We start from the raw sequence: 144179 nt of genomic DNA on the forward strand, positions 1-144179 counted from the left end.
TAAAAGATTTCACTATTCTAACATAGGACAGTAATTACATAGTAAATATAGAGTATGCAATTTCTAAGATAGATACAGAATAAAATTTCAACACTGTTTTCTTTTTCTTTTGATTATTTTTCATGATAATTTTAAAATGAGAAATTATAAAAGTAATTGTTCTGAAGTCCTATTGCTCTAATGGAGGCTGTGATTTTAGCTAAGTGAACAGAAATAAAGAAATGTTTGAAGTTCTTCAGAAAAGTTAGCTATGTAGATGCATGGAGTCATACATTCAACATTTAGTAGTTTAACGCCTACAATCCAAAGGTTTGTAAAAGGTACTATTAAAGAAAAATAAATGAATTAGATATAATCTCTTGTTTCAAGTTTGGCAGAGACACTGTGACAAATTCATCACAAAATTTCCTCTTCCTCAGAAATCAGAGAAGTATATATTTCCCAGCATCTACATCATTTATGTTGGAGTCAAATGAATGAGTACTGACCAATGAATTGTCAGCATAAGATTAGACATGAGATACTTCCAGATGTGGATCTTAAAAAATATTCTGCATAACAATCTACTGTCTCTTACTTTTCTGCAAGTCACTTTACAGTCTTCTGAGTGCAGAGACACAAGACTGAAGCATCCTGGATTCTCAAGTCAGTACTTGAGAAAGAGCTACTTAGGAGACCTGTGGTTTGAGACATAAATAAAACTTCTAATGTTAGCAACAATTACCAATAGGTATTCCAATGTAACATAGAAATTGCTGTGCAGTAATTCACTATAGAAAAAGTGCTGGAGAATTTAATGTAGGAAGATTGCTCTTCAAGTTAGAGACCATCTAATAACACATAGAAATGTCTTTCAGATGTGGATTTGACAGATTTGGAGATACGGAATTGAGTTAAAAGGTGTTGGAGCAAGTTAACAACTTGAATACAGGCTGTATGATATAAGGAGTGAAATTTTTATTGAGGCTTCCATAAGCCCAGTTGGTCAACTCGAAGAAGACATGGTTGGAAGTTGCAAATATATTATACATTTCCAGAGTATATTTTTTGTTTAGGATTTTTTTTAACATAAATGTGGAGATAGAATTTTTCAACCAGAGTGTCATGGTAGCAGATGTATGGTTACTGAAAATAATATATACCCTCTCCTCATGGACTATACACTTTGTGGGACCTTGTAGAAAATGAAAATTCAAAAACTGTCAAGAGGATAAAGATGCCTCCTATAGCAAAGTATTAGACTGAGAATGAGGTGTTCTCAGTAAGGATCCCTGTGGGACTGCACAGGTCAGGTCAGGTGCTCATGAACCATGTCAAAAAAGGACAACATTTTAAGTGGAGCTATAATAGCGTGTAATGTGTATAGATAGAAAGTATTCACAATTCTCAGAGAAAATAAACAATACTATTAATAAAAATTCTTTGATAAACCAGTAGGAATGGGGTATGTAATCACCAAGATGGAAACTATTGTGTAACACACATGTTCAAGAAGTGAAAAAATATGCATTTTCCATAGTTGTCTTCTCTTCTTACAGTGGGAACAAAGTCCCTGACTTCCATATGAGGAAAACAAAGAAATATGCTGCAGGAATAAAGCAGAACCTGTGATTTTAACCATTATTTTAAAAAACTGATTTGGTTGATTGGCTGGTTGCTCAAATCCATTTTCAGTACTGTGTTCTGAGTGTCTCAACTGCATTTTTTAAACCAGAAATTCTATAATATTCATAAGCCTTTCAGATCCCTATAAGGACTTAGTTTGATACTATAGGGTGTCCTAGATATCCTTATGTGGTTCCTTGGATAACGTTTTCAGTATTATCCTAATACAGAAGAATATGTGTGGTTAGTTATCCTGACAGACAGAATCTATCTCTGCTAGGAAAAGAAAGTGTTGAGAGATGAATGTGTTTGCATTTTCTTTGTAATTTATAAGAGAATATTTAATTCTTTTTGTTTGCTTCTTTCTGTGGTGGTCTTGCCAAAGTGCATTAAGCATGAATCATGCAAAAAGTGAAAGATATAACCTGAGGTAAAATAAACATATATTTCCTCCATATGTCCTCCAACAATCACAAAAATAAATACAAGGTTGAGTATATAAATTGTTAAGGGAAAAAAATGTGTTCAGAGGAGGCATACTTTCAACTGAGAAAACATAAGAAATGCTAACACTTGTTGTTGTCATAATGAAAAGTCGCTTCTTTTTTTACCTTTTACATTAAAATCCAAGGAAGGCTAGCCAGTAGCCATGGCACACACCTGTAATCCCAGGTATTCGTGACTCTGAGGCAAGAGGATTATAAATTTGAGGCCACTTTGGACAACTAGATAAATCCTGACTCAAAATGAACTAAGAAATGGACTGGGGTGTAGCCCAGTGGTAAAGTGACCCTGAGTTCAATTACCAGTAGAAATAAATAAATATATAAGGCAAGAAATACAAAGAGACTTAGAAAGGAGATCAATGACAGCTATTGACTACACATTCTTTGGGCCAGTTGATACTCATACTCTCAGGTCAGATAGGAGAGGCTTAGGAGTTATATGTCAAATAAAAACAAATGTGGATTTTGATAAAAGACTTTACCAAGAAGAAAGACTATCACAATAGAGAGGATGTTCCCTCCTCAGAAATTAGCCAGTGTCTAAGATCATAAAGAAGAGTTCTTTAGAGAGGGTAAGGCAGGACAGGCAAAGATGAACTCGGCTTTGAAGGGAAGCTGGACAGTCCAGGAGGAAGAGCAGCAGGGTGTGACAGGAACAGCCTCTCCCCCAGGGAGCTGCCCAGGAGAAACTCAGCAGGGGACGCCAGCCACTTCAGTGCTTGCTCAGACTTGGGGACAGTCAGAGGTCAGGGCCTGCAGGGAGGAGAGAGGGTTGCCAGACAATGTGAGGGCAGGAGATTGGCAGCAGTCGCGGGGCCTGTTCCATTATTTTAACAAAGTCATTGATTTTGATTAAGGTAAAATAAATTGATATGAGTTGAAGAATTATCACTGCTTTGAAGCAGCATACAGAACCCACCCTTAGCCTCTAGGCTTATTAAAAATTCTGTTTGAAAGCATTTTACAAGTTGTTAATTGTAGTGTCCTTACCTCCTCTTTATTTTTCTTTCTGATTTTGATTTATTATACTCCACATCATAATCTTTAAAATAATTGTACATGATATGTTCTGTTGAGGTAAGTACTTAAAAAATGAAAAAAAAAAAAACTTTACTATTGAATGGATGCATATAATGAGGGCTAAAATTGGATTTTGACACCATGGAGCTGTTCAGAGTCACCATGATGCACATCCCAGGAGGCTCTAATTGAAGAATATTAGTATGACAGTGTCCCTGAGGGCACAGTCTGAGAATGCACACAGTAGCTTGGCTCTAACCACAATTCCATGGAGGAGTATTGTTCCAGATCCAAGTACAGACATAAATGACACATCACTATTTTTATGATTATTCCACAAACTACATATATCATTGATACTTTTTGCAGATTTATCCTTTATCTGATAATTAGCAAGTACAATTATTTGAAAGCAAACCACCTGTGCTTATGTTTAGCATTTCTAAGCCTTAATCACACTTACAAAGTCCCCAGATGTTATAGGTTGAAATTATAAATCCTGATTTCTTTCTTACTCCATTGAATCCTGATTCTGTCACCTGCTAAATATGCAAATTTGAAGAAGTTACTTGATCTCACTACCTGGCAGTCTCTTTAGCCCTGATGTGGGAAAATATATCTGCCTAACAGCCCTGCTGTGAGCAGTAAGTAAAATACTACATGGGAAAAACTTTATAAGAGTATCTGGGGTAAAATAAATAATAGTTGATATGATTTGGTTTCTATCACCTAGAATAAAAATATAGATAAATTTCAAGTGCCAAGGTTTTCTAGTAATGACAAGTATAAATGGTTTGGCAAAATCTCTATCAGATGTCAATTCTCAATATCAAATTAGTATCTCAATAGAATAGAATATACAAATATAATGTGTATATGTGTGTGTCTAGTTTTGTTAATAATCATATATAAGCTATTTAAAGCATGTACATGTACACATGTAGGTATGTGCAATGTTTAAAGATTTAAATGTAAAACTTATTAGAAAATATTTTGAAATGAATGATAATGAAAAACATACCCAGATTTCTGGGTTGTAGCTAAAGCAAGTGTTAGAGAAAATTTTGTATGGGTTTAAATATTCATATTGAAAAGCAATAAAAATAGAAAATGATATAAGTGGCCTTTTAAAGAAACTATGCCTACAGATTTTCTTGTTGAAAATACAGACTTTACAAAATATAGCAAATGAACTATGCCTGAAAAGTATGTCATTGTTTTTCTGTAGATAGCAAGATGAGAGTTCCGAAAAATCTTGACAAATTCGACATAAGTACTATTAGAGAGCATAGAGGAATGTATTTTAAAAATTGATCAGTAAAACATGGAGCAAAGAACTGAACAAACACCTCACCAAAGAAGACAGAAGAAAGTTTATATAAAGATGTGCAATGTCATATATCATTAGGAAACTGCAAATTAAAACAAGGAGATCATGTGGACTTATTAAAAAATGGCTCAAATCCAAAACACAGAAGCCCAGTAATGCTGAGAATGTGGATCGATAGGAATTTCCCCATAGGATGGGCCTGCAGAGTGGTGAAGCCCTATTGGAAAGCAGCATGGTGTTTTTTGATAAAGCAAACATACCCTTAGCAGGAAGTACAGCAACTGTGCTTCCTGGCATTTACCCAAAAGAGTTGAAAGCCTACGCCCCAACAAACCTGCACATGGGTGTTTATTGCAGCTTAATTCATAATTGTAAAAACATGGAAGGAACCAAGATGTCCTTCACCAGTAACTGGATAAACAGCCAGATATCCAGACAGACAGTGTCAGCATTAAAAATAATCTATCAAGCCAGGAAAGCACATGAAAGAAATTTAAATGCATATTTGTATGTGAAAGAAGCCAATTTAAAAGGTTACATATCAGATGAGTACAACTGTGTGGCATTCTAGGAAAGGTGAAACTGGAGGCAGTGAAATGATCAGTGGTTGCAAGGTTTAAGGGAGAAATAGGGATGAATAAATGAAGAAAATATTGTATTTATATTTATAGAATAAAACTTCTCTGTGTGACACTGTAATGACATGAATGCCATCATACATTTGTCAACAATCCATAGAAGGTACAACACAAAGAATGAGTCCTAATGTAAACTACGGCTTTTGGATGACAATATTATGGCAATGTAGGGTCACTCTTGTTTCAAATGTAGCGCTTCAGTGTTCAGTGTTGACAGTGAGGGAAGCTTTGAGTGTGTGCGAGCAGGTCTAGAAGAATTTTCTGTACTGAATACTTTATTTTTCTGTGAATCTAAAACTTTTTTAAAAAGAACAGTCTACTAAAAATCTAAGATTTCATACCTAGGTCATTTATATTTCTTTAAGATTTTTTTATGATTTCTAAAATGAATAGAAAAACAGATCTATGATGGTTCAGTTTGTGCAAAAATATGAGCATACTATCTCGGAGAACATAGCTTGACAATATACACCAAAAGCTAAGTAAATAAATTTTTAAAAACTGAATAAACTAAGTTATTAGTTTATAGCTATTTACTGTATTTGATGTTTAGCATATTTTAGAATATACTACAGCATATTTTTTTAAAGTATTTTATTCAGTTCTATTAATTCATTGATCCACTGACAGGTGAAATTTTGTAAAATAAGAAAATTTGTGCTGCATAGATTAGTGGTTTTTAAATTTTTTTCATTAATGTGCATGTACATGCACACACACATAAACACTATGTTGATCACACATACATAGCTAAACTTTTAAGTATACTATGTTTTATATAGAAACTGAAAGTCACTATATTACATGAATGGAAAACTAGTGTAAACTTTTTCTGCAAATTGTTAGATAGTAACTATGTTAAGTTCTGTAAAAGAGTTTGTTCCAGATATATGCCCCTACCATTGTAGCATAAAAGCAGCCAAAGACAATACAGAAAGTAGAGAGACAACATACTCCTAACACTCCCTCCCCAAAGATTCTGGTAGCTACTGTCTTACCCTGCTTCTCTGATTTCACCTTTTTATATTCCACATATAAGGAGATCATAGTTTATATGGCTTTCTGGTCCTGGATTATTTCTCTTAAAATACCCTTCTCATTTTTCATCTATCATTTCATAAATGTGCTGTCCATGTTGGCAGGACTTTCTGTATTTTAAGGTTGAATAGTATGTTTTTGAGTATTTATACCAAATTTATTCTATCCTTTCACCTGCTGATGGAGTCTTATGTTGTTTCCATATCTTTGCTACTGTTCCTTAATAATAGCCACTATAAAAGGGAGGAGGTGATATCTTCTTGTGACCTTAGTTTACAATTCTCTGATGATTAGTGATATGTAGAATTTTTTATATAGCTGTTTATCAACAATGTGCTCTTGGATTGGAAGAATTGATATTGTAAAAATGTTTGTACAAATTATCAGCAGATTTAATAAAATTGCTATCAAAACTGCAATTATATTTTTGACCAAAAAAAAAAATTCTAAATTTTTATGTAAGTTGAAAACACCCCAGAGAGCCAAAAGCATTTTAAGACAAAAAGAACAATGGTAGAGGCATCCCACTATCTGGTTTCAAAATCTTCTACAAAGCTGTAAAAATCCAGATAGGAAAATATAAAACAGGCTCATGGGCCAACAGAACAGAGCAGAGAACCCAGAAATAAATCCACAAATTTATGGGCCATTGATTTTCAACAAAGATGCTAGATCACACAATGGGGAAAGGGCAATCACTTCAAAATATGGTATTGAGGTAACTGGATATATGCATAAAAGAAAATAAAATTAGATGCTCATTTTGCACTATACACAAAAATTAACTAAAAGTGGACCCAGTTTCAGAATAATGAGTCTAACAATACTGAGAAAAAGATCTCCAAAATACTTAAATTTTCTTATTGTTAGATGATAAGGTTTTATTTATTAAGAAAAACTAAATATTTAAATTTGATTTAAAAACATTCCTTTGCTTGAAATATATTATTTGTACTTATACCAACCACTATTATCTTTACTACCACTATTAAAAACAGTAGCAAGGCCAATTAATACTTAGTAATGGTACTAGTATATCAAGAAATGTTCTGGAGTTATATATCAAGAACTGTGCTCAGTAATTCCCATAAAATATTATAATAGTTTTTTCAATTCTTAATAAAATTTATTATAGAAGAATTATTAACTACAAATGATTAATAAAACTCTTGTTTGTCAACTTGTCATTATATTATCTAATAAATTATCTTGTATGAATTAAAGTATTATGATGCATGTTAGATAGATGAGCACTTCACATAATTTGACAATTCTAAATAATTCCAGAAAGAATGTTTTTAAATGCTGTGATCTATAAACTCTAAATTTCATAAGAAGCTAAAGTTTTACAGAACATAAAATCTCTTCCAGAAATTAAAGTTTCATATTTTCCTCCTGACTCAGAAAATAAATACTAATCTTCAGTTTCTGAGGGGCTTTTGTCTAGGTGAGAGTGTTTCTGGTAAATTCTGGGATTACATCCATGGGTCAAGGGTGAAATGGTTCTCTTTGTTTGCAACTGAATTTAAGTATTTGAGAGAGAAAGGGGAGTGGAGGAGGAAGAAAGAGAATCGCCTGTTACAAGTGAATTCTAGAGAATGGACACATTTGTTATTATAAATGTGTTTATTGCCAGTTTCTGCAATGGATTTCTTCCATTAGATAAATTTTGTTGTAGGTTATTAAAAAACAAATATATATGTATATTTACCTTAGATGCAGGGCCCACAGCAATGTCTCCTAACAGAAGAAAGCAAAAATAATACAACACAGAAAGAAAATAAAGAAAAAAATCTAAAATAGATATAATATATACCTATATTTATGTATATACCTATACATAAATATATATTTATGTATAGGTATGTAACCAACAATGATTTAATTATATTAAACAAATGGCTGCTGTGACTAGAATTGAATCAATAAATCTCCTAAGACCATATAAATGTTGTCATATTCAGGAGTCTGTTCTTTTACTCTAAGCCTCATTTTTGAGTGTGATAATAGAGTATATTATAGTGTTTGAACAATATGGACTAGCTGATGTTTGTTTATTGTCTTTTCTATTATTATAAATTTTGTTTTCTTTTCCTCTGATTTATTATTGTGATATATGCTCATTGCTAAAAGCAGAAAAGAAAATCTGGCAAATTGGAGTATGGGAAAAGAATAATATGTAAACATTGCCCATAAAGGAAAGTTACGTTTATTTTCGGACTTTTCAAATCTCTTTTACATGAGTGTCTATAGTGAATAGTGTTGTGTACAAGTAGGTTCCCCTACATGTGCCTGATTTTTCCACCAAGTTCCACCCGGGATCAGCAATAGCTCATTGATTTTAATTAGACATATTTGTTAATATATAGAAAAATGATAATTTTAGTCAATGAAACAAAAATGGAAATGTTTGTGGGCTTTGCAGGAAAACTGCTCAACCTTAAGAGAAACACAGAAACGGCCGATGCACTTGGGTAAGTGGCAGCAGCAGGAGGACCCTGGATCAGCCAGCCCTTTCCCCTTCCTAACTGTGCACATGTGCATCACATTTCTTCATTGTTAAGTCAGCTTCCGCATTTTACTGTTTGATTTTGTTATCTGCTTGGTGGCACAAGATTCCTAACTGATACAGTCATATCATACATACCTTCATATATCATAAGCTTTTTCTAAACCATTTGAGTCCTGTCTTCCTGACCACAGCTGGTTGAAGAAAAGTCTGAGCATCTAACAGTGGCACCTTAAAGTTTGTGGTGGAAAGGAGGCAGGCGTACACTTTCTGATTAAAAGCCTGCTTTCAAGGGGTGGAATAGAAAACTCTGATGATGCTTGACTTTCTTCTTTTGTCCCCTAGGATAGCTCTGAATTTCATTAGCCAGTCTTGTCTGTTAGTTCATCATGAGATTTACATTTCTGATTTATCTGATTTGGAAAAAGTGCAGTGGCTCTTCAGGGCACTGATGAATAACATTTTAATTTTAAAAATTTTGATTAACTCAATATTATCCTGGATTTAGAATCTTTGAGCACTGCAGAATTCTCCCAGACTGCATGGGAAAGCTGATGATTGCTTATCAGAAGGTTCTGTGTGGTTTCATGATAGAAAATGGCATTCCATAAGAGGTTAGATTCTTACATAACCCTAGAATATATCACATGCCAGCCAGTTATTTAAAGAGGCATTTTTAAAATAGGTATTTCAACATAAAGGAGCAGTTGTGTCTCAGGAATTGTCTGGCCTGCCTCACATTTACTCCCTGGTATGAAGACCTCAAATACCTCTTAGTGTCTGCTGTGACTCTCACATGGACAGTGGCATGCATGGTTGCATGTCTCTCCATTTTTATTCAATCATACTTTGTTCACTATTTAGACATGTTTCTCCTTCCATATGTGGAAAATTATCCCAGATGCTTTTATTAATATGAGCAAAAGGCAATAGGAATACCTCCTGGACGTGTTGGATGACTGTTCCCATCAGCACAGCTAAGCCCATATAGGATGAGCTAAGTGGAGCCTCCCTGCGTTTCCACCTGTCTGCTAGTGATCTTCTCTTCTAAGGAGGGCAATTATTTCCTAACCTAGTGCTTTGATTGAAAGCAAATCTATTTGGTTACTTTACATAGATGCTTTTACACCAAGCTTTTATTTAATAAAATCACAAATTGCTGCTAATAGTATTTTATACTAAATATATAGTTTCAGGCTGTAAATTCTGAATAAAATGTAATCCAGTGTCAGTGTGGCTTCTACACTGCTGATTGCCATTTTAGTGGTATTGCAATAATCAGTGAGGCAAATGCTGACCGCACTTGCTCCCTGATGCCTTAAAATTATCCCTGGGGACATTATGATGAATTTGCACTCTCAGTTTAAAAAAAAATAAAGTGTAGCTGCAATGGAAGCATAGCTGGGCATTGGGTCCACATCACGATAGCAATGGCATTCCATAAGATATCAGATTCTGACAGAACCCTAGAATATACCATTCACCAGCGAGTAATTTAAAGAGGTATTTTCTAAATAGGTATTTTAACATGTATTCATACTTTAAAAAATATAAAGGGGGAAAATGTTTAACCATTCCTCTGACATTGTTAGTAAAATTTATTTTTCTTAACTATGTTTTAGTTGAAAATAGACACAATGTCTTTATTTTTTTAAATTTATTTTTATGTGGTGTTGAACATCGAACCCATTGCCTCACATGTGCTTTGCAAGTGCTCTACCACTGAGCCACAATGGCAGCCCCAGTTAGTAAAATTTCTTGTTCCTACCTGTTCACTGGTATCTTGGAAACCTGAGAGAGCTTTTCTTCTTATATTTATATTTAAGAAGAAAAGCTCTTGTAAATAAAAAATCATTATTAAAAATCATTATCTTGTAAATAATAATCACATTATTCCTGCTGTTGCTGTCTGAAGATCTGTTCTCCCAAATCCATCTCTCCAAGATTTGTTTAAAAGTTACTGCAACCATCTAATATGCATGGCCTGATGGGAAGTGCCATTGTGTGTGTGTGTGTGTGTGTGTGTGTGTGTGTGTATGCACAGGTCCTCTAGCTACTGCCTAAAAATGAGAGCTTAGAGAAGCTAAGAGGACCAAAATATCTGAATTTGTAAATAGGTAGAGTATCCTGCTCCTACATTAAACTTTATTTTATTGCACAGGTAAAACAACCACACTGGCTCTGCTACAGGAACTGGGGCAGTGGATGAACTAAAGTTGTTCAACAATTGTTTTTCTCACTGTTTCCAGCAAATTGAACAACCAGTTAAAATACATGAATAATTAAAAAACCCAAAATAAAACTGACAGAGCACTGGCTTTCAAGAACAAGCTTCAGCACCAAATGAACACACGAACTACTACCCATGCAACAAGAAGGTAAACAGCACCATAGGGGGTTTGATGGGCACTGCACATCTTCATAACAGTAAATCATGACACCAAATTAAAGGATGATTTTGAGAAAATGTTTGCAGTAAAACTGTGATAATAGTAGCAAAACCAAGAAACAAAGCAGAAACAAAAAGTGGGCACAAAGATGATTATGTAGGAATATTCCTATCCAAGGCAGATGTCTGGAGTTTTAGAACTGGAGGAAGCAAAGATTTGGGGGAATGCGCAGTAAAGATACACCCTCCTTCAGAACTTTGGATGAAGTCTTCACCAGTTCCTTACAGAAGAATCTGGGAACACTTACAGTTCTGTACCTAATACTGGCAAATTAGGGGGGTATTTTCAGGCAGTACATTTTGACCTTAATTACATTTTTCTTTCAGGCTAAGATCTACTGAAGACATTATGTTTATTACTCCAGAAGTGAATACAGTCCAAACAAAGAAACTGTTGATTTACTGAATGGAAGTCTAAAGGAATGCCAAAATGTCAAAACAGTCAATATTTTTGAAAGAAAAAAGATTTTTATTTATAAAAGCTTAGTGCTGTGCAATAAGTGTTATTAGTTTTACTCCTACTGTGTTCATTAGCTTCATTTAAATTTTGACTTTGAAGGAGGTTCAGGGTAGTATTTATAATTTTGTGAGAACTTGACATGAAGGAGGGAAGCAGAGCTTGGAGCACAGTGTAGAAATGGTTCATAATGATGCTGAGACTAGATTTTACATCTTCTCAGTAGATGGAGCAGAGCTTGGGAAAGAAAGAAGAGAGAAAGGAATTCATGTGCTTTTTCTCCTGAATTGCTTCTACTAGCCAAGTTTCAGGGATGCTTATAACTGCAAACATTTCCCCTTGTTTAAGGTAGTGGAGACCCCATTAGCATTGCTTGCCCCTCAGGTATTGATGACACTCTGAGACTCATAATGGAGTTTCTTTCTCTCCATTGATGTGAAGTGTGAGGAGCCAGGCTGATGTGGGGACTGCGCTAAGGAGATTCCTTAACCATGACTTAAGATATCAACGTAAAATACTCCCTCATGCCCCACTCCCCAGGGACTAAACATGGCTAAAATCTATTCAAAGAAGCCCATTTAGCCTGGAAGGAAGAAGAGAAGTCTTCACTGAGATGGTACAACCACATGGTCCTACCATATGGAGCACAAGTTGGAGGCCAACTTCTAAGTGAGGAGCTACCTGTACGTCTTGGAGAAGCCCAGCACCATCCCCAGGAGCTGAAATGCAGACCAAGGCAACACACACACACATGGGCACAGAAACTCAGAAAGACTTTCAGTGGAAGAGGAGGAAGAGAATCCTTAGTTTTAAAAGGGTAGCCTATAAAAGTCAAAAATAAACTGTATGTCATTAGTGGAACTGAGTGCCTGCGACTTAGTATAGATTTAGTTGCAGTGATTAAAAAGAAAATATTTTTGGAATGCGGTGACTGAAAATTTATATGCAGTTAAATTATGTGAAATAATGAATTGCTAATGAATTAATTGTGGCTGTTTTAATGATATCCACAATTTAGGCTAACTGTTCCTGTCATAAATGTTAAGATGATCAATAAGTAAATAAGTAAATACATAAAGAGATTTAGGAAGACGCACTTTATACATAATGCTAATGGACAGAGTTTGGTTTTGCTTAATGCTGCAAAGGCATCTAATTTTTTTTTTTTTTTTTTTTTTTGGCAAACAGTAACTAATAAAATTTGGTTGCTGTATTTTCCAAAATGAAATAAACATAGATGAATCATCACAAGCCACTAGATGTAATACAATCCTTTTTCTACTGTCTTTCCCTTGTAATGCTAAATAAATAGATAAATAAAACAATGGAACTGCACAAAGTCCCAGTTCTACAGACTCAAGTATATTTCTGAAACTGAAGTCTGTTTCTTCACAATAATTACATATTTGAACCTTAAAATATATTGTTTTATAGGCATTAATTATGACTTAAGACACTTTACATTGCTTTTTCAGCTATCTCTGGTTTGATCAAAATATTTTTAAACTTTAAAAAATTGAATAAACAGCATGAAGAAAAAACTTACATATTTCATAATCAATCATTATTTGATAGCAAGATTTATTTCTGCATAAAGTAATACATATCTTAATTGAATAAATAAATGAAGGAATAGGAGAGGATTGGTTATAATTTAGACACTGCCCTCCTATTGTTTTTACTTAATTCCTGGGTGAGGGAGACTGCACCTGCCTAGACTTATGTGGAAATTCCTTTCTTCTTTTAGTAAAATTCCTGTGTCTGCTTTAAAGAGATCACTTTTTTTCATAAACTAATCCTCAAAAGAGGGCAACTCCTTCCGCTTGCAGAATTCTCTATCATAAGTTGAATTGTCAACTCAAGCTAGAAAGTCCTTCCTTCCTTCCTTCCTTCCTTCTTTCCTTCCTTCCTTCCTTCCTTTCTTTCTTTCTTTTTCTTTGTTGTTATGAAGATGATGAAAAGAAGAAAAGAAAGGTACAAAAGACAAAAGAAAAAAGAATGAAGGAAGGGAGGGAGGGGGAGAGAGGGAGAGGGAGAGAGAAACCCAGCTCATCTACTTGCTTAGTTGTCTGCATATTAACCCTGGACTATGGAGGGACATTAGAATGCCCTTATGATATTTTGCACAAAAGGCTCAGTGTTCATGGCTCCACGCAGAGAACCCAAAATAGCATTCAGTAAGCAGTGACATAGTGACAGTGCTGTGGTACTAAAAGCACAGCGTTTGTAACTCAGAGCAATGTGGCACATGGGAAGTTTGCAGAGACGCCTGTGAAAGAAATTAAGGACTTCTTCCCTACTTCCCTGCGTCTTATTGGAAGTTTGGATTTCAGTTTCCAGGGAGGCCCTGCATTTGAAGCTATAGAGGTAAGACTGTGATAGTCACGCATATTTTGAATTATTTTGATAATTTCTTAATGATAATCAAGGTCAAAAATACTTGAAAAACTGTTGTTAGTTTGTACTTCATTAGGGAAAATTCTAAATTTTGAAATCACGTGTGTATTGAACTTTCTTTAGGACAAATTTCTGTAAAAACAAGTCTTTATCATGACAGTGCAAATTGAGGGAAAAATGTAGCTCATATCTCACAACATAAAAAACTTAAGTTTCTTGATGAATGTACAGCTACTACACATTTTTCCTTCTCTGGGATTTTAATTTTTAATTTACTGTTAATTTTTTTGTACCATCAGGCATTATGAATAATGAAGTTGTCATCACTTAAATTAGAGAAAATATTAATTTTGAAAAAATACTAATTTAAAATTTATTTTTTAAGCATAGGTTTTCAGAATAATATTTTCCACTTATTTAAAGATGAGCTATTATCAAAGTTAGCATGTATTGTTTTTATTCATCTTTGTCCATTTTTTGGTTTGTTTTGGTCCAATCATTCAATTTAATTCAATAATTTCTAAAGCCAAAATCTGTAATTCAAAATTCTGTAAATATTTCTAATTAAAATGAAAAATTGAGTCTCATGAATACAAAATAATTCATAGCTATATGTTCATGTTTGCATATTGTTGTACATGCATGTGCACCATGTCAATTATATGTAATGAAAGAATAATTCATCATACATGTGAAATACAAAATGAAAATTAAGAAAATGCAAAAACGTGAGTCATAAAACATGTTTTAATTCTGATACTTTTAATTGTATTACTAATTTTAATAAAATATTTCAAAGTAAATTTGCAAAAGGGATATAGTCAATCTAACCAAAATATTAATAAAATAAAATAAAATGTCCATCAAAATAAGAAAAATCCTTATAGAATGACAAATGTTTTCTTTACAGAAACTTTTACTTTAGCTCCATAAATTCTTCTGCAAGGAAGACATTATTTAGATAAAAATTTCTAAATTTAATATTTTTATATTTTGGATATTTCTGTAATATAAAGTGAAATTATATGCTTTTATATAGTATTTATATTACAAAATTTAAATATTTCAAATATTTTGAGTTATAAATAAGAATACTTACTGCAAGTTGAATGCAAAACGGGTTTTCAAAATAATGCAAACCTTTTGATTTATCAAATTTAATAGCTAAAAAGGTTTATAAAATAATAAACACCTCAAAATTAAATGTCTATGATTATTTAAAAGACTAACAAATTTATGTAATTTAGAAATCACCTCACTTCCTGCTCTTTACAAGTGTGTTCTAGGTTGCCAAGGTTTTATAACAACTAATGAAATACATCACATTATATAAATTAAGTATGCATTTTATAGCCTCATATTTTAGTAATTTTTGCCTTCATGAAACATTTCTATTTTTCTACTTATACATATACACACTTAAATTCACAATTTGTACAGTGTTTAAGCATATGTGGTCCATTTTTACTTTTTGTTTTGAATTATTTTCCATTTTGGAATATTTCCAAGTTGCTTATCCATAGGATTTTTTAAAATTAATTTGACTAAATTATCTCAAACAAAACACATTTTAAGATTGTTTTCATTTTGAAAGTTTTTAGCATAAAAGAGTGATGTTTTGTGAAATACAGTTGTTAAAATTAATTTAAGTTATAAAGTAAAAAAATTAATGTGCATAAATAAATGTCTTTCATGTATTCTTTGGTAACCAGACCCTTCCTTCTGGAGTTTCTCATAATACAGCTACCTAAAAATTGATAAATAAAATCTATAAATAAACATATTCAGACTGTTTTGCAACTCATGACTTAATGGGTGCACTTTAAATTTGGTTGTTCTCATGTTTAAGAGTATTGCTTGGCATGTAATTGAGTGTGAGTGCAGTAGGAATAATGTACTCCCCTCTGTGAGAGGATTATTGTTCTTTTCATAGCCTTCTTTTCATGAGCATTGGTTGCTACTGGTATGGTGCTGATGAATAAGGGAAAATGGAACATTTAAATCTTTTTTTTCCATGATGATTTCCTTTAATATCCATGTCTTCTGACATACGTATATTTACTTGATGCAACAGATTGAGATTGAAATATAAATGAGTATGGAATCTACTAATAATCACACAAGAATCTTTTCTATTAATGCTGAAGACAGCTCACAGGTTCAATGAATTGCCTTTTCCAAATTGACCAGAATGATATTTGACACCTGAGAAACAAAACAAAACAAAACACACCCTCTTAGTTTGTTACCCACTATCACCACCCCTCAGGTGAGGGAACTCAGATAAATGTTCTAGAACTTGTTTTCCAATGTTTATAATATATCAATTTCTTTTTCAAATAACTTTTCTCTGGAAGATTTTGGTATGATCCATTAGCATGTGCTTGTCTGGTTTCAATCAATATCTGAGAATTAGTAAGACACATTTTTTTTTTCGGAATTGTTATGTCAATTACCTAAGAATAACATTCAGAATCATCAAAGTATGTCTTAAGATTAAATGAGAACCCCTGTTTTTCAGAAACCCTACTATAGTGTACCAAGTCAAATCTGAAGTTATTTTAGAGCAGATAAATATTGAGGATCAATACATCTCATTTTATCTGGTCTTCAATCCTAAGCAGTTGCATGATAAATGGAATTTGTAAACTCTCAAGACAGCATATTAAAATGAGAATAATTTTACACACAAGTCATACCTTAAATTAATGTAGGTAATTTTCTCTATGTGTAAAATTTAGAAATGGCATTCCTGTGGAAATGAGTAAAGTATATAAAACTCATAGAAATGGAAAATTCTACCATTTTCTACCCATAAATTATATTATAGCTAAATTGTTCCAAAGAGTTTTATATCTGTTTTATTATTAGAAATCTCTAGTAGAAAGCCAGTGACCTTCTTTGATAAAAATATAATTAATACTACCAAATATACAAAAATCAAATGTAACTACACTAAAAAAGATAGAGGAAAGTATATACACACATCTCTGTTTGAATCTTGAAAAGAGTATTGTTATTTGTCACTAAGAAAATACTTCTTGCCAGTGCTTGAAATTTCTCTTCAACTGGTAAAGCAAAATATAACCTTTTCTCTATAGTGTTTGATCAAAACGAAGTGGGCTACATTCTTATTTCTGAGTTAGATATACATGTATCTCTTTCTTTTAAATAGTACTTTTATCAATGAGGATTTGTAGGACATAGATTTCCCTTTCTATATTTTCCCTCTTCTAAGCAATGTCTTTAAAAGAAGTTAATTCTATTGGCATATCAGAATTTGACTTCAAATTTATGGTTAATAATAAATAAGCTTATGTATATACACATATATATCCATAACCCTGTCTATATATTTGTCTAGAGATAGATGATTTCAAACTAATATGTATATTACTTTGATAATTTTATGACCATATAATTTTTTGTTACTGCTTTTTATAGGATATGATTTTATAGTTACTTTATAAAATTTACATTAGGCTATATTTAAATATATGAAGAAATGTTATAATTGTATGCAGGTATGTATGGGTGTGTACATGTATATATAACTAACTATGCGTTTTAGGTCAATGCCTAAAACATAATTTTTAATCCAAAGTATAAATTTTATGAGATTATGTGGAATCTTAGTCTAATCATACTAAGATTTTGATTTGTGAAGAAAAACAATACACTTAAGATTTTAAGTGCGGATGTTAAATATTGTAAAGCTCAGCAAGATATTCATTAGCTGCTTCTTACATATTGTAAAAGAAATTGTATTAGAGTTGCTAGACTTAAAAGAATAAGATGAGGGCTTATTTTTATAGCATTCTTTCCCACACAATATATAAATTTTCTCCCTACCCATTGACAAATTAAAATGAACTTATAAGCCACATAATTCGAATTCAAGGAGAAAAGATGCATTCATATATTCAATGATCCATTCAGCCATTCCTCCAGATTGTACTGAATGCTTCTACACTGACTAATTAAAAGAAACTTGTTTTTGTTTGTTTGTTGATTTTGTTTGTTTGTTTTTCTGTCTGGTATCCACTCCTAAGAATTCAAATCTTAAAGGAGACATCTTTCCTTTCTTTTTGTATCCTTCCTGTATCTCAAAATAACCACATTCAGGACTGTTTTGCTGTCTTAAATTGATTTGTGTTTTTAACCAATCCCAGTCCTTAAAAATATACTTGCCACAGTGTATAAAAAATAACTTCTGTTTTATTTCTTCCCACAAATATTTTTGATTTGAAATTTAAGTGATGTACCTAAATTTCCAAGTTTAGGAATCTCAGAGTAGGAAACTATTTATTTCTATTCATGCCATTCATGTTGAATGGTTTTAACAACCTCCCTCATGGAATAGTTCCAATATCATATTTACTAAATTGCCTTATTTATCATACTTTATGCAAAATTAATACAAGATAATCATAAAATAATGTTCTCAAAATATAAAGTTATTTTAACATTCTGCTTAATTAGCCAATCTAATTTTCAATTTTATCTTCATAATAATTTTTATAACAAAAGAAAGCTTTTGAAAATGTGAACTCATGTAATTATTTTAGTTTAATGTACAGAAAAAAAGTGGTGCATATATTTGCATTGTAAGGATTATTCAAAAGAGACTTAGAAAGCACTGAATTTTATATTATGTAATGTAAAGCTAAAATAAGTTTTATTTCAAGGAGGATTTTTTTCAAAATATTTTGAACCCAAATAGTATATTCTCTTCTATTTTTAAAACATTCTTTGAGATGTACATTCTATTTTAGGACCCAAGATTTTAATACAATATGATTCCCAAACGTTTATGATAAAAGATCATAATAGCAAATTGTGAATTCATTTTCCTCTATTTTGAAATTAATTTGAGCAAGCATGATTTTAATATTTTACATACTAATATAATAGTTAACTTTGAATCTTCTGAATTTGTTCTTCACTTTCAAGTCATAGGGAAATAAAAATATTGGTGATTAATTTCTACTTATATCATAATGATAATTTTTGTTATTCTTTATGATAAGTACAATTTTCCAAGTGTTTTCTTTGGTACTTTATCATTTTCTATGCAATAGCATCTATGTTACCTTTTAATTGCTGCAAAAACTACCTCTCAGATACTGTATTCTCTCTATTTAATAACCACCATTAACTCTAATCCACTCCTCAACCCCTAGCTCTGCTATCATTGCTAACCTGTTTTTCTTCTCTGAGTAACTACTTTAAATGATCCATCTGCTGTTGAAATTCCATTCTTGACCTTCACTCAATCTTTAATCCATTATTTTTGATTTCTGAGAGTCACTCCTAACACGTCTCAGCTATTCAATAAATGGTACTGGGTCATTTTAATTAATAGGATGTAAGTAAAATAAATTAAAATGGAAGCAGTTGGGAATAATACAGTCTATTGACCACATTCTTGACCTCATGATGTACATTTGTCCACAATCATATCCTCTCAGTTTGTTCTCTTTACAATAACCATCTATTCTGACTCTAATCTGGCAACTTAAAGTTACTCTTGTAGGATTGATCATAGGAAGTAAAAACCAATCATCAGAGGATTGGTGAAACTTGTTCTCTTGAAGGGATGAAATGAGGAAACAAAATCAAAATAAAACAGGGACATGGACTTGAAGAAAATGGTCATGCCTTGCTCCTTCACCTGGCAGGTCAGTCTCCAAAGTCTCCAGGAGGTCCTCCTGACCATTATTTCAGCCATGGAAAAATAGGAGAAATTTTATTTATATTTATGGCTTTACCTCATTCTTTTGAATTGAAATTCTGAGTTGTTTTAAATTTATTTTTATTAGAATATTTATAAACACATTAATTTTACAAATTGATGGGATAGACTATGACATTTCCGTATATGCATGGCTAGTGCCCTGTGTCCAACAAACTTTCTTTTAGTCTTGGGTCCTCTCACTTTTCCCCTTCCCTCCAATATCCTTCCCATTCCTTAAAAGACCCTTTTCTTTAAAAAGATCCTTTTCTTTCTATGCCCCTTCTTTAACTTCCCCCATCTTTAGTAACCACTGTTTCATTCTGTACATTTACAAGATTGACCTATTGGTTTCCTTAAATGAATAAGAGTATGTGGTGTTTGTCTTTTAGAGCCTGATTTGTTTAATTTAACATACTATTCTCCAGTTGTATCTGTGTTGGTGCAAATGATAAGACCTGCTTTTTATGGCTAATATATTGCATAAATACACCACAATATTTGTATGCATTCATTTGCTGCAGGGCATCTGGGTTACTTTCATATTTTATGTTTTATAAATAGGGTTGCAGTAAACATGGAGATCCAAGTATCATTTTGATATAAATATGTCAAATCCATTGGAATGTATTCAATAGTAGAATTGTTGGGTCTTATGGTAGTTCTATTTTTAGATAAGTTTTTTTTTTCCCTAAAAATCTCCATACCATATTATGTAATGACTATACTGGTTTGTATTCCAAATAACAGTTTATAAGAGTTTTATTTTCCCATTATCTTCACTAGCATTTTTTTAACCTTTTTGGTGTTGGCCATTACAACTGGAGTAAGATGATGGTATCAGTGTGGTTTTATTTTGCATTTCTCTAATGATTTGTGAAAGTGAGCAATTTTATGTATCTGTTGGCATTTATAAGTCTTCTTCAAAAAGGGTCTATTTAGTTCATTTTAAAAATGGGTTTCTTTGGTATTCATCGCCTTCATTCCTTATGTGTTCTGGATGCCAAATTCTTGACAGATGTACCATTTGCCCTTACTTCCTTCCATTCTATAGAATGTCACTAAATCCTGTTGATTATTTCCTTTGCTGTGCAGAAGCTTCTCAATTTGATGGAGTCATCTTTGCTCATCTTTACTTCTGTTGCCTGTGCTTTTGGGTTTCTGTCTAAATAAATTCTTGCATGTGTCAATATCTTGAGGTGTTTCTTCTATGTTTTCTTGTTGTTGTTATGTAGTCTTCAGTTGTTGTGTAGTATTGTAGTCTTCAGGTTTAAAAGTTAGGTCTTTGATTCATTTTGACTTGATTTTTGTGTATGGTAAGATAAAGAGATTTCACAGTTTATGAAACATTGTACTTAGTAGTAAACATTGTGCATTCAAATCATTAGTAGGTAAATATGTGTATATATACACATATGCATATGCATACAAATATTGGGATTCATCTTAATAATATTTTATTGTAAGAGTATAAGGGTAAGAAATTGGGTATAATGCCCTAGAAATAAACCCAAGTCAACAATCATATTTATCTCTATTTTTTTTCTTTCTCAAAAAATACACATATTCTGTAAAATGTTTCCTGCAAAGATATTGCTCAAGTTACCTTCTCTGGAAAAAGCAGATTCCTTTAGTTCCAGTCCAATCAGGTATTATATGGCTAAACCAAGTCACTTTAATTTTATGTGTTCAAACTCTGCATTTATAAATTAACAATAGTAGAGCCTCTGCTATAGAATCATAGTAAGACAAATCAGTTAAAGATTGTCACAGTTTTTGTGTAGTCATTGTGCTAGAGTAAACACACGACACACATTAGACAAGATGATGATAATGACAACATGATGATGTCCATATTGTTTGCCTTAGAATTACCTTTGGAGTTTGTGTATCTAACTCATGAAGGGAAAACTATGGAGTGGGATATCTACTTTTTAATCTATCTTTTCAGTTGATACTTAGAATTATGTGTGTAAATCATTACCCCAAAATAGATGGATTGAGTTCATCAAGTTCCTGGATTTTTTACACTTTAAAGATGGAAGTATTCATTCTCCACATGAATAATAAAATTTTAAACTAAAAAAAATATGAAAAATTCCAATGTATAATAATAATAGTTTTTATCATGTTTATTCATATTTCAAAATAATTACTTTTACAATTGTCAGATATGGTGATTTTTTTAGGGGCAGAAGAAATGCTTTTAATATTCATTAAATTTTAATATTTAACCCAATTCATCTGAATTAGATACCACGTGGTTTTGAGATACAATTATATTAATTTTAGGTAGTATACTCATTCCACACAGCATACACACATACCTATGCACACAAAAAAAAGAAAAATGGCAACTTGTTTCAATTTTATTTTTTCAATTTGCTAAAGATTGGGTTTTAGAAAAATCATATTTATATTATGCCTTTTTCAATACAAAAATGATATTTTACACACCATTTAGCAGTGGTGCTTACTAAGTATTTCTTTTGACATCAGAATAAGTTTATAGATATTGTAGTTATGGGGAATATGTAGTGAGAAAGAAATCAATAATTGGAGAAAAGAACATTTTGTTGAAATATATTTGTTTAGGTATTATGTATTAATATTACAACATCAGCAAAACTGTCAAATGTAACACAAGTCTGTCTATTGTTAACTCTAGTAACTATTGGCTAAAAAGATTTTCAACAAATAAGAAGTGAAAACACATCTTTATAAGAGAAATTTAAGACACAAGAAATAAATGCTGTAAGAAATTCTTGAAACAATAGAATATGTTGTCGGTAACAATAAGATGATTTTTCCTTCATATGTTCTCTGTAGCTAAGTATGTGAGTCCAACTTTGTCAGGTAATATTCATGTGAGGAAAGTGGTTAATTATCCAAAACAATGTTTGCACAATTCTGTGATTATGGAATTCCCTAGTATTTAAGTATATGTTAATTGATGGACTTGCCAAATTGTAATGATGTAGTGATGTTTCATGAACTTTCAAACTCTATTTATAGTTTTAACTTTCCTAAACTTTTTAGTTAGTTATTGTTAGAAGTACAAATCATTATTTTTTGGTCCTATGCTATCTGAAAAGATTTCATTCATTAAGACTAGAGTTATACTAAAAGGAAGCATATAGTGAGTGTCATATTTTCCAAATCAGTGGTGCAGTGGCATTTCTATATATATTACACTCTTGAACTTCAAATTGTGAGTTTATAGATATTATAGAAAGTTGGAAACAAATACAGTGTTCTTATTTGTTGAGACACAAATTGTGTGCCTGTATTTGTGTGTGAAACACAAGATACATTGTTTCTATTTAACAAAATAAAATCAGATTTGTTCCAGTTAAGCATAAAGATAAAATCTACTTCAGTCAAATTAACAGGTAACTCCATTCTCATAAAAAAAATATAGTGATTCAAATTGGACACTTCTTCTCCATCTACAGCATAAATTTTATATATGAATACTCAAAGCCAAAATTATACTGAATGGGGAAAAACTGAACTTGTTTCTTATAAAATCAGTAACAATAAAGTACTTGAAATCTTAACCAGAGAAAATAGGCAAGAGTAGGGAAATAAAAGACATACAAATAAAAAGAAGTCAAATTTTCATTGCTTGCAGATGAAACAATCCTATGCTTAGAAGATACAAAACCCTCCACCAAAATATCTTCTAGAGCTGCTAAGCAAATTTAGTAAAGTAAAAAGATATGAAATCAATAGTTTGCTTAGCTCAGTGGTGCATGCCTATAATTCCAATGACTTGGGAGTCTGAGTCAGGAGGATCACAAACTTGAGGCCAGCCAACTCAGCTAACTCAGCCTCAGTAGTTTAGCAATACCCTAACTCAAAATAAAAATGTTTGGGGATGTAACACAGTAGTGAAAAGCCCCTGGGTTCAATCCCCCAGTACCAGAAACACACACACATACACACCACACACACAGAGACAAAATAGTTTTTCTATACACCAATAACCAATATGCTGAAAACAAAATCTGGAAAATAATTCCATTCACAATTGTCTCAAAAGAAAAACAAAACATTAAGTATAAGTCTAGAGGTTGCAGAAATCTACAACAAAAATTACAAAGCACTGAAAAAGTGATTAGAAGTAGAACACCACTAGATAATGGAAATACTTTCCATGTTTATGTAATTAATTTTGTTAAAAACGTTTATTACTAAACCTGATCAACAGATTCAATTCATCCCCCACCCCCAAATATTGATGACATTCTTCATGGAATTAGAAAAAAAAAGATTCCCTAAATTCATATTGAAGAATATAATTAGAATAGTCAAAAGAATTCTAAGCAAGAAAAGCAATGCTGTAGGAAATCTAATACCAAAATTCAAATTATACTACAAGGTTAAATTAATAAAAATAATAAGGTACTGGCATAGAAACAGACATGTAAACCAATGGAATAGAAGACACAGGGATAGACCCACATAGATAGTTATTGAATTATTGTCAAAGGCACCAAAAACAGACATTAGAGAAAAGCCAGCCTTTAAAAAAAATGTGGTACTGGTAAAACTGGCTACCCATGTATAGAATGACACTAGGTCCCCATCTCTCATCCTGCTCAAAAGCCAACTCAAATGGATTCAAGACCTAGGAGTTGGGCCAAAATCTTAGAAATTGCTAAAAGAATGTACAGGGGTAAAGTTTCAACATACAACATGGAAAAGTTTCCTCAAAGAACGCTCAAGAGATAATACCAACAATGAATAAATGAGGGCAACAAATTAAAAAAATTCTGAACAGCAAAGGGAATATGATCATTAAGAGAAAACCTACAGAATGGGAGAAAATCTTTGCTAGCTACTCTTCAGTAAAAGAATTAATGTCTAGAATGCATAAAGAACTCAAAAAGTTAACACCAACAAAACAAATAAACCAGGGCTGGGGTTGGGGATCAGCAGTAGACTGCTTGCGTAGTACATGTGAGGCACTGGGATCTGTCATCAGCACCACATAAAAATAAATAAACAAAATGAAGGTATTTTTGTGTGTGTATGCACACACATATAACAAATAAACTGATTAATAAATTGAAAAATGAGCTAAATATACACTTCTTAAAAGAAGAATTTCAAATAGTCAATATATGAAAAGGTTCAGTATCTTTAGGAACCAGATAAATGCAAAACAAAACTATGATGAGATTTTTCTCAATCTAGTTAGAATGGCAGTCATCAAGAATAGAAGTAATGATAAATGTTGATGAAAATATAAAGGGAAAAAAAGAACACATATCCTTTTGTAGGATTGTAAATTAGTAGAATCACTATGGAAATCAGTATCAAAGTTTATCAAAATAGTACCAATGGAACCATCATATATCCCAGGTGTACCACTCCTCAGTATTTAGCTAGCAACAGATCAAAGACAATATACTATAGTGATACTTGCGTACCATTGCTTATAGCTACATAATTCACTGTAGCTGTGTTATGAAACCAGCATGAGTGCCTATCCATATATGAACCTCTAAGAAAAATACAGTATTCATACATCATGGAGTTTTATTCAACTATACATAAGAATGAAATTATGTCATTTTCAATAAAATGGATAGAAATGGAGAGCATTGTGTTAAGCAAAATATGTAAGACTCAGAAAGTCAAGGATCATATATTTTCTCTGGCATGCAGAAGGACCTTGTAAAAATAGAAGAGAGGCCAACAGGGTGGAGGAGGTGGATCAGGGGAAGAAAGAGAGGAAGGGAAAGTACTTGGGAATGAAATTGATCAAGTTATATCATATGCACTGTGTGTGTGTGTGTGTGTGTGTGGTGTTACAATGAATCCCACTATTATGTGCAATCAAAATGAACCAATGAAAATTTAAATAATAGCACAGTTCCTAATCTAAATTATATAGATGTGGTTAACAAATGTCCCTGTAAGGAGGCAATGACAGAAGACCTTTGGATATAAAAATAGTTTGGAATTATATCCTACATAGTCTCTAAGATATTTTAATGACAATAATTAGGAAAAGAGGTTTAATCTCACAATTTAGGGATACAGAAATCAAATTTAAAAGTCATATGTTAAATACATACTTCCTATAAGTAAGCTATTTCTTTGCCACGTTGGCAAAACATTATGCCATTTGTAATAGCATGGCAGTAACAATTGAGGTGAACTAAAATGCATGGATGATGCTGACAGGGATAAAAAAACAACAACAACAACAAAAAAAACTTCTATATAATTTATGAATATGTTAAAAAAAAACATCCAGGAAGGTGATTAAAAATTACCCTATAATGTATCAACTTCTTTTATTAATATTTTTGACAGAGAAACTGTTAAATATTGATTCAAGGAAACAGAAACAAACCTTTTTTTTTATATTGATTACAAAAAATAAAGAGAAAATAGCATACAGCACCATCATTGCTTGGTGGATTTATAAACTGAGATTTTTGTATATCAGTTGAAATTAATGTAGATCTATGTGTATCAATATCAGAAGCTTAAATCTTGACTAAATATTCAAATTGAACAAGACCATATACAATACACCATACATGCAGGTTTCTAAATTCCAAATACATATTGTATATTAACATATATAAAGTAAACAATTTTTTAAACAATTTGTGGAAATAATTCTCTTTGTACCCAGGTTAATAGGTATGATTAGGATTAAGATATGATAGATTAAAGCATATAAAATATCAGAATGAAAATGCAATAATATGTTGAGCTCTGAAAGTTTTATAATATTTATTCTGCTCAAGATAATATTCTGATCAAAATTATAGTTAAGCACTGAAATTCACATATAATTCAGTTTTTAATATGTATGCTGTGTGTGTATATATATATATATATATATATATATATAATAAAAAAACTTTATTTACACCAAATTACTAATATTGATTGAGTCTCAGTTCTTCGTGTACAGTATGTAAATGAGAATGTTTTTTCTATATTCATAAAACTAGTAATGTTTTTACAATAAAGGAATTGCCATGTACACATTATGGATGTGTACTTTAGATTTTATTCTTATCTCTCTTTATACTTACTACTCTCAACTATCTTTTATCTTTATTATAATTTACATCTTCCACTGGTCTCATTTTCAACACTTAAGTGCTATTATTTTAAGTATTAATTAGCATCAAAAACTAAAACCAGGTAACAAAGTTATTTTCTGCTCGCCACCTCATGGGGACACTACATATGATGGTGACTATATACGTATCCCTACATATGTGTGAAAAATAAGTAAGTATGACTCAAAAAGTTTTAACTTTTGAACGGTGTACCCCAAACTGCTCTTAACACTTCATACATTGTGGGCACACATGTAAAACAGACTAGTGTGAGATGTCAAGGGACTGTACTCAAATGTGGATGCACCTGACAAATGGGGACAAGACACAGAAAATTTGAACTTAAGGTGAAAGCTCCTCTAAGCACTTGCTTTTCACATAGTGAAAAAATGGCAAAATAATTAACATAGTATGTAATGTGGTAGAGAAATATCCTAGATAAACGAGGGTTGAGTTGAATAAGAGCGACCAAGCCCTGACATATGCACAAGAGGAAATTACCTCAATTATATAGTTTGTGAGGATTTCCAGTTTATTACCCTTATTATGTGACCTTGGAAATGACTTTCTTCGACTGCTGTCTAAAATAATGGTTTATAAATTAATAGGCAAAGTCAACTCTGACCATGCTCACCCTTTGCATTCTTCCAAGTTAGGCATTTTTCTCTCTTCCATAACTGGAAAAGTTTTATTCCAATTATTAGGTAGAGTTGACCTGGATGAGCTCACTTTGATCTTCCTACTTTGTTTTTGAAATGGAGATAATAATTGTTCTTTTTGAATTACAAAGAAAATACAGGAACTAGCATTATGGTGCTATGGATAGAGATGGCTTTACTACTCTGGGTGATAAGCTATATTTCAGTAACCAATGGACTTCCCAGGTCTCAAAAACATCCTACCACAAATGTATAGTGGGAGTTAGTAAGATGGGGTGCTAAGCTTCACTCAGTCATTCAGTGATGCGAGTTTGGCATAGAATCCATCTTCTCCTAACTAAGGCATGTAGTAGTTAAAGAAATGGAAGTAAAGAGCATCACCCATAAACCTTTCAATGCCTTTGTTCTAAAAGGGTACACATCTTCATCTTTCATTAGTAAAACTAATTGCATGAACTTGTCCAATTGTAAGGTGGATATTGTTTAAAAAAAAAAAATTCTTCCACAAAGGATTTCCGTTCTTTTTGACTCCTCTCTTTTACTTTCCAGTCACAGTAGTTTTAGCTGCTCAATCACTCAGAGATTAGAGGATGTGCACAAAATCCTATGATACTGTAGATAAGCCTTTGTTGGAGTGATAGGGTTGAAGGAAGGATATCATGATTATAAAATTCCATCTTCGTATAGAATATCCAGGATCCACTTAGACATTAACTCATAATTGTGAATATATCTTAATATGCTAGTATTTCTAAACTCCCATTGATGCTTTTTTACATAAACTATTACTTTTGACATTCACTTGGTCAGTAGATTTTTTCATTTGTCTCCATATTATAACTAATAATTTTGTTCATATTATTCCTTTCTGGGGACCAGAATTAGCCTGAGCACTTAGACAGGTAAACACCTTCCTGTGGTTGATACTTAATCTTGGACTCAAGGTGTTTGATGGGTAAAACAGACAATCGTTTCAAAGTCTTGAAATTGCAATGCTTCTAAGAACTAATTAGAAATTCAAACTATTTCTTTGAAATCTAAGATTACAGTGCAAATAAAATAAATATTAAAATATTAAGTAGTTCATAATACAATGATAATGTGAAATAAAAACCTATGTGAATTAAATAAGATAGGTATTGAAATAAGAAATAATACAGTAGGTAACACAGATTCCAAAAGATATTTCGGCCAGAACACTTCCTCAAGGGGATTTATTTTTCTTTACCTGTTTTTCTATTATTAACAGCATTCTATCTATGTTTAGGTACAAAGACAAGGTTTTAAATATGTCCACGTGTTTATTGATTTGTGTGTGTTGAATCATCTTTACATCCCTGGAACCATATTGATAATGGTGTGTGATCTTTTTGATGTGCTGTTGATTTCAATTTTATTTTGTTGAGGATGCTGACATTGATATTCATCAGAGAAGGTCATGGAACTTCAGTTTCTTTTCATTTTGTTGTTGTTGTGTTCCTATCAGGTTTTTGTAGCAGGGTGATGCTGGCCTCATAGGATGGGTCAAAGGGTTTCAATTCTATGAAACAATTTAGAAGCATTGACATTAGTTCTTCTTGAAAGATTTGATAAAATTAAGGAGTGAAGCTGTTTAGTCCTGGATATTTCTTTGCTGAGAATCTTCTCATTACCAAGTCAATCTTATTACTTACTATTGTTTTATTCATGTTTCAACATATCTTCTTGGTATCACACGATCATATCAATAGATGCAGAAAAAATACTTGGTAAAATCTAACATCTCTTCATGAAAAACAAAATCACAGAACAAATTATATATAGAAAGATCAGAAATCAACACAATAAAGACTTCACCAAAACACTATTAAAGCTGATTAAAAAAAAAGTTTAGTAAAGTAGCAGAATACAAAATGAGCATGCAAAAATCAATAGCTTTTCTATAAATTACTAATGAATTTATTGTGATCTCTACAATGGAAATTATAAAACACTGAAGAAAGAAACCAAAGAAGACCATGATCATAGACTAGAAGAAATAACATTATTAAAATACTCCTACTACTCAAATAAATCTACATATTTAACAAATCTCAATCAAAATACCAATATTTTACAGACCTAAACAAAGCAATTCTAAATTTATATGCAATTGCAAAAGATTCCTAATAGCCCAAGCAATTTTGTGCAAAAAAGAACACTTGAGGCACTAACTATAATACTTGATTTCAGATATACTGTAGAGCCATTGTAAAAAAATAACAACAACATGGCATTGACATTAAAACATAAATACGGACAAATAAAACAGAATGGAGAACTGAAAACCATATCCACTCTGCAGACAAGTGATTCTGGACAAAGTTGCCAAAAACATACATTGAATAATGAAAAGCCTTTTTTAAAAATGGTGCTGGATAAATAAAATATACACATGCATAAAATTAAAAGCTGACTTCTATCTCTCAAACTGTATAAAGATCACCTCAATATGGAACAAAGAACTTAATGTAAGACTTCAGATATTGAAACTACTAGAGGAAGACACTCAGAAACATTTTAAAGTATTGGTACAGGCAATGAGTTTCTGGTTATGACTCCAAAGTACAAAAAACAAACAACAACAACAACAACAAAAATTAAACGCAAGAATTGACAAAAGAGAGTATATCAATCTAAAAAGCTCTGCACAGCAAAGGAAACAGTCGACAGAGTGTAGAAACAACCTACAGAATGAGACAGAATGAGAGAACAAAAAGTTAATTTCTAGAATATGTAAAGGTCACACATACACATAACACTCTCTTTCTCTCTCTCTCTCTCTCTCACACACACACACACAAATCAGTAATAGATTCCAAGGGCCCCCAGTAATCCAATTTTTCAAATGGGCAAATGATCTGACTAGACACTTTTCAAAAAAAAAAAAATACCAATGACTAATAAATATAAGAAAAAATGTTCAACATCGTTCGTCATCAGGAAAATGAAAGTTAACAGTAAAATGACATGCCATCTCACCCAAATAAGAATGTCTGTTTTAAAAAAAAAAAAAATCACAGATGTTGGTTGGTCGGGATGTGGAGAAAAAGGAACATTTGCTGATTGTTGGGAGTCAATCAGTACGGTCGCTGTGGAAATAGTGTGGAGATTCCTCACAAAACTAAAAGTAGAACTACCATGTAATCGAGCTTCTCACTCCTGGAAATATGTTCAAAGGAAATGAAGTCACGATATATAAAAGATAAATGCATACCCATGTTTACTGTGATAACATTCACACAGCTAAGATATGGAGTCAGCCTAGCTGCTCCAAATGGTGCATATATCCAATGTAGTAGCATTCATCCAGAATGAAGTCCTGTCATTTTCAGAAAAATAAATGGAACTAGAGGACAGCATGCTCAGTGAAAGGAGCAAAACACAAAAACAAGTATTGCGTGTTCTCTCATATGTGGAAACTAACAATAAGTACAACAAAGGCAACCTCTAAGTAGTAGAGGAAAATCAGGGATTAAGAAGGGTTCCCAGGGAGGCGGGCAAGGGTAGAAGGAGGGTAGATGGACATGATAAGCCAAGAGGTATGCATGTATATCAAGACAAAACAGACTGAGATACAGTCAGAAAACTGCCACCACGTTTCTACATTGTTGCTCTGCAATGTATTTATATTATATGTGCTTATGAAATAAAGGGGAACTGAAATTAGATACTTCAAAGCATTCATTCTTGCTTTTTATAAGGAATCCTTGAAATCAGAAGAGATTAAAGTGAAGTCTGTTGCTATTTCCAAAAGATCCCCTTATACTGTGTGCTTCACATAGGTCTTATAGTAGTATTTCCTTGCTTCACACATTTAGATCATGATATAAAAAAAAAAAAAAAAAACTTATATGTTCTTTAAACTGATGTAGCAAAACTTTTTATCCTATTTTAGCAGTATTTTAGAAAACTTTAAGAGACTTTCTTAGTTCTTTTTTAAGCTTTGGGACTTCCAGATCGTCACATATTATGTCTTATGATGTATCATTTTGGCCAAGCATAGTCAATAGTTTTCAAAAGATGGGGCCATTACATTAATTGCCATCTGCTTTTCTCTATGAGAAGCTGAGCTTAGTGACATTCAGTATTTCAGCTTTCCACATTGCCTTCCAGAATACATTATATTTTTTATAAGTTTTCACAGATGGAATAATTATCTTTATGTAACCAAGAAGAGGTCATAGAAAAGACAATTTCTAATTAGATTCAGTTTCAAACTGTATAAGTGCATAGATTATAATATTTTCCATCCCTAAAGTCATAATTAGTCTTCTTTGAAAACATAATTGTTCTGAGTCACACTGGGATCATTTTCAGCTTATATATGTCCACGCAATATCATGTATTGCTTCAAGCATGACAATGTTTATTTGTCATAGTCACTTAGCCATACTTGGAAAAAATGACATTCAAGAGGCCTAGACTATAGTTGCAATAGACATTTATAAAGATATTGTATATGTGTATTGTTTGGAGAGATTAAAAATAGCTGAATATTTCAAAGTTGAGAAATACAGAAAACATCTGATCTTTACCAAAGATAGCCTATCGTTAGCTATCTTTATGTAGTTTGTTAACAACACTTAACATAGCACTTCAGGCAAAATTCTATGTGCAGCAACTCTTTTTATAAAAAACATGATTCTGGGGGATGAGCACAATTATTATCATCAGTCTTCACATGAGGCAACTGAGACAGTAGAGGTCAAACCATTCGCTCAAGGTCATACAACTATTATGTGGGGGAAGTGGTTTAGCTGTCTTAGGGCATCACACAAATGGTCAATGGGAAGCCTCTGCAAAGTCAAAGAGTGCGTCTGATGAGAATATATGCAGGGTCTTATGAGGACATATGATTCTGTATTACTTTATCTGCAGCCAAGGGCTTCTTTGTGACAGTAAATATGCAAAACACATGCTTCACAAGAGTTCAGAAATGGGACAGAGAAAGATCATTCATATTCCAGCTCTCTGGAGTGAATGCTTTTGGAGAAGGAGTTGGCATGCCATTTATTAACAATCTTTGGCCCAGAAATATTGCCTCTTTTGCACTTATGTATGCAAGCTATTTCCACACACATTTCTTTCTAAATTTCCTTCTGAGAAAGCCATTTCGAAGACTTTATGCCTAGCGTCATTCTAAGAGGCTGCCAAGTTTCCCTTGATTTTTAAGAGATCACAAATAGGATTACGTTTCTATATTTATCCCATCCACTTTTTGCAGCTTCAACTTTTATCTTCTCCCACCAGCCACCAAATCCATCATTTTGACTTATTCTTACCACTTTTTTTTTTTTTTAAACCTGAAAACCTCAGAACAAGGTGGGGGAATAGAAGGTGTCTGGAAGAGGATAATAGGAAGCATTTTACTATGTCTGGTTTCAAGAATGGCCCAAAGGTTAAAATTCAGTGTATAGATCTTGATTCAATGTAAACAAGGGGACACGTCAGTGTCAGATGTCACAATGCTACGTGTCTGAGCATTTCCTACCTCCTGTTCAGTAAAATGCAGTGAGGTTTTCAGTCCCTTTTCTACATTCAAAGAAATATTTGATATTTGGCAGGTCACATCTGAATATAAATCCTTTCCTGTGTGATTTAATATATTATATTAAATAAACTTTTCAAAACTAAATTCATATGATTCTCTTTGGAGATAGTATTTTGATGATGCTTAGGTTAAGTGTTATTATAGTATTAAGTGTTATTATAGTATTAAGTTAAGTGTTATTATAGTATTAAGGTGGTAATAGTAGTTATCTATTATTGTGCCTTGTAAGTTTCATGCTATTTATATGCATTATATATGTTGAAATGTACTCTACTGTACAACATGATAAATATTCATTAATGTGCCTACATAGTAGCAATAAGAGAATAAATCAAACCACACTAATATGAGACACAGTATTAGCATGTTTCTTCCATATTGAAGTATTATGAAGATTTTATTAATGTATTCACCTGATTGGAAAATATAACCAGGATTGCAAATGCAAGGCAGAAATGCCACCACTGGTTTCTCTTGAGCCCATTTCAAATATAACTAATTGTTAGCATTTTTCCTTGTATGCCTAGACTCAGCTCAGAAAGTTTCTCAGTCTTGCACAGCTGACAGCTATCATCAGTCTTCAATCAAAAGTGCACCATTATTTGAAAAGGTATTTTTTCCTTACCCTGAAATACATGACCATTATAGAAAATTTCAAATATATAAGCATATAAACAAAACCACAGTATTTCATAATTCAGATATAACTATTGCTTCCATTTCATTTGTTTTTTTTACATTATTAATATATATTTGAAAGTACAGTGAACAGTTTTCAGATCTGCTTTTTATTATGTAAAATTATAAAGTGATATGTTAGCTGTTAATTTTAAATTTAGCTATTGAATATTTCAAATATGAACTTAATTTTAAAAATGTGTATCATCTAGGAGAGAGACAATTCACATCTAGTGAGCATCATTATATCTGAAATATTTACTTTTTTTTTTTTTTTTTTTTTTTGCCTTGGTCAAATGTCTTCTTCTTCTTTTTTTCTTTAATTGGTTGTTCAAAACATTACAAAGCTCATGACATATTATCTTTCATACATTTGATTCAAGTGGGTTATGAACTCCCATTTTTGATTGTTGGAGAGAAAAGAAAATGTAAAATGGTTCTAAATTTCAACCATTAAAACAACATAACTTCCTACTATTATAGTAGTTACATAATAAATATTGTGGTTCATGTGAATATTATCAAACTTAGAATTATACAGAATTTCTTCATATTAACAGTATGAAAGAGTATTGCCTTGAAATTTAGAAAAAATACTTACATAATGAATATCATACATAATCCTAACTTGAACATTATTTTTCATTTTTTTTTTCCTAAATTTACCCGATTTGTATTTTTCTACCAGCAGACAATTTTGAACATTTCTTTAGGTATGGAACTGTAAAATATAACTTCTATTAAACACTTTAAAATATTGCTTGGCCAAATTATTCTCCAAAATGCTTATCCAAATTTTTATTTTTATGAGTATTATGGAATATTCCTGTTTCTGTATATTTTCATTAATAGCTGCTCTTAAAATAACTATTGATTTCAGACTACTATATTAATGTTAAAATGAAACTTTCTATTTTTATTATTGGTTTTATATATATATATATATATATATATATATATATATATATATATATATATATATTTTTTTTTTTTTTAAAGCAATTGAAAAAATAAATTAATAAACTATCCAAATTCTCATGACCCCATTGGAATAATTGTTATCACGTTTTTACCATGGTTATTTACCTATCTTCCGATTTTATTCTTGAATATTTTTAAAAAATTTAAAATATTTAAAATTAAAATATTTAATTTAAAAAATTATAAGTTAGGCATCCTGTTTTTTCCAAAACCAATATGCACCAAGATATGAATTATATAGTACCAAAACTATGGCTTGATTCTATACAATTACAAAGAAAGTTCCAATCATTCACATTAACAGCATATCCTGATTATCACCTAATATAGTACTGTACACATATTAAATTTCCATTCATCCTAAAAACCTAAGTATAAAATTATATTAGCACAAATCATGATCCAGTTTCCTCATTTTATACCACCGGGTTTTGTGTTTCTTGAATTTCTTTTAATCTAGAACAGTATATTCCTTATCTCTTTACTTTTATTTTGTTCTTCTGAAACCAGTGACGTACTGAAGGACCTGGATCCTTTTCCTGGTGCCAGTGCTGTTCAGAACTCCTGTCATGCACAGACCTCAAGGGTAGTGTGACAAAATGCTGACTTGATGTCCCTGTATCTGGAGATGCTGGAGCTCACACAAGCTTCACAACCAGCTGGTATTGCACAAATCACACTGTGGGTAAATGATCTCCAGAGAAACTAACAATTTAGATACATTTCATTTGGTTTAGTTAACTTTATTTTTGGTAAATTCCTGGAAATTAACTTTCAATTTTTGACAAAAATACTTTTAAGAATGTGTCTGTTATGTCAAAATGTAACATATCAGAATTTTGGCACAAATATCATTTTGGCACAAATCATCTAATTTCTTCTTCTGAGATTGACAAATAAAAAAATTAAGTGTAATAATGTGGTAAAACTGGCACAATAAATTGTATATATTCAAAATCAATTGTTGCTGGGGTGTTTTTTTTTTTGAGATTTTTTTTTTTTTAATCAGCACAATAAAGGTAATGAACATAGCCATCCACACTCTCTAGAGTTCATGGGGTCCATTGGAAATCCCTTCCTTTCACTCTTTCTCCCAGCCTCAAGTACTAGGCTCATTTCTTTCACTGCGATTGGTTTTAACTTTATAAAAATTTATATGCATAAATGGAAACATACAATCTGAGTTAATTTTTTCTTCCACTTAATGTCAATGTTCAGTTTCTGTGTACATCACTTGTTTATTTGTTTTTGATATTGAGTATTACACTTTATGGATATACCATGATTGGTTTCTAGGTTGATTTAATTGATTGGGACAAATCTCCTTGGACATGCTTTCCTTCTTCTCTATAGGCATGGCCATTTGACTGGATGTCAGACTCGAAATTTTACCTTGTTTTTTTGTTGAAGGCTTTATTTTCCTATGCATATTTTTGAACTCTGTTCAGAGATGTTTTTAATTTAGCTGGAAATGCTGACCTTTATGGTCTTGCTTTTAAGATTTCCTGGAGAAAAGCAGACCACTGTTTATCTAGAACAGTTTTTTCCTATTGCCTAGGAAAAAATACTGAGTACCCCACCTGTACCCATGAACCATGAGGCGTCTCACTTTCACTGTTGATTACAGACTTAAAGGACTACTCCCCCAATGATTTCAGGTGGCTCCTTCCATGGGAAGATGTAGTTTTTTCACGTACATAATTTAACATTAATCTACTAAATATGCAATGGAGATACTCTATGGATTGCCAAAGTTCTCTAATCATACAACTCTCTCATCTTCAGTGGTGTCCCCTATGACCTATTGCTACCATGGTACCATGCTTCCAGCCCTCCTCAACTCAGAATGTAAGCTTCTCTCTGGCTTCTCTACCCTTCAAAATTGCTGCTTGGACTCCTATGCATTCAGTAATTTGGGGAAATTTTAGGACTTGTTGCTTCTGTTTCTTGTCTCTCATAGATTACTATCCTTCAATGAGTGAAAAATAATACCTTGAGAAGCACTGTTGCATGTATTTATTTATTTGTGTGTTTTAAATTGTTTGAACAAAAAAAAAAAAATAAATATAGCCTTTATGTCTCTGTCTTAGTAAAAAATGACAAACCTGAACACACTACAAAAATTATATCACAATAAAATTTGGTCTGCTAATTATTGAGCAATACTTCTATTCTCTTAATTCTTATTTTTTCAACAGTATTTTCTATTTTATGTATAAAGATCTTGCCCATAATTTATTATCATGAAAGTGTTTTTCAAAGGGTTTGTCTAAGGCATTTTTATTTCACAGTTTGATAGTGTGGTTCTAGAATGTAAAAATATAACTGTTGCATAGTGAGTGTGTGACATTTGTGTTTTCTTCATTGTTCCTGTTTCATAACACTTAAGGATTCATTTCCCATTATATTGCTATCATCTCAATACATCCCATTTTTCTTTTGCAGAAATTGTTCTTAATTGAAGATATTTTCCTTTTTGTTTTTCACTTATTTCTTTTCCTTCTTTATGGCACTTGCTACAAAAGTGTAGAATAGAGTGTGTAAGAATAGAAGTGCAGTGGGCCCCCATCCTTGTAATGTTTTTGATGTTAGTGGGAGAATGTTCATTTTATAATTTAAACTAAGATGGTGGGTGTAGATTTTATGTAATTGTCCTTTGTTAGAGTACTAGAGCTCTTTTTGCTTTCTACCATTATGAGTTGGTATTACATATATGGGTACTGCCATTAAACAGCTGCTTCTGGTGTCTACTGAGATTATGCAAGGTTTCCCCTTTGCATTCTGTAAATAGAGAAAATTGTGCTGATCAATATCTGAGTCAGAATCCCTTTTATTCTTCTAGAAATGATAAAAAAATTTTTCTGATGCATTTCCTTTTAAAAAATAGTTTGGATTATTTATTATTTACATAATTATTATTATGTTTAGGATTTTTCATTTATATCCACGAGGCCAATTGGTAGTTTAAATGCATATTGTGTTTTTGTTTGTTTTGATAATCATATCATATTTGCCTCATTATAATAAGTAGGGAAATGTCCACTTGTATTTTCTGGAAGAAAGTTATCTAAGATTAGTAGTATTTCTTCCTTAACTGTTGCATTCCAATGTACCTGGATCTATGTTTTTCCTTGCAGGAAAATGTACATTATAGAATATACATTTAATATCTATTGAACACCTCCAATTTTCTATTCTTTATGTCAGTTGAATAATTTTTATTTCATTTTTTTGATAAAAGTTGTCAAAGTTATTGTCTTAAACACTTTCACAGTGTTATTCTCATTCCCCTTCTAAATTTGTAGAAGGTACATTACCATCCTCTCTCTCATTCTAGTTGCTAATTTAGGCCCCTTCATTTTTCCCTTATCATTCTAATTAGTCATAAATTTTATTGATATTTTAAAAGAAGCACCTTCGGGTATTGTTAATTTTCCTTGTGTCATTAACATTCCTACTTTATTTATTTCTATTCTCAAGCTCACTGTTTCTTTTTCTGGTTTCTAGAGATTGCTTCAATCTTCTCTTGCTGATTTCTTAATTTGGTTATATAAGGATACTATACTTTTAATTTTGTTAATGCATAGCTATTTCCCGATATAATTTTGTTATTGATTTATACTTTATTTATTGCCATTAAAGAGTGTACTTTGTAATAAGGAAACCTTTGAAAATGATTGAAAAAAGTTTTTAATGGCCCAGTGTATATTCTTCCATTAAAAATCTATCATGTGTCCTTGTAAAACATCTGTATTCTGTTGGTGCAGCTCTCTACAATGGCTTCATTCCTTGAAGCTAGTTGGCTCACTTCTTAAATCTTTCATATACTTCATGATCTTTTTGTCCTCTTGGCATTTCAATAAAGGAGAATAGTGGTAAATAATCCACCATCCTCCTCGAACGTGACTGTGTCTGCTTTTTGTTAACCCTGATAAGGTTTGCTTCATGTGTTTTTAAGCTCTGTAATAAGTAGACTCATACTTAAAACTGGATGAATGTATCTATTTTATCTTTAGTAAATGTCCCTTCTTATTCAGGTAATATTTATGGTCATGGGATTTTACTTCAAAGTACTTTTATGGCTATTTCCAATATCTTAAGGCATGATTCTTATACTGTCTCTCCTTATCATCCTGCTGATGAATTTCTTGTGTATTTGTAATCAAAGTGCTTTCCTTCTGCATAGTACATAGTTGAATTTTAAAACTTTATGTGACAATCTTCTCCTTTTCTTTGTCAGGTTTTACTGATTCCTTTCTATCACAGTGATTGATTTTGTAGGGTTTGTTTGTATAATCTTGAGTTTGCTTTTTCTGTTTGGTGAAATGTACTTTTATACTGTCATACTAAGACTTTATTTGTATTCATATTATTCCTTTTGTACATTGTTGTTTGTGAGATCTCGCTGTTGCAGAGATTTGAACTGGAGTTCTTTACTTATCAGGGTCATCATTTGAAGTCCTGCTGCGTCACTCCATCTGTAAGGGAAGGTGTTTCCACTTTTCATATCTCACCATCTGAGCCACTATCATTACAAATTTTCCTTCTTCATGTGTTATATATCCCATAATATGTTGTTGTTATTACATCAATTTCTAAATATATTAATAAATAAGCAAAATGCCCTTTAATTTCATTCATATTTAATACTTCTACATGATTCATTACTTTTGTGCATCTGTCTTTCATCTGAAGATTTTCTCATTATTTTTGTCATGAAGTTGTGCTGCTGGTGAAGTCTTGCAGTTCTACTTAATATTGTTCTTATAGTGTGGGATGCATAATTATAAATTGGACTGTATTTTCTGAGAACTTCAGGCATGACATTCTGCTTCCATTTACCATACATTATTTCTAATGATTTTTTTTTTTTTTTTTTTTTGTACCAGAGATTGAACTTAGTGGCACTAGGACACTAAGCCACATCTCCAGCCCTATTTTGTATTTTATTTAGAGATAGGGTCTCACTGTGTTGCTTAATGCCTCACTTTTACTAAAGCAGGCTTTGAATTCATGATACTCCTGCTTCAGCCTCCCAGGCTGCTATCACACCCAGATCTGATGAACATTTAACAAACATTATTATTGTTTGCTGTATTCAACAGTGATTTTTAAGAGATATATATATATATATATATATATATATATATATATATATCTTATTTTAGTATTTTACAAGAGCATAATTGGGTTGATTTTGTTGCTATTGGGGGCGGCTTGATGTTTACTGAGGTTATTTTTTTTTCTTTTTCAATGTGATAATGTAAGGCATATTTTAAAAATAATTGGCCATTTTAAAAATGTTTTTGACACTATCACTCTTTTCTTGCAATTCCAATTATACATATGCTATGCCACATGATATTGTTCCAAAAGGTATTGAAATCCTCTTTATTTTTAAAAATTATTTGTGTACTGTTAGTTTTATCACTGTAATTTAGTTTGATTGGTTCCTACTGAATTGTCCTCATAACCAAAGGTATTTTCTTCTGCACTATTCAACCTTCTGATAAAAATTGTCCTGTAATATTTTTTTCAAATAACATATTATTAAATTTTGGGGATTACTTTTAGTTTTTTTAGAGTTTATATTTCTTTATTGTTTCATACTGTGGTTACTGAAATATTCAATTTGGGCAATAGTTATCAAAAACTAAAAAAAAACCTTAAGAGAAAGTTTACTATGAAATTTATAACAAATGATTCCTCTGATGTGTATATCATCTGCTAATACATATATAGAGAAAAAAAAAACCCATCTCCCACTACAGTAAAAACAAGATATGAAAAAAAAAATTCTAGGCAATTTCAGCCACTGGATGTCATGCAATAAGAAATGTAAAACATGAGTTATGATTATGTTTAACAAGTATTTTAAATTGTATCGAAGAAAGTCACTAGAAATTTATAGAGAATTCACAAGATAAAGAACCATATCTGATCACACATGGGAATACACTTAGCAATATCCAGAAGGTGAGGAACAATATAGGGACCAAAGACTATATCACATAAATGGAAAGGAAAATGAAAAATAGAAAGAGGAAACTGAGGTAACAATAAGATAACAAATATCTCAGCACACCATATTGTGTGAATATATTTGAAATATAATTCAAAGATGTTTGAAAATTTTTAATTTAAATACTCCATGCATATTTGATTGTGTCGAAATCTTAATATTAGCTTTAAGTATCCAATTTTGATTTTTAGAGGTGCATACACATACACATGTATCACGTAAGCTCAAGTATAGTGTGTCTGGTGTGGTTACGATGATGTGACATCTGAAATCTGTTTTACTCTGAGGAAGTGGTGTATGTATGCATGACATGAGGTTGGCCCTGTGCTGGTAATTATTGTAGCTGTACAGGGATGCACAGTGGTTCATTATGTTATTTTCTCTATTTTTAGTTGTAGGAGAAGGTTACAATATAATGTTAACAGAAATATCACTTTGTCAAATAAGACAAATACTTTCATATCACCCCGAGTGATAGTTTACCAAACTTATGCAAAATATCTTTTTTATTAAGTAAACTGTATTTGTTACAAATGATTATTTACTAGCTATCAAAATATATTTTCCACTAATATTCAAAAAATAGACTTTTTAAGTACTTAAAATATTCAATGTAAGGATAAAATTCATCCTTAATTTTCATTTCAACTGAATTTCTTCATGACCTTCATTAAGTAAACAAGTAACAAAAAATACATCCATTTGAAGGGATTACAGAGGGAACATAGAATCCCTGTGTTCTTTCTTAATTAAGTGTTTTTTAACAACCTTTCCTAACAAAAGCCAAAGACCCCAAACTCTCTCAGGAATCATTAAAAAAACACCTACAGAATATTCAAAACAAGATCATGCTGAAATACTTCTAAGCCAGGATGTATGGCTTTCCTGATGAGTTCATGAAAGTGAATGCTACTGTGGATCTCACCAAATTTTCCTTCCTGGTGGCTAAAGAATGAAACCCCACATAGTTTGACGGAATCCTAAATAGAGGAGGGAAATATGAAGTTATTCAATTACATATAAGGATGAGCATTACCAATTATGAAAGAGACAGTTTGTAACATCAGCTTCAATTCAACAATAGGTTTTGAATGAAAAACTCAGTAGGCTGCGTTTTTGATTTTACTATTTCATTTCATAGCTATCATACATATCATAAACCATGAGCCATTTTACCCTGGCATCACATTTTGTACTTAATCCTAAAAAATGTCTTTTTTTTGTATTCAAAGAGAAATAATTTTACCAAAACTTTCAAAATATACAAGGGTAAATATCCTGCACAGGCTTTCTAATTTGGATGTTTTATAGTTTAACTTATTATTACATTTCTTGGGTTTTAAGCTTAATTATTACTTTGCCTATTTCATTAACTACATAAAAACATCATAATTTTCAAAACTGGAAGATAAATCTTATTTATATTGCATGAAAAGATGATAAATACATTCCTCGGTTTTTACTCATGACTTGATGATTGCTTTAAGGGAGTAGTATGAATTTTGCTGAGATGGCTATAAGGACATAAGTAAATTAAATAATATTTTAAAACTCTCTCTCTATGTCATCTTGTCAGTCAAAGAGATAGCTAAGAGTAACTTGTCAACCTTCAGGCGGATTTGTGATTGCAGTTTACAACAAGTGTTCCTTGAGTAGAAACTTATAATTATTGCAATAGGATTATTGTTGGACTACAAAATATAATTCACTAGCTTAATCAAAGGATAAATTGAATGCATATTTTATTTCATTTCTCAAAAATGCAAAAGCTGTAACCTGTCTTTAGTAATTATGTGAGAAAATGTTATTTCTTAAATGACAAATTTTGTTTTGTTTCTATGCTTTAGGGATACAAAAGATATTTAAGAGAAAAAAAAGACGATAAAGAAGCACAGGATTTTTGTGGGCTACACACTCTGTCCTTGGAAGAGTGACACTGGTACCCAAGGAGACATCGCAATGCACATTTGCTGGCTGCTGCCTTGTGTGCTGGGGATCCCCTGCCTCTGGCCTGGCTTTGCAGTGGCAGGAGACTCTAGCAGAGAGACTGCTGAAAAATGGGCAGACTCTCATTGGAGAGTGAAGCGAGGCTGGGTGTGGAACCAATTCTTTGTACCAGAGGAAATGAATGGAAGTTATCACATTGGACGGGTACTTACTTTCTGAAAGTCTTCCAGTTCATGGTTTTGGTGTTTGCTGAGTTCTGCATTTTTCTCAGTGGAACCACTAGAAAACCTCAAACATGAACATTATTAATTATTTAGAATTTTCAAGCACCTGAACATCACTAAAAACTTGAGTTCTGGGTTCAAATTTCACTCTAGTCTCCTACATGAAAAGGCTACTCATTGATCAATAGCTAGAAATTCAGTGGTGCAATTTTTGGTAATAAATCAAAGCAGACTCAATGAGTCAAATATCATCTACCAACATTTTTTTGCCTGATTTTTCTGTTATGCTAAATAGCTATTGATTTATCCCTCCTTCATTTTTAATGAAGCAGTTTAATACTATATCCTTTTGCAGCCAAGGAGTGTCAGAAGCCCACACACTTCATTTGATTAGTGAAGTTGAAGTGCAAAGAATAGTTATTTTCACCTTCTTAGAAGAATATATTTTAAGAAAATGTCCTTAATGAGACAGAACACCTCCAATTTATGTTTTTGGTTTTGATTATTATTTGGTTTTCTTTAAACACAGATAATTACAATATCATGTCCTTTTCCATAAGTTCTTTCTCTAGATGAATGAACTGAAATGTTTAACCGCTAATTAACTGGCACTAAAATTTAATTGGGCCCAAAGGGTGAAGCACTCAAAATTCATTAACTGTCTTCTAGCCCATTCAGGGGAGCCTCAGCATTAGTGTGGTATCTGGATTCCATCTAAGTACCTCTATCCTATCAGCCACAGGCACAGGAGTACCTTCAACCACAGGCTTAGATTAGGATCTTAGGCAAAAAGGCTTCAGAACACTCCTGTGTGTCCCTGTTTGTCTCCCACAGGGTCCTCCTTACCCTTTTAATTCTCCACAATGTCTTCAGGTAAATCACATGCCCTGTGGCACAAATAGGGTCCATCTTAAGGGGCTGCTAATGAACTGAGTCTATCTAGCTCCATTTAGAGTGATCTCCAGAATGACTTAAACTCTTCTGTCACTGAAGAGGGTGACAGGCAAATCCTGTTCAGTGGCTTTTCGTAAATAAGGTACTTAACTGTACCAATGTGACAGGAACAAAGACTATCTCCTTGGCTGTCACATTTCCTACTCTGTTTCTGCCACCTACACCAGCCTCTTGTTTCCTCATCTCACAGAATGATTGGCTTTGCCTGTTCTTTTCTTTCTATAACAAACATCCATGAAAATACTTGTTTTTCCTCTAAACAATCTCATGATTCACATTACACAGAGATAACTGGTTTGGAAGAAACTTTGGGGGGTGTTTAGGTGTATGCAACTGAAGAGCTGCTGGTAAGATGTGTCCCACATAACTGCTTTTTGATACATTCATTAAAAAAAAAAATAAAAATTGGAAAGGCAGTTATGTAAAAAAAGAATAATGTGACATTGTTTGGTCAAATATTTAACAGCTGCTTAATTGATAAAATATTTTAAAATAAAAATATAGTAAATTTCAAAATATGAACTATAGTGCATGAGATCAAAATGAGTTTAACACATGCATTTTGTAACATTTAGAGGCAAGTGTTCAGTAAAACAGTTTTGATGATTTACCACTTAAAATTGTTCTTTATGGGCAGGTATGCTGGCACTTGCCTGTAATCCCAGCACTCCAGAGGCTGAGGCAGGAGGATCTTGAGTTCAAAGCAAGCCTTAGTAACAGTGAGGCACTAAAGCAACTCAGTGAAACCCTGTCTCTAAATAAAATACAAAATAAGACTGGGGATGTGGCTCAGCGATTGAGTGCCGCTATGTTCAATCCCCAGTACCAAAAGAAAAAAAAAGAAAAGAAAAAAATGTGTATTTAAAAATGTTGACCTCCTTGGTCTTTGAAATTTATAATTTAAATAAGCTTGATATACTCCTATTCTTTACTGAATTTAATTTACCTTCATTCAATATTGAACAAATTTTAAAACTACATTGAAGTGATATCATTTTAAAAACATGGTCTATTCATTGCTCATTTGACATATTCATTAGAAAATATATTAATTATTCTTAATTTCATAACCTCATGACATAGAAAATCTCTTCTCTTTATAAATAATTAAGGACTATCAAACTAAAAAAGCTATAACCATAACATCAAGTTGGATGTTAGTTTTCCCAAATCTGTTTCTTCAAGTATGTAGCAATGATAATACAGATTAAAACAACAACAATAAGAGCAACAACAACAATAATACTATATTATTGTTATTTGGGGTATGTTTAGAATTTCTCCACAATAGCATAGAAAAGTTATGAGTTAGTGAGGAATAATAACTTTTAACTGCAGCCATCAGACAAGTTGTAATTGGTTTAGGATGGCATTTCATGGTTATCTTTGTATTTTCATAGGAAGTCTTCCTTTGAAGAAGAGTATATTCATGAATGGTGAATCAAGAAAACACATTTGTAATAACAAAGGCATCATTTATGTACAAAAGGAGAATTATTTATGTAGATTTAATTATGATAAACCAGACAGCCAATTTAACACATCAATATCAAAATGACATCTTTTGACATATAAATTTTAAAATCTAAATTACTCATCAAAACTATGAATGAGCAATTTTTCACAAAATAAAAAAAAATAAGCACAAGAAGAAAAGTGTATGTTTAAAAATCAAGTAAAATGTGTTAGAAAGAGTGGGCATTTTCTAGCTTAAAATTAAAGATTTGAAAGCATGTTATATAATTATCATCATGGATGAATCTTGGAATTCACAGTCCTGTGCCAAATCATAAAACTTCCCAGAAACCTGAGACTCTGGGTAATTCTTTAAAATTTTCTGTCTTTGCTTCTGCATAGAAAAGATTGAGTTCATCAGTATTATGTAACTTGTAATGTTATAATTATTTGTGATCATAGATATAAGTAAAATTTTCTCTAGGTTCCAACCAAATATAAATATTTGAGGCTTTGGTTTTAGTGACCAAGGATGTAACCATAGAACAAACATGGACCAACTATGTTGTGAATAATTTATGAAAGAGGCTTTGTTTTTCAGTAATAATATATTACTAGAATTGTCTATGTAGAAGAATCAAATTTCTGTATTTCTTTATATTAAAAAATTAACTCTCTTTCTGATGGTTGATATTAAATTTGAAATTAATGTGTGAATTAAAATAATATAGGAATTAAATAGAATTATTAACTCAAGGAATGATTAGCACAAAAGAAAATGAACTCTTAAAATGGATTTTTCATTTTGAGCCTATCTGGAAACTCAGTTGTACCTGTTTGTACTTACAGCTAAGATCTGACTTAGACAATGGAAACAACTCTTTTCAATACAAGCTTTGGGGAGATGGAGCTGGAAGTCTTTTCACCATTGACAACAGAACAGGTGACCTATATGCCATACAGAAGCTCGATAGAGAGGAACGGTCCCTCTACACTCTGAGAGCCCAGGTAATAGACACCACCACTGGAAGGGCTGTGGAGCCTGAGTCTGAGTTTGTCATCAGAGTTTCGGATATCAATGACAATGAACCAAAATTCCTAGATGAACCTTATGAGGCCATTGTCCCAGAGATGTCTCCAGAAGGTATTGCATATTAATTTACATCAAAGATATTTTAACAATGACAACAAATTTTAAATTTTTGAGCATATGTTTTGGAAGTGGATTATCTAAGTATTACATTAATACTTCCTTCTATGAACATATTTAAGTGAAATATTTTTTAAAAACTAGTCTATGGTAAAAAATGTTTTTTTTTTTAAATGGTACTGTGCATTAATAAATTATCTGTGTTATTAAATTTGTCTCATTCTGGAAAGTAGTAAAAAAGTTCAAACATGTTTATTTGAGCAATTAATAAAATTCTGCAGGATATGTATATAGAATAAAGAAAGCCAATTTATAAAACAAGAGCTACTATTGACATCAAAACCAAGGAATGTAAAGACTAAAAATGAAGCAAAGTGGTAGAAAACCTCTGTGCAACTATTTCAAGTTTCTTTTAAAGTCCAATGCTATTGTTACTAATGATTTAAATATGAAATATAAAGAACAGGGTGATTTCCATAAGATATAGGAATTTATTGCCTTGAAAACTGGAAATGTTTTTCTAGTAGGGGAAAAGCTATGTTTATGCAAAGATTTTCCCTTAATTTAATCAGTGAAAATACTTTAAAAGCACAATAAATAATATAATTTAATTCAAATATTTACTTAACTTTGACAAATATGATTCCATCATGATCATTTAAAATGATGCTAACATGTTTTAAAACTGCTTTACCTAAATATGTGATTCATTATCCAATGATTCCAAAAATATATATTCTTTCATATAGTTTTCTGATTTCTTATATTTTAATATTCTAGGTAGAAATTCAAAGATATCTTTCTACATCCTTTAGAATATAAGTATTTTAACTAGTGTGTAAACAAATCAAGCTGTGAAATATGTATCCAAATTGTTGTTAGATATTAAAAATTATTTTAAATACTTCAATTTTGTTTGCTAAGCAAAGGAATAGTTCCTTGCCTTCTCTTCCTCTCTGTCTTGCTTGGCTCCTCTTCGCCTCCTTATTGCTCTCAACCTTCTCCTTCTTCCTTCATCTTCTAACTTCTCCTTCTTTCTCATCAAGCATATCTTACATACTCATGTACTAGGAGCTTTTCTGTAAAACTGAGAATAGAATTGGAAAGAACACACAGAAATTAATTTCTAACATGGATTATATTTTAATTCCGTACACAAACAAGAAATAGCTAATTTTAAGCAAGATTATAATCAACAAGATGTGTTATGAAAATGTAAAGTGTAAATGATTGATGATGATGAATTGCATGGAGAAATAGGGGGCACATTAAAAGGTGGGTTTTAAAGTGTGTGATGCAAAAAGGCCAGCCACACCTTATCCCAGGAAGATTTCCATAGCAGAGTGATGAAGACTGTTTGTAGCAGTGTGTGAGTCATTGACATATGGCAATGATGTAGGTCATAACTGAGATCCTTTTAGCAGAGAATGCAGCAGCTAAGGAGCTCAAAAGAACCCAGGCTGACTCCACTGCTAAGCAAAATGGGGTGGCTGGCAAATTAGAAAGAGCAGATTTGGCTGGTGACATAGGAAGAAGAGAAAAACATGAAGTATTTTAAAAAGCAGGTGTTGTTAAGAGTTGAATGGTGCACTTACAAGGGGATTATTTTGAATATATTATAGTTTTGATAACATGGTATCACTGCAGTTTAACTGTGGCTTCCAAGAGACTCCCAAATCATGGTTTATTGCAGGCACTATCTAACTGCCATACACATCTTGTGCACTCCTGTTTGAGGTCCATGCACAAATCTTCTAGTCAATTTGCATAGATCATGACGTCTTATGAAAGTGCCAGTCAGGATTCAGGCTGCACATGGAGTCATAGTAACACCACTGAGCACTTTTTTATACCTCCCTGGAGGCCAAGTCCAATAAAGTATGCAACATCAAGGTGTCCATTGCGAACATAGGGAGATATTCCTATTGCTCTGTTAACCTTCTCATCAGCGCCCTCTGAAGCATTTCTGCACTTTATTGGCTTTGATTAGGAGTAAAGAAACCAAATAATATAGTTATACAGGCTTATCTTAATATTTAATCAATAAGAAAGTGAATTATTTTACTAAATAGATCATTAATTTTTCAATTTATTTTCATATTCACTGCCAAGTGATGGGCTACTGTTTCCAAATTCCATGTTGCCATTGTTTCCAAATTCAGTATCCAACTATTTATGCCTTTAAGAACTAACCAGTGTGTTTTTTTTTTCTTAAATATATTGGTTTGTGTTGGAGTCAACCACTAATTATTATATTTTGAGTCTGCGCTTTGAACTTAGAATTTGGTTAGAATTACTGAAAGAAATCTACATTTGAATGTCATGAGAAGAGAAAACCCAAAACATTACAAATTTTTCTCTATTAATAGTAGGGGATAGGAAAGGTAGCAGAATACAACAGTCACTAATATGGCATTATGTAAAAATGTGGATGTGTAACCGATGTGATTCTGCAACTTGTATTTGGGGTAAAAATGGGAGTTCATAACCCACTTGAATCAAATGCATGAAAGATGATATGTCATGAGCTTTGTAATGTTTTGAACAACCAATAAAAACAATAATTAATTATTTTTGATTGACAATATTCATCCATATTTATGAGTACCATAGAATATTCATTATACACTTGCTTATTAAACATACATTTCTTTACATATAATGTTGAGGTTTGGCCAATTGTGTTTATATTTGAAATGCACTTACTTTAAAACTTTAATTGTCAGGTGGAATGGATATAAAACATTATATTTTCCCCCTTGTTACCCTGGATGGCAAAAGTCATTATCTTCCTTCCATGTGAAAATATAATACCAGGAGACATGGGGTGCCTCATGTTTGGAATGATCAAATAAATGAAAGAATGGATATGTTTGTGGTCAAAAATGCTACATAAGTGACTGGACAGGTTTGGTAGTTTATACTGGTGGCTGTGAAATGCAGGAAGACTTTACTGGTCTGGATGGAGGCATATAATACCCCAAGAGCTGGAGTTAAATTGTAAATGCTGACTCATCATTTGGAAAGTTTTTAGTGCAAAAGCTACATATTCCTTTTTATGTCCTTTTAATGGTACCATAGTAATTGTCTATCAAACAGATAATCCGTCCTTTCAATGATGGCTATTAGCTTTTACATAAAACATTAGCATGTCATCAAAGGAAAGGGCATTTAAAAATAGATTTTGTATGCTGCTTAATGAGCAATTAAACCTCCTTTGACAGGTTCTGCCAATATCACCCAAACCTACCTAGAAGTATTTGTTTTAAGCACTGAACTCTTGCCTTGAAGGATTTTAAAATGCAGACTCAAGTGATTTATTTTCTGCAGATCACTACAACATCCTGCTAAAAGTGAATCATGCTTTAATAAGTTAGGCCACATTATGTGTAAAACAATGATAATAAATAAATATTTAGACTTCACATGCCTCAAATGCTAATTAGTGTTGAAAGTATTTATCATATATGTATATGTATGTATACATAAAAAATTTTTGTCATATATGTATATGTATATATACACAAAAGAAAATTTAAAGCCTGAATACTTTAAAGTTTTGTTTTATATATTTTTTTCCTGCCTATAGATAGCTAGAAAAAATTACTAGTTAATGTCCTCTATTCCCATGTTTTGGAGCAATATCAAATAAATATTGTCCACCCAATTTTTCATGAAACATCAATTTCAACATTAGCAAGAGTCCAACATTTCTGGTCTTTATGATGGGCATTTTACTTATTATCAAAGTCAGGATGTTTTTGAAAGTGAAATGTCTTATGAGAAAAACTTTATTTTTTTTAAAGATAATAAAGATTATTATAACCTTTCAGATTTGAAATGTGAATAAAGTGGGTTATACTGAATTCTATGATTGTTAAGGAAATATTTAAATTCACATAATTTATATTTTTGGAATGGCACATATAAAATTCACCTTTATAATTTTATCATCAATATGGCACAAGTATATCATAATAAGTGGCCATAAGAAAAACGTTTAAATTCAATTAATGTAAAATGCATGTAAATTTAAATTCAATTCCTTCTTAGGAAAAAAATGTTATTTCTTGAAATTTATCACATTTGAAAATTAGATTTTAAGAATCTATGCCTTCAGACACATGTGCTGAAAATAAATTAGACTTGGATAAATTGTTTTTCCTATTCTCTCTAAATGTTTTGCTTTCTTACACAGTCTAATTTGTTTGACTTGAATTATACTATCTCAGATTATAAAAAGTTGAGGTGTCAAAAAAAAAACACAAAAATAATAACAATGACCTAGTTTCCAGATAGTTATGGACAGGAAAACAGAAATAATTGAGGAATACTTTGCACAGTTAAGGTAACAAGTAGGAAAATACTGTCTCTTTTCAGAATTTCATTTGGAGGTTCTAGGTTGTAAAGTAATTGCTTCTCAAATATAAATCCACTGAGGATAGGCCAGTCAGGACTTGTGAATAAATAATAGTCTTCACACTGATAAAATCAGATCTCCCTTGAAAGGTGGAAACAGGAGAACCAATGAAACTAATATTTTCATCATGAATTTGACCAATAAATTCTCTAATTCACCTTATATCTCTTTGATTATTACTAAAATCACAGACTTAGAGTACAGATAAAAATCTTTCTTTAATCTATGCTGCTTTATACAAATAAACACCTCAAAAAATTTATCTGAGATTAATTCAAGTATACTCATATTAAAACTGCAAGTTAAAATAGCTTTCCTATTGAAAAATTTATATTTTCATTCTAAAAGAAGTCTGTTAACCTTTATAACACAGAATTTCACATCAAGATATTACATACTAAAATAAATGAGTTATTTTGAAATATGCAGTATGAATTCAGCAAATAGTAAAATAAAAAACTATAGCACATGTGTTTAATTTAGGGTTCTGTAATAAATGCAAGCTTTAATTATGAAATGCTCTTGCCACAGGTTGCTGACTTCCTTATTACGTACATGATAGCAAATTACTCTCATATAAAAAAATTACCTCTCCTTTATGCTTTTGTGTTTGATTCCTCCCATAATCACCAGAGATTAAAGCATTCTATGTGATATGTGACAATACCATTCAGTAAAGCTTTCTTGTAATGTTAAAGTTAGTGTTTGTATGAGACTTGTTCAATCTTCTGTGAAACTCTTGGTTGATAATAAAATGCACATAATCAACAGTGACAGAGCTACACTTTCCTTACACAAGATTGTTCTCAGTAATGGCAGAATAAGTCTCATGTGTTGAGAAATTCTGTTATTGATGCTATCACGAATGTTTTCAATCTTCAAAAACATTTACGTAGCTTTATATAGGTTAGGATTTATTAATATTGCCACAAAAATGTAATTTAAGTGCAACTCCACATGCATAATAATTATTAGTATGTGTGTATACTGTTATTATAATTTTCTGTGTCAGAACTAATTAGTAAAGGCAATTTCCAAAGACTTCTAAAAACCATGCCTTTTAATTGAAGCACTCAGTGCAGGTTGATATCCTGTGTCACCTACTTAACAATAAGTTTCTACTTATTGTTTGAATAGGTATAGCCAAATATCAAGCTAAACTTAAATTCACAAGGACTTTTTATGACAGATAGTTATAATGATTCAGAAGCTAGCTACACAAAAATAACCAATATTTTTAATTTCAATTGTAAAAAAAAGTGTCTCTGAAGAGTAATACAGCCAACTGATACTAGTAATCATTGTAAAAATATTACTCAAAATTATTATACAATTATATTTTATGTTTATTATTGGAACAAGTAAGACAATTGATAAGTTAGTCTTATCGCAATGTGATTCTGAGACCACAGTCATCTAATTATACTTTTCTAATGAAACAGGTTAGATACACATTGATTTAAGATAATCTTTGGGCTGGTAGAGTCCAGTCATTTAGCTCTCCCTATTTCCTAAAAGCTCAGGGATCTGTGGCCAAACAATACTGACTCCACTGAGGGATGCACACTGACCTTTAGACTCCTTGATAACCAAGTAAAGGTTTTTCTACTCTTTGTTTATTCCTCCTGATGAGATTCAAGGATCTGGCCAATTTCAGTTTTTAAGTTTCCAACAACTATACAAATACGATCAGAGGATGATGTTCTAAAGTAGAACAACAGGAATTAAAGATGAAGTAAGGACAAAGCTATTTAATGTACACATATCTATCCTGGGTTCTTTATTCCCATGATCATCTAAATTCATTAATTTAATATTTTTCTGTATACTATTATACATATAGCTTATGCTTAATTTTCTGGTACGATACTTTTGCCTTTAAACATTATTACAATTGTTGTAGTTTTACTTATTCTTTTTCTATATCTATCATCCCTCATTTCCTCATAAATTCTTAGTAGTAACATTTTAGTGCAGTACAATGTTTAAAAATAACTGTGATAGGAGGCATCACTTTTTAAAATTATTTCAGAAGCAATGTGCTAGCACTTTCCAATTAAATATGACTCAGTCCAAGTTTAAAAAATGTTCACGTTCAGATTTATACAGTACCTTTTATTTCCAATTTTCTAAAGTTTTATTACAAATAAAAGTCACAATTTTTCAGATGACTTTATGTTTCTAATGTAATATTTTACATGTTCCTTCTTTATTTTATTAATGCTAAAATGTATATTGATTGCTTTTCTACTGGTAAAACAACCATGTGTTTAATGATCCGATTTCATTAAAATTTTATATTCTCTATTGAATTATCACTTCATTTGTGTGGAATAATAGTTGTAAATTTTTTTAGAATCCTAATTAGGATCCCTTTCAACAGTTATCTAGATTAATTTTTTTAAGGATTCACACAGATTCTATAATGTATATGAAATACAAATGTATGTGATATAAATACTCTTCAGTACAGCATAGCAATATCAGAATATAAATGTACCTACACATGAAATGTGCTAATATGTATTGCCATCGAAAAAATATCCTATTTTTGTGAAGGTCTTGTAAATATCTCATAACATGAGATATTTAGTTGTCATTTGAATTTAAAAAATCACAATGCATTTTTGGATAGAAATAATATTTTTTAAACAATTTCATAAGTAGGTATACATGAGCATGTAATAGCAATGGTTCTTATGTAGAACAGTTCCTGAAATATTTTACAGAACAATTACAATTCATAGTGATGATTGGGGTATTATTAGGGAACAGATGATCAGGATATAGAGCCACATTTCTTATAAACCTACTGGCAGAGATTCTAGTTGGAAATAATGATCCCAACATAAAAAGAAGTAGTTACGAAAGCCCAGAAACCTTGGGGTACATGAAAAAAGCATTGTGGAGGTCTTCAAGAGTCAAGCTTGAAGCATCTCTAATATTACTGACCAAGAAAGGAAGGATGTCATGCATTCTTATAGAAATTAGTGTTGTAATTAATCATTTATTTGTCTCATCCACATCTAAGATTTAAGATTAAGAGAATCTTTGGTCTGGTAGAGTCCAGTTAAAAGAACTAATACAAACAAACATCTAACTAGCTTAATTAATGTGCATGTAACTGAAAATATGAGAAAGAAGGGATTAGGAGACCATGGATATTTTATATTGAAAGACATGTTGTTAGTCTCCTACTGATTGTTCTCATTCTTGTGTGGACTGAACAACTAATTCCTAACTATATGCAAAATAGGAATGTATAAAATGTTATCAAGTGATTTTATATTTCTGAAATATTTTGATGTTTATGTGTTATTGATGACCTTTTTTATTTTTGTTGGTGCTTTATAATTATAGATAATAGTGAATTTCATTATGCCCTCTTCACACATGCATCTCATTCCCCCATATCTTCCCTTTTCTTCTCCTCTTCCATCACCAAGATATGCTTGTTTCTACTCTGTTGATTTATCTTATAGCATTATTATCATTATTATTATTATTTTTAAATTAGTGCCTTATAACTGTATATTTAAGTGGGATTATTGTGGTATATTCATAATTCATATATGACAATTTGGTAGATTTAATTCCTCAGTACTCCCCTATACTTTCCCCTCCTCCCTCCCTCTCAATCTCTTTCCTCAACTTTTTGGTCTTTCTTCTAATTTCATGAGATCCCTCTGTTTTATTTCCTCTCTCTCTCTCTCTCTCTCTCTCTCTCTCTCTCTCTCTCTCTCTAACAGTACACTAGGTTTTCCATTTTGTAGAGAGCAAGGGAATGACATATTGAGATGCTCAAGAGGTAAGTTTCAGTTAGAAGTAAAGAAAGCTTCAACTTAAAATGAGATATTAAAGAGCAGGGCTGGGAAACAGGATCTAACTCCTTAACTCAATGGATGTGTACCTAGAAGGGGAAATGAAACAATCAGTCTAGCTGATTTGACACAGATTGGTTAAAGTAATGCTCCTTCTGAAACACTCTATTTGAATAAATCATCAAAATTATTGTATAGACATGTCTTAAAATATATGAAATTAACAAGTGTCTACATGTTAAGTGGTTGGAATAATTAAGTATTGGAAGGGGTAGGTAAATTTTTCTTTTCCTGTATTTTATTATTCTAGTTTTATTTCAACCTGGTGAAAGTGTTGCCTAATTAAAGTTATGCTAACAAGAAGGGATTCTTTGGTAAAATATGCTATTTGATACTAAAATAAATGTTAGTAAGTAACATTAAAAGAACTAATACAAATAGTGACAAATGCATAGTACTGAGGAACCACCCCCAGTTTGAAGTATAGAAGCAATTCCTATTAGGGTGTCCCAGTTTATACAATGGGATTGTGATAGAATTTTTTTTTTTTTTTTTTTTTTTGCTACTGGGAATTGAACCCAGGGGTGTTTTTCCTCTGACCACATCCTAGCCCTTTTTGTTTTATTTTTCATTTTGAGACAAGGTTTCACTCAGTTGCTTAGAGCCTCTCAAATATTCTGAGGCTGGCCTTGAATTTGTGATCCTTATCCTCAGCCTCCCTAGTGCCTGGGATTGCAGGCACATGCCATGGTCCAGGGTTAGTGATGGGGAAATTCATAATACTAGTTCTAAAGAAAATCACAGAGCTTATTGGATTTTGTACCATTGTATGATCATTCTTTTTGAAAGTGTATATTTTGTTTCAACAAATGTAGATTTTGACGAAATTGGTAATGCTCAATTTCATTTGTATAGATATGATTTCAAAGCTCAATATTTTATGCAAATATTTTTGCACTTGGGCATTTATAGTAAATGTACAAATAATTATTTCACATGGTTGTATTGATTAATACTGAAGTTAGAAAGAAGGCTTACTTTATTAATATCAACTAGATTTTGTTTTGCTTTTTTTATTATTCCTCAAAGCAAATAGGTACAGAGGAAAGAACTGAAACAGGCCTAATCATTATTCTTAGCCTCCACTGGATATTCTTTCAAGCTCATTTCAATAATCGTTACCAATATTTGTCAACATTATGCAATTGTTTGAGGTACCGGCCACATTAAGATTTTTGATGAAAAGCATTTTCAAGTTTTTTTTTTAATTTTTCCAATAATAACACATCTTGGAAAGATTATGGATTATATATTATAGTAAACTGCTTAATATTTGACCTGTTATGAATCTGCATCTGAAGTTCTGTAATGCGTAGAAGAATCAGGGCTACTTTATATAGGATTATGTTCCTTGTCTGTAAAATAACATTATTTCTGTAATTCAGAGAAAGCGGGTAAACTAGGATCTTGTTTTATAGTATGATCTTTCTTGCTAATGAAAAGTGCTTTGCAGAATTGAACTCATATTTAATAAGATTGGAGTCTTAATTTCCTGTCAATATGTGCTTTTCCTTCAGGAACATTTGTCATCCAGGTAACAGCAAGTGATGCTGATGATCCTACGAGTGGCAATAATGCACGTCTCCTGTACAGCTTACGACAAGGACAAGCCTATTTTTCTGTTGAACCCACAACAGGTATTTCTGATTTAAAAAAAAAATATATATATATATATATATATATATATATATATATATATATATATATATATATATATTTGTTGGCTGGGGTTGTGGCTTAGCTGTAAAGTGCTTGCCTAGCACATGCAAGGCCCTGGTTTCGATCCTCAGCACCACATAAAAATAAATAAATAGAATAAAGATATTATGTTCAACTACAACTAAAAAATTAAATATTAAAAATTGCATTTTAACATGATTCTGAAGCAGGCAAATATCAGCTTAAAAACATGTTTTAAAGTAGACCTGAATCTTCAATAAATAAATGGGTTGCAATTCCTAAACATTTAATTACATTTAGTCTTTAAGCTGTTTTTCTAAGATTAGATGATTGAATTTTCCATATTCATATCACAAATGATTTATGTATGTGGTATAAAACATAAGTAAGGATTCTTAAAAATCAATTAGGAAAAAAGATAGACAAACCAATTGAAAAATATGGGGAGAAAATTTTACAAGCAATTTTTGTGATTTACAATCACAAAAAGTGATGTGGAAAAAAATTATAAACCTTAAAAACACTCAGCCTCATTGGTTATCGGGAAAACATGGTGAGATACGTTTGTTTGCATAGCAATCCCAATGACTGAGATTAAGTAAGGGTAGAAGACAGGATGAATTGGTTTGACAGAGTCACTTAAAAGTATTGTTTTTATGTATTTCGTTTAGATGAATATTACATTTGATTCTTTTTCTCTCATTGTTTCTCCAATTTTCCTTTATCAATTGAATGCCTCATAAAATCTATAGAACACATATTTTTCTTTCTTTTTGCACATTTCTATTGAATACAGAATACATATACATATATAACACTGAACCATTTAACCGATATTAAATCATGTATTCAAAACAAAGATTAAGAAGGTACAGAGTTGGATGCAGTGACACATAAATCCCAGCCACATGGGAGGCTGAGCAACAAAACCAAAAGTTCAAGTCCAGCCTGGGCAAAAAAGAAAAACCCTACCTCTAAAAATCAAAACAACAAGAAAGATAAGTGTATGAGTCTTCACCTAAGGAAATTATAATTGATAGAGATAAAAAAGAAGTTTATAACAAATTGCTAAATTATGTACCAAGTGCAAAAAGAAGTAAAATTATATGATTGTTATCAAGAGGCAAATATTATTCTAGTTTGATTATATTAAAAATTAAACAAAATTAATTTTTATGTATTTCTAATGTATTCATTCATTTAGCAAATATTAAATATCTTAGCCAATCTCAAAGTCCTTGAGAGCATTGTATTTGAATGAATCTGACTTCCATGCCTATGTTCTTATTTCTCTCATAGAGAGTCCATATATTTTATTTTTCAGGATACCCAGGAGAGACATTATTTTATTATAAGCAGTAGATGCCTTAAAACATTAGGTTTTAATTCCTTCACACAATCTTGGCTCTTGAAGACTAAGTACAAAGTGTTACATAACATTCAGGATTTTTAGAGGTTTGATACTGTAGCATAACAATTACAAAAAGCAAACTTGAACATGGACTTTTCTCTCTTGGCACTTACAAATAGACAGTAAGTGTGGTTATTCGTAAATACATACTTTGAACTGGTGAATAACTCTAAAGTGAAACAAAGGATTCCGTTAGACAAAGAAAGGAAGCAAAACTTCAGACTACATGGTCAAGGTAGAGTATCTGAATCCAGAAGGCTAAAATGACCCCGTGGCCTAGTAGAAGAGAGATTGGAAGGACATTGCAGGGTATGGGTAATATATAACAGCATAGCATGGCAGAGTTGAAACTCCTAGACCAACATATAGTTTACTAATGATCTACCAGTGTTTTTAGCATTGACCACTCTAGACTGGAAGCAGAGTTGGTGTTAAAACCATTATTATTATTGTTCTTCGAGGTAATGTCAGGCAGAAGCAGCAGATAATGAATGGTTTACCAGAGAGGCTGGGAATGTGTATATGTACATATCAAATGCAAACATCTAAATAATGTAGACAGTTCAGTTTAGTGATTCAGCAGATAGAAAGAGAATGACTGTATGGGGGACTGTTTAAGTATTTAACTAGGAAGATGGTATGATAAATAATGAAATGAAAACTGGAATTATTTTGTGTTTTTAAAGGAGTCATAAGAATATCTTCCAAAACTGACAGAGAACTGCAAGATGAATACTGGGTAATTATTCAAGCCAAAGATATGATTGGTCAGCCTGGAGCACTGTCTGGAACAACAAGTGTACTAATTAAACTTTCAGATATTAATGACAATAAGCCAGTATTTAAGGAAAGTAAGTAGAAACATCTGTAACCATTATTATAGAAATGTAAGTGTGTTGAATATAAACAGATGTTGGAGTTTGCATTCTAAAAGCACTGTATCACCACAAGGATTACATAAAATGAAGGTGATGATTGTTCTAAGGTATAATTTTCATTTCTGTGAGAAGTCAAATACAAATGAAGGAGTAGAATGTCAGTGTTCTGTTACTGCTGTAACAAGCTGTGACAAACTTCATGGCTTAAAACAAATTGATTATCTTAAAAAACTGTTGGTATGGGTTGTCACCAGGCTGTGATTAAGGTGTAGATGGGGCTCTCCCCCTTCCTGTAAACTCCAGGGGAGAGTCCACAACCTTGTTCACTTGAGTGTTGGCAGAAATTAGTTCTGTGTGTTTTATGAAGGGAGTCCCTGCTTCTTTGATGCCTGTTAGCTGGGGGACACTCAACTCTGGATGCCTCCTTCTGGTTCTCTACATAGTCCGCCTGTCTCAGAATCAAGCAGCCAACCCTATCAAGTACCTCTCACACTGACATCTCTCTGCCCAAACCTTTTACCCCTTTTTCCACTTTTCAGATGTTGTATGATTATGTTGGGCATGCTTGGATAAATCACAATAAGCTCTCCATTGAAAAGCCAGCGGATTAGCAGCTTGAATTTCATCTGTAGCTTTTATTCACTTTTGCGGCTGTAGGTAGTCAACTTATGGAATCAGAGATATTAGGACATGGATACTTTTGTGAGATTATTCTTCTGCATACCCCAAATAATAATTTAAATGACTATTTTTATTGTTCAATTTTGTTGCAAGAATAAGACACTTGCTTTGATCGCTCAAATAATAAATGTAAGGTAGATTGTATGAAAATTCTTTTTTTTAAGGAAATATCTTTTGAGGAGACTCTGTTTTAGCTACACAGATACATTTACAAACATTTTCAGAAAGCATGAGCAACTGTCATAAGAAGAGATTATGATTAAACATAGAACAAAGAAGTAGCAAATAAAATTGTGTATGTGTGTGTTTGTATCTATTCACACATATTCAACCAGAGCATGATGTCCTAATTATTGACTGTTGAAAAATGAAACAAAACTGTTGATTACTTCATCTTCTTCTTCTCTCCCCTTCTCCCTGACTTGCCCCATGCCCCAATGTCCAGTGAAATCATATTTATGTTGATGGCTCAACAGAAGTCAATTTCACTCATTTCCTTCCAGTAGAATAATCAGTAAACCACAGAAAGTTAGCAACATTTAAATCTATGTTTACATATCAGGTTTCCCAATCATTAGTTGTATATGGGAGAATGGTTTGTTAGTGTGCATGTACATACTAAATGCACAGGTCTAAATCATGTAGATGCTGCTAAACTTAGCAAATTCTTGCCTGTATTAGGGTTCTCAAATCTTCTGACTTGTCAAGCAAAACATTTATGTATCAAAAAATGTTTTGTTCAACAATGAAGAATGGCAGTGGTTCCATAATAATATCATGGATCTGAAAAATTCCTTTTTGACACAATTTGAATGTTCATTGTAAAATCCTCCATGCTTTTTTTTAATTTTTTTTTATTGGTTAGGTTTTTGGTCTTTTCCTAGTCTTCAGACTTTCAGTCTCTATGTATTTTAATTTTTGATATATTTCTGGGATCAAATCAATGGACTTATTTTCCCAATACCCTTAATCCTTGATGCTATCAACCCTGTGGCTTTAAAGACTGCTGCTGGGCCTGACAACTTCCAAGTCTACATGTCCACTCTTGAACTTTCTCTTGAACTCCAGAGGTAGACATCAAACTTCCTACTCAGCATCTTCATTTGTACATGTTATACACATTTAAAAGCTAACATTCTCCTTATTGAGCTTCTGATCTCATCTGCCTGCTATTCCTCTTTTTCCTACGGATTTTCTTATCTCAATTATTAACAAATCCAGGCTCCATATTGCTCAAGCTGAAATCTCATTTATTCAGTTCAAACGCCACTGGGTGTGAAGAATTAATGATCCAACTCAGATTGAACTGGGCCAAATTCAGTTCAATTTTAATTTCTACTCAGCTGAGTTGATGATCAATTCTGTACATTTGCTGATACCTTCTGATTTTTATTTTTCTGTGAGCAAAGACACATATACACAGACTCAACTTTTAAGAGGAGAAGATTCTGTTAAGGTTTAGAAGTCCTTTTCTCTTTCTCAAACCAAAAACTCAATCTCTTTGAAGGTATTGTTCGTTTCTCACTTTCAAAACAATCTGGATGCTTCTCACCTGCTCCTTCCTGCCCCATTGGATCATGCTGCTGTTTTAATCAGTCTCTGTTATTGCAATAAGCTCTCACCTAGCCCTCGGGCTTCACTATCTTCCTCCTTCAACACAGCTGTCATGATCTTGCTAAGTGCATGTCACATCTTCTCAGTTCTATGCCTTCCCATCTCACAGATGAAAAGTCAGCAACCTTAGTATCAACTAATGGGTCCTAGCGTTCCTAAATGATCTGACACCATTCAATCCTGTTCAGGACCTCTGAGACCTCATCTATGTCACTCTACCCTTTGCTTTCTGGAAAACCAACTTAGGGCAATCAACATGACTTTTCATCTTCTCTGTCCTCAGGTATTTCTTCCCCTATTTAAGTTCTTAATCAAGAGCCATATCAACAGTGAGTTCTTTCCACTTCATCAAAATTTAAAATCATCCACCACAACATAGCCTGAGTACTTGGTAGTATCCAGTTTATTGTATGCTTCATTCCTGCTAATATGAGCAGAGGGAAGCATCATTCTATGTATTTTACCTTGTTGTATCCCAGTTACTAGAATAGGGACTTGTTAAAAATTTATGCTGAAAAAAAAAGTTATTTTTGAATGTAAAATAAACTGCAAAGACTAAGTACTGATGGTAGAAAATGTTCTTTTGTTTTCTTAATTTTAAAACCTGGTGGTTTAATATAAACTCAATATTTAATTCTGAAGCATCTGCTTTGAAATGTATGGTAATGTTGTTGTTTTCTCTTGATTAATTGTTGGGAACTTTAATTTGTACAATCAAATCAATGACTTTTAAAAATTTTTCCATAAGGAAATAACTACAGTTAAATCATTACATTCACTCTAAAAAATAAAAGAACAAAGAAAACAAAAAATAAAGAGTAATATATTCACAATTTATAAGCAACTATTTTCTCGCTTTAAATAAAAGTATAGTCTCAAAATGCAAGCTGTTAAGTAACTTGCTGTATACTTCTAAAGGAACCTAAAATTCCTTTAAATAATTCTATTATGTATGCTCTATTTTAATTTCAAGAAGTTTCATTCATTGAAATATAAACACCTAGGATTATTTATTACAATTCAGAATAAATCACATGTAATAATTTAAGAATGGGGGACTGGAGTTGTATCTCAGTGATAAAGTACTTGCCTCACACTGCATTTAAATAAATGAAAGAAAGGTCCATAGACAACTAAATTTTTTTAAATAATAATTTAAGTATGGTAGAGTATATTAGATTTATGCACATGTCTTCTGAAAAAAAAATTAAAAATGAATTCAGTAATTTACAATTCCATTTAAATAATTTAAATATATCTGACATCATTTTCATCTGATTAAATCAATCTAGTCATCTTCAGCTCCAAAATTGTTATTAAGTTATTACATCTTTTGGGTCCATTTTTCTTTATTTTTTAAGTATGGCTAATGTAATCAAAGCTCATAAATTCAAAACCAAATTATTATGTGTTCAGTCTCTCCCAACCTTAATCTACACTTATATTCATAAGTAACTTCAAATATCAAGAATTGTTCAAGTAAAAATGAAAAAAAAAAGTTATCAAATTTAATTTGTGATGGTCAAAGTATGCAATAAAAAGTCAATCACAGAATTTAAGGTGTGTGTATATGAATGGGTATCTGGAGTTATATATACTGGTGATATCACTAAAATATATGAGACAACGATAGATACTCAGGTAAGTTATTAGGAAAAGTTCAGATTTTATAATAAAGGTAAAAAGTGTGTATATATTACACACACTCACACACATACTCACACATGCATGCACTCTAAGAAAGAGAGAAAGAGATTGAAATTTAGAAAAGTAACTAGAAGAATAACTAGGGGTTTTTCTATACACCATACACAAAGAATGCTATAATTGGGAGTTTGTTATGTTAAGTGTTTATCCTAAGAATCTGAAATTTTGTTTTTAAAGGTTTCTACCGCCTAACAGTCTCTGAATCTGCACCCATTGGAACATCTATTGGAAAAATTATGGCATATGATAGTGACATAGGAGAGAATGCAGAAATGGATTACAGCATTGAAGAGGATGATTCAAAAACATTTGACATCATTACTGATAATGAGACTCAAGAAGGAATTGTTATATTAAAAAAGGTAAATATATTTTTAGATTATTTGCTTCTCAGAATATGCAAAACCAAAACAAAAAAACATAATTATTTTGTGTATCTGGTTTGTTTTTTGCTTCATTAAGTAAATGGAATGTGAACCCTTGATTTATGGTTTAAGGAGAAAATGAGTTTAGAGATGAAAGAGATTTTATAGAGCTTTTAGAATTATATGTACAACTGTTATAAATAAGAAGGTTTTCAAATAAAGGAGATTTTTTGAACAAAGATCATAAATATCAGGAAATTACTTGTCAACTCCACAAGACATGTATGCTTATAAAAATATAATTTTAATCCTAAATGAAAAGATAGTTATTTCAAACCACTTTATGATGAAGTTTGTGAAGAGATAAATTTCTGAAGCCTGTGTCATGATAATATAATAGTAATTTATGTACATAAAAAGTAAAATTTAACTGAAAAACAAATGCTATTTAATAAGAAATACATTTTTTTTCCTTAAGTAATACCTTGGGTTCATGAAGCCATTTCTTCTGTGTACACTGCTTTTCTTTGCAGAAGGTGGACTTTGAGCACCAGAGCCACTACGGTATTAGAGCCAAAGTTAGGAACCGGCATGTGGACAAGGAGCTCCTGATCTACCACGCTGATGCCTCCACAACTTTCATTAAGGTCCGAGTGGAGGATGAAGATGAGCCTCCTATTTTCCTCCTCCCAACTTATATATTTGAAATTTTGGAAGAAAATCCACATGGAGCTTTCGTAGGCACAGTATCTGCCATAGACCCAGATCAAAGGAAATCGCCCATCACGTAAGTCAGTCTAAAATGTCAGCTTTACATTAATAAGTCACTCTATTAGTATGAAAATAAAGTTTAACTCTAATGTAAGCAAGGACATAGCTCACCTATGTTGCTCTGCATGTTTTTTTTTTTTTTAAATGAATTTGTACCAATTTAATTAAATTAGTTAACGGAGGGATCCTTAATGTTGCTTAAGAAGCAATAAAATAGGAGATGACAAATACATGTAAGAAATAGTTAATCACCAACAAAAATTCAGTGCAGTTGATGCACTCTTAATCAGAGTTGTAGGGTGAGAGAAATGAAACCCTTTTCTGTACCAAGTCAGAGAAAAATTACTTCTCATTGATATGTGGTTCATTTAAATACTGCTTAATTGAAATGCCATGCAAAAAATGGAGAAGTAAACAGGAGCAAGTGATATAAATACAATGGTTTAGAAATAAATTTTCATGGTACAATCAGATACAACATGCTTGTTATATATTAAAATAGTCTCATTTTAGTTATTATGTTGTGATTTTCTTTTTCTTTTATTCAAAGTATGAGTTATAGTCTAATTGGATAAGAAAATAAACAATTTGTGTGTATTTCTTCTTACCTTCTCACCTAATTTCCACATAGAAGAGTTTTCTCAAAATAGAAGAATACAAGATTATTTTAAAGTTTTACATACACTTATCAGAAGCCCCAGAAATCCTCCTCTCAGGCACTGGTTCAGGAATAATGACAGTGCAATGTTCTGAGTTTAATTATGTCTCCAAAAGATGATGTTGAGTCCAACAAACTACATCAGAATGTAGCCTGAATGGGGGAGACGGGTCGAAGTCGAAGTGATGAGTAGTTAGGAGAATGTTACAGAGCGGGAGTGTGGGCCTTGAAATCAGTAGAGCTGATGTCCTGATAGAAAGACTTAGGCACAAGGATGGGTGACAGACAAGGGACAGTGGAAGCAGAAATGGGGGAAATAGATGACCAGGGAAGCAGAAATTGATGGAGGGTATCTACAAGTTTAGGAGGTGAGGGTGGCCAGAGCACAATGGCATCTGGCAAGGAATGATTCCTTGATGGCACTTGATTTTTGTATTCTGAGTTCTCAGGACTCAGAGAATAAATTTCAGCCATATTTATCCACTCAGTTTGTGGTGTTTAGGTGGGTCCAACTCACCTACAGTGCCCTTGTATTGACATGAAGCACTGTAGGCAGAAATATATAGCAGTTTTATTCATAAACTCCCCAAACTGAAAACTTTATTTTAATAACACATGACATATTTGGGGCAAATGGATCAAAACCTGAAACTAAAGCTAAAAGATAAAACCTGTGATATGATTGAATACAAAGGTAATGCAGAAAAAGAGGGAGTGATCAAATTGTTCTAGGTCATCACCAAGATGGTGGACACATTTTCCAAATGCATTTGATACATAGTTGGTTGACTACACTGACGTGAACCCACATATGTGAAGGAATAACTGACTCTATATATGTATATATAATAAATATGATAATAAAGGTAGGTTTGTTTTTTACCACAGATATGCATACATATATTTGCTCTTGATATTTACTCACGGGGCTTAAAATAAAGAAATCACAAGAAGTAATGGAGACTGTTGCATCCAGATCTTGCTTAAAATACTCTTCTCCAATCAAAAGAAATGAGACTGACTGGAGAATTAGTTGAATCCACAGTTATTACAGGGAGAACATTGTGGTTCTAAGAATGTAAGGAAGAAGCCATAAAAGAATGCAAGAATAGAAGTGTGTTAAAAGGGCCAAGGAACTATGCTGTAATTAATACCCAATGTCCAAAACTGAATATTTGAACAACAAATGAATTAAAATATTTGGTTTGTCTGATGAGTTTGGGTTTGAATCATTGGAAACAATTCTCATGAATACTCATGAATAGATATTGATGAAGATAAATAAAGGGGCACATTTTTAATCACTTGTAAAATAATTGTAATTAGTAAATGTATAATAAAAGGAATAGATATCAACATTAGCAAACTAAAGTGGTAATATTGTGGTCATTATTTATACATGGATACTGAAATCAGTAGGTTAATATATAAGAAGAAATCAAATGTTTTCAGAATATCTTCCTGAGATCTTTGATAATTACAAAAACATAGTAGTTTTACAGTGAAGAAACCTGGCAGATACTTTGATCAAGAATCACAGCTAATATTACAATTACTAAGACAAGATTGATACCTCTGTAACTTTCATGCCCATTTTATCTGATCATGAGAAAGCCTCAGACAGACACCGACATTTGAGAGGCACTGTATAAAATCACCAACTAATATTTTCCCATACACTAAAGGGCCTACCAAACAAGGACATTGATACACTGTGGAGGGGACTAAGGAGACATGGAAAAAAATGCACTACATAATCCCAGACAGAACTATGAATAAGGGAAAAAAATATTAGTGGAATGACTGGCAAAATCCAATACTACAGTTTGTATTTTATTTAATAAAAGTAGAGCATTTAATTTATCTTGAAATAATAATAACATTATGGTCATACACAACAATTTAGAAGCAGAATCTGGGTGAGAGGCTTAAGGGAAAATTTGTACTGTTGACAACAGTCCTATGAGACTTAAGTTATTTAAAAATATGCATTTAATTGAATTAGTGAGAACATTGCCAGTGTAACTGAGAGGAGGATAGTACAAACCAAAATAAAATAATTTACTATTGATTAGTTTCCTGATGTTTTCTCCTAATTTAAAAAAATGTTGTAAAAGGAAAATGCATCCACATATAAAATTTGATTAGCTTCAATTTATCTCAAGGCCAAGGAGATTTCATCTGGTGAAGATGATGTGAGGAAGAAATAAAATCTATAAAATCAGAATAGGCGGCTCTAGAAAAAAATAAGGAAAATAATTCATATTATATATTATTGCTTAAATCACATACTATTATCCAATCTTCCTAGGGGACTGCATATGATTTTATTCCATTTTAATTTGTCAATGGGATCTAGATATATTCATTATCTACTAATTTATAAGAATTTATAACTCCTTATCAAACTTTTTGTGGGTTTTAGTTGCAGTGGTGTTTCCAGAAACAAAATGGGATATTTAATACAAAATGTCAACTGTTAAAATCCTCTTTAATTTTGCCGACAAATATATTCAGTGGGAAATATGATCACTTGTAGACATTTAAATAAAATGCTTCTGAATGTTCAAATATATTTAAAACTGAACTCCTCTAAGTCTTCATTCTAATTTCTATTTTAATTCTTTCTTGAACACCATGATAAAAATTAGTATAATATTTTTAGAAATCTGTCAATTCAAGATTAAATTATTCTCATCTTTGCCACAATTATGGCAAATCTCACTGAAATCTCATGGAAATATTCAGGAATATATGCACAGTGAGAAGCCATCATTGAAACCACATGGTATTTTACTTTACTTTTCATTATTCATCATTTGCAAGCTGATGAGACATGCCGAGAACTTCAAGGCTTCTTTCATTGTAGATTTGAGATAATTTTGCAGACTTTCACCTGATGTATTTTGCACCTTGACTTCCTTTCATGTGTGCTCCATTGTACATTAATCAATATGTGCATCCCCTAAGTAAAGGACAGTGGATCTAGGATATTTCTGGAACTTGAAATATTATATAATTCTGGAACAAAATTAAAGGTCAATCTGCTACCTAAAAGAAGTTATTTTTATCAAGTCTTATCATTTTTTTATTTAAATGGACAAAAGAAACTTTTGTATGATAGTAATTAAGTAATTATAATATCATATAATATCTTACACAGATTCTCACGCAGTAGATCTTGTGTAGAAAAGAAAGAAAAAAAGAAAAGGTTCACAGTCACTCATTTCTACTACTTTCTTTTTCTTCTCTGTATCTCACAAAATTTTTTTGGGGGGAGGGCAGGGGATTTCTTTTTAAACATGTCATTTACATACTAAAATCCTCTCTTGGGTTTGATAATGAGTTATGTGTGTTTAGATTTAGCATACACCAATTTAAATGTAAAGCTGTATTAGTTTCTTTTTCCTATGACTGGTGAGTTCACTAAATATGTGAATGTGCCATTTTTAAAACCGACATCTCATTAGCTATGCAGAGTATGCTTTTAATAATTTACCTGGTGGCATAAAGCCATGTTATATATCAATGTGATACAGCAAATATGATGATACAAGGGGGGTCTTTTCTCTTGGTGCAGATATTCCATTACTGGAAGTAAAGAGTTCACTATCAGTGACAATGGCACAATCATTGTCACTAGCACACTTGACCGGGAGATCAATGCATGGTACAACCTAAGTGTCACAGCCACAGAAAGATGTAAGTACTAATTTGGAAACCATATATTTCATCATGGTGGTTTTAATGACATTGCATTATCCCTACACCTGAGGACAGAGCTATTTTTAAATGTTCTTGAAATTTGTAGTTAAATGATGTTAGATGTTAGGTTACATATATATATAATTTGATCATAAATTAATTATATATTCATTTCTATTAAAGCTTTCTTAAAATGTCACCACTAAGTATTTTCTAAACTGTTTTTACTTATTATATAACAATAAATAATGTTTAATGCAAAGATAATTTGGAGGAAAACACAACATATAAAACTTGAAATTTTATGCCCTGACAATCATATGCATTGAAGTATTTTCATTTCAATAATTAAAAACTAAAAACATATTTTTACAAGTTTTTGAACATATATTCTGTGTGAGTTTATTTTTATATTATCATTTTAATTAAAAAAGGAAAATCTTATGTAATTTCTAAAAACATTCATCTGAAAAGACAGTTTCAGGTAGCAAACTGTAGCACTCAATTCATGGTGTTGGTTCCCCAGATTGTCAATTTAGAGAAGTACTTAATTAGTTTTATATGCTGCTTTATGAAAATAATAGTAAAACTATAAGATCTGAACTAAAGTTTTAGGTTTATAATGATTTATATTTGTTTAGTTCAAACATAACTAGTTTAGTCTATCAGTTCACAAGTAACTCTTCTAGAAAGCAAATACGGAATGCCTCTGTTTTTTCCTGTGTTTAGGATAAAATGTGAGTGTTAATTCTTTTAGAATTTAGACATTTAACATAAATCATAGTTCAATATTACTATAGTACAGAATATGGAGGATACAAATCATATTCATCAGCTGTCTGCATATCCCAAAAAGAGTGGTCCATTTTTTAACTAAACTTACATTTGCAGTTGAACTGATGGTCAGATCTTACTAATCATTAATGATCAGTTGTCTGCTTGTTTGTTTCAGCGATAAGCAGATGATTTCATTGTTAAGGTATAAAAGTGGGTAAAATAATACCAATTTACCATTTGAATAGTGTCCATAACATTATGAGTGAATCGGTTATTCAATCATCTGACATAAAGCATAAAGGAATAAATACAACACAATAGGAAAGACTGTCAAAATCATCGCCATTATTTGACACATGAATTTAGTGTAATATTGTAGTACAGCACAGGAGAGAAGCTGTGAATTTGAGATGTTTTAGAAAGCATCCTTTCTTATAATTTTAACAATCCTATTCACTTTTTTGTATTTCTTTGAGGCTTTAAACCTTAGTCTACCGTATTCCTCATGTTATTGAACAGCTGCAGGTGATATGGCAGAGTGGAAAGTGCCCTCATATGTTTTTTGCAATATGTTGAATAACTCTGCAGAAATGTTGCAGCAGGACTTGGGTCAGGATTTGAATTTTCTGTCTAACTAAACAATAAAGGACGAGGAGCAAATGTTACAATGGAACAAATGCCTGCTGCTGCAGAAGAAATGCCAAGGCTTTTCCTGTCAGGAGGCACAAAGGTGTTTATTTCGAGAGCAAGAAGCTTTTATTCAATGCGTATTTATTTCTGAGAACAAATTATTCATAATGTCACTCTACACAAAGCTATTGTAAAAAAAAAGAATCCAAATCAGTTCGAGGGAAGACCAGACTCCTCAAAAAAAAAATATGTTTCTCTATAAAATTGCTCTCAGCTATTAGATGATCAAAATTTATTGAATGTATAGAAATGTTTTCTATTTAAGCTTATTTTGTATGTTAATATGATGCTTATAAGAATATATAATTTCTTTTCTTAACTTAGATGTACCATAATGTGAATTACTAGAAGGTAAACTCTTTAAAATTTATAGTTTGTACTTTTAGATATAAAATGCTCTAATCTTGTATGAATAAAAAGAATAAAAAAAAATAAATGAATGCAACAAAAATTGCCAGATAATTTAATTATATACTATCAAACTAGCTATATAATTACTTTTTATCAGAAGAATGCCTTTCTATGATAGAAGATCCCTATTGGAAAATTATCTGATCATTTTTTGGTTCATCATTGTAAAACAAAACAAAAACAATAATACATATCTTTGAGTTCTAAGATACCTGCTATCCACAAAAATTGTTACTTCAACACTTGTATGTTTACATATATACTATGAATAAAGTGCATAATCTGATAAACGCTATAATTATGTCATCATATATTCTGTTCAAGGGTGATATTCAAATATTTAAAGACCAGCACAGTACAATGCAGGTACTCAGACAAGACTTCAGCTCCTAAGCTGCATTGGTTCCCCAACTGACCCACAGTCCCTACAGCATTAAGAAATAGCTCCATATGCTCTGCATAATTCACATGTTTGCATATGTGTGTGGTAATGTACATTATTCAGTTAATAGAACATAAAATTTATAGTTTAAAAGATGACATATTCCAATGGCTTACACTAGAAACTATAGATATTACAATGCTGTGTATGTTGAAGAAAATAACCAAACAGCAATGATAGCAGAAACTGGGAATCATTTGAGGCACATCAGGGAAAATGTCTTCATCTTGTTACTTCTGAATCACATTTTCACATATTAATTTATAAAATATATAGTTTGTGGCTAAAAAGATTGAATTCTGTGAAATTGCATATTATAAACATTTTATTGAGTATATTACAGATTAACATCTCAACAATTTGTTAAAATATTTTATGTAACATCATTTTAAAATTCACAGTAAAATTTGAGGTCAATATTATTTGACTTTCACACACACACACACACAAACACACATACACACACACACAAAAAAAAAAAAAAAAAAAAAAAACTGCAGCCTCTGTAATTTGCTTTCCCACTCTCAGTGATAAATGGATAGATCAATCACAATTATATCAGATTCCAAAGCCTGTTGTCTTAATCCTATGCTACATTGTCCCATATTAATAGAGCAAATGAAAGAAAGTATGTGTTTCACTCAGTGTTTTCTAAATTAAATATAAACACTATACTCCTCACCAGTCACATTTTTCCATTTTTAAATTTGCAAGACAATTATATTTAAATCCTTTTATTTATATGAATGACTCAAATGTAGGGTCTCAATTAGCCCCCATTGTGTGGCTTTCTTAGAACCAAACTTGAACAATTTATGAGAACATTTAGCCAAATTCCCGTCACTACTACCTGAGGTGTCTCATTTCTCTCCAATACTGTTGTTTCTCCTGTGTTCTCAAGTGAGTGAAACATGTATCTAGTAATACTAAACTGATTCAAGGGATTTCAAAAAAAACAATTAAATACCAAATATGTTCTAAAGACTTTGGGCTTGTCTTGCCAAAATATGCTAGAAATTCTCTTAAAAAACAATTTTCTTGGCTGGGGATGTGGCTCAGTGGTTAAGATCCCCTGGATTCAATCGTGATACCAGGAGGAAAAAAAGAAAAGAAAAAAAAGTTTTTCTTGAAACAATAAAACCAAAATACATTTATTTTTCAGTTATACTTGTATATTTGAAAATAAGGAAAATAAATGCAGATGACATAAGAACAAAGGAAAAAAATTGGAAATGTTTGAATTCTCCTGAGAAAAAACCAGTAAGGCTTCAGACTGATTTTAAGGAAAAAAATTAAAACATGAGATTTAATAAAAGTAGATATATAATTTATATACAAAATCATCAATGTTGAAATTGATCATCTGAAACAGAAGTATCAATATTTCAAAATATTAAATTTATTTTTAAAATAAAATATAATTTTAAAATTATTGTACATTGTGGAACATTCTATTTAAACAAAACAATTTTTGTTTTTAAAAGGTGCACCTAAATTTTAGTGATTAAGAGAATTGATTGGTATATATTTTTGGGAACCAGGGATTGAACCCAGAGGCGCTTAACCACTGAGGTTCATCCCCAGCACTTTTTATATTTTATTTAGAGATAAGGTCTTGCTCAGTTGCTTAGAGCATAGATAAGTTGCTCAGGCTGGCTTTGAACTTGCAATCCTCCTGCCTCAGCCTCCTGGGATTACAATCATATGCCACTGTGCCCAGCTTGCCTTGTATATTCTTAAACAAGTATTTCCACATCAACTGAAACCTCAGGCAATGTTGAATAGTAAATGGTTTCTCAATCTTCTGTCAGTGAAGTCAGGGAAATTAACAATAACTACATTCATCAGAATTAAGTGTGTTTATATAAATACTAACAGCAATCACAGGAATGAAGCAAGCTGTCCTTATACCTACTGTTTTCCCACTATGACCACATCCAGTGAAAGACACTTAGTAAACATTGCTTGAGGAGAATGTGTGAAACAGAAATTTTCCTTGGCTATATTGTTGAAAATTACATGAATCATTTGCAGATCCTGTCCTCATATAGAGATCTGGTTCTTTGGTTTTTCAAGTGAAAAAAATAAATATACCATATAGTCTTGAAGGCAATTTTTCATGATTATAAGACATTATTAAACTTATTTTTTCATTGTATATTTTTCAACTTGTAGACAATGTTCAACAGATTTCTTCAGTCCCTGTGTATGTACAAGTTCTAAATGTCAATGATCATGCTCCTGAGTTCTCTGAATACTATGAGACTTATGTGTGTGAAGATGCAGATTCTGGTCAGGTAAGAAAGCTTCCTAAATTACCTAAGTCTGAGTAACACATCACTGTTTTATATATTATACATAATGACTATATCATGTATAATACTAATATTCATGTGATATTATATATATATTATACTATAGTGATTCTATATTTCACATGTTAGACATGATTAATATTTTATATGCTGTACATAGATTTTGTTATATACTTATCCCACTTTGAAATGCTCTCATAGACACTTTAATTATCTTAATTACATGTTTCTGTTTTGTGCTCAACGTAATAGTATATGTTTCTTTTTATTTAAAAAATTTCTAAAAACAAAGATTTTTTTATTTTAAAAATTTCTAAAGACACTCTGTAGGGCACTCTGTATGATACATACCATTGCTTATTTTTCAAATGGCCCCTAATTTCCAAAAATTTTATAGTCTTATTTTCAGAAATACATAAATCAATATATTCTAAATGACATTAAATTTCTCAGTGAAGCTAGTTGGAGACCATTTGTATTTGTATTTTACAAAATCAGGAATTACATTTTTTACCAATCAGGTGTAGTAACCAACCTTATGTTTTACTTTTAATTTTCTAATACAGTAGCAGATAGGAATATCTTAAGATATAGGCACATCATAATTGTTATTCATTTTTCAACCATAAGATACTGGAAATTGTTAATGGTTTTTAAACTGTCAAGTGAACTATGTTCAATAATGTTTATGCTTGAACCATTTTATCCTGAAAATCTGAAATCTTGTAATTTTAAGCATATATTTTTTAAAAAATACATGATTATAAATATGCAAATAATCTTTTAAATTTATTCAATTTTTATGGGTTAAAACCCATAGTTTTTGAGAAAGTGGAAGATACAAAAGTTCTGAGTTTCTCCTTGTGCTACACTGCCCAGAAATATAAAATTTAACAAATTTAGACATCAGGGACATATGTGTAGACTGGTAGAGATCATTAAAATAAAATAAGAAAAGAATGCAAATGTACTGGAACTCACAATTCCCAAGGAAAATAGGCTTACACAATTTTTAAAAAATTTATATTATAAGTGGATTATTCCAATGTAATTTATATGCTGTACATAAATTTTGATGTTTTCAAACATTTTAAACCCGTCTGATTTCTTGAACAGAAAGACAAATATATTAATGAACTTCGAAAAATCACTTTAACTAGTTTATATTTAATTAATGATTCTTTAAATATAGTAAATCTTTTTCCTCAAAATTTAAATAATTTGAAAATAATCAACATATCTTGCAATTTTCTAATCAATACATATTAAATTTATGCACTGAATATAAATCATATTTTACAATGATTGTAAGTACAATTAAATTTTAAAGTTACATATTTCAATTTTTTAGTTAAAATTTTTAATTGAAAACAAATATTTTTAATTGGTACCTAAAAGATTAAAAATGTGCTTATTTTTTATGATTCTCTAATATATTTTATTTGTTTTTAATATGTGTATCAATATTTTCCCAACAATATTAAGAATAAAAGAGTATCTATTAACTATTTTGAAATACTAGAGCATGTTTTAAAGGCAACTTTTTGTAGTTTACATGCTGGTAGTTTGGTGGTCTGTGTCTTTTTTTTATTAATTAATTTATTTATTTTAGTTAGGTATATATGACAGTAGAATGCATTTTGATTCATTGTAACAAAAATGTGCTTATTAATTAATATCACATTATGCTTCAATTAGGTTAAACACATATGTCTTCAAACATTTATTATTTCTTATGGTGAAAATGACAAGATTTTTTTCTAGTTTTTTGAAATATGCATTATGTTAGGATTTTAAAATATATAACTCATATAGCAATAATTTCATAATAGCTGTGAATGTATTTAAATTATCACCTTTATAAGAAAACCTATTTCTAAAGAATTTAAAAAGTGTTTTAATATACTTCATTTTCTATATACTATGATGCCCCAGGTGCTAAGTACATTTACCAAGTAAATCTGCATTTTCAGTGCTTTCAGCTGGGCCAAGATCACTGAGCAGAAGACTTGGGAAGACAGCACAACTTACACATTGGAGGCAAGGGGTCTAGGCCAGAGTATTAGATTTGGCTGATAAATATTTGTTGACTAAAGGCAGGTGATTCTAACGACCACACTATATTTTTTATTATAACTCCTCAATTGTTGTTTACAATAACAATTATAAATAGCTATGTTAATAGTAACCCTTTTCTACTTTTGCACCATATGAAAATGAGAAATATACATTTGATAGATTGGGTTTCCTTTGCTATTGCATTGGAGTTTATGTATAGCTCTACCACCTGAGTGGATGACACATTTTTTTTTCCAAGTTTCTGGTTCATAAGCTACAACTCAGAAGTCAGTGAATTTATAAAAATAGGAGTAATCACATTTTTTTGAAAATGAGGGTACCACTTAGTGACAGTGACACCATGCTCATAGGTGGCTTTGGGCCATAGACTGAAGTGAATATCACACTTATGCTCATAGGTGGCTTTGGGCCATAGACTGAAGTGAATATCACACTTATGTTTAGCAAAACAGAATGGCTCAAACCAAGATATTTTGTAATGAAATCCTTCCTGTTTAATGACTTATAGGATGATCACCAAATTGTATCTTATCCATATAATTATACTGTTAACTCATAGATTTTTAATTTGAGAAAAGTTAAATGGAATAACTTCACCTGAAGTCTCATAATCTGCATCTTTGCTTTCATGATGAAATAATTGTTTTAATGATAAAATATCTTGACGAAGTTCAAAATATAAATCACTGTTTCCATAATGTGTCTTAACTTTATAAAATTTGCAATGTACCCATAGAGTAATTGAAAATAGAATTAACATTTTTTATAATTAAAATTAGTTAATTATTCTTTCTTTATTCATTGGAACACCTGTAAGAATGAAAAGAAAAAAGAAAAAAAACTTAGAATATCAACTTCTACATCTTGGTAGAACTTTTCAAAAGGAAATTCAAATACTAATGTTTGGTACAACATACTATAAATGCGTAGCCAGAATTAAACTCTACTAAGAAAGGAAGAAATGTCTTTTGGATTTAAGAACACAGAGTTCTCCTGCACTCTGCTAAAATTTAAATGTAAAGTTACACAGTAATATCTATAAAATAGCATGTTTTTTTCTAGTTTACAGATGATTATACCATGCCTCAAAAAGTTTAAATAATTTTCCAACATCACATAATTTATAATGGATTAAGTCAAGCCTGTCCTATGTACTTGTCTCTAAGAGGGGAGCTAATTGTAACTATTTATGCCATAGTAATCTGAATAGCTACCCTTAAATTATTTTCATAATAGAAAACAAACATGGAAATAAGGGTTTTCTCTATTGATTTGTAGAAAGAATTATATTCATAATATTAAGGTCAAGAGTCAGTTTGATTCTCACCTCCTGCCTGGGATAATCATAGTTCAAACTCAAAATGTCACATGGATCAGCCTTATTTTACAATCAATTTACTTTAAGGAGGAAGGACAGACATCATCAAATAATCATGAGGGGAACTTTCAGATGTCACTCTCAAATTATCTCAGTTTTATAAGCATCTGAAAGAATGTTACTCCACTCAAAACCAAAGGGAAACTTAAATATGTCTCCCCCCTGCTGTACTACAGGTGATGGACTGAAATCCATGTGCAGGTGATTTAAGTGCTACCACTGTACATGACAACAAGGAATGTATTTTGTGTTCATTGAAAAGCCTTATTTTCATAATCTAGGCATTAGTGCTATGTTGTCGACAAGATTGTCCTTGTTCCTTTCATGTGTTTCTTCAGAGGTTAATAGTAGATTCAGACTAACTTGAGTTCAGATTTCTGGTTAGAAATTTTCTGGCTAGGTTTTCCTCAAGTAAAATCAAAACCAAACACTAAATAACAAAATAGCCTTTGAATGAGCCACTAAAATCTTTCAAACATGCTATTAATCTCTTTCTCCTTCCTACATTTAGATAGTAATATATGAACAATCTATTGTTCATGAAATGTTTTGACAGAAATTAACATTATTTACTTTTGTAAGGTCTAGAAATTGTATTCTATTACACAGTGATGAACTATCCAACATTGTTTCAGTTAGAGTGGGACAACATAGGTGATGCTAGACCCATGGCACCTAGGTGTGTGGTCTGCTGTTCCACCTCGTACTCCATCATAATGCCCCAGGGGTTAAAGCCCTGACAACCCATTTCTCACAACAAGTCCCTGTTATTAAGAGATATATGGCTGCATATCCTATTACATCAGAATTTTTGTTGTTAATAGCATGGGGAGTGAGCATTTCAATAAATTGATTTTGTATCCTGATACCATCAAAGTATATAAAACTTGTGTAAAATGTAATTTGTATAAAAAGATGATCTTTCTTAATTTAGGAATATTATCCCAAGTAAGAAGTGTTTTTGAATGCTATTCACATAATAAAGCACCTTAAATCCAATAAAAAGTAGAATAGTCTTTCAAATTGGCTTCTAAATTAATAGAGCAACCAGATTAATGAGTCTTGAAGTAACACAATTTGAGCCAATTAGATTCTACAACAATCAATAAATCATCCTAGAAAATCAATTTTCCCTGATTACCTTAATGTTAACATCAAGATTATCAGATTTTTTTAAACTTGTATTCACAAATAATTAAGGGAAAATTCTTTGGATAGTGAAACTTGTTCTTTCAAGATCGTGATGAGACTGTGTCTCCAAGTTCTTAGCAGGAAGCCTGTTCCCTTCTGTGAAGACCAGAATGTGCTGCCAGGTGCGCTGGCATTGCATAGAAGCAGCGCTGTCTGCATGGACTGCAGAGGGCAGCAGACCCAGGTTCATGACTTTGGCAAGATGTGTAAGGGTATCTGCTGTTTACGATGAAAATGAAAAGTTGAGAGTCCCTCTGTAGCATCATTGAGATTGGCTTCCGCTGTTTGAGTGGAAGGATGTGAGGTTAATTGTGTGCTGAGGCTACATCTGATGCCACCCTTGAGTAAGAGTTGAGTGAAGTGTTTAAGAGAGCCTATGGATTATTTTTGCAATTTCCTATGAGTCTATACCTATTTCAAAATACACAGTTAAGAGAATCATTAGGTTGAAATGAAACAAAATAAAATATTCAAGTAATGCTGTAAAAAAACCAAATGAGAGAATTAAAGCAATGACCATTAAGATTATTAGAGCGTATGATATAAAATCCTAAGTGATATCTTAGTCAAGAGAACTGCAAACATGAATATGTCCAAAATATAAGTTGCAAATATCATCATAGGATTTAAACTTTCCCAAAATAAAGGAAGGACCTCCAGCCTATTTTTTTTTTAATATACGTTTTTTAGTTGTAGTTGGACACAATACCTTTATTTTTTTGTTTATTTTTATGTGGTGCTGAATATCAAACCCAGTGCATCATACGTGCTAGGAGAGAGCTCTACTGTTGAGCCACAACTCCAGCCCTCCAAACTATTTTAATTAGCTTTATTTATGGAAAAAGAAAAAAAAAATATGAAATTAGACATTTGCACATATTAATTTCAACACAAATAGTATTACAAATATGGTTGTAACAATATGTAAATTATTATTAAGAACAAGGTCTGAAGAATTAAAAGGTAATATCTAAAAACATAATGTTTTTAGAAAGATAGCAAAACTTAATATTTTGAATTTATTAAAATTTTCCATTATGTAATTATATTATTAATTTCACTAATGATCATTTTATTAATAACACAAAAGTTGCATTCTAGAAAGCTCTTTGATAAAATTGAACCAAATTTCTGCATTTCCATGAAATAAGTCAAATTTCACACATAATAAATATGAGAATGAACTGTTGTAACTCGTGCTAAAATCAATGATCAAAATCACATACTAAAAAACTTTACTATGCTTATATTGTTTGCTTTCAACTCTTCCTTTTCTCAATACTCCTAGCAAAAATATTAACACTCATCAAGATGTGCATGAAAGATATATGGACATCATCCTTACTTCCTCTTATGTTCATTCTCCAGATGCAATAAATCACCAAGTTCCACTGATTCCATCTTCTCCCTGTCTTTCATATGTCAATTTCTGTTTTCTTCTCACATATCCTACACTACCCAGGACCTAACATCTCTTCTGAAGTGGATTCTTCTTAGATAGTTATGAAAAGGGATGATCCTGTAATATCAAACTTTACTTCTTTTAATCTCACACCATGTACATGGCAATGCTTGCTAATTATATTTTAGTTATATTTTAATTATATATTTTTAATTATATTTTTTAAGCAAGGCTGTACACATGAAGACAGGTTCCTGGACAATCATATTTCAGTGGTTGTTCAATGGCCAAAAGAATACATAGTCCCTTTGGAAATGGGGAAAAAAATATTGCTTTGGTGACATCATGTGAAGCACAGCATACCCAAGGGGAAACTGTGGGACTCACAAGCTCTGTCTCCATCTGGAGTTATGTTGAGTATTCTCAATTCATGTAAACACTTCATTAATTTCTGTATGTTTCTTATTATAAATAACTTAAATCTTATGATTTTGATTGTTAGCATCGTTTTAGATCTCTTATCAGGAAGTATTCAATAACAATCAGTGGGTCCCTGGTATCATGACAACAGTTTTTTCATACCTGCTTTAAAAATGTGCTCAGAAAGAGTTTTTAAAAAAACTAATTAATTTCCATGGGTCACAGGACCCCGAATAAAAATGAGTGATCATGCTTTTCCCTGATTCAGAACTTGTGATGTTCAGTATGAAGTCTAAACTCTGTAATATGCCATCTTAGAACATTTCATGATGCACACAAGACTCACTCTGCAGCAGGTTTTCTAATTTCAGTATATGTCCCAGGTCCTCTGATCTTATTTATTTTGAGCATTATGGACTTTAGGTGTTTTATGTATTTCAAGTACTTCCTCAACACTTTGCAGGTTTGTAGTTCTGTTTCTCTCTCTCCTCCACTAAAATGTGAACCATAGTGACAGGCAGTACGTGCCCAGGGTCTGGAAGCACTTGGCATGTTCTTGCCAGTGGAATAGGCATCAAATGATTATATCAAGACATTAATCAGATATTTTTGTACTTTAGTAGTTTTCATTCATATGTTAATTTTGTATAACATTTATAAAGTTTGAAATTATCCTAAAGGGAATTGAAATTATACATTAAGATAAAATTTTAAGAATATATAATATATAATTTTTAACCAAACATAGATTTATTTCTATAAGAAAATTACCATTAAAAGTATGTAATCCAATTTTGTGAGATTCATTTTTGGAAATTGGGTATTTCTCTGTCTCTGTCTAGGACCAGAATATAATACTACCATGAACTTCTCAAAAATGTTTTCCCAGTAAACTGCTAACCAGGCAAAACTAGAGCAAAAACACTACTGTTCATATTTTCTTGTTGGCTCAACTATTATTACTGTATTAATTTTTACTTTGAGTTTTTGAACAGATATTTTTAAATTCTTTTGAGTTCTATAGATTATTTTTGTCAGAGTGGGTCTATTTTATAATCATTTTCCCAATAAATTAGTACAGAAGGTGATGGTCTAATTCAAATTTATGAATAGTGTTTTTCTGACAATGGGAAAGAATTTGCATCTTTAGCCTACTGCAAGGTACAAATCGCTAGAATATATACATAATCAAAAAGGCAGATGAAATTAAAAAAAAAACTATGTCATTTATTTATTGCAATTCCTACTTTTTCTTTGACATCTTTGTACTGAGGAACATTGCTTACTAAGTGCATTTTATAAAATTAATTTATGCAAATTATTACTCATTTTCTGTGTATTGATTCGATTTATATTTTATAATCTTTAGCAATTTACTCCTAGACTTATTTTAGAAGTAGGTTTTATTGGTAGCCGATCTGCAAGAAAAGGAAACAGACTCAAATATATTGTTGGAGACAATAGCAGCTTCTTAGTGTAGTTGTCAAAAAATTTGTGCTTTTCGAACGAGGATAATGAAGCTAGGAGTGACATTTTAGTAAGTGGTCCTACATATGCCTCTTCTCTGGAAAAATACACAGTGCAGTGACTATCTTTCTTCCCGTGATTATCTTCAGAGTCAAACACTATTTTTACTCCATCAAATAATTAAGCGGCAACTTATGAAACTGCCAATATTAGACCATCTTTGACCCACAAACGTTAATCTCATTTACTTCAAACCTATTATATCTCTGCCCTCTTGGTTTTCACGGGCTAGCATTTGGTCTGGGTGACACTTTCCCCATTAATTCATGTTTTACTCAAGAGTTAGTTCACTTGCTCTACTTCTGGCCTAAAAATACTTCCCTGTCTTTCACAGGAAACCTCAGATATTTTCTTGCTTTTTAACCATTATTTTTGTTCTATATCTACTCTGTATATTATAAATGTTATATTATACATTTCTCTGTATGTCTCTGTCTTTAACATAAGAAATGTCCTGGTTGGCCTTCTCTGTTCCATTTCTTTTTTCAGTAACTTTATATCCAGCAGCAAACCCAGGGAAAGAGCCATGTGCCTGAGAATCCTCATGTAAATCTCTATCTCAAAACATCTGAGCATGAGATCTCATTGTCATTCTGAGCCAGCCCTTTCCTTACATAAAACTCAAGGTTAAATGGGGTCAATAACAGGATTTATTCAAAAGGGTTATGGCAAGATTAGGTGAAATAATATATAGAATAGCATTGAATCCATTGATGAATCCCTATTAAAAGACTCTCTAGGCTGGCCCAATATATTTCCATCATAGAGTTCACCGTACTATAGATAGGAAATTGAATGTAGTATATGAGAAAGAAATGGAGCAAAATTCTACCCAGAGAGAAAGGAGAAAATTAAAAGTGTGAGCTCTTGACATTTGTTGTAATTTGGAATTATTCGATTGCCTCTATTTCCAGTCTTTTTAATCATGGTGGCTTGTTGTATGTTGTTAACTTTTAAACTTGTCTTTGCTTCTCTCATAAATATAGAAGGGCAGAAATGGGTCCCAAGTTAGTCAACGTAAGTAAATCGTTTAGACCTCTGGGCAATGTAACAAACAGGTTTTTCTTAGAATTTTATTGAAAAATGAACACAAAGTCCTTTTCACTGTTATTTTGAAAGGAAAAATGAATATCCTCAGTGAAGAAATTTTAATGTTGTCCTTTGTTATCTCAGATCATAAAACAGTGAAGTAATGCAGATATGAACACATCAGTTCTGAATTAATTCTTTTATTTCAAAACATGAATGTGTCAGTCAAGTAGTTCATTATTGTCAAAAAAAGATATGCTTGTCAAGATAGCATAGTGAGATTGTGATTAATTCTGAAAATTGAAGTAAATTGAGTATAGAAGCTAGTGTTTTAATTTTTCTATAATTAAAGCGCTTTTAACAATGTGTCAGACAAAACCATCCTCAGTTGCATGATGGCAAATACAAATTTATGAAGCTATATTTCAAATAACAGATTTCTCTCTACATGCATGAAGAACATTGTGAAGCTAATGCAATTTGTTGATTTAAAACGCTTTTCTTACAATCTTTATGGGTCAAAGGAAATCATATACATTGCCCCTAAGCTTTAAATGCCTTATTCCCTCAAATCAATTAAAAAACTCATTACTTTAGCAAATACTTTAGTAAGACAATAACTCTACCCGTTTTGCACTCAGTATAAAAAGGAAATGTATAAATTCAGCAAGTCATAATGACTGGATTTCAGAAGAAGTAAGAATAAAGAAGGAAGTAAAGAAAGAAGGAAAGGGAAAATGTAGGAAAGGAGGGTAAGAGATGATGTCAAAATATAGCAACAATGTTTGAAGAACTTCCAACAAATTTAGCTTCTGGAATCCACATGATCCATTTATGAGAATGTATTATGTAAAAGTCATAACCCTCTTTAGAAATCACAACATACAAATTATTGTTGCCTAAGAAAATGTTTAATCTTCTCCATGATTTGACAATTACCATCTGTAGTGTCTTTAATTATTTGGCTAAAGTACTTAATAAAAGCTGAAAATAATAATAGCATTGATAATTGCCCTGAATCAATACAGCAATGATAAAAGTCTATCCCTGTCTTCTCGTAGGTGATTCAAACCATCAGCGCAGTAGACAGAGATGAATCCATAGAAGACCACCACTTTTATTTCACTCTCTCTGCAGAAGACACAAACAACTCAAGTTTCACAATCAGAGATAATCAAGGTAATACCATTCAGTCATAATGATTTTGACTCATTTTTCATAAATATTTTTTTTTATTTTAATGGAACTTGAGGCATTGTTTTTCACACTGTTTTTAATATCATAATGTCAAGAAATAAAGCAAAAGAGTAATAATAAGAAAAGTAAAAAAAAAAAAAAAAAAACCTCAGTGTCAAGTTCTGAAAATACTGGTCACACTTCCTTCTCACTGCATTTTTTTCAAATTAGAGGTGTTTTTTTAAAGTCACAGAGGGCTGTAAGCCCTTTTCTGTCTGACCCGGCAAACTTCATTGCAGTCCTGGATTCTCGATTCCTTCGTTATCTTTTTCTTTTTACATTTATTTTTTTAGTTGTAATTGGACACAATACTTTTATTTCACTTATTTACTTTTAATGTGGTGCTGAGGATCAAAGCCAGGGCCTCGCATGTGCTAGGCAAGTGCTCTACCACTGAGCCACAACCCTAGCTGTTCATTCGTATCTTAATCTTCAGTATTTGTCTGAAGAGAAAATACACTTAGTGTACTGTGAGGTGAGCTTTTTTGATTCACAAATATTTAAAGTCATCAATAAGGAGTTATAAATATATGAAAGTCATTTTTTTTTTCTTTTCCCTCTAAACCAAATTATTTTATAAATCAAAGATAAAATATTCTGGAAGGATTTTGGGTAGAGAAAGAATTTTTCTTCCTTTTGTGTAGCAGTGGATTAATTATAGAAGGCCATTCTGTTCTTATTAAATTTGCTTTAGGAAGAGCTATTTGGCCATAATATAGATTTCTATTTAAACCTTTCTTTTTACTTCAAATATATAAGCCACTCAAATATCTATGACCAGATACCTGAGCCGCCGTTCCTCCCCACCACTGGGTCCAGTCTTTGATTCAGAGGTGCCTTTGGTGGGAGAGGGCACAGACACATGTCTCTTTTTTATTTGTATCAAATTCTTAGTGAAAGTAGTTCAAATATATTTAGAAAAAAAATCCCATAAGTATCAAATATAATATGTCTTATACATCTTTATAATGATTCAAAATATATTACTGAGACAAAATAAATATAGAAAAACCTAAAGAACACAAGTTTGGTTTAATGTTTGTAGTCCCAAGTAAGGTAATAAAACACATTGAATTGAAAAGATGAGAACTGTTTCTCACCACTTAAATCTGCCTCGTACATAAATTTCATGGGTTTTATGGACTTCAAGAGCATTATCTTTTTAGCATTGAAAAGATGATTTGGAAAAAGTTTTAACTACATATGCATTTCAAGAAGATTTCATTTATTTGCACTTTACTATCATCATCTTATAAAGCAGACTGATGGATTCAGAACATACTTAGGTATGGCAAAAGTATTCTGAATAAAAAAAAAAAAAAACAGAGGAAATATAGATCTAAGACCCAAAGAATCACATTGACAAACATCATTCAGAATATCTTGGGACTTGGGGAAAAACAACTTTACATTTTGAGTATGTGTTGGCCATTTTCATTAATATTTTGAGTGTCTTCTCTAGATGAAAATTGAAGATTCTCTGAATTTTAAAAATAAAATGAGTGAAGTCAAAATGAGATATCCTACTATTATCTTTCCCTAAAAGTAGAATCAGTTCCTTTTTCTAATTAGAAAACCTACTATTTGATCACATGCTTTAATAGTTATATAATAGAAAATCTATGTATTTCTAGGATGTATGAAAATAATGGGCTCTAGATGTTAGAAAAAGCAGTATTAGTGCAATTGATCCAAATAAAACTGGTAGCATCTGCATAAAATTAATGCCAGTAACCCCTATAAATGCTCATATGTATAGAAATGTTTGCTCTGCTCTGCTTTTATTTTCTATATTTCTCACAAACGTTTTGGAACTGATTTAAATAATTCATCTCATTTCACAATTAGGTAATGTCAAAGCATTAATTAATTTTCAGGGAACCTTCAAGTTGTCTTTTTTTTAATTTTTATTGTTGGTTGTTCAAAACATTACATAGTTCTTGATATATCATATTTCACACTTTGATTCAAGTGCTATATGTAAATCAATGGATGTGTAACTGATGTGATTCTGCAATCTGTATATGGGGTAAAAATGGGAGTTCATAACCCACTTGAATCAAGTTGTCTTTTAATCAAAAATTTTCTCTTTTATTTGAACTTATTTAATCATATCTCTATAGTAGTGGCTCTAATACACAAGATGGATTGATTTATTTTATGTTGTTGATAAATTTTGGTATCTTGTTTTAGATAACACAGCTACAATTTTGACTAATAGAAGTGGTTTTAGCCTTCAAGAAGAGCCCAACTTCTTCATAACCATTTTAATTGCGGACAACGGGATCCCATCACTTACAAGTACAAACATACTTACCATACATGTCTGTGACTGTGACGACAGTGGGAATACACAGACCTGCAGTGATAAGAAACTCGTGCTTTTCTTGGGACTCAGGGTGGAAGTAATAATTGCTATTCTGATCTTCATTATGGTAATATGTGGTAAGTAGTGCTGAACTGAACATATCTCCACTTATTAAAGTAACATGATAAATATATAATTATGTTACAGCAGTATGGTTTAATTGCTATTCTAAATGTATTATAATTTTAAAACCAAATAGAGTGAATGAAAAATAGAGTGGGCAAATCCACATTTCAAACTGAAGATCACTGACCCTTCAATTTTAAGAGTATGTGTACGTATGCCAGTTTATAAATGTTTTGACATATGCATTGCACAAATATAAGATATAAAAATACTTTAGAACAATTGGGCACTTCTGTTGTCCAGAACATAGTCCTCGTGCTCTGCATGTGTTACAAAATTTTATCTTCATAGTAACCTTATGAAGTAACAGTGGTTATGGCCACCTTCCCTGTCCTCCCTGCTTCCCCAACCCTTTTAGAGGATTTTTGCATCTATGTTCATCAGTGATGTTGGTCTGTAGTTTTCTTCTCTTGCAGTATATTTGTCTGGTTTCAGTATCAAAAAGTGTTATTAGCCTCAAAAAATGAATCTGGAAGTATTCCCTCTCCTAATTTTTTAGAAGATTTTGAGATGTACTGGAATTAATTCTTCAGTTGTTCAGTAGACTTCAGCATTGAAACCATGAGGTCCTAGACTTTAATATAGATTTTGATTATTGATTCAATATGCTTACTACTTATTGTTCTGTCCTGATTTCCAGTTTCTCCTTGGCACAGTGTTGGTAGCTATATATTTTAGGAATTTATCTATTAATTCCAATTACTTGGTCTGTGATAGTTTACAGTATGTTTTATTATCCTTTATTTTCTGATATCAGTTATGATGCCTCATCTTTAATTTCTAATTTTACTAACCTGAGACTCCTCACTGTTTTCTTTTTGTATAAAATAGTACCCAATATATTTATCTTTGTGAAAATTCTAACATCCCTTGATATGTGTTTCAAATCCTATCTCTGATGTGCTGAAAAGATATGTAAATCCAAGGATGCAGAAAGGTTGGTTAGCTTAGATGTGCACACGCACACACAAACACACACACACACACTCACACACAAGCATGCACGTGCATATGCACACACAGTTTTTCTTCTAATTAAAAAGTGTTCTGAAATTGTTCTGTTTCTACATTTTGCTAAAACTATTTTATGTAATAAATATTGATCGGCACAAATCAGTATTATGATTCAAATGCAAGATAGTTTGGAGTTTCTGAAATTAATGTGGTATCATGGGGCCCAGGCTCTGAAACAACTTTCTTAATTTGAAGATGACCTTTCTGTCTCTCAGCTGAGTCTTTCTGGGGATGTGATTTAAATGCTTTTAGGCTTTATTTTTCTCATTTTAAAGGGATATAATATATATTAATTTAATAAGAATTAAATCAATAAATAAATATAATTTTTAGAAGAAACTGGCATATATTTTGTGGTCAATAAATACCAACTTAGAAAATAATCATGTCACAGAATTTCCCCTTAATGTGGAATATCAAACTGTCCTGTTCTGAACTTACTTTAAGTGGACTCATTGGTCACTAAGTTTGCCAAGTGTATTCAGATTGGAAAAATGCTCCATTAATCTTCTTGGTTCCATTTTAATATTTGAGAAAAGTAAAATTTGAATTCTAAATTGTTCACAGAAAACAGTTCAATGTATTTTCACAGTGTTTTCCACCTCTAAGTCATCAGCCAGAATGTTATCTTCTTCCTTATGTCATTTTGCAAGTCCAGTTTTAAAATATTTTCTGTCACGTTATCTTCAAAATCAAGGTTGTGTCTAGAGCTTGTAACAAGCTCAAGGATTGTGAAGTTTATTATGCTCTGTATGTGTTCATTCATATTCTGATACATTTTCTTCATCAGGGTTTGTATTTTTGATGTTGGCTCTAAGACAACAAAGAAAGCAGATCCTCTTTCCTGAGAAAGGGGACGTCTTCGGAGAGAATATCTTCTGCTATGATGATGAAGGAGGTGGAGAAGAAGACACAGAGGCCTTCGACATTGCCGAGCTCAGAAGCACCACTGTGATGCGGGAACGCAGGGCTCGGAAGACCACCTCCGCGGAGATCCGGAGCCTCTACAGGCAGTCTCTGCAGGTGGGCCCCGACAGCGCCCTCTTCAGGAAATTCATCCTGGAGAAGCTGGAGGAGGCGGACTCGGACCCCTGCGCCCCACCCTTTGACTCCCTTCAGACCTACGCCTTCGAGGGCTTGGGGTCCTTGGCCGGCTCCCTGAGCTCCTTAGGGTCAGCCGACACCGACCAGGATGGAAATTTTGATTACCTTAATGAGCTGGGACCTCGATTTAAAAGATTAGCATGTATGTTTGGTTCTGCAGTGCACTCCAACAATTAGGACTTGTTACCATAAAAAAAATCCCCAAAGTGCTAATGTCCATTTGAGCAAAATGCGTTGTGTGGTCTGGCTTTCTGCAGCGTGGTGAGCCTGAGTTTGTAGTTTTCCGATGTCCTTCGAGTACATTGTCCTTAAAGAAAAATTTTGGAAGAGATGCACATAAATAGACCTCAGATGCTAGTGCAAGCCAGTGCCACCTCATGACTGCAATGTTCCTCATAAGGTTCCATTATATCCAGGGCAAATTCTCAAAGTGTTTTATTGCCTAACCTGAGAAAGAGAATCAGGCCCTCCAATGTTGTTTCATTCATTTAATTATTTTATTCCCGCAAAGTAAGAATAAAGCATGGATGAGTGACGTTCCTGATGATATAGAGAGATAAAATTTATCATCTGGAGAATCTGATGGTTATATAGACATGTAAAAAAACTTATGTTACATTAATAAGCGGGACTGTGAAAGATTCTATGAATCATTTGGGTTTGATATTTTAAAATTCTTGCCAAGAAGGCTCTTTAAACCTCATTTAAAATTTGTACATATATTTGAAATAAATGAATTACTCAGATTTATATATTATAAGTTTGTGCTGTTATGGATATTATAGTTTGACATTAAAGAGGTGCAGGAAAATATGCTTTGGAATTTTTCATAGATTATTTTCATATGCAACCGAATATATACTTTTATCATGCCAAAATACAATGGTGAAAAGCATGTCAACATTTACTTATCATTAAATTTGAACTTTATAAAACTGGTATAAAGTGTGAAAAAATTAAATAAATTTTTATTTCTACTAAAAATGAGAAATAAGTGAAAGGATTCATTTTGATGCAAATTTGAACTTCTTTTTATTCTAAATATTATAATAAATCACAGACTCATACCACTCATATTACAAAGTGTGATATGATTCTCAGCATTTCCTTTTCTATTAACAGCTTGCAATATAACTGACGTTCAGTGCCATTTTTTTCAAAATAGAAAATTAGGTGCAATAGTTACATTTATTGTGATATTGTAAAGGAAATAAATGCTAAGCCATTGGCATAAAACTTTAGGGTAATATTATACTATAAGACAATACAACACTTTAATTTCCATCAACTTGTAAATAGTGGTCCTTATGATATCCAAATCAAGATGGACTTCAAAAATTATAGTTTGAAATTAAAGCACCAAATATGGTGCTCTTCAAAATGCTTCATATGACCTTTTTTTTATTAATAGCATGTAAGACTGATCTGAACCAAATTGGCAATAGATTCTTAAATCAAAATCAAATATTTCAAGTAATTTTGAGTTTTGGTAGGGTAATGGAATATTTATGCATTTTCCCTCTAGACTTTGAAACTTGAACATCCATATTATATAATTAAAGAATTTGTTTTTATCATAAGGATCTGAGAATCATTAAGTTGGTGACACCAATATCGTTACTTTACAAAAGGATGAGAAAATCAGATAAGAAAAATAACAAATTAAGAAGATATTATAATTGAATGGGAAGATAGAAGATGCAGTAAATCAAATGCATTAGCATCATTATGAACTAAGGAAAACATAAAAAAAACGCTGAACACAAATATTTTTAAAAGCTAAAACTTGTAAGTAGAATAGCAATGTATCAATTGATAGAAAGCTTGTACTTCTATCATATTTACATAGAAATCAGGAGTGTACTTAGGGCAATGATGGTGATTTGCTTCAAGAGGGCTTGCTCATCATGTTCACAAAGCAGGGTGATGTCATCTTGGCTGCAGAACTGGAAAGTGTGATAAACAACAGATGAATCAATCCATGGAAAACAGGTTGGAAAAACAGAAATGCAGAAATGAGGTCTGTGGGGATTACAGTTGGTTCTGCCCTGGATGAAAGGCTGGTGTGTTTGGAATAACAACTTATAAAAAGGATGCAATATCTACAAGAATAGATATGATATTTGTGTTCAGTAACACTAAGTAGATGTCTTAAAGCAGGTTCTGGATTAGTTGATGTTAGGATTGTCAACCACAGGATTCATTGAAAAGAGCATCTGCACCTGTCCAAATTGCCACTTTTAATCATATCAAATAAGGCTGTCCAATTCTAGTAGAGAAGTTACAAATTCCTAGAAATTACACTCATAGTATTTCAGTAACTTTTGTCTTTCATCTGGTCATTTGATATTGCACACATATAGCTGTTTCTTAAGCTTAAATCATGACCATTTTTTGTAAATTTTAATAAAGTCTGAATTAATGTAGATGCTTGTAGATAATTCCCATAGTACTGAAATAGCCCCCAGAAGGAAAATGCAGTTTTATAGGTAAGCTTTAAATTACTAATAGTTAAAGTAAGAAAACATTTAAAGTTTTTTGTAGGCATCAGAAAATATAGTTTATGCATTGCATGTACTTGAGCCTCCCAGAAGTAAGTTTGAATTTGGTCCCTTTTATTTCAATAATCATTTGAACTTTGTCAAACTGCCTGATCTTTCTAGACCTCAGTTTGCAAGCTAAAAAATAAAAAAATAAAGTCTTGTCTGGCTATTTAACATGAGGGGGAATAAACAGAATAAACAATAAAATATGTAAAACAAACCCCAAAATCAGTGCTTGACAAAACATGCACACTCCATAAATAATAGGGAGTCATTATCATGGCTGATATGCTCTGCTAGAATGGGAACCCCTTTATTTCCTAGTATGTGGTGATGTAGTATGTGCCTTCACTGCACACTCAAAGTATAAATCAACTTTTGACCTGACCTATGTATCACATATTATCTTCTTTTATCTGCATATGAGGTCTGTTCTCTTTTCTCTTCCCAACTCTTAATTTACTCTTTCAATCTCTTGTTCTGTGCTTGAAACAATCTTCTCCCAAACACTTGTATTTTTCATTCTCACACTACATTCAGTGATCAGATGTGACTTCCTCAGAAAGATTTATTGAACACTGTTCAACCTTGTGACACTTGCTTTAGCTTTTTAAAAATCAAATCACATATAATATAACATAGTATAGTATAATAAGCATAATATAATATATGATTAATTATCTCTCTCCTTATTAAAAAGTAAACTGTATGTGGAAAGGAATCAGTCTTGTTCCTTTCTTTTGTCTAAAAAGGTCTCTGGCACATAGTAAATAAGCAATAAATATTTCTTGACTGAATATAGTAATGAATCCCAATCTATTTTATTTAGTCATGTATAGAAATTCTATTGATTTTCACTGCATATTAATGTGGAATAGTGATATTGAATTACTTAATACATGAGTATTTTTCAAGATAGTTATCGAGTACAGCAATTGTTTTTCAAAATCTGCCTAAGAATTTAGGAATTTGACATTTCAGCTCCTTTGAATTCATTAATAAAATACCTGGTGGGGGTAAAGTTGATGGAGTTTTCCTATTCTGTCAAAACAAGTTCTTTGTTAATCACTGTAGCAAGCTTCATGTGAACAAGTTTCAATGAAGTGTGAGTACCATGAAAAAGTGTGCCGCTGGTTAAAACTCTGTTTCATATTGTGGAGTACAGTTTGGTAATAAGTGCATGAGGCTAATGAAAACCCACAAAGTAGCTTCAGGTTCTCCTATCTGCTGTGAAATGGTATTCGATATCAAAGAGTTGAAAGGCAAGGACGCTAATGAGATAAATGGAGAAAAGAACTCTGTGACCTTTTATATATTCAGATATGTCTGTATCTATCTTTCAATCCACCAATGAGAACTGTGATATTCTGGAAAAGGAGCTACTGACATCTCAATCACAAGGTAGTACTTTGAAACTTAGAATGTTTTGCTGCCTTTTGAACCCAGAGAGCTCTAAGGAAGGCTGACTGATTTTGAGTTGGCAGGGAAGGGGACAATGATAGCTGGGGACAATGCAAGTCCCAGTCTTCAACCAGGCAAAGCTGCATAAATTTCCCGCAGATTAAATGATTGCTTCTGTAGAAAGGTTGCACAGATGGTAGATGCTTGGAGGAAGCTTAAACCAGTCATCCAAAGAACATGCCACACAGCTGAAGGAACAACAGAAACCTCAAGTTTTTGAGATGTGTCTCTGACTACCCCATGCATGCATGTACCCTAGGATAGAGGGTCAGGACCCGGCTTCCTGTCATCACGGAGGACACTGGCTGTGAAGTTATGATTGCTCCAGCATACTTATCATGCCCCTTATCTCTCTTCTTCCCACCCCAATCCAGACTCAGAGAATCAGAAACAGTAGAAAGACATAGAACTCACCCTGGGTGTGAAGTTAAGGTCTTCTATTAAATGGAAAATAGATTGTTTCTCTTAATATTTGAAAATTCCCAGAAGCTGTGGAAACTATCTGATATTTATCATGGTGGGCATAAAAAAAAAAGAAAGAAAGAAATGTTTAAGCGTCTAAAATTGAATTAAAAAAACAAATATTTTCATGATGATTCCCTAATAAATACTGGAGACATTAAGATGTCAAACCACTTTGTATTTCTAATACTTCCAATAATAATTAGAAACTCCATTTTCGAACATGAATAATAAGCAAAATAAATAAAATTATATATAATGTACAATGTTTATGAAGTCTATTAAAGTGATTTACACAAATTTATTTCACACATTTCCTTGCATTTGTTCTTTTAGTGTATAAAATATCAGATGTACTATTGAATTCCATGGTTTATGAAGTTCATTTTTAATTATTTTCAACTTGCTAACCTATTTTCAACTTGCTAACCTAAAGGCAACATATTTTAAACCTTTTCTCTTAGCTACAAATAAGGCTGGACACGGTAACTACAATGCTTTCATGATTATAGAGAGGCACAATTCAACACAACATTTTATCTACTAAAGGAAATAGAATGATGTGTATTACCATTTATAATTATATTAAAATTTAATGATCTTTTTAACATTTATTTGTAGCTGATACATTATAACAATACATAAAGGTAGAATGTGTTGTGATGTATTCATGCCAGCCATAACACAGTTTGGTCAATTTAATTCCCCTATTCCTTTTCTTTCCCATGTATCTTCTCAATCCCTTCCTTATACTCCACTGTTATTCTTTCTATTTTCATGAGATTCCCCATTTCCTTACCCTTTTATCTGTTGACGGGCACCTCAACTGGTGGTTGCACAGCTTGGCTATTGTAGAGTGTCATATGCATGTATCACTATAGTATGCTGATTTTAGTACTGTGGGATAAATATCAAGGAGTGGGATACTGTAATTACATTCCTAGTCTTTTGAGGAATCTTTACACTGCTTTCCAATGTGGTCGTATTAATTTGTAGTCCCATGAACCATGTATGAGTGTACCTCCTCCTTCATCCTTACCAGCAATTATTGTTATTTGTATTCTCAATGGACGTCATTCTAATTGGAATGTGATAAAATCTCACTGTAGTTTTGATTTTCATTTCCCTGATTGCTAAGGATGTTGAACATTTTTTCAGATATTTGTTGATCAATGGCATTTCTCCTTTTGAGAAATGTCTGTCTAGTACTTTTGCCCATATACTGGTGGGGTTATGTTATTTGGGTGTTATTTTTTTTTAGTTCTATATATATTCTGGATATTAATCTCCTGTCAAAAGAGTAGCTGGCAAAGACTTTCCGCATTCTGTACACTCTGTTTTCCTTCTGCTTCTTAATTGTTTCCTTTGCTGTGCTGAAGAATTTAATTTGATGCCATCCCATTTATTGATTTTTTGCTTTATTTCTTGAGTGTTAGAAGTCTTATGAAGGAAGCTGGTGCCTGCACCAATATGTTGGAGGGTTTAACCCTGTATTTTCTTCTAGAACTTGCAATGTTTTTGGTCTAATTCCTAGGTCTTTGATCCACACTGAGTTGATTCTTGCGAAGGGTGAGAGGTAAAAGTCTAGTTTCACTTTTCTACATGTGGATGTCCAGTTTTCCCAGCACCATTTGGTAAATCTGCTATCTCTTCTCCATATATGCTTAATTTGAGATCAGATATTGTGATATCAGCAGGATCACTCGTGGTGATATAATTGTGATTCCCACCAAAATATCAATGACATTCTACATGGAACTAAAAAAAAAAAATCCTAAAATTTATCACAGAAGAATAAAAAAACAGGAAATATGAAAGCAATATGAGCATTTATTTCCATTATTGTACCTTGTTTTATGCTAGTAGAGTGAACAGTCTAGGAAATCCATTTTTAATTAATTTCTACTTGCTAACTTTTCTTCTCTGTGTAAAGAAAATTATTTAAAACCTTTCTTTTTTAAATATGACTCCTGATTCTTTTAATACCTTTATTTTATTTATTTATTTTTATGTGGTGCTGAAGACTGAACCCAGGGACTTGCATGTGCTAGGCGAGCACTCTACCGATGAGTCACAACACCAGCCCCCAAATCTTTCTTCTTGATACCTTTATCTGTACAGTCTGGATATAAAGAACATGAGTCATAAGACTACTGAAATTCATTGAAATCATAGTATGTGAGGAATATAACACCATGTCAAATATATAGCAAATAGTTGACACTTCACCTGTTATTATTACTAAAACAATGATAATCATGACCTCCTTGACTTTGCCTTTATAAAGGCTTATAGATCTAACTCCTTATTCAAGTACTAGAAAAACAAAATGGATAAAAACAAAAAGGAAAATGAATTAATTTGGGACATTAATTAAGCTTACCATTCCTGCCTCTTCACCTTGACCCTCCTAGAGTAATTCTGTATCATTATCAAAGGAAGAAATCAATGGCTTAATTCAGACATTAAATGTGAAGTGTTCTGGTGGAAAAATTCTTCTTTATGGCATTTATTTGGGGAGGGGGAAAACTGTGAAGTTAACTGGCAATTGGCTTTTTGTGGTCACTTTTTCTAAGAATAGATATTCTAAATGAAAAATCTGCCAAAGAATGGAGTTGGTCTTGCCCACTTGGCAACTAATTACTTCTACATGGAAGAAAAGGAAAAAAAAGAAACATATGAATGGATCCAACAGAAAGTATTGCAAACATGTTAATATCTAACATGTGATCTTCATAATTCTAACTTTGTAATAAGAAATAAAAAATACATTATTAAAGAAGTTATTATCATCATCTTTAGCAGGATATAATTCAAAGGTAGAAACTGAACTTCCATTTACTTTCCTTGATCTTAAAAAAAAAGAATAAAAAAAAACAACTTAAGTACACTTTGCCATATGTTCTCTAACTAGCATACCCTTATCACCTCTTCCTCTCATATCTGAGTCAGTCTTGAGGCTTAAGCAAGTTCCAGGCAATTTTCCAGCTTGTAGGACTCCACAGTTTTCAAAACTCCATTCTCATCCCAGATGACCCCTTAGTTATTCTGGAAGATTTCTCTGCAGAGCTAATTATCTATTTTTAACTCTCTTTAAAACTCATTTCTACACTTGAAATACTCATATTATATGCAGAGCATTTCACCAAATTATTTGAATATGTTTAAGCTTTATTAATTATGGAAATAAAATTAGGGGTCGACACAATATACAACATATCTATCCATAATAACTTACAGTTATAACTTGCTGTTAAAATAATCTGTCCAAATAACTTTTTGTAATAGAAAAAATCTCTCCCTCTTTGTAATATAGAATGCACACACATTTCACTTTATTTTTTTACATTCTGACCAGAAAAAAAAATTGTATCAAAGGACATAGTAGGAAAATATATTCACTGTAAAAATTCTCAAAAATTCTCAAGCTTGTGTTCATTCATTGAACACTAAGTAAATAATCAACATCAAACACGTTATCCAGGTAGCATCTACTATACAAGTAGCTCTACTGTGCCTCTCCAGGTTGACTGCTAGGTGATAAATGCTCCATAGAACCTTAACAGGATGGATAACCTGCATCCTAGCTGATAAATGATGAGGCACACTTGGAGGTGCAGGGAGAGGATGCAGCCAGGGTAAGATGTCATTGCAGACAGGCTTCCCTCCAGGCTTCACAAAGGTGTCTCTGATTCTTACTGGTCCTTACCGACTTATGCTACTGCATCAAAAGGGAAATTATGTAAAACTAAAATCATTTGTATTCTCCACCGTCCCCGCCCCTCTCCTTTTATTTCCCCCTGAATACATCAGGCAAAACTGGCCTATTGATCTGTCACTCTTTTTAAGCAGTTACAATTCTGAGTTCTGTTCTAAGTGTTTTAATATGTCATCTCATATAACAAGGAAAATATGGTTATTACCCACAGGGTACTAACAAGGAAACTGGGATGCAAACAGACTGACTAGGCGGTCAGGTCAGGTTACACACCTAACAGGTGGCACAGTTGAAATGCAAACTCAGACAAGTTAAGATCTGACTCCAGGCCTTTAGCCATCCCAATGCACTGGCTCTACATTTCACATGAGCTCCCCAGGAATCAAGGGACTTTATACTTGGTGGCCAATGATGTTTTTTATTACTTTATAAGTTATCACTGCTTAGATATCATATATACTCAGCAATGAGTCCAGTAGCCTTTTCAAATCACATCTACTCATTTTTACATTATCTTTGCAGCAGTTCAATTTCTATCACTAATATTGATTGCCAAACATTTTATTTTTCATTAGTATTATGTCTCATTCACATTGCTGCTAATTATCCACAGAAATGACATACTTAGAACCTCTGTAGGTACAGAAAAAAAACTTTCATTACTCAATGAAATTTTTTGTTAGATAATTTATGTAGAATGCATTAGCATACACACCCAATATATTAATTCACTGAAAATGTCTTTTTTTTTCCTATGATAATGATCTCTCCACAAAGGTATACAAGGAAATATTTTCATCTAATTTTTATGTTTTCTTGAGCCACAGACAAACTATTAGATAAGAAAGAGTAGATAAAAGCTCCATTAAATTTATGTTGGAGAATTCAAACAAACTGGCACCCCTTTGTGCTCCTTCACTGTGGACTCCTGCTTCTTCTATTACCTTAGTTCTGTTTGGGCTTCTGTTGCACTATTTGCACTTACACTAGCTGTGTTTAATTGTTTTCTTTTTTTCCACAATTTAAACCTCAACTCGGAACAAGCATTAGCATTGACCTTTGAGATTCAGACACTCAGAAGTGACCACAGAGACTCAGAATTTGCAAATTCTTTTGATGTTGTTAAATAACAAAAGTAAGATTCCACAAACAGACCTCATTCCCTGAGTTACTTCTGAACAGCAATCTCTGTCCAAACAACTAAAGCAAAATAAGAAGTTCAACATGTTTCTTTCATTTCCCTCTTCTGATATCAAGACTGCATGATCTCTACCACAGGAAGTAAAGACCTTCTTGAGTGAAAGACAGAGTAGCTCACAACATGGATGATTCCAGACCTCCAGACAGGTCTGTTGATTCCTCTAGCACAATACCACTCAGGATAAAAGTAAATCAAAAAATGGAGAACGTTCCACACTGTGTGAAAATGGGTAACTGTGTGTTAGGAAAATGGATGGTGATGATATGAAATTAATATGCTGGGAAACTTAACCATGCCCTAAATTAGAGGGGGTGGGTAGAATTATAACCTATTGGACTTAGACTGTTGATTTTTTTTGAATTCATAATTTTGTGTAATTTTGATTAAAAATTTGCAAAAGGCAAATAAGAAATTTTGACTGGTTTGCAAAATCAATCGAAGAAAGTATTTTCTCAGTATGTCTTGCTAATAAGCATCCTATTTGAAGTCTAAAGTAACCAGAGTCCTCACAGGATTAAGCTGGTTTTCTACTCTTGAAACATTATACACTATGCATGAGATTATGTAAAGAATGTTTGTGTTCATATACACACACATGTACATTTCCTTTTCATACTTATGAGAACCATGTTTTGTTTCTGTCATTAATATTTAAATATCTACTTTTCAGTTTTATGTGGACACACAATATCTTTATTTTTAATTTTAATTTGTTTTATATATATAAACAGAATGCATTACAATTCATTTTACACATACAAAGCACAATTTTTCATATCTGGTTGTACACAAAGTAGAGTCACATCCTTCTTTTCTTCATACATGTACTTAGGGTAATGATGACCATCACATTCCACTGTCTTTTCTACACCTATGCTCCCTCCTTTCCCCTCCCTCCCCTTTTCCCCTTTGCTCAATCTAGAGTTCATTTAATCCTCCCATTCCCCCAGCCCCCACAGCATATTATGAATAAGCATCCTTAAATCAGAGAAAGCATTTGACATTTTGGGGGGGGGGGGATTGGCTTACTTCACTTATCATTATCTTCTCCAATTCCATTCATTACCTGCAAATGCCATGATTTTATTCTCTTTTAATACTGAGTAATATTTCATTGTGTATATACACAACATTTTCTTTATCCATTTATCTACTGAAGGGCATCTAGGTTGGTTCCACAGTTTAGCTATTGTGAATTGTGCTGCTATAAACATTGAAGTGGTTGTGTCCCTGTAGTTTGCTGTTTTTAAGTCTTTGGGGTATAGACCAAGGAGTGGGATAGCTGGGTCAAATTGTGGTTCTATTCCCAGTTTTCCAAGGATTTTCCATACTGCTTTCCATATTTGCAGTCCCACCAGCAATGTATGAGTGTGCCTTTTTTCCCACATGCTCACCAACACTTATTGTTGTTTACATTCATAATAGCTGACATTCTGACTGGAGTGAGATGAAATCTTAGAGTAGTTTGATTTGCAACCCCTTATCTCTCACCATGCACAAAACTCAACTCAAAGTGGATCAAGGGCCTAGGAATTAAACCAGATACCAAGTTTATTAGAAGAAAAAGTAGGCCTAAATCTCCATCATGTCAGATTAGGCCCCAACTTCCTTAACAAGATTCCTATAGCATAAGATTTAATATCAAGAATCAATAAATGGGATGGATTCAAACTAAAAGGCTTCTTCTCAGCAAAAGAAACCATCAATGAGGTGAATAGAGAGTTTACTAATTGTAAACAAATTATTATCACACACACTAATCGCTAGAATATATAAAGAACTCAAAAATCTTACCACCATTAAAACAAATAACCCAATCAATAAATGGGCCAAGAAAGTGAATAGACACTTCTCAGAAGAAGATATACAATCAATCATCAAATATATGAAAGAATGTTCAACATCTCCAGCAATTAGAGAACCATGTTTTTCTAAATTGGGTAGGAGAATGTCTTAGTTCAAACTTTGTAACAAAAACAAACAAACAAACAAAAACATAAATCAGGTAGCTTTTCAACAGAAATTTATTTCTCATATTTTAGGGGCCAGGAACTCCAACATCAGGCACTGGTGATTCCTGTCTGGTGAAAATCTGAATGCATCTGGCTCACATGAGGCAACTCCTGGCTGAGCTCTCTGTGATGTAAAAGGCAAGACAGTTTTTTAGGCTTTCTTATATCAGGAGACTACTTGCATGAATAAGGGTTCCAACCTCTTAACATAATCACCTCCATGACCCTATCTAAGCATGCTAATATATTAGTGAGGTGCACACAGGCCATACCTAGCAGGTTATATATGATGTATCTTAGTGTGTGTGTGTGTATCTCAGTAGTGAGAAGGTAGATCCATTTCCTAGAATTCCCCTAATATGGTTCAGTTTTGCAAAATATGCTCCCAACATAAGGGCATATTGCACAATGTTCTCATCCTAATAGTACCTTGTTGGCATCCTGAGAGCCCTATCAACATGTTCTCATTTTAAGTAATTGGGACATGTATGCAATCCTACAGAGAAGTTTTCTGGTGTAGCATTAAAATTCAGTTAAATTTTTATTTCTAATCAATTGTGCATTTTAATTTATATTTAAAAAAAAAAAAAACTCGCTGAAAGACCTATATAGGGCTGGTTTTCTTAAAGGTTTGATAGATGAGTATATGATTATCATTATATTATTATGAGTAATATGATATTTTCTATTATACCAACACATAAATTTTTAATAGAGTTTCAACATTTACACATTACAACAAATTAACTTAAGTCTGATTTATTTTTTAAGAGAAATAAAAAATTCATGAGATCCTTTTGGGCAGATGGAGCAAATTTGTTTCTGGTATTGTTTCCCTTTACTTTGCAATGTTAAAAGTTCTATTTGTTTTATAACTCACCTTTATTCTTTTATATAGCAAGTATCTTTTGTTTATATTACTGTGCTGATAAAGACTGAATATTATAAGAAATTTCTGTTCTTTTTTACTTCTATTATAAATGTGTGACTTATATGTATACATGTTTATATGAGTGTGTGTGTTTGTGTGTGTATGCCTTTGAAATATAAAGATGTGTTTTTCCTTTGGTATTTGTATATATGTGACCATCATCTTTACTAACTAGAGATAGTAAATGACCTAAAGGAGCTGTGGCTGTAAAGGACCAGGTACAAATAAAGAATTGGCCTGCCAATATAGAATTCTTCAGCTTTTTGGAAGATAGACAAGGGATTTAAACTTTATACCTAAAAGTGGAACACCATTTTAAATATCTTTTATACCATAGTTAGAAAATACTCTCAGAAGCTAATAATTTAAAGAATTTTCAATCAAGACACAGTGGCATACACCTGTAATCCCAGTGACTCAGGAGGCTGAGGCAGGAGTAAACCAAGTTCAAAGTCAGCCTCAGTAACTTAGGAAAGACCCTGTCTCAGAATAATAATAAATAAATTTAAAAGAAGGGTCAGGGATGTATCTTAGTGGTAGAGCACTGTATTCATTCCCCTCTGTCTCCCCCGCAGGGGGTGGGGGGGAGTCAGACACACAGATTAAAAGCTTGGCATGTCAACAAAGTAAGGCAGGCAAAAAATGACATCAGAGCAAATTTCCCTTACTCCCACTGAGATAAAATTCAGTGAAGCCAGTATAAAATACTTCCACCAAACACTGGGAAGAGAATTAGCCTTGTCCTGTTTTCCACTTTAAATTTTATGGGAGTCTGCCACCCAAGTGGCCAAGACTTATATGGGCTTCCATAGCCAAGAAAGAGAATGTGGCATGCATGCCTTACTCCTCACTTGGCTTTGAAATGCTTTGGGAGTGTCCTTGAACTCTCCCATGTTTCACAGAGGGTCCAGAATCAGCTGTGGTGCTCCATGGCTGGAAAGTTTGGTGGTTAATTTTCTGTTTCAACTTGACTGAGCTAAGGGATGCCCAGAAGGCTAGTAAAAATATTTGTTTTGTAGAGGGAGCAGTGGCAGAGGGGTGCTGCTTCTGGAAGAGAATGACACTTTAATGAGTAGAATGTGTAAAGACCATCCATCCTCATCAATCCAGTACACTGAGGGCCTGAAGAGAACAAAGTGGGTGAAGAGCAAATCCCCCTTGCTTTCTCTCTCTCTGTCTCTCTCTCTCTCTCTCCCCCTCTCTCTCTCCCTCTATCTCTCTCCTTCACCTCAGATATCACTGCTGCTCCTTCCCTCCAGATATTGGAGCCTGGCATTCAGGACTTCAGATTCCAGGACTTACTCCTGAGCATCTTTCTGCTGCACCCACACTTTTCCCTGGCTTTTAGATTGTGGCAGAACCACGTTTCCCAGTGTGCACATGATATATTTATATAATATATATATATATATATATATATATATATATATATATATATATATATATATATATATATATATCTGTTACTGGTTCTGCTTCTCTGTAGAATCCTAATACAAATGACCTTACCAAGTAGAAGTGTCCTGGCAGGTGCCCAGGACAAATAATGAATGGAACTCATGCTCCAAACTGAAAACACTCTCAGTATCAGTGGGAGTTGAAGTAAGGATGATTTGCCTGTGGGTACTGGCAGTTACAATCCCTATAGCCAGGGCATCTGTGGACAGTGTAGCAAAGGCGAAGGATAAATAGTGTGAGTCTATATTTATACAATAGACACTGAGTTACTGGAAAATGGCTGAAGGGGGATATTAGAAGTTTGGATGAACTAAAAAAATAATGAGGCTCTATGTTTTTGCATATCTGTAGAGTGAGTGATTTTACTTTTTATCCTCTAACACATATTCAAATATAGCCTGGATTTTTAATGTGGACATCTTCAAACAATATAAGTAAATTTAATTGGGGACTTTTCTTGAAATTTCTTATTTCAAAATGTCTTCTGATCTAATTGAGGGGCAAAACACATACAGATTATTCAAATAAGAAACGTGCAATGGACAAAAATTAGAATGAATTAGGCGCTAGACACGTTTCCAAAGGGCAAATATGTTTAAGTGACGGCTCCCCATATTTTTTCTTCTCTGCATGATAGAAAGCAATTATTCTAAAATCCTTCTTTGGTAATATTTTTGTAAAAATATTAGAGCACCATAGAAGTTATCAGCATCAAATCATGACTGTGATCTAAAGCAGGTAATTAAAATATCTTGTCCCTTTGGAGCTGAACTGCAACTTGGCCTCAGTCTGGCAAGACACAGTAGACAATTCATCTGCCTCATCTGTCCCAGAAGGGGGGCCTGCTGCCCATTTCTGCTGAGACTAAAGAATATGGACCTTTCCCTATTTTGTGCCAAAGCAAACATTACTGTCAACTTTTCAGAGGAAGAGAACACAATTGAATACGCACAGGGAACTAGCACTAACACACAGAGCATGTCTTATTACATTAAGGTCCTAAATTTATTAATGCTTCCAGTATTGTCTGTTATTTGTTTCCAATACTAATATGCATTGAATAATAAATTTATTAAATATGTAGATATAACTACACTAAGAGTCTGCTTAGGATTTACAAATGAATCACTATTGCATTCATATTTCCAGATTGTGGAAGAGTCTCTGCCCTTGTAAATTATTTGCTTCTACATAATATGTTCTCTATTCTAACCAAATTGGTTGCTCAAAGCCTGTGGAACCTTGAGATTTGAACTCAAAGAACATTACCAGGGCATAGCTATTCATTCCACTCTGAGTCTTGTTCTGCCACATGCTGCACAATTCTAAAAGCTAAATGCTCCTTTCTGTCGCACATACACTACTCCCTGAGGCAGATTTCAGAGTCAATTTTCCCTTTCCTAATAATTTCCACTTATTTTTATACTGTATACAGCATTAACTTAATAAGAGTATTCCATTATGATCTCTAATTGCTTTTCTGAAAGGTAGAATGTTGCAAAGTATTAAATATGTTAAATATGGCCATGGTCCCACTGAGACATAAGAATCTCAACAACAGCATCACCTCTATAAAGCAATTCAATATGCTTTTCTTCTTCCAGGTGGTTTCTTAATTCAAGTACAAAGGATCTGAGATGTGGCTTTTACAATTAGCCTTTGCCTTAAGACATTGCTGTAGATTGGAGAAGATCAGAATATTAATGAACTTCTAAATAACAAACCTATACTGCTTTGCATTACTAATAAATGAATCAAGAGATGCTAGTTAGGAATACTAAGCAATGGTGGATAGCCTTTGGAGCAAAGTAGTATATAGTTAACCTCAACATTTTCAAAACTACTTTGTAAGACAATGTGTCCCAAAGTGTCCCCCAACTATCAACAGAAGCATAATAAGGTGAAAATATAAATTTAGAAATATTAATTTTGTTACTAATCTTTTGCTTCTAAAGTTTCATTTTAATGGTAGTTAAAAGTGAAATTGATGTGTTTCATATATTTTTCCATATTTTAGTGAAAAGGCTGGTGTCTAACCTCTGCCATCCCTTTTCTTGGGTATTTGATTCCAGTTAGAATCTATGTTATGTCAGTATTGATAACCATGTGGGACAAAATGTAGTCAATTGGATGTCAAAGCTTTTGTACAGTTTCTCTCATTTGGCCTTAGTTTTATAGAATCTGCTCATTTCCAAAGTGTACTTAACTCAGCACCTTGGACCCCTGCTTTCTGTGTGGTGTTTTCACAAATTTCATTTGTAACACAAATGACATTGTTTTACAATGTTCTGCATTCCATTTTAGAATTCCCTTATCCTCTGAAATATATTTTTCCTCTGAAACATTTTTAATTTTCCTATATTAAAGTTTGTACTATGGGAATGGTGTCAATTGAATTTGAGATAATCCTTGGGTCAAGTGTCCTCAGATACAGTTTTATAGAGAAAATTTTCATTGTCTTCAATTTTTCTGTATTTCACTTACTCAGTCCTCCTTTCCTTTCACCAAATACCTGGCAGCTATTGGTCACATTGCCTTTTCTGTAGTTTTGCCTTTTCTAGAATGTCATATCATTAGAATCATACAACATAGCCTATTTAGACTTGCTTGTTCACTTAGCAGTGTGCATTTAGGGCCTCCATAAATGCCTTTTTGATGATTCTGAATAAAGCTGATATAAACATTTCACTGTAGATTTCTCTGTGGACATCCACTTTCAAATCAGTTCGTAAATACTGAGGAGTATGATGACGTGGTCATGTGATAGGACAGTTTTTTACTAAGCTGCCAATGGTTTTCCCAATGGCTGTGCCAGTTCCTCACTGTACAGTGAAGGAATGTTCCTCTTGCTCTGCAACTCCATCAGCATTTGCTGTTGGGAGACTTTTAAGATTTAGCCATCCTAATAAATGTAGTTATATCTCATAATTGTCTTAATTTGCATTTCCCAATAATGAGTGGTATTGAACATTCTTTCAAATGGTAATTATACCAACTGAATATCTCTTTCCTTATGTCTGTTCAGATCTTTTTCTCGCATTTTGCTTATTTGCCTTCGTTATTGAGTTTTCAGTGTTTTTAGTGTATTTTAGACAATTATTTTTTATCATGTGTGTTTTTCAAATATTTTAACACATTTTGTAATTATTCTTTTAATTGTCTTAAATGGTGCTGTTTTGAGGTAGAATATTTTATTGTAGTAAAATACAACTTACTATATTTTATTCTTTCACAGACCATACTTTTAGCATCACATTTAAAGATGCACCAGAAAAGTCAAATTCAAAAATACTTCCCTCCAACATTTTCTTCTAGAAAATTTGCAGGTTTAGGGATTACATTTAAGGTGTAATTTTACAGATAGTTTAATGCATTTCTAGATTCATCATTATTATTTTTATTTTGCTTTTAGAGATGGTATTGTTCCAATGTCATTTGTTGAAAAGCCTATTTTCCATTGAGTTCCTCTTGACCCTTCCTCAAAGATCACTTGACTGTGCTTATGTGAGTCAGGTCTGAGTTCTTCATTCTGTTCCATCAATCTATGGTAATGCCCTGCTACCTCAATTACTATAGTTTTAAAGCAAGCCTTGAAATTGGGGAAAGTGAGTCCTTCAACTTATTTAACCTCTTCAGTACGTATTGACTTTTATAGATCTTTTGCTTTCCACACAAACTTTAGAATAATTTGTCTTTATCTACAAAATAGCTTACTGAAGTTTGTCTTGAAATTGAATTGAATGTACATACCTAATTAAGAAGAATTGACATCTTAATTATACTGTCCTCTATTCTGTGAGCAAACCACTTCTCTCCACTTATTTGTATCTTTGATTTCTTAGATTTTCAAGTTTTCTAAAGTTTATACTTAAGGATTTTGATTGTATTGGTTGCTAGTATACACATTAATGTATGTATATTTCAACTTCCAATTTTTTTGGCATTCTTTTATAAAAAGGTAATTGACTTTTGTACAGTAACTTTGTATGCTGATCCTTTACTATCTTTCTCATTCATTCGAGGATTTATTGTTTGCTGTTTTTAATTACCTGAAAAATTTTTATATCATCAATGAATGAAGTTTTTAAAAATTATTTTAATAAGGCTGTATGATAGTTTATTTTATTGTAAACTATATTAAATCGAGATTGCAATGAGATATTGAGTAGTAGTGTGGAGAAACCCCTGCCTTTTGCCAACAAAGTGCAAGAATCCAGTGTCTGCATTATGAATGATGTCGGTCATATGTGTGTGTGTGTGTGTGTATTAAACTTGTTGATGTGGTAAATTGTGTGAATTGATTTTCAAATGCTGAATCAGACTTACATAACTGGAATAAATCCTCCTTGACTAGAGTGTCTAGTTCTTTTATAAACTGTTTGGCTAATATTTACTTTACTACATTGATTTGCTAACATAATATTTAGGATTTTCACTTTCTTGTTCAGCAGATACGCTCAAGGGTAGTTAATCTTTCTTACACTGTTTTCGTCTGGCTTTGACATTACAGTACTGCTGGCCTCACAGAAGGGAAGTTTTCCTTCAGCTTTGATGTTTTTGGAAAAGATCACAAAGAGTTGAGATCCCTTCTGTAAAGTTTGATAAAATTCACACATGGAACCATCTGGATTTGGTGTAGTCATTTTTGTAAGGTTAATTGTTCATTCACCTTTTCAGTGGATACAAACCTATACAGAGTGTCTGTTTTTCTTTGTATGAATTTCAATTACCTTCTCTATTTTATCTTATTTATCACATACAGTTGTTCTTTCTATTACCCCTGTCCCCCCCCCTCTTTTTTTTTTTTGCTTACGTGATCATCTATTAATGCTTACCACCACTCTTTTGTTTCTGAAATTAATATTTTATGTCTGTTTCTCTCTGTGTACCTCTCGCCCATCTCTCTCTCTCTCTCTCTCTCTCTCTCTCTCTCTCTCTCTCTCTCTCTCTCTCTCTCTCTCCCCCTAGTTGGCCAAACTAGAGATGGAATCATCATCTTGATCTCTTCAAGAAAGCAGCTGCTGATTTCACTGGCTGCTGCAGCTGTTTCTGTGTCTCAATTTCATTGCTGTCTCTTCTGACTTTTATGACTTCTTTCTTTTTTTTTTTTCATTTTACTTGCTTTAGGCTTAAACTGCTCCTTCTCCAGTTTCTTAAAGCAGAAGCTTACAATATTGATTTTTAGATCATTCATCTGTTCTAACATATGAATTTTGTGCTACATATTTCACTCTGAGCATCCATTGCTGTCTCCCCTGAGCCTCTATAAGTTCTAATTTTATTTTACAGTTAATCCAAATATCTATTTAATTTTCAAGTCTTCTCCTTGGACCCATGTGAGATTTAGAAAAAAAATTTTGGTCTACAAATATTTAACAATATTACAACTATTTTTTCTATCCTGGCTTGTCTATTAATATAATTTGGTATGTGAACAAATTCTTATAGAATTCGTATGTCTTAAAATTTGTTGCAGTGTTTTTAATAATCAAGAATGTATGCAAGTTATCTTAGTGAATGTTTCATGGAAGCTCAGGATGAATATATATTTTGCTACTGTTGGAAGTAACATTCTATAATTGTCAATCAGAGCAAACTAAATAATTCTACTGTCCATACCAACTATATCATAACTTATATTTTGCCTGTTTGAACTTCACCTGATGAAAGAGGGTACTGATATCTTGCATTAAACATGTGGTTCCTGTTAATATTCTCAACAATATTTTTACTTTATGGGTGTGTGAAATGCATATGGATAAATATCATTCTTTATTTCACTTTTAGTATACTGTTCAATAAATTACATGTAATATTGATTAATCCCTTCATTATAAAGTAAGCATTTTGTGAGACAGTCATGCCCAGCTGAAGGCTAATGCAAACATACCTGCCAAAATTCAGGTGGCCTAGGCTAAAACAGTACTGTTCAGCAGGTGAGGTCTTTGCACACATATTTGGCTAACAATATTTTCAACTTAGAATGAGTTTTTCAGAACTTGCTCACTATCAGGGAAGCAGCTCTGAGGTGGATATGTCTATTTCCTTTCCAGATTATCAGGTTTTGCCCCCAATTTTTTATATTGTCTTATTAGCTGAATATATATTAAAGGTTTTAACATCCTGAATAATTGACTCCTTCATTACATAAGTATTCAACAATATTTAATTATAAAACCATATATAATATATCCATATCACTTTTACATAAGTCCTTGTTCCAAAGTCCAACTTGATTGCAGTTAATATACCAACTTCAACTTTTGGTGATTAATTATTACCATGGTTTATCTTTTCCCAACTCCTAATTTCTAAGTTATTACACTTAAGATGAATAATATAACATATTGCATATATATTTTATACCACTGTTCTAAGATCTGTTATTGTATTTGTGACATGTACATTTTAAGTGTTGACCAAGGGGCTAAGGGTGTAACAGTGGTAGAGTGCTTGCCTTTCATGTGTGAAGCTCTGGGCACTGCAAATGAATCCATAAATACTCCATCTATGAATGAGATGCACTTTGATGCATTCTACACTCATGTGCACCTAATTAGGACAAATTTAAGAATCAATAAATACAGTAATGATATGTATATTTGGATTATTAACAGTCATGTTTGTTGTGGTGTCTATTCATTACTTGAGATTCCCAAGGTGACATTTGTCTCCTTACATAGAGATGAAGCTTTCAATAATTTCATCTATGATCCACTGTTTTTTACTGGACCTATGGTAATGTGATAATGGGTTGAAAGAGAGGTGAAACATTATATAACATTATAATTAAGTCTCAGTTTATGACTGATCTCTTTTATAAGTCCTGTGTCCCACGATGTAGCATTCACAACTATTTCTTAGCTACTTAAGCCCTTATGTGAGCATCAAGCTAGTGGGTTATTGGGAGGCAAATGCCTTGACCCACAAGTGGGGTACATGGTTAAGTCTTCTATCTGGAAAGTAAGCCTTGGCAGAGTGCTATGGGCCTAGGAAGACAAGCTGCTCTGGATACGCCCAGGAGAAGATTCTGGATGTATTTTCCTAATGGTTATTTTTCGTGTTCCACTGCTGGGAACTCAAGGTTTTGTTTGTTTTTTGTTGATGTTGTTATCTCTTTCAGTGTGAAAACTTTCTCCAATTCCTTAAATGAAAACTTCAATGGTTGCAAGACCCAGGAATTTCCTTCCCACTGCTGTCCACCCTAGCCTAAGGCCACTTGTCCTAATCTAGGCAAAAAGGACCTTCCCTCCAGAGAAGCAGGTCCCAGCTCTATCTGGATTTTACCCTCCCTCCAAACTATGGAAACCTCTAGGTGTCATTTCTCCCTGAATCCTCAGTTCTCTGGTGGGTTTAAGAATGGTCATCATTTTGCAGCTTGCTCATTATTTATTATTTTTGTAAGTGTGGACATTACATCTCCCAAGTATTTTCCTTTTGGTGCTGGTGTCAGAATTATCTCCCCAAATTTTAATTTCAAAAATGAAAGTCATTGAAAAACTTTGGAACTAGAAATTTACTGATGAGAAAAAGCATGGACGATTCATTTTGAAAGCATCACACCTAGTTATATAAGTGGATAATCAATACATAGTGTACGTATAGAAACAAAAATATAAAAATACCATTATATCTTCAACAAGGCATAGACAGCAGTTCTGCTTGGCATGCTCATGTCCATATATAATTTGTGTGCAGGGAAACTGTTTTTTATTTGGGCCATTTTTCAATGATGTGATGTGACAATGTTGGGAGAGGGAAACAGGGACAGCGTTAAAATCAAGAGGTTAAGTCAAGTTTTCTTATATGCTGGAGAATAAGACAGCATCTCCCATAGAAACAAAGGACAGTCATGCTTACCATCTAATATAAAAGATTCATATTTCTTAAACTCAGGGTTCCTCTTCTAAAATACAAATCAATGCATGAGCAGATACCACCCACAGCTCTTTGTATCACTCTGTGAAATTGTGGATGGAAATTGGCACCAAGACAAACACTGTGGCTGCAACTCTTGCTCTATGTAATAAACTCTGGTGCTTCTGACATTCAACTTTCATGTTTTTTTGTGACAGAGTTAACTTATTGGTTTGCAAGAGAAAACAATCATAGCATAACAATACTGAAGGAAAAACTTCATGAAATCAATTTTCTAGATTTTTTATATTATATAAAATATTCAATATTATCAGTTTTTATATATCAATATACCTGGACAAATACGACCTAGATTTTATCAAATTAATTATGAAGCAATCAATTTCTTACTATTTTTCTGATTTTTTTTTCTTTAGCTAAATTATTTTATTTTCTTATTATCTCAAAATTAACTAGGACTTAGGTAATATGCACCAATGTTTAAATAATATTCTGCATTCTAAAATCACTATGTTCATCATTCTAATTGATTTGTTTTCCAAATACATTTAAGTCTGACCTTAAATGATTATTTCTGGGATGTGGGTATAGTTCATTTGCAGAGAGGTTACTTTGCATGTATAAGGTCCCAGAGTTAGGTTAGAGTTAGTAATGGAGCCATTACTGAAAAATAAAATAAAATAAAATAAAATGGGAATTCTGTGTAAAGTTATATATAAGTTTCTCTGAAATAGGCATAATCAATGATGTACACCAGTAGAAAATATGGACAATTTTTAGATAATGAACACACTCTATGACTTGAGTCCTGTAGACTTTTCATCATTGTTGTGCTGTGATTTGAAGTGTTTTGTGACTTGGGAATTCTAGGACAGTGGCTAGAAAACCTTATCTTAAAGGATAAGATAATATAAATTAAGGTCTACTGTACATATGGTCCCAATTGAAACTATACAGCTCTGATTGGATATACACAACAAAGCCATAGACAACACATAAATTAACAAACATAGTTTTTTTTTTTTCCAATAAAACTTTAATTATAAAATCAGGCAGCTATCTCACTGGCCACCTTTACAATCTGTATTTGAAGTCACTCTTTGAAAATTCAATATACTTACAGGATATTTTGGTACTCCAGTGCTTTAAATAATGATTTATTTTCAATGTCCCGAGTGTTAAACAACATGGCTTAGAGTCTGTCTGGATAATGCTGTGGAGGTCAGATTGTAGTACTGACTCTATCGGTTATGTGGTAATGATTTTAAACCCCTTTCAGTTTATTCATGTGCAAAATTGATTATTATAACATCTGAGAGAGGAGGATAGACTTGAAGGTGGAAAATCAGATTATCAAACCTCCCTATGTCTATATTAGTTTCTTTATAGGAATTCATTGAAATTATTGTTTTATATACCTGGGATGTTTTTGAGATAAAATTAGAAAATATGCCTTAAGATAAATATCAGATATTTTATTACAGAAATATAGGAATACTTTTTATTATTTTCACAGCTTTTCTTACCCAGAAAAGTATTGTTGAAACCTCTGATGAGGTATACTCCTACAGCAATGACATTTTTATTCTTTGTTCCACAGTACTTTCATGTCTTAAAGAGGAGGTTTCTACACAACTAGTTTGCTCTTCTGCTGTGCTCTAACTTGGCTTGGTTAAAGAGGAGTATATGACTTTGAAGTAACCTAGATTTTTAGCATATAACTCCACATTTCATCCATAATCTCTCCCAGTGCAGCCATTTCTTTGAATGGACACATTCTGTGGAGTGATTATCATACACAGTACTTCTCATAAGATACAGATCTTCTTTTAGTAGTGGCCACCCCTGACATTTATTTAAAGCAAAAGCCTGTAGATCATATTTTTTCTTATATAATTTAACAGTAAAGTGGGTTTAATGTTTTACTAAAGAATTATAGAAAAATTTTCTAAAGCATGAATTGGTCAGGATGTAACTACAAGATCCTTATGGGCAATTTTATTTTGAAACATAGCTGGATTAGTCTACTAGATATCAGAATTGATGCCAAGAAATTATATCCTGGAATAATGTTAAAGTACTATCTCCATCCACATGCACTTTTTCAGAAACTTCTAAATGTATCAAAAAGTACATTTAGAAAAGGGATTAAATGCAAGTCATTTCATTTACAGAGTCCCATAGTGACACTTTATAGTACATATGAAGACAGAGTGGTTACTTAACTTTTATTTTTATCACCGGTTGGCTTTGATTATTGTATTCATATATGTTACTCCTTTCTGAATTGGTCCTAATTCATCATGCCAAAAAGTTATCTCTTTAATAATCACAGAGCATAGTACTGAGCTTTGTGCTTAATAGGTGATCAATGAAAGCATAAATTAGACGCTTAGGATAGTATAAAGTATCCTTATGAAATTCACTTATCCAAAAAAGAAGAAGGCTTAAATTTGGACGGAGACACAGGATTGCTCTTTTTTGGGTCATAGACACCTCCTATTTCAAGTTAATAAGAATTAAATGAACTGTGGCAGCTGGAATGTTATCATGCCTTTATACTGCACAGATTTATACCAACATTATTTTTATACAGTCTATGTCAAACTTGGAAAAATGTACCAAACCAGTGAAAAATCCATTACAACTTCTTAAAAATTAGACGAAAATTTTGATTTGACAAGTGTCAAAACACAAGTAGTAAACTGGCTAAAATTGCAAGATGAAGAGACCCTTCAACAGCATACCATCTAGTCATTCAATTTCTCAGCTTTATTACATCTGATGATACTATAACATCTCTTTTACTTTTTAATCAAAGTCACGGACAGTTTCAAAGTATAAAATTCAACAATAGCTTTCTATCAAATATATTTATAATTTTAATTTAAGGAATCAACTGGTGAATTCCAATTATGAACATCCCAAACATATATACTTTATTAAAACACTACCATGAAGTCCATATTTCTCATAGATATTTTCAAAAATATTTTAAAACACACATCGAAAATTTTACTGTTGGTAATTAAAACCCAGATGCATAATTTCCTTACTCTGTATCTGAATCTTCTGGTAGCTAAACATAAGTTTCAAGAGTGAGGGCTTTGTTTATTGAAGTTTCATTGCTGTGACTGCAGGTAAATCAAATGAGATAACATTTAATTTAAGGAAATAAAGGCATAAGAATATTGGAAATTTTCATTTGAAAAATCTAAGAATTTTTTTAATTTTTCAGGGAATCAAAAAGTTATTGTAGGAAAATTTCAACAATCAGAGATATTTATGACACTCAATAAGAAATTGGTGGGAAAAAAATAAAGCCTGGGATCTACAGATTATTGCTTCCTCTAATCCTCATGCATCTGCCCTCTGTTATGGGAATCATCACTTCTGTTTATCTCTTTCGCCTTCCAGATCTCATTCAACTGCTTCTTATTGGTAGAGTTAAAATTGAAACAATGAGGAGAGAAGAGAAATTAAGTCTATTAAGAGAAAAATATAAACCACTCTTTTCTACTCATGTCCTAGATAGAAATTTAATACAGGGAAATGATAGTCTGAAAACTAAAACAGAGGAGAAGGGAAGGTCAGGGAAAAAATAATGATTTGGGGAAATTCTTAATTTGCAGAACTACAAGGAAACTTCTGACAGTATTCTCCATTCCTTGTAGCTCCAGACAGAAAGCTGTAGGGAAAAGCAGAAGAGGTACACACATTCCTATCTGCCAAAACCCATGCTTACGCCCGAGGCTCCTAAGTGGGAAATAATGGTTTTTCCTCTATCTCTCAAATTGGCTTTTCTTCTGTGCCTTTCAGAGTTTTTCAGTGGCAAAAACTCAACCAGAAACTTGCTGGCAATGTTTTCTGTCCTTAAGACAGTAGGCCATGCCAGGTTGCCAAGGGTGATTCTACTCAGTTTACATATGATTTTATTCTTTTGTGTACCACCCACATCCCATCCCTCAAGTCTACTCCTTGTCTCAAATTTATTCACTCATCTCCACACATCTACAAATATTATTCAAATATAAGCCAACACTCACACATGGACTATTGAATACACACACACACACACACACACATATATATATATATATATATAAATTACTAGGACCTGAAACTATGTGCATCTAACTCTAATTTTTATTTTTTATTTTGAAACAGTCTCTTGTTAAATTGCTCCCTAAGTTGAAGAGTTTTGCCTTGAATTTATTATCCTCCTGCCTCAGCCTCCTGAATCTCTGGAATTATAAAAGTATGCTACACCCTGCTTGCAAGGATTTTTAACTAGTTCTTAAATACTTCTGATAGTGGATTAATCTTCCTCAAATTTGTTCACCTGCCAATGTCATTATTCTAAAGTGCTTATTGCAGTATGTCATTGCCCAACCTAAACTGCCTTATGCTTTCATATGCATTCAAGTAAAATTAAACTTAAAAATAGTGTCAGACATTAAGAAAAAATAACATGTACTAAATATTTGCTATGTGTAAAGAATATACTAAGAACTTCCTATTTGGTCTCTGATTGAAGCATTAGAAGTACCAATGGGAGGTGAATTTTTTCATCATCTCCCTTTTATCCAGGAGAAAATGAAATGAAGGTGAATTACTTATTGACAGCTGCTTGACACGCTGTATGAAAACTAGTAATGTCCTGTGCTGCATTTCTAAACCGGCTATTGTTCATTTTTCCAGCATCCTTCTCCTCCTCACAATGTCCAGACACAATAGTCTCTTCTAATTTACTTGCACTCACTGACACACATCTATGTGTTCCCTTTCATATATTATTTCACCACTGCAAAATCATTGTCATATGATTTATTTTTCAAGTCATGAAAAAAATCTCCTGAAAGAAGACTTTTAAACCATTCTATTTAAAACACGAATTTTACTGTTATTTTAATATATCGTTTCTTGGAAAAAAATGATAGGAAAAAACTTATTCCATAGCACATGTCATATCTTTAATCATACTTTTCTTTTGTTAAATGCTTATTTCTGATTCCTTGGATAAATGCTGTAAGTCACAGAGGGCCTGGTTTTTAGGCTTTAGCAATTAGCAACTTTGTACCCCAACCTGTGGAACAAAGTCACTCAATACTTATTGGTTAACAATCAAATTAAATTCTTAGCTGCTCAAGTACAGAGGTCATCCAAAATTTACCAAAGCAACTATGAAATCTTTCTTAGCTTTATATTGATATCCTGAATTTTGCACCTCAATTCTTCCAAAAAAAGGTCCTTCTACATTATTTTATTATATTTTGTGTATATACAAATATGTAACAATGAAGCCACATTGATGTATAATTATAATGTTCCAATAAAAAATTAAAAATAGATAAAATACATAAATACTTGTAAAAATAATCAAACAAGCAAGCAAGCAAACAAACAACAACAACAACAACAACAAAAAAAAAAAACCAGAAAAAGTCCTTCTCTAGAGAGAGTAGGTTTGCCTGTTTTCTAAGTTATCTCAGATTTAACCCACACGATACCCTTCACCCATGTTCAATTCCCAGATTGTGGAAATAGGCTTAATTTGTTTTATTCAGTGGCTCAAACATGGTGGGAAGGACCAGGCTTGGGTTGTCCAATATAACAGTTATAAGAATCATATGAGTACTGAGCACTTGAGTTAAGGGTAGTATGGACTGAGATGTTATATAAGTATAAAATTCAGGATTTCAAAGTCGTAATGTGATAATAGAACAATATATTAATGTTGTGATAGTTTTATGATTGTATTGTTTAAATGTGAATACACTGCATACGTTGGGTAAATTATCTCTTTTGAAATTAATTTTACATATTAAAATATGGCTAAATTTAAATTTGCCTGAGAACCTTATATTTCAGTCTTGTCATGTAATACTGTTAATCAGTGGTGGACCAGCATACCCCAAAGTTTATCAGTTCTGTTTGTTTCTGTCTTTGATTTATGTCTCCTGAGCTCAGACATTTGCTGAAGTCAGGAACCTGAAGCAAGTTACCCCCAAGCTGAGCACAGCTCAATCTGATCTGTGACTTTGAACAAACCATATGTGCCCTTAAGAATTACTTCAGGCATGCCACAACTTAACCCCATACAGTTTGCCATTGTTATTGTTTATTTCTTTTAGACACCAAGAGTCAGCATTTACTCTCTTGTTAAATGAATTCTCATGGTTGGAAATAATAATGGTGTCCTATGTATCATATTTTGGAGCTAAGGCAGATGCAACCATAAATTTACCAGTGTTTTAGTCAGCCTTGACTGTGACTTAAAGAACCAACAAGAACAGTTTTAGAGGAGAAGAAGCTTATTTACAGGGCTTAAGGTTTCAGAGGTTTCAATCCATAGACAACCAGCTCCATTGCTCAGGACTTGAAGTGAGGCAGAACATAATGGCAGAAGACTGTGGCAGAGGGAAGCAGCTCACATGATGATCAGAAAAGAGAGAGAGAGAGAGAGAGAGAGAGAGAGAGAGAGAGAGAGAGAGAGAGAGAGGAAGACTCTACTCACTAGATACAAAATATATACCCCGTAGCTATGGCCCCAATGAACCACTTCTTCTAGCCATGCCGTATCTCCCTATCTGCCTTCAGTTCCCACTCAATTAATCCTATTGGGATTAATTCACTCATTGAGTTGAGGTTCTTATATTTCAATCATTTCTGCATTGAACCTTCTTGTACTGTCTCACATATGATCTTTTGGGGAACACCTCACATCCAAACCATAGCAACATGGATAATAGGACAATATCTTGACTGATGTATCCCATATTCCATCTTAATAGTACTTTATCTCAATGTAGAGGTATGTAACTGGTTTTCTTATAGTCACTGCTCTGCCCATAGGTTTCATTGTTGTTTTGTTTTAAACCAGGATACTATTATTAGTATACAGCCAATTTTTTGGTAATTTTTAGACAAAGCACCTTTCAAATTCAAACTGAAAAATTGATATCTTTACATTTTGACCCTAGAAGAATCTTTCTAAGTTTTTATCAAAAATAAATAAATAAATAAACAAAGAAACAAACAAACCTATATGGAAAATATATGAGCATATATAAAGGATGTATAGTGAAATTATTTCCAAGTTTCATGCTGGGTAATATTCTTAGTTTTATCTATGGTACTCTGACTTGATTTTATTTTTACACTTGTTAAAGTACTGCACGTGTTCATTACAATCAACAGATACTGACTAAAATCTGATCAGTATAACTGTGCAATTGTTTACACAGATGCATACTTCTGTTTTCCGTTTTTTTCTTTCTGTTTGTGATGATTAATTTTATGTGGCAACTTGGCTAGGCTATGATACCCAGCTCTGGTAAACACTAGTTTCGATGATGATGTGAGGGTACTTTTATAAGATGTTATTAATATTTAAATTAGTAGACTTAGAATAAAGCAGGTTACCTTCTATTAAATGTCAATGGATGTAAAAAGAAAGACTATAGTTTCTTGAAAAAGGACTCAAACTAGGGGCTGGAGTTATAGCTCAGTGCTAGAGAGCTTGACTCATACGTGTGACGCACTGGGTTTGATACCTAGAACAACATATAAATAAGCAAATAAAATAAAGGTCCATCAACAACTAAAAAATATATTTAAAAAAAAAAGACTCAAGACTATATCTCTTACCTCCAAGCAGATGACTTGTACTACAGATTTTGGGCTTGTCAGTGTCCAATCAACTATGTGAGTCAATTTCTTAAAATAAATCTTTCTCTCTCCCCTTTCTTTCTCAAATATGAATGCTACAATATTAGTCCTGTGTTTTTTTTCTGTTCTAACCCACTATTTTTCTACTCTAACCTACTATTCTTTGTAATCTTTATAATTTCAGGTATATTTCTTAGTTCCTTGACGAGGAAAACAAATTTTAGACAATTTCTTCCAGAATTACAATAAGGTATAATGACAGAATTTTCAAAATCATATTTAAATTGTAGAACTAGCATTCCAACTGTAACACACAAGAAAATGTGCTGCATTTATATAAAGGAATCTAACAGTTTTTAGGGAAAAAAATTTGATAGTTTTAAATCAGGAAAGCTCTGTGGCAATGAGATCTCTCTATCTCCTGCTTAATATGGAAAACAGTTATTTGTGGTGGCACATTTCAAACTGTGATCACAAGACTGGTGGTGAGAGCTGATGGGCTATCTATAGCACTATTGAGATCCACAATGAAAATAAGATTTGTCTGAAGAAGAAGATGTGATGAAAGATGGAGGGGGATTAACAGGAAATTGAGAGGCAACAGAGATAGGAGGACTAGGAAGTACATAGGTCAAATTCCTGCTACAAACCTAGTACCAGGTTTGAGTGATAGCTAGCAGATGCTCTGTGGGAGACTCCAGGGAAGAGCATTATTAGGCAGGAGCTGGGCACACTGATATTCTGGCAGGAGTTAGGTACCAATGATGTGAAGGAAGAAGCATTTGTGAACAGCTTGGTAATAGAGTTGATTCTTCAATGTCAAATGGAGACTGTGGACTCGTTATGAACAAAACTACTCCAAAGTATAGGTCCTCATCATGAATCACATGGGTGTGAGTCCAAAGTAGGTGTTGAACAAATATTGGGTGAATGAATAAATCAATGATGCTACTATGAGTTTTGTTCTGTTAACTAAAAATCACGTGCAGCTCACTGATGTTTTCAGGTTCTTTATACTTTTCAGTAAGTAGTGCCATTGTACACAAGCGCTGAAGGGATTTGAATGTGGCCTGACTTTGGAAACCCTCTGAAAGGGGTATCCAGTGTGCACAGTAGCGGATGTTGGATATTCATATTTAAACTGAGACTTCTATTTAAAATACTAAGTGTGTTACAGGCATAACAGGAAATCAATGAAAATTTCCTGAATTATTTAGTATGGTTAGAGGATTCCTCATACTTTGATAAAGTATGAATATTGAAATGCTTTACTTTAATAGTTTTTCATATCTGCAGTGAAATGCAAAAATGTCTCAATTAAAGAATGGAATCAATACTTATAAATTTATTAAATTAAAATCCTTTATGGAATGCGTTCTAGTTTGGCTCTGGAATGTTCCCCCAAAGGCTCAAGGGCTTTGCTCTCAATGCAACAGTGTTGAAGGTGGGGCATTGGGGACATGGTTGGTTCATGAGAGATCTGTCTCATCAATAGATCAATCTATTGATAGATTCATATTGAATGATGGAGTACAATTGGAGGAAGCAAATCACTGGGGGCATCTCCTGAAAGGTTGCTCTTTTACTCCCAGCCTCTTCTTCCCCTCCCCTCTTTCTGCTTCCTGGTTACCATGAGGTAGCTTTCCTCCACCAAACCCCTTACACCATGATGTTCTGCTTCACCACAAGACCAGTGAAATGGACCCCGATAATGACCATGGATTGGAACCTCTGAGACCATAAACCAAAATAAATCTTTCCTTCTTTAAGGTGTTTTTCTCAGGTGTTTTGTCACAGTGACCAAAGTTGACTAACCACATGGGAATAACAACTTTAATTATATAAAATGTGTATCATAAAATTCAAAGTTCAAAAACACATTTCTTATCTTCAATAAAGCACTTTAATATGATGGAAGCTGGGGCACACTGTGGAATCTCATCACCTGAACTTGAAACCAGCTCAATGATTCCCATCTGTGTGACCTTAAGCAAGTCTGAGCTTCCCCATACTGTGTTGTCTCAGAGGTAGGATGGAGCTAGTAATAACACCTACCATCAGTTAATGAGTTAAAGTATGTAAAGTAATTTAGGTAGATCCTGGTGCATTACAGTGTTTTCAAAGCATCAGTTGATTTAACCTTAAAAATAAATTATGCTGAAATGCACCTATGTTATTGCTCTATTCATGTGTGTTATGTGATTACATGTAAAGACTACACATTCCAAATTCATCCAGTAAGGGGAATTAGTCCATAAATATGTTCAGTTATAATTTATGTAAAATAGTAACTTATGGAAATTAAATAGATCGGGGGACATATTCAGTTTTAATCACGTCTAACATTTCCAAAAAATGTGTAAGGCATTGAAAATAATATCAATAGTGATATTATGCAATTAAATAGGTTGAAGGGATTAGTGAACTGGGGGTGTAACATTATTCCTTGTTTTTCACATCCTAGACCTATTTTGTTCAGTTACATTGAATACCTATTAGAAAGCCTTTTTAAGAACTTCAGTTTGTATTTAAAATGTCAACAAAAAGGACAACAACATAACTTTTAAAAATGTGTTTGCTGCTTCATATGAAACTTTAATTTAATTCAGCTTTGAAAATATTGTCTAAACAGGGACAAATCCCTTTCCACTGAACATGATAAATTCTGGTAGTGTTATTCAAGAATTTCTAATAAAAACTAGTGAATAATTCAAGATACAAACACTGCCAACTTGCAATTATTGTCCTTTGTCTCAGACTTATTTGCCAAGATACTGAAAGGGTTGAAAAGCTTCAACTGTGCCAGAGTGTTACAAATTCAAGAAACAACAATAATAATTATTTCTTTTCAATCATGAGAAATACAAAGACAAACAGGACCAACAAATTAAGTTAGAATTTAGGAATTTTTGAGTTGAAGGATAATAAGGGTCAAGATGCCTTGATATTGAAATTTGGAGGTGAATGAGATAAAATAATACAGAATCACATGCTTTGGTAAAAGACATGAGAAACCAGGTAAGCAGAATGGGGTGTATTTATTTTTGCATGTTAATACCCTTTGTAGATTTTGAAGTCCCTGTTATTCCCCACATTTTTCTATCTGCTTCAAATTTTTTTTCTGCCAAGTTAAGCAGCTTCATTTCTCCAATCATTCCTCCTCATATACCCTCACTCTGGCTCTCTGATTGAACCACAATCACTTTTCTAAGATCTGTGGTGCAAAACTCAACATATAATATAAGTGCATTGAGTGGGTAGAAAAAAATACTGTAGGCTTCTGTTATGGTTTAGATGTGAGGCATCCCCCAATAGCCCTTGTGTGAGACAATGCAAGAAGGTTTAGAACTGAAATGGTTGGGTTAGGAGAACTTTAAACTAATCAGTGAGCTAATCCTAATAGGGATTAACTGGATGGTAACTGTAGACTGGTAGGTTTTGGGTAGAGGAAGTGGGTCACTGGAAGTGTGCATGGAGAGTATATATTTTGTCCTTGTTGAGTGGAGCTCTCTCTCTGCTTTCTGATGTGATGTCTTAAACTGCTTTCCTAAGCCACTCTTCCCCAACGATGTTCTGCCTCTCCTTGAGCCCCAAAGAATGAAGCCAGCTGTCAATGGACTAAGATCCAAAACCTTGAGACCCAAGTGAACTTTTTCTCCTTTAAAATTATTCTTGTTAGTTCTTTTAGTCACAGGAGCAAAATAAACCAAACTCAGAAGATCAAGCATTGTATATTTTCACTCACTTATAGAAACTATAGGAAAATAAAGGAGGGGGTAATGAATCTCATGAAAATCAGAGAGATCAGTAGAATAGCAGAAAGGGCTAGGGAGAGAACGGGACGTGCAGGCGAGTTATATTGAACAAATTATATTGTGATATTGTATGCATGCACAAACATGGAACAACAGATCCCACCATTATGTACAATTTAAGACACTAATAAAAATTGTAAAAAAAATTTTAAAAAATTTAGAAGTGCTTTATGGTGAACATGTCATTAGAAAATGACAAAGCAAATATCTTTACAAGTTTTAGGCACAAAATTGAGTTGAGTATAGAAAGATTTATCTTTGATATACAAGACTATATCTTGGTGATCTCATTTTGTTACTTTTCTTCTATTAAACTATATTTTGGTTTATAATTTATACTTCATTGAGCTCTTCTTCTGTGAGATAATACAATACATTAAATTAAGAAAATATCCTATTCCAAAGTAATCTTCTATATAATAAAGATACTTTGTATTTTAGTTCAATATGTCAGTCCTTGTGCTTTTTTAACACTATGTACTTGGTTAAAAAGAATAAATTAAACTGTATGAATCTATAGCACACATGAATTAGGCTTAGGCTGAGAAATGCAAGGGACCAAACTTTTCTTTGGATGTTTTGATATCCATTTGATCCTAAGAATATGAAATAAATCTATATATGTATGTATGTATGTATGTATTTAAGTGTGTTGGGGAGATGTGCTAGGAATTCAATCCAAGGGCACCTTACCACTGAGTTAAATCCTCAGTCCTCTTTCATTTCTGATTTATATTGAGACAGGGTCTCACTATATTGCCCAGGCTGACCTCTAACTTGCAATATTCCTGCCCCAATTTCCCAAGTAGCTGGGATTACAGGTGTGCACCACCATGTCTGAACAAACAGTATAAAATTCATAAATCCAGAGAGTTCTTTTTCTCTCCTTCTGTGCCAAGCTTCCTCCTATACTAAATTTATGAATTAACTTTTCATTCATTCCCATTGTGTCTTTTTGAGCTAAATTCAATGTATGTGTGTGTGTGTCTGTGTGTGTGTGTGTCTGTGTGTGTGTGTGCGTGTGTGTGTGTGTAAGAGGAAGAGAGAGAATCTTCTTTGCTAACTTAAATAAGGAGACATATTTATGACATTTCTTTTCTTCTCTGGCTTCGATAACAGCATTCCATGACAAAAGGAGACTGACTGCATTTGTCTCTGACAGTAAGGCTAACGCATCTGATGCTCTGCTGGCCATGCCACCAATATTTCAATTTATTAATTTATGATAAAAGAATATAATCCAAATCCTTGGATAGAAGTTTTATCTTGACTTCATTACTTATTTCCTTCTTTATCTGCCATATTATTTTTCCTCCTCCAAATCAACAAAATTCTTTTGCTAATTGTAAGAAAATTACTAGGTAATTACTAATACTCCTCAAAACACATAATTATTGCATCCCACATAGTAAACAAATGGGAAGTTGAAGAAATGTTTATATACTAGTAAAATTTTGTGTAATTTTTATTTATTGAGTTTATTATTGATAAGACAAGTTTAATGTTACAAATCAGGATAAATACTTCTACACAATGAAATTTACATTGACATACATTTCCTCATATTGTAAGTCTGATTCCAGAAATAGTATATTCTACCTCTTAATGACCCAATTTCTCCATATAAATATTGTCTAGAAAAACGGGGGGGGGGGGAACAGTTTTAAAATGTTACCTTCAAATGTATAAGTCAGTTCTAGTGTGTTTGAAACCTGCCAGGTAATTGCTCTGTGGTTTGCTGAGTGAGCCTAAAGCCAGGGCATCTGTGCCAAATCCTCTGAATCTCATACAGTGAGTAAGAAATTGCCATACTGGGCATTCTAGGTGATTTGTTATAGCATACATATTTTGGTGTTTGTTTTACTCTGCCTTTTTTGTTAATTTCAATAGCATTTTGAATTTAACTGATAATTGATGATAATTCACATTATCTTCCTTGTTAAGTGTGGCAATAACATATAATGGGAGAAGAAAATATTTCCACAGGAAACCTAATCAGGCTGTGCTGTAACATTGTGGCTGTCTTCAAGATACCCCTGTGTCCTTACTAACGATCTTTTTAGGATTTCCACCCATACACACACACATACTGTTTCAAGCCTTCTTCTCCTAGCTTTAAAATCTCACGGATACAAAGGACAGATGATAGGATACAACTTATGTTCAAAGTCCTGCAATTCTTTCACCTAGAATCACTGTACTGAATTTGTAAATTTATCTCCTTTGCTTTGGAAAATGCCCCTTGAAAGACAATAGTGGGATTTTTTAAACACATGTACACACAAAAAATATATAAATATAAATAGATTATAAATGAAGAGAAGGGCAACACAATACCAAAATGTAGAAAGTATAATTGACAGAAAACACAAAGTGGAATCCTGAACTAATAGTGGAGAAGGTCAAGGTGCAACCTTACTCTTGCATTGAAAGGTTCCAAAGCTCAGGAACAGGCGCCTTGGGTATACCCTTACCAAAGTGTGACAAGATCAGAAAGTGAAGCAGGGGTCTACCAAAAAGTATTCAGCGCCTCCTGTTCCCTGTGCCCTTCCGTTCCCAGAAATCAGTTCCCTCCCAGCTGAGAGCTGAAGGTTTTCTGTAGAGAAGGAGAAAAACAGTGTCTGGATTGGAAGCTGCGTGGGGGATGTGAAAGAAATGAGTCCACACTGCGCACACTGGTTGGTGAGAGATGTGCGGTGGGTTCACGGAAGGACTCAGCCTGCGGAAGGAAAGGGCATAGGTAGGTTCTGCGCCAGGGGATTCCGCACCGTGTCACCCAGGGCTGTTGTGCACCTTGCGCACCTCGTTTCCAGGCCACAGCTCGTGGTGCGTAATGCTGCCGTCGTTCTAGAAACTACCTGCCAATGGTGGCAACCAGATTTCATTCCCCATGTTTCCCCAAAAAACTGTTAAACACTGAGTTCCAGACCTGTAAACCTAGGCAGAGAAATGGAAGGGTATCTTTTGTGGCAAACTTTTCATTAAAACAAAAGCCAAACGGGGGGATAACAAGTTTATGTTAATTATACACATGTATACATGTTATATATTATTATGCATACATCAAATATATATATATATATATATATATATATATATATATATATATATATATATATATATATATAATTTTTAAGGAAACAACTATATATATTATATAGATACAGATATAGATAGAGATATATAGAACATAAGGGATGACTAAGAATTACTTAGGCATAAATTGACAGCATTAATATTGTTTTTTCTTGGACTTTCCAGAGACCACCATCAGCAGCATATTACAGATTTGATTTATACTGTGTTTTAGTTCCACTTCATGTATTCTGTAGAATTATCCTACTCTTTTAACAGTTATTTGTATCTTATTACCCCCAAACTAAGAAGAAAAGTCTTATGGAAAACATACATGAATAAAAATTATGGTATTGTCTAATTATGAAGATGGTTTACAATTCATAATATGTAAAATACTTAGGATTGTGTAAATTCATATTGTATGAAGTTATGCATAGTTGTTTATTTCCTTAAATATAGCCAATAAATTTTCCAGTCATGATGAAGACTGAGTTAATGATAGAATGGCTAAGTATATGAGAATCAGAAACAAATTTAAGAGAAAACTAACTATACTCTGTGGAAATAGCAAAGTGAGAATGAAAAGATAATTGGTGAAAAAGAAATTTTCATAAGATATATGTTTTTAAATACTTTTTTAAGAGTTCTGTCTTCATGTGACTTAAAGCTCCCTAAAACTACACTTTTCCTATATGGAGAGAAGAAAGGAAATCTGTATTTAATGGAAATGGTTTCTCCAATTTAACAGTTAAATCGAGGCACTGTTTTTTCCATGAACTGTGCTGAGAAGCGATACTTATGGTCCACTGAAAACTGGAGGACAGTGTTCTCTTCTCCAGTGTGTGCCTTCAACAAGAGTCCATTGTACCCTTGTAATTTTTTTTTTTCAAAAGTATTATGCCAGCTGCGTTTTGGTCATTATAAAGTTGAATTAAATAATTAAGTAAAAAAATAGAAAGCTTATATTTCTAAGAACTATCTGTATGCTTAAGAATGACTCAATAAAAAAGTGTGAGCCTTCAGAAATTCTCCAGTAAAATAGGATGTGGGGAATGCTATGATCTGAATGTTTATATCTCCCCCAAACCTGTGTGTTGAAATCCTGACCTTGGAGGTGACAGCATTAGGTGGAGGTGTTAGGAGTGGAGTCATGAGAGACCCCTAAGAGGGCTGCCTTCTACCAAGCAAGGGCACAGTCAAAAGGCGCCATCTAATGAACCAGTACATGAGCAATTGCAGAACACTGAATCTGCTGGTGCTTAGGTCCTGAACTTCCTGACATCCAGAACCATAAGAAGCAAGTTCCAGTTGTGTGTGTAATCTACACGGCTTATGTGTTGACCCTGTAGTTAGTGTTGTATTTCATGGTATTTGTTTATGGTATTCTGTTACAGCAGATTGGATGCACTGAGATAGATAATAGTAATATTTTGATGTGGGTGTGTTTAGATAATTGGATAAAAAAAAATCTATGTTTTACATAGTTTCAGGTGTTTTTTTTTTTTGTTGTTGTTGTTGTTTTTTTTTTTTTTTTTTTGTTAACTGTGGTCTGAAAATTTGTCTTTACTCTTCCAAGAGAGGGATTCTGTTTTCACATAATTTTTTTATTACACTATGTTGTTAAAATTGGTCAGTTTTATTATTAGTCATTGGTAGTCTCTTTCTGTACCTCATTTATAATTAACTGAATCAAGTGTGTCTGTACAGGAATAAACCTGCTGTATATAGCCCTCAGTACTATCAAGTCTTCAGGCATCTGCTGTAGGTATTGAAACATATCTCCCACAGATGAGGGGAATACTGTATTCCACACATTGAATGAAGATCTTTGAAGTGCATTGTATTGATGCATGCTTTATTTCCCCTCAATTTGGCTGTTTCTCAGGAGACTCACATTTTTTCCTGATTGATCTCTTTTAAGAGTTATAAACAAACAATGAAAAACAATCCAGAAGATTCTTTGAGGGTTCATAAAGACAGAAACATTAGACAGACAGAGTAACAACTGTGCTTTTGAGGGTGGCCATTTATCAGACAAAAAGGTTTATTCTGGCCCTGTGTCAGAGAGAATGGTGCCTAAATGCCAGAAAATATCAGTCTTCAAGACAGACAAACAAAATACACCAATGAGACTGCTGTTTGCCTGGCACTTGACAGTGTCACGATATCCCACTGTTATTTCCACTAACAGAAAATACATTGACAGAACACATCTCACCAAGACACAGAAACAGCAAGGAATGGAACAGAGCAACTCAGAGGAAAAGCTCCTTATCAACATGGCCGGTGGGTGCTGGGTAGAGACACTGCCCCATGGCTGGAGGCTGGTGACTTCAGTTCTGAGCATCCTGCTGCATGGTGTTTCCTCTGTGAGAGGAGATAAGGCCTGAAGATTAAAGAATGTTCACCTGAAGTATTTTGTAATGTATTGTAGAATATTTGGAATCCCAAATAAACCAAATGATATTCAATGAAAAAAAAAAAGGCACAGAGTTACTGAGTTCTACTGATGGAAAATAGTGTTCTCATGCATTTATTTTATCTGTAAATGATGTTACATATAGGCAGTCACCAATATTTCAATGTCCAGAATGAGGTTATTTTCTCATAGGGAGTCAACGACTTAAAAGAGATGTATGTGTATGTGCTCATTTATTTTGTGTTTATTTCTGCATTAGGTGGACTCTTCTTGGCTTTATTTTACTGTATGGCAGGATTTTTCCTCCTTTGCTATAGAAAGTGACACACTCAGTCATAGTGGTGATATGGCCAGGTATCATTTTTCTTTTACAATCACTTCTAGATATTCTTCAGTGACCAAGGTAGAACATAAGCAATTTTCAAATGTGAAAGAATTTATGAATTTCAATGCCTACAAAGGTCTAATTAAAATTCTCAATTTTACGATTTTAAAACAATTATTTAACTTTATACTTACATAGTTTTTACTCTTGTTAAAACATTGTATCAGAATCAAAATAATCGCTCAGGCTGGGGATGTAGCTCAGTGGTAAATTATTTGCCTAGTATATGCAAGACTCTAAATTCAATCCCCACACCTAGAGAAAATATAACTTAATTGCTTGATGCTAGCAAGAACATATATTTAAAACAAGAATTAAAATATTTTAACTATAATAAATGTCAATCAATTAGCTATTTTTAATGTTTTCCTTTTTAAAGAATATTCCATTAACTATAATACCAACATAATGTACTCTAAGGTCATTTGTAATAATTGTTTCCTCAGTATGCTTGTTTTACATACCCGATAGAAAGATTATTTATCTTAGCGTTCTCTTTCAGATTTATATAAAAGATATAAAAGATTATAAAACCCTACTGTATATAGTATAAAGTGTTGTCTTTACATTTTCCTTTCTTACAAACTTTTATTAGATGAAATTTTTTATTGGATTTGTTTTGTTTTTCATTACCTCTTGGTTATATTCCTTGTTCCTTTGTGGTGTATGTATCTTCGTACACAAAAGACAGATGTCATAAATTCTTGCTCATCTTAGTGTTTACAGTTTACCTATCCTGGAGAGCAAGGTGACTAAGTCAGCACTTGTCACTTTGAACCACATATCCCGATTGCTTTTTAGAGCTGTGAAGCATTCAAAAATAACCATTCTCTAGAAGGTTTAACATCAGTCCCTTACCGATAGACACTTAGGTTTTTTTCAGTCATTTGTTATTAAATATAACAGAGTAAATTGTTTTGTACAAATGTCCTACTGTTTTATAACTATATAATTAATTCTTAGTTTACCATGAGGTAGATTTATAAGTCAAAGGGTAGTACTTATTTTTTCTAGATCTTATAATATTTAGCATGGTAAAGGCTGTCTCACTTTGTTGCCTTATTACAATTTAGGAATAATCCTTTTTTACTGTATCAGTCTATCTTCAAACTTCAATATCTTTTTTTTTCTTTCCAATGTGTATATCTATGCTATTTTGTTTTAGGTTTATTTGTTTTCTGTTATCATTTAAAAACAAACACTAGAATTTCTTAGATTTTTTTTCCATAGTTAAATCCAATTTAATTTAATTAATTTTTATTTATACCTATTAACTGTACAAATCAATGGAAGTCATTATGATATTTATCCCATCCACCCATGCTTAGTCTTTCCTTGTTCATGACCCATGTCTCCCCCCACTGTACCCTTACAGATTCTTAGTAATCATATTTCTGAGACAATCAAGGATCACCATAAAGGGACACATGCTGGGACAATGAAATAAACTCCTAGAACAGTAAATTCTTACCCTCCCAGCACAGCACGTTGTTTCCCTACCTTTGTGCTGTTTTTACCAAGACCCATCATGAGACACTGATAAAACTCGCAGAAGCAGAATGCTTGCAAAAGATGAAATTTTTACTGGTGAAATCCTCAATAAGCCCTCTAAAGTCACTTGTTCTTAGCTTAAAAATCACGAATTTGGAGGTCACACAGCTAGATGAGGCATTATTCATATTCTCTTATCATTCTAGATAGTACCTCAGATCTGCAAATTCTGGAAACAGGTGCCTAGGTTACTTTTGAAGGATTTGAAGTACATTTTTGCTACAAATGCTGATTTTTCACTTATTTCTGTGGATGTTTGATGGGGGACTGAAATAAGATGAAAGGCATGGCACCTCTGTCTTCAGATGATGTCTGACCCCTTTGCTCTTCACTTTAGGTTGAGGTTCTGTAGTTCTCTGATGTGCTGATTGCCAATGGGAGCTTGTATGTGTTTTCTTCTGTCTCTTCTTGGGCTTTATCAGCAGTGATGGCGGCCCAAGCACCCAAAGTCCTTCTATCCTATCACATGACCCAGAATGAGTCATACAGATAGGATGTGTGCACACGTTAATGGATTAAGCTGCAAAAATATCTCAGCAGGTCCTGGGGCAAGTTGACCATAACAGGCTGGTGGTATGAACCTTGTACAAGAGAAAACATCTCCTGGATCCATGACCCTGGAAAATGACCAAACTCTAGCCCACCCCAGCAAATCAAAAAAGCTTGTATCTCCCTTTGTTTGGGGACCATATGGTTCCTTAACTAGTGCTGCCTCCCTTCTGTGAAGACTCACTTATTCCCTTTTGGCCAAAGCTCCAGTACAAGTCTTGCCCAAATGTTCACACTCACTTGACTCAATTTTTTTTTTTTTCTAACATTACTGAATCAAAAGTCCCAATCTCCAGTGTCACACGGACTCTTGGTTCAGGTTCTGCTTGTTTGTTTCTTTTCACAGATGGAAGAGAACATGTGATACCTATCTTTTATGTGTCTGGCTTACTTCAATTACATCATGGCAATGTATTTTTATTTTTAACTGAGAAATAATAATTGACTATATCTGTATCATATAATGTTATGTTTTAATATATGTATACCTGGAGACATTTTTTATATCAAGCTAAATAAAATATTCATCCCATCCCATATTTTCTGTAGTGATAATATATTGAATTACTCTTTTATAAATTTTTGAATATATAATAAATTATTATTAACTATAGTCAGCATACTGTATAATATATCTCAAAATCTAACTCTTCATTTCTAACTAAATTTTTGTATCCTTTGATCAATATCTCACTATTCCCCATGACAACCAACACCAATCGCAGCCTCAGGTAACCACTATCATATGCTCAGCTTTTATAAGTTCTACTTTTTAGATTCTAAACGTGAGTTTTTGCAATATTTGACACTATATGCCTGGCTTATTTCACTTGGCATATGGTCTTCCAGGTTGATCCATGATGTCACAAAAGACAGGTTTTCTCCCTTTGTGAAGGTATTCCATTGTACATCTACAAGGTTTTGTTTATCTATTTGTATGCTGATGGACATCTGCGATGCATCCATATCTAGATTATTGTGAATGAGATTATAGAGAACATGGGAGTGCAGATGTTTCTTCAAAATACAATAATTCCTCCTTAGACAATTTTGCTTTCTGAAATTTCATTGCCTTTAGTCAACCATGAACTGAAAAATATTAAATGGAAACAAAGTAATGATTTTTTAACTAAAATTGTTAAGCATTTATGTAGATAAACTGAAAAAAAGCAGAATACTCCTCTTAATTGGTGGGTTTAATCCAATCAGCTGAAGGGCTTCACAGAACAAAGACGAAATTCCACCAAGGACTTCTGCCAGCAACTGCCTGTGGAGAGGAGCTGCAAGCTTGACTATTCCTTGGGCCTCCAGGTGACCTGTCTACAACGCATAATCCACACTTGCTAACTTCATACTCATGTGAGCCACTTTCTTAAAAATCTCTCTATCTTTGATATTGATAGACACAGATACAGATATGAACATAGAACTGTCTATGTGTCTGTTTGTCTATCTATTTATCTACTCATCTTAATAGTTCTGCTTCTTTGAATAAACCCTGGCTAATACACCTTAAGAAAAATAATCTAGAAATTATTTAGCTAAGTATCATAATGCAGTTTGTGGGTTCTTATCTTAATGGTCTCTTTAACATAACCCAAGGTATTTTTCTACATGGTGTTGAACTAATATTAAGGATTGCAGCTTATGTTTATGTGTCTATCTTTTCATATATGCACACATTTCAAGCTTGATGGTGTTAGTGTTGTAAAATAAGATGTAAGAGCAGGACAGCTGTAGAACTAGCCTAGAAATCTTGCACAAAATGACCATATCATTGATCATGTTATTTCATGTAACATAAGAATGTGTTAGGGGCTGAACAGAATCTTGTCAGTAAATACTTAGCTCATGAGACTCTGGGATCTGACCATGCAACTTGGAAATCCATAAATAGGGTCAGTAGGAATGGGTTGGAACATTCAGGCCTTAGGTGACACTGCCAATTAGTCAGGCTTCTTCCAAAGATCCTCAGGCTTCTCCTCATGTTTTTCAGCTGATTGAATCAGGCCTAATCAATTATCTACAAAAATCTGTCTTACTTCAAGTCAGTTGATTATGTACTTTAATAACCTCTACACAATTCCTTCACAGCAGCAGCATCTATATTAGCATTTTTAGAAATCAGTGAGGACCACAAAGTAACCAATTTGACACAGAATCCCTCAGATTCCACCCTTTGCCTTCTTGACACAAATGCACACCTCATGAAACTGCATGGCCTTCCCAAGAAAGGCAATAACCAAGCGATACTTTCATATAACAAGACAAAACTACCCCATGTACAACTGAAAGCATGCTCACTTCTTCTCTAGAAGAAAATTCTAAGGCCTTAGGTGATACTTAACCTTTTCCTTTGGATATTCTGAAATTTAAATAATGTGATGTCAGTTTACTATTGTTAATACATTTTGTTAAATGATAAGGAAGAAAACAAACTCTATATACCTATGTATGTTCACATATATATTCATATGTATGTATATTTATGGAAGAAATTATAACTAGTAAAATCCTTGTTTCTATACACAATCACATGGCCACAGCTGGCACATTCGTCCTCCTATGGAAAGGGGTACCTTCTAAGAACTGCAGTTAGGGCCTAAAACTGCAGATAATACCTAAACCTGTATGTATTATGTTTCTTACTACAGAGTAATGCCCCTTATCTGTAGTTTTGTTTTCCGTTTGTTCCTAGGGTCCAAACAAAGTTCAAAAATATTAAATGGAAAATTCCAGAAATAAGCAAGTCATTAATTTTAAACAACTTTTATCATAGCATATTTATAATTGCTCTGTTGTATTTACACTGGTTAATCTCTTATTTTGCCTAATATGTAGTTTATAATTTTTCCTAGGTTTGTATGTATAGAAACAATACAGGACACATACGGTTGGCTATTACTTGCAGTTTTAGGCGTGCACTGGGGGTAATGCAGCACATTACCTGTGGATCATGGAGGACTCATGCACACACATGCACAGACTTGATTCCTTTTTCTTGTTAACGCTTACATAATCTGGCAGTTTGAGGTGCAACAGCAAAGCCAGCAGGAATTTCTTAATTCTTCTTGAAATGTTGAAGGATAGAAGATTTGTTGTTGTCATAAATCTTAGCAGCCTCAACCTAAGAATATTTGGTTCCTTATAAGTTGCCAACTTTCACCTTTTTACTTAAAGGAAACACTTTGCGGCTTCCATTCAGCATATTTGAATCGCCTACATCATCAGTCTTGCACTTCAGAACCCCTTCTTTGACCATTTTATTTCACAATATTAACATCATGAAGACTTGAAACACGTGTAATATGAAAAGACAGACACATAGACACAAGCTGTAATCTTTAATATCACATCATGACCATGTGGAAAGAAACCATGAGTTATGTTAAAGAGGCCATTAAGATAAGAAACCACAAAATGCATTTTACTGCTTTACCAAATGATTTCCCAGTTTGTTTCTCCTGGGGTGTATTAGGGTTATTTCAAATAAATAGAACTAATAATATGAGTAGATAGACACATAGATAGACAGATCTACATCCATATCTGTACCTATGTCTATCCACATCACAGAGAGTGAGAGAGAGGGAGTGAGAGAGACCTGAAGGACGTGGTTCATGTGAGTGTGGAAGATGGCAGTGCAGATTAAGCAGGGGAAACTGGCAGTCTGGAAGCCCAGGGAAGAGTCTTGCTTACAGCTCAGCTCCAAAGGCAGTGTTCTGCTGGCAGAAGTCCTTCCGTGGTGGAGGTCAGTCCTTCAAAATATTGGATGAAATCCACTTACATTAAGAATAGTAATCTGCTTTACTCAAATCTGTTGATTTCAGTGTTGATCTTACCTATAAAGCACTGTTCCAGAAATCTCTAATGTTCTGTCATATACCTGGGTGTCATGATGTACTCAAGTTCACACAACATGTTAATTATCACATAAAGCAACATTAATTCTTCATTCATGCCACATCTCATGCTTGTAACTTGTAATTGTCAAGGCAATTATTAAAAAAAAAAACTATGAAAAAGAGAAGAAGGTTCTGAGTATTTGAGATGAGACATACTCTTAGATTTTTAATGATTGTTTAGCCAGTACTCTCCCCACTTCTTTCAGACAGATGCGTTATATTTAATATGCTTATCTTTCATATATTTGGTGTGTTTTTTTTTTAGAGAGAGAGAGAGAGAGAGAGAGAGAGAGAGAGAGAATTTTTTAATATTTATTTTTTTTAGTTTTTGGTGGACACAATATCTTTGTTTGTATGTGTTGCTGAGGATCGAACCCTGGCCGCACGCATGCCAGGCGAGCGCACTGCGGCTTGAGCCACATCCCCAGCCCATCTTTCGTATATTTGCCTAATGACAGTTAGCTAAAAGAATTAAAGTGGATAAAACTTCTGAGATGTAAATTCATCTAGACAAATTTAAAGAAATGATTAAAGTCTTTATTTTTAACAAATGATGCTTTGTTTAAAAAATGAACTTTATTTTATGCCTAAGAAGGCAAGTTTAACAAAAACAGAATGTAATTACAAATAACCAGGATTAGTTTATTTAACTTACATCAACATTGATTAATAACAACAGAAAACTAAATCCATTAAAAGCGAAAGGTAAAATGAAAACAAAATCAGTATTTCTGGGCCATGATTTCAGCTGACCCGAGTGTGAGAAAGCACAGGCACATTTCCTATATTTTATGAAAGAACACACAACTCTAGGCTATTTTGAATGTTTTCTAAATGATAGTACTATACACCTTATGGTCTAAATCATTTTAATAAAGAAATAGGTAATATGCATTCTCTGTAAATCAGATTTCCTTAAATATACTAACCAATAACTAACAATGGAGCTAAGTAGTATATGAAGGCATGATAATCAAAAGAAAATTGGCTGTTATATTGTCCAGCCCCTCATGAAGTACATATATTTGCTCAAAAAATATTCTACAAATGCCAAGCCAACCTCTCTTTGAAGATCTCAATGGTAATGAGAAAAAAAAAAAAAACAGAGAAATTTTAGTTTATTCATTTTTCAATAATTATTTTATATAGAAGCACTTTCTATACATTTTACCAATTAAATTTTATTCTCTTATTTAAGGTTTCACTCCTCAAATCTGATTTCTCTTACAACTGTATTCTATATTTTAAAGTTAATTGTCATATCCTCATAATTGTTCTCAGTAGGCAAATTCATTTCTTATACATAAGCTTTTGTTTTCTTCTGAATCTTATGCATACTAGTGGGGGCATGTTGTAGGTTAGTTAGTTGGTCATTTATTAAAAGTCAAATATTTATATTTCAACTTAGTATTCTAAGATGAACTCTCAATTTTGTTTCTGTCTTTCTCTCTGTCTCTGTACACATCTTTCTCTTTCTTTCTGTTTGTTATGGTTTAGATATGAGGTCTCCCCCAAACGTTTATGTGTGAGACAATGTAAGAAATTTTAGAGGTGAAATAATCAGGTTAGAAAAGCTACAAAGTAATTAGTGGATTAATTCATTGATGGGATTAACTGGGTGACAACTGTAGGCAGGTAGGGTGTGGATGGAAGGTAGACCACTGGGCGTGACTTTGAGGTTCATATTTTATCCCTGGGGAGCAAGAGCTCTTTCTGCTTCCCTCCACCATGCCCTTCTGCCTTGATGACTCCTCTTGGGCCTAGAACAATGGAGTTGGCCACCTATGGACTGAGACCTCTGAAACATTGAGGCCCAAACAGACTCCTTCTCCACCTTGTTCTTGTCAGATCTTTTGGTCACAGCAACAAAAAAAGTGAACTAGAACAATATCACATATGTGTATCGCTTTATTTCTTCCTTTAAATATATTTTATTTGGATTTCCACATTTAGTATCTAGAAGCTGAGGTCAGGAGATCACCTATAATATGACCTAAATTTACCTACCAACCGGTAGGTAATGTGGGACAAAAAATGGTAAATGTGGGACAAAAAGAGACTGTAAAATATCAGTTATCATACACTATTCTAATACAAAGATTTTACCACTGGCTTTTCTGGTTGAATGGGTAAGAGTGTCAATTCCTTTCCAGAGAAACTTAAGACAGATGCTGTATAACACTATACTTACCTCCTTAAAATTTCACCCTCACTTCACCTCCTGGCAACAAGGTAAATGTTTTTTGTGTGTTTGTTTGTTTTGTTTTCAAATTTCTGTTGGCATGACTGAAGAGGCTGTGTATGAGATGGATTGCAAATGGGAGCAACCATAGTAACTGACTAACATGAACAAGCATGGAGAACCTGTTTACAACTGGACTGGGATAGTTCTGGAACAACAGGGAGCAGACATGTAAAACAGATGAGGAATATTAATTGGTTTATGTGGAGAGACTCTCCTGTGTTTAAGATTTGACTTTCTCTGAGGAATCAGGCAATAAAACACTGTTAAAATGACTCTGGAAGCTTAACAAATGTATGGCTTATCTTCAGTAAGTGAAGATGCAAGATTTCCTTTATCAGTGTGAAGAAATCATTGTATAAAAGATACCACAAAATGACTATCCCTTGGAAAAGACAGTCACCATTCCATTCACTGAGCTGGATGGAAGTTTGTTGGTGAAATGCATTCTGACTATGTTCAGGTCAGTAGAGCTTGTTGGCAGCCATGAATGAATCATTGCTTTGAAATGACCAAAGACAGAGGGGATACCTCCCCTTGGAATTTCTCAAGTGCGAAGACACCTGTCAAAAACTCCCCAATGGATGGTGACATCCTGTTTGAAGGGGATTCTGTGCTAGAATTTCCTAGATCATAGCCGTGAGTTCAAAGGCCAGCTGCCTGGAAGTACAATTATGGGTGCAAGGTGATAGATAGGCTGTAATGGGGTTATTTTCCCCTCAACTTTGGCTTTGTTTATCTTAAAGAAGAATTCTCACAATTAAACCTTTTGATGTTGAAACCTATATAATTAATATGCTGAGCTTGCTTGTGATCAGTTTGCCTTCACCAGAGGCAGGCTGAACCACTGAGTCCTGGCTATTTCCTATTTTTGTATCTGTCTGTCTTTTTACCAATCCCCTTGACACCCACCACCCAGTTCAGGAAGCTGAGTGGACAGCCATGCAGGTATCAACAATAGCTCTTTTTTCAAGCCACAACTAATAGCAGGGAATAGGCTCCCTAATTTCAAAGGGGATGAAAAAATTTAAAATAGCAAATGTCTTGTAGCTCTGAACCTTTAGAGATATTTCAGAGTGGAATGGCAATCAGAGGTCAATAAATCATATTATTCCAAGGGATAACATAGATAAGGATTTTCCTGGAATTAAAGATATTTCCCGAATAGCATTGCATAAGTATTTTACTTGCTAGAAAACTTGATATCTCTTTTGATTGTCTATAACAGTATAGCAGAGTTACTGCCATTCATATATATTAAAATTAAATCAAAATGAAGACAGAAGAGCAAATCTGATACAGAAAATAAACATGTTCAATAGAATTTCTCTGCATTTTTTTAAGTGTAGATCTTGCAGACAGCAGGTGATTGTCCTTGTGAAGTTTAGGAAAATTGAAAGAATCTAGTGATGCGTATACAGGATGTTTGCTCTCAATTGCTGTGAAAAATACAGCAGGAAGATGAAAAAAAAATAGACATGAAGATGAAATAATGCAGACAGAATTCTCACAATGCACACTTTTAAAGACATGAAGAAACTTCATGACATTGAATTTGTCAATGATTTCTTGCACATAATATAAAAACACAAAGAAAGAAAAATATGTAAACTAGACTATATTAAACTTAAAACTTTTTGTGAATCAGGGATGCAATCAAAGAATGAAAAGGTAATCCATTAAATGGGGGATATATTTATAAATCATGTATCAGGAAAGGAGTTGATATTCAGAATATAAGAAGAAATCCTAAAACACAGCGATGAAAACAAAAATCCAGACCCCAATTAAGAACGTGCAAAGGACTTGGTTACATGTTTCTCCAAAGAAAATACACAAATAAGTTGAGTGTGGCAACACATCTCAGTGACTCAGAATTCTGAGGCAGAAGGATCACAAGTGTGAGGTTAGCCAAGCAAATTAGTGAGATCCTCTCTCAAAAATTAAGAATGTTTGAGAGATGGATCAGTGGTACAGTGCCCCTGGGTTCAATGCATGGTACCAAAAATGATAATAATAATAATAATAATAAATATAAAATATGAAAATAGTCAATCAGTAGATGATAAGATGTTCAGCAAGCATCACTAATTATTAGAGATATTTAATTCAAAACCTGAATGAGAAGTCACCTCATAATTGTGGGGATGACTGCTATCAAAATATAAAAAAATATAGAAAATAAAAAGTGCTATTGAGAATTGAAGGAAATTGGAAAATTTTTTGCAATGTTAGAGATAATAAAAAATTTTACAACAGCTATGGAAATTAGTACGATTGCTCTTCAAAAACTTAAACCTGGAATTACTGATTTAGAAATTCTACTTGTAGTGCATACCCAGAAGAACCAGAAGATGATTCTCAAAAAGATACTTGTTCATTCACGTTATTGAAGCATTATTTGCAACAGCCAAAAGATGAAAACAAACCAAGTCGTTCATCAGTGGACCAATAAATAACTAAAATATGATATATATACATATTAAAAACTGCATTCAGCCTAAACAAGGAAGAAAACTTTGACAGATGCTACAACATAGGTTTACCTAGAAGACATTATGTTGAATAAAATAAAAGACAGATAGATAATACTATATGATTCCATTTATATGATATACCTAAATTACCAGAATGGCACATTCCAAAAAAGTCAGGGAAACAGAGGAAATGAGTGTATTGTATAATAAGGAGAGTTTCTCTTTTGCAAGATGAAAATACTGCAGATGGATAGTGGGGTGGTGGCCCAACAAATTGAATGTACCACTGAAGTGTGCACTTAAAAATTGTTAATACAGTAAAATTTCACTATGCATTTTAGGAAATTTATTTCAAAGTCAAGTGAATAAAAAGACTTACTATTAAAGCTAACATGTTTATTTCTTCTTTGGTAGATTAGATTTAAATCTCTATATTTTACCAATAATAAATTATTTTTTAGTTGACCATATGAACTAATGGGACCATGTTTTTACATACAGACTTACCAATCTAAATTCTGTACTTATAGGATATATGTATATATGCAGTTGCTCCTTAATATCCATGGGACATTTGTTACAGGAGCATTACACCTGGAAACCAAAATCCAATAATGCTCAAATCACTTGTCAAAAATGGCAAACAACGGCATATAACTTTCAAATGTATACTTCAAATCATCTCTGAATTACTTGTAATACCAAATGCAGTGTAAATATTATATTAATAATTTTAGTGCTGTATTGTTTAGGGATTAATGACAAGAAAAAATCCTTACATGTTCAATGCAAATGCAATAAGTTTCAAATATTTTGTGCATAGCCCATTGTATCCACAGATTCAGAACCCATGGATATGGAGGTTTGATGTGTATTTTATATACATAAAGGTGAAGATATGGTTTGTAACTTACTGTATAAAATCTTACAATAATTAGTACCCTCAAAAGACAATATACATGGTTTTGAAAAATTAGATAGTCATTTCAGCCTATAATTGCTTTGGATGCTGTGATGTCCTATTCAGATTTCTCCATCAATTCTAAGGAATTTGTTCCTTTTGATACTAAAAGCATTGATTTCTCACAGTCTTTGCCAAGGCTTTTGCAGGAAGTTCTTTGACCTTTACCCAAACTCATGGCCCTTTGTTGGGGACACCCTGCACCCAATAACTACTGTACAGGTAATCTAAAACCACACCTACTTTGCCTATGCATGAGACAAATCTGAAACACTCTAATAACCCTGCTGAACCTTGTGAAATCACCTTAGTTATCTGCTGCAACACGTAGGTGTTTCAACTTTTTATCTCCTTAGCCCTCCTCTCTTCACTTTCCCTAAGGTGCTTTAAACTTCAGTTCTGCAGAGACCCTTTCCAGATTTTATCCAGGGGGACCCTTCTGCTTTGTATATGAGGTATCCCCAATAGCTCCTATTAATGTAGGAAGGTTCAGAGGTAAAATTATTATAAGAGCTGAAAACTAATCAGTACAACTAGTTGGAATGGCCTGTCTGGCTTGTTGCTGTAGGCAGGTGGAGTGTGGGTGGAAGATGTATGCTGAGAGCCACGGCTGAGTCTGTATGGCCCCTGGCATTTTGCCAACAGTATTGATTGACAGGCGCCTCTGCCTGTCCTCCTCTGCGCAACTTTTGAGTTCTCGCACTATTTTGGAGTTCTCGTGGGGATTTCCGGGGATTCCCCGAGAGTTCCCATTGGTTGGGGAAGTGCAGGAGGAGGGATTTCCGGGAGAGATAGTTCCAGCTGGGGGTTGCTGGACAAGCCTCCTGGCGCGTTCGGGAGGATTCCCCGGGAGCTGTGGGAAGTGTTCTCCTGCAGTTTAAAAATAAAGTTTGTTCCTGCTTCAGTGGCTCGTGATTTGTGCCCAGCCAGACTGCGGCAGATGTAGGTCACTGGGTATGTGTCCCAGAAGGCTCATTTTCCCTGACGCCCCTTTCCCCTTTCCCATGACTGTCTCTGGGTTTCCAGGAGCAGAGCAGCACTCCTGCACCATTTCCTTCCACTGTGGCATTTGGCCTCACCTTGGTTCCAGAGCAATATTGTCACCATCTATGGACTAAGACATCTAAAACCACAAGTCCCAGATAAGCCTTCCTCCTCTAAATTTTTCTTGTCAAGGATTTTGGCTCCAGCAAAATGAACTAAAACAAAAATTGGTACCAAGTGTGGGCTGGTTGCTGGACTAAATTGAACAAGAAGCCTTTAGAAATTGTTTATAGGAGAAATTTTGAAAAATTTAGAGGTGAAACCTGGAAAAGCTTTATAGTGTTCGAGCAAAGCTTAGTAGGTGATTCCGCTAGGAACTCAGAAGTGTAGAATGGTGAGAGGAATACACACTGTGCTCATGAGTTTTCAGAGGATTCTAGTGAGATTGGACTAGAGGCCACTCATATTGTATTCCGCAAAGAATTTGGCCAAATTTTGCCCATGTCCTGAGACTTTGTGTGAGGCTAAACTTAAAAGTGATGCACTCTTTAATCAGGTGGAGGAAATTTTAAGACATGAAAGCATTCAGTCACTGGCTTGGACATTGCTAGTAATGTTTAGCCAGGTTTATTGTGAGAATTGGTGCAAAAAAAAAAAAACAGAGCTAAAGGATTAAAAATAATTGTAGTTTGGCAGAAAAGTGCAGGTAAGGCTGAACTAAGGAAGTTGAGCATAATGAAGAAATTACTGCCATGGAAGAGATGTTAAGTACTTTGAATAGAGACAATAAAAAAGATACCTTGAGGACAAATCAGGCATTTGCAATACCACACTCACTACAGGCTCCAGGATATAGATGATAAAATTCCTTGAGAAGAGATCATGGGGACACCCAGCTTGTACAAGCAGACCTCGGAAGTTGATTCATCATGCTGAGCTATTCAGTCACTCACCGACTTCTGCAGCCAGGACATCAAAGGGTCCAGGTCCTGTACAAACTGGTGGCAGACCTTGGCATCATCTACATGGTGCTGGTTCTACAGGAATCCAGGATGTTCAAGTTAAGGGACCTTGGAGGATTCCATTGAGATTTCAAAGGCAAGGTGAGGAGGCCAGGCAAATTGTAGCAGGTTTGAGATTCCTGAAGGATTTCTTTCAGCAGGAAATGCATGAAAAGGTGAAGGTGAAGCCAAAGATGAAATGGAGACCCAAGCAACTAATAAATGCTTATAAGGTGGAATGACTGCCAAGGAAAACTGCTGGCTGAAGAAAGAGCTAGGCTAAATGAGTGTGCATCTGCACTATGAGCAAGCCCAAAGAGGTAGGGCTGCCGGAGCCCTTTGGAGAGATTATATCTTGCAATCAAGTCTCCTAAATTCTTCACAGAGTTACAGGACCTGTTTGCTCATCTGGGTTTTGGTCTTGCTTTTCCCCTATTCTTTACTTTTTATGTCCCTATTCCTCCCTTTTGGATGAGCATATTTACTCTGTTCCAAATCATATTGAATATATGTAACTTGCTTTTAATTTTTACAGAGTCTTATTGCCAAGAATTTTCTTGAGTCTCAGGTGAGACTGTGGGCTTGGTCTGGACATGTGGGTAATGTTGAAACTCTTAAGACTAGGGGACTCTTGGAGATAGACTAAATGCATTTCACATTGTGACATGAGTATTTTGGGCAAGGGATGGAATAATAGGATTTGGATGTGAGGTGTTCCTTTAAAACTCCTGTCAATGAAGGAATTTTCAAATTCAAATTGGTCAAATTATGATAGCACAAACTTAATCAGTTTGCCCAAGATTGGATGGATTAACTGGGTGGTAGCTATATAGGCAGGTAGACTACACCTGTAGGAAGTAGGTCACTGAGGGCATGGCCTGGAAGGATGGCACTTCTAGCAGCCCCTTCCTTCCTCTCTCCCACTCGCTGCTTCCTGACACCAATATGACCTGAGCAGATTTTCTCCATTGGGCATTTCTTCTATGGTGTGCTTCCTCATCTTGTGCTCAGAGCAATGTAGTTGGCTGTCAGTGGACTGAAACCTCTGAAATCATTAGCCCCGAGTAAACCTTCGCTCTTCTAAGTTGTTCTTATGAGAAATTCCAAGTTGTAGACTTCTCTCTGTTTGCAGCTGGACCCAGCAATGAAAACAAAAGAGTAACCCAGTCAAGGCATTTTCCATTTTCTTTATGTGATTCTACAACCATCACCCAGGAAAATTTTCATGAAAATGCAGAAAGTTATTTAAGTGATGTTATGAACATTGCAAATTGTAAAATGTGAAAACTGCTCTCAATATCTAGGAGGAATTTTCATGAACTTCAATTATAATTCATCAATTGTCAAGAAGAGTTCCACGAAAAAAAAATAACAGGCAATAAGTCTAGGTATAAGAGCAGGGACAATTTTAATTTCCAAACACTGTCCTCTTAATTCCAGACCTTGTATTTTAGTCAGCTTTTTTTACTACCATGACCAAAAGACCTGACAAGAACAATTGGAGGAGGAAAAGTTTATTTGAGCCTTACAGTTTTAGAGGTCATAGTCCACAGATGGCTGACTCCATTCCTCAGGGCTCTAGGTGAGGCACTACATAATGGTAGAAGAGTGTGGCAGAGGATAGTGGCCTTGGACATCACATCAGGAAGCAGAGAATGCTCTGCTCAGTAAGAAAAAGATATATAACCCAAAGGCATGTCCCCTGAGATGTATCTCCTCCATGTATACTCTACCCACCCACAGTTACCAAGTTAATCCTTGTTAGTGGATTAATGCACTGATTAGATTAGATTAAAACTCTCATAACCAAAGAATTTCACCTCTTAACTTTCTTACATTCTCTTACACAAGAGCTTTTGGGGGACACCTAATATCTAAACCATAATACCTGGTAAAAATATAGAGGGTCAGAAACAGAACCCCTACATTAAAAGTATTTGAAAAAAAGATACTGTCCATTTTCTTTCTTTCTTTCTTCTTTCATTTTTTTTTTCTCTTTAACTTTCTAAAGATTTCATACTTCCAGTTATTTGGAGAGCAAAAATGTGTGTTGTTGCTACATGAAAACAAAGTAATAGAAGGAAAGGATGGTAATGTAATACATCATACATTATGCAGTCAATTCAAGTCAAATATTGATAATGGATATGGATGCAGGCTCATCAGTATCACAAGCAATCAATCACACAGATTACAACTAAAATAAAAAATTTTTAAAAAGTAGGCAAAACTAACCATAAAATGTTTAGGTATATTTATGTTTATTATACTTACCAAAATTTTGCAGATCACTAGTGTACCATATTTACTTGCTCTTTACAAGTCATTATTGACTTCTCTCTGTTTGCAGCTGGTCCATGGACAATTTATTGATAAATCAAGATATTTTTTTTTAATGGTTGCTACCATATGTTTACAAGTTTTGTGTTTTATTTGCATGTTTATTTATGTTGTTAACAGATGTTCACATTTAAGTGTGGAGATCGTTTGGTACACTTGAAAAGGGCATTATTCCCAGTGGACTGGAGGATTGGAGCTCTGCTAATGACGGATGCACTATAGCAATGCTTCAGAGCTCATTTTTATTTTCTTGGGATTGTCTCTGGTTATAATTTGGAAAATTAAAATTCAGGTCAAAAGTGAAAAAAATGAAGACTGTGTTTTAGTTTGTGCTGCTGTTACAGAATACCACAAACTAGGTAACTTATAAAGAACAGAAATTTGTTTTGTCACTATCATAGAGGGTGGGATCTTCAAAATCAAGGACCAGGCATCTGGCAAGGGTCCTCTTGCTGTGTCATTACATGACAGCAAGCTGGAGGATAAAGGGGCAGAAAGAGCCATACTCACCTATTGTAATGTCTTAATGACCTCATGAAAGTCTCACCTCTTATATTATATTAAAACAAATTTAATACAACATGAATTACAAGAGGCACGTCAATTATATTGTGATATATTTTGTGATGTGAAGCTAAATATAGGACTATTTACAATATGATCTTCATTTATTTGACTTTCCCTCTCAATTAACAATCCAACTATTATTGAGGGTCACCCAATTCAAGGGAGAATTCCTTGGATTCAAATTAAATTTCAAGTATTTTTCCAAAGTATAATTTATAACTGAGTCTAACCTGAAGAATATCATGTATCATCAAGTATCTTAGAGAGCTGCAAACTGAACAAGTCTAGACAATTTTGGTATCTTTGCTTTGTGGAATAATATGTTTTCAGAAAGAAAATTTTATGGTCAGTTTTACCTTTAAGAGTGGAGATATTTAACAGAGTGCCCCAAACACAGTCCAAAGTCTCCATAGGACATAGATGCATAGATCCAATTCAAACATCTTCAAGACAATCATCTTGGACTTCTTTTAATAAAAATCTAATTAATATTTTCTTGTTATAAATCTGAAAGTTAACATGTACATTAAAATATGACTTTATGGGTTATATTCCTTAAGTAAATTTGTGGAGAATGTTGCCTTTATTACTCACATTATATATTGTAATTGCATTTGTTAACCAGACTGGGAAGTAATTACGGGAATGACCAGATGTTCATATTAAAACCAGAGTTTTAGAAAATTTTCTATAAACAAATTTTACGATTATAAATTTCTCAATCTCTGGGCCAATAATTCATCTTTAAAATCTCCACAAAATGATATTTTTAGGAACTCAGTTAAATATACGTGGAATAAATTAACTACGAAATATACTATTTAACAATACATCACTCTATTGACTCATCTGAAATTAATAGACTGTC

At 32.9% G+C, this 144179-nt stretch overlaps 1 protein-coding gene across 7 annotated transcripts; it reads left to right on the forward strand.

Moving 5' to 3' along the window:
- The first annotated feature begins 13759 nt into the window (after positions 1-13759).
- Positions 13760-89122, forward strand: Cdh19 (cadherin 19). 7 transcript variants are annotated; one of them, XM_071602658.1, is made up of 14 exons: positions 13760-13919; positions 33539-33621; positions 35181-35355; positions 42540-42843; positions 46122-46416; positions 56241-56360; positions 58501-58665; positions 62872-63056; positions 63593-63846; positions 68069-68190; positions 72689-72810; positions 82916-83033; positions 85284-85535; positions 87389-89122. In XM_071602658.1, exons 4-14 carry the CDS (start codon positions 42652-42654, stop codon positions 87877-87879), a joined length of 2316 nt encoding a protein of 771 aa, XP_071458759.1. In that variant the 5' UTR covers positions 13760-13919; positions 33539-33621; positions 35181-35355; positions 42540-42651; the 3' UTR covers positions 87880-89122. The 7 variants fall into 7 exon arrangements, with proteins under 7 accessions (XP_071458759.1, XP_071458758.1, XP_071458763.1 ...); XM_071602657.1 differs by having other exon boundaries at positions 35181-35351; XM_071602662.1 differs by having other exon boundaries at positions 35181-35351; positions 46122-46215.
- The last annotated feature ends 55057 nt before the right edge of the window (positions 89123-144179 follow it).

Source organism: Marmota flaviventris, chromosome 16 (assembly GCF_047511675.1).
Source record: "Marmota flaviventris isolate mMarFla1 chromosome 16, mMarFla1.hap1, whole genome shotgun sequence".
NCBI classification, from domain to species: Eukaryota; Metazoa; Chordata; class Mammalia; order Rodentia; family Sciuridae; genus Marmota; species Marmota flaviventris.

What these genes read in the sequence shown, in the direction of transcription:
- Cdh19 (XM_071602658.1), top strand. Translation starts at nt 42,652, where the DNA reads ATGCACATTTGCTGGCTGCTGCCTTGTGTGCTGGGGATCCCCTGCCTC. An exon ending in TTCTGTTGAACCCACAACAG is followed by an intron (nt 56,361 to 58,500) that starts GTATTTCTGATT and finishes GTGTTTTTAAAG; the next exon opens with GAGTCATAAGAATATCTTCC. An exon ending in TGTCACAGCCACAGAAAGAT is followed by an intron (nt 68,191 to 72,688) that starts GTAAGTACTAAT and finishes TTCAACTTGTAG; the next exon opens with ACAATGTTCAACAGATTTCT.